This window comes from Sciurus carolinensis, chromosome 10 (genome assembly GCF_902686445.1).
Source record: "Sciurus carolinensis chromosome 10, mSciCar1.2, whole genome shotgun sequence".
NCBI lineage: Eukaryota > Metazoa > Chordata > Mammalia > Rodentia > Sciuridae > Sciurus > Sciurus carolinensis.
Window position 1 is genome coordinate 127,336,204 of NC_062222.1, and position 144,179 is coordinate 127,480,382.

Below are 144,179 nucleotides of genomic sequence, written 5' to 3' on the forward strand. Positions count from 1 at the left end.
TTTTTCTCTTCACTTTTCTTCCTCCATCATGATGGGAATGGAATGGAACAAAAAGCACACCCATTAGTTTGGGCAAAATATCACCTAATAATCTGAAAGCAAATCAGCACATTAAAAATGCAGGTGTGGTTCCAGGTTATTTAAAATCGATGCAGTTGAAGGTCCACAAAATGCTTCCCCTGCAGTTAACAATGGGATTTGGTTGAACCTAAGGTTCAGCATTCATAAATTCATATTAATACTTGTCAATGCAATTATAAATTGTGCCTCCCACAGATATTCTATAAAGAGGAGCCAAATTCCCTAGTCACAGAGCTCTATTGATTCTTGAATTCCTTTAGTCATCACTTTCAATTGTCAGATGTTCAAGATCACCAAAATTTTTGAGCTCAATTCCAACAATCTGAAGACCTTCACCCCCAAAAGTTAGTTGTCTGTTTCCTATATCCAATTCATGAGTTTTCTTCCATAGCCTCTAATTCTGCCTTGTGGGCAAATGGAAAAGCTAAGCTTTAGCTCTGGTTTGGAAAAAACTATCCCAGGAATCCAGTCCAGAACTTACCTACGTGTTGCTGTGCCCAAAACTGAAATGGATCATTGAGGAAGCATTGTCCAACTACAGTGAAAACAAACTGTAGCTAGGTAGATTGCCCAAGAGAGCCAATAATCCAAAAAAGAATCATCAAGAGAGAGTACCTAGTATGAACAGTCCACTGGAGGAGGATGATAATCACAATGACTGTTTTTTTATATACTTTCTTTCCACTGAGAAGTATGCTGAGGGGCTTCAGTAGAGTGGCCACGGTGTTAAAAAGTATTCATTGCACACGACCATGATGTGAAAGGCACCCCATCAGTCAAGAAATACCAGCCCACATACCTGGTAGATCTATATAAATACATTTATAATTGAATTTTTACATTGAATATTGTCTATATGCTTTAACTCATTTAATCCCTGTAAAAAGCCTGTGGAGTAGATTTTGTTCCACATCTTTAACTCACTTATCAGAGAGGTTGAATAAGGAACCATGTCGACATAGCTATTAAGGAGCCAGGATTCAAACCCAGATCTGCTTTGCTCCTTGTTTTCTCACTATTCCACAGAGCCTCCCCTTGATTTTCTGTTGTCAGTGGATACCTTTTAGAACAGAGGAAGTTGGAAAGCTTTTACAGTTTGCGGTATTCCGCCAGGACTCAGGCAATTTCCTGAGAATGAGAGGGGAGCTCGTAGAAGGAGAGAGGGCTCTTTGAAGCCATGAGGGGACCATGAAATAAATTGTTGGGTAAGTGTGTGAAATGGAAAAGACAAAGATCAAGTCTGAAAGGAGAGCAGCGTCAACAGGTCCCGCATCCTCCCAGATGTGGGCTTCCTTGAGAAGGGAGGTGCTGGCAGGATGAGCCCAGCAGCCCCGACTCAGCTTTTGATAAGAACTCACTTCCTGTCCTCACTGTGTCTGAAATCAGTGCTCCCACTTTTATGATCACCCCACACTCGGTCAGCCTCTTCATCTTATTATGAAACTTATTTGGGTTTGGCCCAAACCATAATAATCAACAAATAACCCAAATAGAAAAAAAAAGTTATTTATTGACTATGAAAAGCCAGTTTCTCATGGGTGATTTATAAGAAAGATTATAAAAGCAGTAGGAGGAGCCATAAAGAGAATGAACAGAGTCAAAGACCTCGTCCTCACCCACCCCTGGGCCACATCTTGGCCTCATATTTGCAAGTGACTTGACCTAGGAAGGAAAACGGACTTTGTGACCCAAAAGATCTGAGTTTAAATTTTGCTCCCTCACTCACTGCTGTGTGACTATGGACAGTTATAGCATTTAATCTCTTAAATTAGAATGATGATATCCACAAGTGTTGATGTAATACCAGGATTTATGCAAAAGTATTCTTAGAGGACCCAGAGGACATTGTGCATTACAAATGGTGGGTATTCTGTAAAAGTCAGTTCTCTTCCCTCTACCTTCAGGTACCTGGGATCTATTCTCTTTTGAAACTTGCTCTTAGAGTCTCCATTCACATAAACCTCTACACTGTAAGAAATTGAGGGCAGTTCCCTTTTGTTATACCCAACACAAAGTACAATCCTTTACACAATAGGTACTCGAGATTTTGTTTAACTAGTTACTTAGTTCATAAAATTAAAAAAATATATATAGGGAGTAGTTAGGAGAAAGAAGTTTAAATTTAACTGAGATTTTAACCTTAATAATTAAGACAAATTATAAGGTAGCATTTCAGAAGTCAACAAGAAAAGACAAGACAAAAATAACACCATGGGCCTTCCCTAATGTTCCACACTATTGAAGAAGATGTTATCTAATTCCTTTTACCCAAAACTTTACTTTTAGCCATTTAAGCTGGTATTAAGAAAAACTAATGTGACTCAGACTCTTATCAGTTACTCCTCTGCACTCAGCGAGAGGACTTCTCACAACCGCCTGGCACCGTCTCTACCACCTGTCAGTAGACACTTTTATTTGGACTATGGAAGGATACTCATACCCAAGGATCAGAGAGAGTCTGGGTAAACTAGTTGCAGGTCCAGAAACTCTTGTAAGTCTAAAGAGTCAAAAAGAAACCATAAAGTCAAGGGGTGAGACTTTCACTTTGGGGTGGCTAATTTTAGGGCCACCTAAATTATTCTAATAAATAAAGAAGAATATTTCAGAAAAAAATTAAGGAGAATGGATCAAATGTGCAAAGAAACAGAGATGGGAGGCCATTGGTTTCTAAAGATGAAGAGAATAAGGGAAAAAGTGCCTAGTCTGCGGAAGGCTTCCAGTTCTTAATTTGCATAGTTCAGGAAGTTGTTCTGCACTTTGGACAATTGAAGTCCCTTGTTTCATTATAAAAAATTTCTACTTCACTTGAGTCATACTGAATAGGTTTCTGTTTAATAAAAACAAATTATCTCTAAGACTGATCTTAATCTTGTGAGCTCTGTTTAAAAATACAAACCAAATGCTTCTTGTGACCTGCCCCTCACCCCCCAAACACACATTCTCTACATCTTCAAACTCAGGAGGACTACATACTCTGGCCCGTCATGGTTGGGTGGAACCATGCAACCAACCAGGTGAAGCTTTCTCACTTTCTTTTTCCTTCTGATATAACAGGCAGTGTTCAGGTGGCTGTTGTTCTCTTAACTTGCATCTCTGGGGCACTACAATGTACCTTGCTCATTAACCCACTAAATACATTTAGCATGAGTTAGAAATAAACCTTTGCTGTGTATGTCACAAAGATCTGGGCATTGTTTGTTATAGCTGCATAATGTACCTAAACTGAGACCAAGATGATTTTAGGTTGTTCCCCAAGGCAACATGAGGGAAATACAGCAGCAAGAATGAGTGAAATGGCCATGTCAAGGAGAGCTAGTGTCAGTGCAAGAGCCAAGCAAGGTATCAGGTACAGGATGGAGCAAATGTGGGCTGAGGACATTTAGGTCCTCAGCAAGAGGACCGGCACTGAGATGCACAGGAATGGATGGAGAAACTGAGTGGAAAAGTTCAGGGTCCTGGATGTATTGCACATGGACGAGTCCAGTCAAACCCAACCCTGCACGGGGAGCTGTCCATTAGATGAAAAGAGAAAATAATCAAAGGTCAACAGTTCCAAAGAAGTGTGATCAAAAGCATCTTGTATCTCTCTTGAAAAGTAAAACTCAAAAAGTAGAAGAGGCTCAACCTCCCATTTACTAAGCTCTACACAGTCCTTCTTATATGTTGAATATATTATCTATATTGGTTCTCCAGTCATACAAAAAAAAATGTTAGTTCCTGATTTCAGATCCAAGTTCTTTGATTTACAGCTGCCATTCTCTTAAGTTGTTTAAACTCTTTCTGATTCAGTATCCTCATCTGCAAATTGGAAATAATAATAACTGTGACTTGTACTGAAAATTAAATGAGATAATACAGATAAATTGTGCACATCAAGCAGTAGGTACACAAAAAGAACCCTCAGGTTATAACGATTGTTTTCAAATATCAAAACTATTGCCAAATGAAGAATATTGGACTTGTTTTTGTAAAAATCCCAAGGAACAAGACATAAAATCAATGAATAAGAGTTATGAAATGACTTTAATAGACGGGAAAATCTTATATGGAATTGATGCATCAAATAGCATGAGCTGTCAGTTAAAGGAAGGGTTTAAGTAGAGGCAGTCAGCGACCTAAAGACTGGGAGGACAGGTGGGGAACCCACACAATGGAAGCTTATTTTATGTCCATTTCAGTTCCAAATATCTATCTCTGCAAGATTTCATTCATTCATTCACTCAACAAGTAGAAAATGAAGCCCTACACTGCGCCAAACACAACAGCCTGGGTTCTAGAGCTACAAGTGGGATGTGACGGCAAGTGATGTGAAATTTATTACCAGGGCCAGTGATGGTAAATATGACAAGCACTGGGACACAGAGTCACAGAGCAACTCATCTTTTTGTACATTTTTTAGTTGTAGATGAACACGATACCTTTTTTAAAATTATTTTTTTATATATGGTGCTGAGGATCGAACCCAGCACCTTACACATGCTAGGCAAGTGCCCTACCACAGAGCTACAACCCCAGCCCAGATCGGCTAATTTTTTTAATTTAAAAAAATTAAATTGACACATAAGTGTTATACATATCTATGAGGCATTGGCTAATCCTGATTATGGAGTCAGGACAACTTTTCAAATAACAGAATTTAAATGAGTCTGGAGTAATGTACATAAATTTATCCAGATGAAGGGTAGGTGATCGGAGGAAGAACATTCCAGGAAGAGAGAACAGAGCAGGGAGCAGGGCAGAGAGGATCCAAAGCATGAAGTGGTTTGGTATTTAATAAAGGGAAGAGAGTCTTCTATGGTAAGAAAGGGAGAAGAAATGTGCAAGAGGCAAAGAAAGAAAGCATTGGATCATGCATGATTTTGGAGCCAGGTGAACACTGATTTAATGGCATGAACCTCTCTCAAGAACTAGATCAAAAGTTTGTGAATTCTTGCTCGGATGGGTGGAACTTTGCATAGCAAAATGAGAGTTTTAATTGGTCAGTCAGTGTCATGCATGAGCACCTATTCTATAAAATAGTCAGGAACCTTGCCCAAGTATTGGAAATCCTTTTTATTTCAGAACCCCTTTGTTACCCAACCAGAATACTCCTTGCCTGAGATTCTATTAGCAGATAAACAATATTATGTCTTGCAAAGTTCCAGTAAAAACACAATAGGAGGGAAAGGGGTACAGACATATAATAACAATTAAAATACAATAATACAAGGAATATATCCTCTCAAGTTTTCCATAAGTTATTGAAAGAAATGGAAACTTGGAGAAGGTTTGGGGTATTTTGATGAAAAAAACCTCAATTACTTCTTAAGTGTGTCCCACTTGAAGATGTAAAAGTTGAAGACCCTGCTCCTTCCCTGAGGGTTAGGGTTTCCAGAGGAGACAGTGTCAAGCAAGACCCTGGAGAAAGTGATACTCAGTGCCAATCACCCCCTCGGGAGACCTCCGATTCCCATTTCCAGCACTCAGAACACAGCTAACCCACAAGTCAGAGTGGAACAAGAGAAGCCACCAGGCAAGAGTAGGTCCCAAAATGACTGGTTGACATATCTCTGTGATCAAGTGCATCAGTGGCACCAAATTCCCACTGTACCCTACTTCTGGGTGTTTTGCTGTATACTTTTGGGGCAGTGCATTTCAGTATAAGGGAGGACTTGTCCTCAACCATGTGACCGGGCTGCCTTTAGGTCTTAATAAATCCCAGGTGCTTCCACTTGCTCTCTTGTACTTCTCACGTCACCCACAGTAAGCGCACGCCTAGGCCAGCCCACGGGATCTGGCAGATGAGAAACTCATGGAGCAGAGCCACCTGTAGCCAAACCCAGCCTAGACCAACTCCCAGCCAGCCATGGACTTTGAGGAATAATAAGTGCAATATCTAGCTGATGCACTCTCTATTCAATAACATCAGAGGTACAGTAAGACTCGATAACAACAACAAAAAATAAGCCCAGAGCTAGGAAATAAAAGGGAAATGAGAGATAAGTGATAAAACAAGGCTGGGTGGTGAATATATTTCTGGATTTTCCTTTCGGATCAAAAAATGCTAATATTTACAAATATAGAAAGAAAAGGGAAGAAAAAAGGCCAGAAGTCCCAATGACCCAATAGGCATCCATCTGCACTGTGAGTTCCATGGAAAGACCAGAGGCCTGGGAATGAACACCTGGGTTCTTACTTACTAGGGAAATGTTCCAAGACTTTTTTTCCTCACCAAACAGGAAAATAATATTCTTTGGAGAATGTGAGCATTATAAACAGTAGCATAAAAGAAGAGAGCATCACCTGAAAAACTTAGCAGTAAATGGCAGGTACCAGGATTTTCCATACAGCCACTGAGTGTGAGCTTCATCTCCTGGTCTCCATACTCAGCCTGACTTTTTCCCAAGACCTGAATCCCCGGAGATACATTCCTGTTCCCTGGCCACAGACTTGCTCCTGACCTGGTGAACCCACACCTGTCTCTGGCAATGATAGAAATGATGACAATGTAAATGTGATTGCAAAAATAATGGCAGTGAAATTCACTGAGGAGTTTACCGGGCGCTCTGCTTAGCAATCTATTTATATTGTACCTTTTATGCCCACCCCCCACCCCCCCACCCCCGTTGATCATCATCTCTATTTTACAGATGAAGGCACTGGACACTGAGAAGCAGAGACATCAACTCCCTGCTCCAAGACTACTGCCCTTATGAGGTGGAGACAGGATTGAAATCCAGGGTTCTGTGGTGTCCCCGACTATCCCTCTCACAGTTACACCTGTTCACCTTCCATCTGGCAGAACTTGTCCATACCTGGATGAGGGTTCATGACTTGGTCCCCTCTGCTTCTGGGACACCAATTTCTCAGAAGTTGGGTGTGACAGATGAGATGGGCTAGGTGCTCTTAACCCCAAAACAGAAACCAGTGACAATATCAAACCTGCTAACAAGGACTGGCAGGTACCGCATACCCCTTTCCAGGGAGGAGGATCTGCCGAACTGTTCCCACCCTCTGTCTCCACTCTCGGGGGCAGGGCCCACGAGAGCAGGGGCTGCAGAGGCTCTGGTGCTGCCCCCGGGGCCTTTGCTCTCAGCTTTTCCATCCTCTCTCCAATTAAGCAGGCAACTGTGCAGCAACTCCATCAGGGTGTTCCATGAGGTCACACTTCGGGAAGACTCAAACAGTGAATTAAAATTTCATCTTAAGCCCTTTAATAACCCAATCAATAATTTAGGGAACAAAGAAATCATTTTCTGGGAAAGCATTAGCTTAAAACTGCTCACCCCTTGGAAATGAGTTTTAGCAAGCCTGGGGTGGAAGGAGCAGAGACTGACAATTGCCTCTCAAATTCTCTTTTCTCTCTCCCACTGTCCTTCCTCCTTCTATCTCCTCTTTCCTCCCTCCTGTTCTTCTTCACTTCTCTCTACGTTACTAGTGCTGCTGCTTGGTATTTTTCTCCTCAGTTTTCTGAATACTGTGCTTGCTGATGCAATAGCTAATTAGTACTGTAACAAATCTGTTGCTCTAAATTATTTTTTCTTGGAAACAGATCAAATCCATTATCTGTTAATATTGTTTAATTTGATTTTGAAGTATTAGTTCCTCTTAAAGTAAAGATTCACCTTAAAGAAACTGCTACAATTCAAATCAAAATCATATTTTTTCTGACCTGCCTGGCAGACTAAAAATGGCTCATTTAAAAATGTAAAAAAAAAAAAAAATAGGCAAGATTCTAAGAGTTCCAAAGCTGTTTTTAAGAACTCGCATAGAAGTTAATAATATATTCAACTTGCTCAAACCTTTGAACCAATTTCCAAGAAACTACTTCAAAATTCATTATTTTTTCCCCCTCTCTCTAGGTGTTACTGACTGCAGGTGCACTAAGAAAGTCATTTGGGTTTGGAGCAAGAAAAGCTTCAAAGAAAGTAACATGACAAGACCTTTTGCCTCAGAAGTTAGTTGTTGATCTGGGTTGAATTTCAGTACAAAGCCACAGCCTAAGGATCCAAATAACCACACTTTTCCAGCAGCCTCAATGATGAATCACCCAAACAAAGCAAAACCATAACAGAAATTAAGTTGGTTAAGCAATGTTAGTACAGAGGTGGTCCCTGAGAAAACTGACACATGTCAATGACAGGGCTCTTGTCCTAAAGAAAAAAAGAAAGCATCTGATTGGATTAGTGATGTCAACCATTAAGAGTTATCCTCACATCCTGCTCCTCACTCATGCCAGATAGCTGCAAATCCCTCTAATGCCCGTGTATCAGAGGATTAGAGTTGCACAAGAGAAAATCCCTACTTGGAATCTCAAGACTAGATGATACTTCAAAATCATTTTCATATTTTTGAAAAGCTTTAAAATAGGGTTATTTACTCAAGTTCACATGCAAGGGTAATGCTTGAAACTTGGTATCCTGATTTCTAGATCAGTTCACATTTATATGTTGCTATTGTCTCTAGGTCAGACTCCTTCCTTCTCCACCTTGTAGTGTTACCAGGACAAGGAGACCCACGCACAAGCTAGTCTGCATGCTGCAGGTTTCTCCCCGGGAGACAGCACCTTCAATTCTGCATCGTCTTCTACCCAAACTCCCTACTCAGTCCTCAGTCTGTTCCCTAAACAGTTCATCTCCAACTTTATTCACAACAAAATCACCAGGACACCTGCCCAAACACAAATTGCTCAGCTCCACCCCCAGAGTTTCAAGTCTAATAGGACTAGTAAGGACCTAATAATTTGTATTTCCAGCAAGTATCAAGAGACAATTCTTTAGAAGTCTGCCTTTCTGTTGATCTCAGAAGCAGAAGAACTATCTTCCTTTTTCTTCAGGAATACCTTTCAAGAATGATTTTATAGAAAACAGCCTCAGAAGATAGTAAAAGTCAGGTTGATTTACTGTCCCACATAATAAAGATAATAATGTCTCTGGCCAGGTCAAAGGTTGGGCAGGTTTACTGTCCATTGAAAAAGATTAAGATGCCCTAAGCTCATGATTCTTCAGCAATGCAACCACAGCATGTAGTCATCCTCTGGCCCTCTTGGCATTGCCTGGGGGAAGTTAAGCCTCAGGAAATGGTGCAAGTACCTTAAATATTACATGTTTTGATTTGGTTATAAGGTTTCTGTAGACATCTCCTTACAAGTACATTCCTTAAGTTCCAGGTCTTCTGTTTTTCCCCCAGCATTTAAAGCCAAGTACAGAATAGGTGTTCAATAAACAACTATTGAAAGAATACATAAAAACTAATTAAAGAGCAGCCCAATAAAGTTTGTAACAACTCTTAACATCTTTTTATTGATGAGAAAGCTACAAGCTTAGAGAGGGTGGGTAACTTGGCCAAAATTATACAACAAGGAAGTTGTAAAAGTGGGAATTGACCCTAAACCTCTGATTCCCCCACCTAAACCTGTAAGCTCTGTTCTGCTTCCTCTTTAAAGTATACACATGTGTCTATGAACATAATCAGAACACATGACAACAGGTGTTACTGTTTTTTTTATTAAATCTTTTATTTTTACAGACTGCATGTTAATTCATTGTACACAAATGGGGTACAACTTTTCATTTCTATGGTTGTACATGATGTAGATTCACACCATTCATGTGATCATACACATACACAGGGTAATACTCTCTGTTTCATTCTACTATCTTCCTGTTCTCCACCCGCTCCCACCCCATTTTCCTCTGCACGAGGGAAGATGGTGGGGGGAAAAGAAGAATGAAGGAACTTTGGAAGGCATAGAGGTGTTACTGACCTTTATAGTTGTTTTCTTCTTTCTGCATAGCCACACTTCAAATTTTTTACACAAAATATATATACACATAAGTATGTATACACATAAATATATGCACATATATATAACATTTCTATAATGAGAAAAATAATTTTATTTTTAAAAATCTGTTCAGTGGCATCAATTTAATGATGCTTCAACCACCACAAATACTTCCGTCTCCTCTGGCATTGCCCTGAGAGCCAGAGAACAAGGCACATAAGAAAGTAATTCTCCATACTTTATCACACCATTCATTTGACCAAAATAACCTTGGCCCTGACCCCCTTAGTGTTGGCCAGGTTTTGATTGTTGTGACCAAAATGCCTAATGAACAACTTAGAGCTCGAAAAGTTTCTTTGGGGTTCAAAAATTCAGAGATCCAGTCCATGGTCAGCTGATTCCATTGTTCTGGGCACCTGGTAAAGCTGAACATCATGGAGAAGCAGAGAGAGCAAGAGGAGGCAGGACAAGACACATTTCAGGGGCACATGCCCAGTGACCTGCTTCCTTCAGTCCCACTCACCTCACCAGTAGCACATCCAAAGTATTAAGCCATTGAATGAATTAATCCACTGATTGTGTTACAGCACTCACAATCTAATCATCTCACCTCTGAACATTTCTGCATTGCCTAACTAACATATGAGCTTCTCAGAGGACATTAGAGATACAACCATAATACCCCCTCATCTGATTCACTGGACCTGATCGGATTCCAAATAATATTAATTTTTTTCCAGAATCCACATGTCCCCTATGGACAAGATATGCAAATGCCAAAGAAGTTAAAGGATTTTTCTGTAAACTCTAAGGTTGATCCCCACGTAGTTTCCAAAAATAACCTTCAGCATCTGTAGAATTAGTGGCTTCATCTCTGGAGACCAGTAATTTAAACATGAACTCTACTTATTTACATATATAAATTTTTAAAGTCAGTATTCTTGAATCAAGGTCATAACTCAGGTTTTCCTTTATTCTAATTCTTTGAAAAGTGGTTGTCCTTATATCTGGCAACTCATATGCCTACTACCCAAAACATCAAAGCCCCACGTTCTCTGTCCTGACATCTCAAACACAAAGGAGCTGCATCTCCCCAGCAGCATTTGGACTCATGTTATTTAAATTCATTCCCATAATCAGAGTGTGATCATTAAAAGAACACTGTACTGTTTACAGTTGTCAAGCATTTGGGATACCCTCCTTTGTTCATTATCCTCAATTAGAAATTTGAGTTAAGGTTTCCATTAAGCAAACACTGATCTCTTTTCCCATGTTTATTGTGGAACAGAAGCCGGCAAGCCTCTTTAGTTTCCATCCAGGTCGTGTGCATGAGCTGCCCTGTGGAGAAAGGGGTTTGCTAATGCAGTTGTTCTCCCTCTGTGCTTGGGCCACTTGGTGCCATAGGATTCAACTCAATCAAAACTCTGTCTCCAGAAAACCCCTATAATTTTTGAAGGTTGTCACCCTAGCATTTGGAGATAACACTTGCAGAATTTTGTGAAACCAAAACAGCACTCTGTAAACTGGCTTTATAAATAATCTTACAGATGATGAAAAGAACTCCACTTAGAAATCAAGAAATCTGGATCATGGCTCAGTCTCACTTGATGGCTAGAGGACCTTGGAGGAAGTAATCTAGCTTCTCCGAGTTGAGGTTTCCTCACAATTAAAATGATTGGATTCATAATACCAGTGCTACCAACCTCATAAAATTACTACCAGTATCGAATGAGATAATATATACATGAAAATGCTGATAATGTTTACTCAGAATTAACAGTCACATAATCAAATCTCATTGACAGTAATCCTCAAAGACATACCTAATTTATAATTTGACTCTCCAGAAACGCTTCGTTGCAATGCAGTCGAATGTCTCATTGGAACATTTAATCTATCAACAAAGAGCATAATAGGAGGACAGTTTCTATTTAATCATGCAAGAATAATTGTAATAGGAAGGTTACACTTGAAACATCACTCCTGGGGTTGGGGGATGGGGAAGTATGTGCTTCAGCTTTGAAATTCACAGAAATGGATCCTTGGCTCTTGTGTGGCATTTTATAATGTTTTTGTCCTGGGAAAGGGGCGGGGCAGGGGCTACAGAAAGGGACGAATTGGAAAGGTCTCATTTCTTTTCAATTACTACAGCCAGACTCCAAGGACATCATTCACAATGGGTAGTACAGGGAGATGCTCCCTCCAGAAAACACTTTAATTATGGGCTGCTGGCGAGTGTCCAGGAGGGAGCTGGCTATCGGAGGCTAGGAGGCTGAATACCCAGGGGAGAACACAAAGTAATTACCATCATCAAGAGCAATTGCAACAATACCGGAGTTGAGCTTGGTTGTTCACAAACAGGCAATTCCTTTGTGCAGACATTTGTGTTGACCCCCTCTGAAGGAAAAAAGCAGAGTATAACCTTTTCCTTCTTAATCATCAACATTTAGCAGGGTAAATGTCATCTGCTGTCTGGCTTTTCATTAACCATATAAAATCCTGGGAAACCATCCCTGTACTTAGAGATACACATTTAAAAAAGAGGAAAGCAAGAGAGACAGAAAGAAAGAAAGAATTTTGCCTAGTTCTTTCTTTTTCCTTTAAAAACCAACTATTTCATTTTCTGAACTCCCCCATGGGGATTTCTAGAGGTGCCACCTTACAACCTTCACATCAGAAGTTTCTAAAGGCAGAATTGTTGGAAGCAAATTGGGTAACTGTGCTAACGAGGAGACTCAATATAACTGTCATCGGGAAATTATAAAATAGCTTATCAGAGATTGAATGTGAAGGAAAGACCCCAAGGATTGTCATTTAAGAAGCAGTAGGTTAAACTGTGTAGGGAAGATTTCCTTTAGCTCATTAGTACTTGAAGTCAAAAGCATTTAAGGATCTAAGTCCCACCAAGGGAACAAGCCTGCCTTTGCTTCTCCTGCTGGAGAATGATTAGCTGGAATTAACAAGTGCATCACTAGGGATTTCTTCCCAGATCAATTCAAACAACAGAGTTACCCTGACACAGAAATCTTAGGAAACAGTTAACCTGGTTTTGCACCCTGCATGCAGGCCACAGGAGCCATGTCTATCTGGCATTTTCTCTCCACAGAGCAGAATGTCACTGGAAAATTATTGAGATAAAACACATCCAGCCTGCACCTGCCACAAAGTCATGTCGTGATGAGAAAAATTACCCAATGACGCTGATTCTGAGGATGTCTCCATTTTATTCCCTGTCTGCCACTCACTCATTTGTAGCTCTATGAGCAAATTCCTTTAGGCAAGGTTAATGGTTGGGGGAGGGGAGGGGAGTCAGTGAACTATTAGTTTGAGCAAGCATCTCACCAGTCTGATTCATTTTTTCTAAGTGGATAGGGTCATATAGTGTGGGTTCAGAACCACCTCCAAATGCCAATCTCAGGGGGCCCTCCTCTCAGTCCAGGTACAATCTCCACAATGCCCTTTAAATACACTCTTCTGTTAGTACTAAAGAGACAAGGTTCTCCATGAACCAATTTGCTGTGCATAGTGAACACTTCTAATAAAATTAAATTTCAGCCTTATGATTTTAATTGAGCAGAGTTCCACAGTTGTCATTAAGAATATTAATAATCAAGTTGAGGTATGGCATCAGGAAAACTGAGTTTGAATCCTACCTCCAGTATGAACTACAGGACCCTGAGCCAGTCACCCGAGCTCTATAACCTTATCCCTAAACATGAGATAATCAGATTAACTATGGTGCAGAATTAGGGTAAGCACCAGCCTAAGCATTGCATTTTCAAACATGCTGGAAAATCCCAAGAAAAATGCAAATGTTCACAATTGTTACTGTCAACAGAGATTTGCTTGATGGATACTCAAAGCAAGATTATACTTAGGGTCACTCATTAAAAAGGAATACTCACAATTAAATAAACCATGGAACGGAATCTTTATGTCACTGGTCATTTTTTTTTTCCAAAATAACTGGACTGAAGGGAGGAAGAAGGTGATTTTGATTCATTAAATAGGACTGATAATTCTGTTGTAATACGACACTACTCAGAGAAGAGTGTGTCTATCAGATTCTGCTGCAAGTAAAAGAAAGCAACCGGCTATCTTCAAAAGAAGTAGAGAGATATATTAGAAATTTATCACAAGAACAAAGAATCAAAAAAGAGGCTTTCAAAACAGGCTTCCAAGGTGGCATGAGAGAAGCAATCTGCATGGAGCCAAAACACAAATGATAGCACTCATTTTTTTTTTTTTATCAAGAATTGTCTACTCACTAATTACAGTCACCATCACCCGACCTTGGACATCTTCCAAACTCTCCTGGGTTTTGCAACTGTTGCTTACAATTCAGAATCCTGAATGAAAGCATCATATTGGTTCCATAAAGGTTACCTGTGCAAACCTTTGCTACCAGGTGATGGAAAGCAGACAAATCTCTCTCTAGTTTTCACAGAGAGAGAAGGAACAGGTGGGATGCCCCTCAAAATAGAAAGGTCAGATGCTGGGTATCCCAAATGGCAGCTCTCTATAGTGACCATCAGTAGTCAGCTATGTACAAGATCATTTTCAGTCTCATTTCACTTAATCCACAGAACCACCTAACAAGATGTATCCCTTATGCCCATGTTAAGATGAGGAAACTGGGGCTCAAATAAGTGTCTTTTCAAGGATAATTCTTCTCGTAAGTGGTAGACCCAGATCTGTATCATTCAACTGGTTTACAAATGGGTGTAAGCACTGGACACAGGGCTAAATAGAATAGTGAATCAGGAAAGAACTTAGTAAATGAACAGAATAGAAAAAGAAAGTAATGCAAAGTACATTCAGAGTCTCCCTTTCCCTCTGTGAATACCAGGCAGGCTCTCTCCTCTGCCTGCGCACACCTCACAGCAAGGAAAGCATAGGCAGCAAGACTGTTGACCATGGTCCTGAGCGCTCTGGTGACGCATTGCCTGCTGCAGAAGAAGCAGCATCCCCTGGATCGGGAGGCTGTGCATGATCATCTCTATGCTGTGTGAACCTCACTGCCCCAGAGATGCTGAAATTCCCTGTAACATGAATATTTATGAGTTCTATTTGCCAGGCACCAATGGAGACCAATTTAACGAAAGCTGATGCTGATCCGAAAAGGCTCTTTCCTAGAGATTTTTCTTCCTGGTAAACTTATGGCATCCAAAACAACAGTGGAAATTACTGGTTGTGCGTTTGTTTTATTTCCTAATATTTTAACCATTTTTATTCATATCAGACTGGACCATGGAGTGCATAATAATAGTTCTGAATTTATAAACTTTTTCTTCAATTCTCCAGATAGAGTGAAATAATAAAATATAAAGACACGAAATAAAAACTGAGCTATAATCTGTCCTTGTCTACTTATTAACTGATTAATTGGAGAAAGGTACTTAACCTTTCTGAGCCTCAGTTTCTCTATCTGTAAAATTAGAATAATAACACTGACTTCATAGGGCTATTATTAGAACTTTGGACAGTTCCTGTGAGGCAGTAAGCATTAAATAAAAGAGAGTTAAGGTTATCCTTCATTTTATAAAGGAGAACTTGGAGAAATCAAACAACTGGACAAGACCACACAGTGGAAACATTCCAAATGTAGGATGTTTTCTATCTTATCTCTGCCCCTTCTACTTCCTACACAACTTTCCACTGAGCCTTCATATGCAACAATACCTTGCCAATGTGTATTTACTCTTGAGTCCACCATGTTCAGGAAAGAGGTAGGAAATTCTATCCCTGGCTAACAGGTTTGTGCTCCTGAGCACATGCATTATCTCCACTGTGGGCATCTCCAGTAGCTCCCCTTCCCCTAGCTGTTCTGTTCAGACCATGTTTCCCCAGGTCTGCACTCAATAATTTCCTAAGTTTCCCTATTTATTTTTTAAATTTTTTTTATTTACACATGATACTTGTGCATATTTATGAGGTCCAGTGTGGTGTTTTGATTCATGCATACTTTGGGTATTGACCGCCCAGGGTGTCTGACCTTGTAAATGAGTTCTCAACCTCACTAGCTCTCTGATGGGTGAAGTAGGACTTCCTGGCCTGAGGCATGCTGTCAGTCAACATAGAATTCTGCTTCCAAGTACAAAGCATGACTAGGACCCACAGATTCATCAAAGAAATGTAGGGAAAGAAGTTCAGGAACAGACACAAAATGACATGCGAGACATGGAGGATGCTCACATCTTCACAAAGGAAAAAAATCCAATAACCAACAAAGCCCAAAAAGATGGGCAAATTCTAGGCAGCATTAGAAAGGATTTAGAAATAAATGGAGTGAAATACTATTCTCCCTTTTCCAACACACCAGAATCTATTCACACTCAGTGTAAGCCCTAAGAAAACCAGAGGTGATTTTATTAAAACTGTCAAAAAGTCTTAGATCATCGATTCTAACTTTTTAATATAAATGTGGAAAATAGATTCATCATGAGGTGAATGTGCACTTTATTGAAAATACTCCCTCAGACTGTAGCAGTAATGTCTGCCCACGGGAAGGACTGGCACTCTGATGCAGACTACAGCACCACCTCCCCTAAGAGGCTCGATGGTGTCTCGGGAAGTGCCTAGGCCTTGAGGTCAGGCAGACGTAGGCCCTGACCCGCTGTCAATAACTACTCCAAGTTGCTTTCCTTCCTGAGCCTCAGTTTTGCTATTTGTGAGAGGGAAATATTGAATCCTATGTTGGAGAGGGGTTAGCATATATCAACTCTGAATCCATCAATGCTAGTTTCTTCCCAAATATCGCAATTTGCTGTGGAAGTGTTTTGTTTCTATGAAATGCATCAGCTTTCCCCAAATCTTTTGTCATTATTTAACTTTTTTTTATCACAATCTTGTGAAGTAGCTAAGGTAGATAAAATTAAATATACTTAGCGTTTAGGAAAACTAGGGAAGAGTGGTTATTTAAAGCTGCTGAAGGTCACAGCACAGCTGGTGACCAAGGTGAGTTAGATGGGGGTCCTCTGACCCTCAGCCCTTCCCCTTGCAGCCTCTTACAGATCTCCTGTGGTTGGACTCGGATGCCTCCTCCTGTGTCCCTGGGTACTCAAGTGCCTCCTGTCCTCTCTTCCATTTTCTTTTATTCATTTGTGACTGGTTTCTTCTTTGTGCATATATTACCTCCTCTGCATTATTTATTTGGAGGGAAGTGATTAGTACAAGTGCTAATGTGAATCTCTGTTTCCCTTCAAAATATCACCCTTCTTATGCTTCCTTCCAAAGAATGTTTTGAGTATTTAAAATAAGTACAACTAGATAACCATATGCTAAAAGGTATTTATCACTATCTTGGCAAAGGTCTTAACTCAGATTTATTTCAAGCTGAAAAATGTTAGGTGTTAAAAAAAAAAAAGAAACCTTTCATGAAGCTAATTAGTAATCACGTTTATCTAGCCTCTTTAATATGCTTTTGATTTAATCAAAATAGAAATCAAATTTTAAAACTCCAACCAAACTAAGTGAAACCTTTTCTAGCTCACAGGAATTTTTAAAAGGTAATTTTCTAGCTGAGTGTGGAGGTGCACACCTGTAATCCCAGTGGCTTGGGAGGCTGAGACAGAAGTATTTCAGGTTCAAGGCCAGCCTCAACAATCTAGCAAGGCTCTAGGCAGCTTAGTGAGACTCTGTCTCAAAAAAAAAAAAAAAAAAGCCCAGTGGGGGTGGGTCTGGGAATGTGGCTCAGCAGTAAAGTGCCTCTGGAATAAATCTCCAGAAACTCCCCCCCATAAAGGTAATTCTCTAATCATGCTTCTAAGCCTCTAGGTGAACATTTGGCAAAATTATAGATTATAAGTCATCTATAGCTGTTTATAAAGCTGAACAAGCTATCTCATTAAGCCAAGGCTAAGAGTTATAAGTAAATTACTATTTACCATATAGATGATGTCTATCAAAAGCTTACTATTTGTGTCCTACCAAGCATTTTCTAGCCACTGTTCCTATAAAATTGCACCATAGCACTATTCTTGCACCCATTTGAAGTATAGAAAGCTGAGTCACAGAACAATGAAAGCTATTGACTGAAAGTAAGGGTCTCACCTCATAAACAAGGTCCCATAGATGGGACAGAAGGCAACTAAATTCATGTTTATCTCACTGTTATTCAGTTTTCATCTCTGAAACAAAATGCCTGACAAAGTCAACTTAAAGAAGAAAAGATTTATCTTGGCTCACAGTTTCAGAGGTCTCAGTCCGTGATCAACTGACTCATTGCTTTGTGCCTAAAGTCAGGCAGAACATCATGGTGCTTGGGCATGGTGGGGGAAAGCTGCTCACTTTATGGCAGACAGGAAGCAGAGAAGAGAGAATGGAAGGGTCCAAGAAAAAAGATGTAGCCTTCTATGACATTGTCCCAATACCTAATTCCTCCAACCAGGCCCCAACTCCCATAGTTTCCACCACCTCCCAATAATTATGAATATTATCAGTGGATTGATCCATTGATGAGATCAGAACCCTCATGATCCAATTAGTGCCCAAAAGTCCTACTTCTGAAAATTGCTGCATTGGGGAACAAGTCTTCAACATGGAAACCTTGGGAGGACATTTCAGATCCAAATTACAACACACTCTTTTTAAAAAGTACATGCTCTTAACTTTATGTATTCAATAATTTCATCTATAAGTTTTGATTGAGACCTGTCTAATAATCTCTCAGCAAAACTCAAGATTCTGGAGACACAGAAGCAAGCAAGAAAGGCACAAACTCTACCCTCCTCAACATCCCCTTGGGAGCAGATAGAAAATCAATACGTGGACTAATCTCTGCATATGGTGATCAGTGCTACAGAGAAAGAAAGGAAAAACAAACCAGGACGACGAGATGGAGTACGGCCATGGTGTCCAGCAGTACCTGTGCAAAGCTGGTGACCTGAACGGGGTCTCTAAGGAAGTTGCCTGCCAAGATGGACTGGAGGCAGAATCTTCTGAAAGCCTTAGCCAACGGTCATGGGGAGAGGTCAGAGGAAACTGATAAAAGCAGGGTAGCTGGAGTCTAGTGAGATTGAAGACCAGAAGGATATAGCTTCCTGACATCTGGAAAAGAAAGTCAACACCAGCATAAAAAACTTACCAGCCTAATTCAAATACTGCTGAGAGTTACATACTAACAGGTATTTATGTCAAACACTTTATAAGGGACAGACTTAACCTGAAAGTCAAGATAGCATATTTTTTTATATTTAGATAGAAAAAGAATTCCATTTTCAATATTGCAGATTAGTTCTAGTTTGTTTCATTAGATATGTGGGGGCTATTAAAATTTGAGGCAAGCTTCCTCTGACTTTCATTTCAAATTCCGGTTAGGAATGTAGCTCAATGGCAGAGTGCTTGCCTCCATGCACAAGGCCCTGGGTTCAGTCCTCAGCACTGAGAAAGGAAGAAAAAAACTGCCGTTTCATGGAATAGGTGTTTTCAGTGTTTTATATTATTACTATTTATAACACAAATGTTGATACTCCTTTATTATTGCAATTCCTTTTGACAAAAGGACACAAAAGAAGGGTGTGGTTTCACATTGTTTAATCTGATGTTTGTAAACTCCAAGCTTACAGTGAAAGCATTCACTACCCCTTAAAAATTCAGCCTTTTCACATGTACAATTCAGTGTTTTTCATCATTTTCACAAATTGTGCCACCATTACCACTATCCAATTCTAGAATATGGTCATTACACCAAAAGGAACCTGATATCCATTAGCAATCACCCTCTATTCCCTCCTGACCCCAGATTCTGACAGCCCCTCTTCTGTGTCAGCTTCTATGGATTGGCCTTTTCAGAACATTTCCTATCAGTGAACTCTTCTTTCATGTGCCATGAACTTTTCAAGATCCACCCGTGCCATAACACGTATTAGCAAGTCATTTCTTTCCATGACTGAGAAAGACTGGGGCACTGGGGTCTCTCCCTTCATCAGTTGGCAGACAAGTGACACGCTTCCATCCTTTGACTATTATAAACATCTGTGTACATCTGTGACCAAATGTTTTTATCTCTCTGAGATATATATACTCCAGAGTAGAATTACCAAATCATACAATAACTCAAAATTTAATTTTTTGGAGAACTGCCCAGTTGTCTTCCAAATTGGCTGCACCATTTTACATCCCCACAAGCCACGAGGGTTCCAGTTTCTCCACATTATCTTTGGTACTTGGTATCAACCAAATTTTATTCTATTCTTCCTAGAGGGCAAAAAGTGGTATCTCATCATGATATTTATTTGCATTTACCTAAAGATGTTAAGCATCTTTGTCTATGCTTCTAGTTAATACTTATTTTATTCACTTAGAATATTTTGTTTCTACCAACCTGTAAGTTCTTTATGAGTAGATTTGATGTCATGCACATGTCTCTGCATCTCCTAAAACTGAAATGAATAGAACAGTGACCAAGCTAAACCAAGAACATGAAATTTAAGGAATTCCAATAGACCATTCTGCTGAAAATAAAGAAAAAGAAAATTTAAAATAGGTGACACCTTGCTAAGAATTTAGACAGAGGAAGGAAAGTTCTGTTAAGTTTGGATCGTCTAAAGATGCAACATTTCGACTGAAATTTTGATGACTACTAGGAGCCAGTTAAGCCAAGAGCTCGGGAGGAAGAGCAGCACCCTCCAGGAACAACTGGTGCAAAGAGCACAACCCATCATCACAAGAAGGATGACGAAGAGAGATGAAATCCAAGAAACAGAAAGTATGGAATCTCCAAAACCCTTGTGACAATGGTAAAGTTTTATCATGGTGGTCATCAAGACTGCTCATCACTTTTGGTTGGCTCATTCAGTGGAATGTTGCACAATATCTGTTCTCTATTCAAGTGAATGCAATGAGGCCATGTAACTTGTTCAACCAATAAAAAGTGAGAAGTCAAAGAGATGGATCACTTCCCCACAGAAGCTTAAAATGTCAGCCTGGTCCACATCATGCGTCTTCATTGTCCCACTGTTCATGGCAGCCTTGACCACCATGGGGCTTCCATCTACTCAGGTCCCGGGTGCCAGTGACAACCACGGCCTCCCACAGACTCACAACGGGGTGCTGCATGCAAGAAAAATAAACACCTTTTAAAGCACTTAACCTATTCTGACATGTGATTTTTCATTCTATGGTCTTTGAAAAAAACATAGTGGGGACTAAACTGGGGCATCACTTGATATGACTCATGTTTTAAAATATGTGTCAATAAATTGCAAAAGGATAAGGAAAGAGGACAAAGAAAGAGCTCTTAGAAAAGCAGTTACGGTGTCCAGCAAAGCATTCACGGGGGCTTGGAAGATCGTGGTAAAATAAAAAATGTACAGAAATCATTCAAATGTGCAATAGATCAAAGGTGGGGAGAATGAAGATGAGAGGCACTTACTGTCCATATCCCCACCAGTCCTACTGCCCTTGCAAGTTCTAAGGAGAATAAATGCAGCTTCCTGGTGAGAGAAGCTGGCATATCAATTACTGGGGTTCAGGAGTGTTCAGCCCAGCCTCTGCCCCCTGCCTCCATCACCTCCACCCCCACTCTGTGCCAGAGCTGAAATCAACAGTTAAATTTTCTTCTTCAAATTATCCCATCATCACATCGCTGTGAGTGATCAGAGCAGGAGAGTTTGAGTCACTAAACACGAAACTTGCTCACCACTCATTTAACCCTGGAGTGGTACACAAACTCAACCTGTGTTCAACTCTCCTCCAACCGAGCTTTACCTGTGACTGACACAAACAAGGTACTATCCACAGTGAGGCAGCTCAACAGGGAAGAAAAATCAAACAAGGGTGGTCCACGGTGCTACTGAGGCAATTCCCTTACTTATAATTATTCTTGACAACCAGAAATTTGCGGAAAGAAAAGATGTTCAGATAATGTTGTTTCCAGCAGGTTTGCAATTACTTGACTTCAGTAAGGGAATTAGATATCCTTTCTCTTTATAATAACCACAAATATATTTTAGAAGATTAAGCAGTTTTTCCTGTAAATACTATTCAGTGTGGAATTCTATTTGCCTAATTGTCTACGGTAGCAAAAGGCAAAAATTGTATCATTGCTTTACCCACAAAATATCCAGTGGTTTAGAGAAGACTCAGGGCGACGAGACCAGAATTGCGGACTCGGCATTGCCTAAGACTGGATGGCAGTGAGCAAGGGAAATATTTCTTGCATAAAATATTTCTGGTTCAATATCTTGCTGGTAAGAGGCATTTTATTTTTGGAAGCATTTTTTACAAGTCAATGCTCAATAATATAAAGTTGTTTTAACACACCATATGCCTTAGAAGAAGAACACTTCTCAGTTGTAATAAGTCTATGCAGCCTCTGCAGAGTAAAAATAATAGTGTTGAGTATTTGTACAGAGAGAAAGTGAAGAGAGGGCTTCCCAACCTCCAGCACTGTCTCTCTAAAAGACCTACAGTAGCTCTCCAACCCAGGTCTGGCTGGAATTGCCTGGGATCTACATGCCCAGACAGAAACTCAAGAGGGACAAGAGAAAGAAGTCAAACTCTGAAGCGAGAACCACAGCCCTGAATTCAACTGAACATGTACCAAATGAGGCTGAGCAAACTCTAAACCAGGCAGTAGAATGTCCCCTTTTGCTAAACGTGTAAAGGAAATTCAGGAACAACACATAGACATTTATAAAGTTAAAAAAAATTAATAAAATAAATGAAAATTTCTTTTGCAATCACTGTCTTATAGAATAATGCCCCCTTTCCAAAGATGTCCACTTACATCGTTAGATCCCCAGAACATGTGACTATGTTAAATGCCAAGGAGGAATTTTACTTACAGATGAATTAAGGTTCTAAACAATTGGTTTTACAATGGAGCCATGACCCGGATTATCCAGGTGGGCCCAGTGTAATCACTAGGGTCCTTACAAGTGGAAGAGTCAGTGGAATGAATAAACTAAGGTCTATGCTGTTTAGTTTGCCTAAGAACACACAGCTGCTGAGTGGCAAAATCAGGACTTATTGGAGCAACCAGGGTTTTTCCATTACAACTTCACTTCAGCTCTCCGATGGAACCTGGGATGTTTTTGTATTCTTTCTCCTTTGCATTTTTTCCCTGTTTTAAAATCCTCTACCAAAGTTGTGTGCAATATTCCTAGCAGACACCATGTAGTGTTTTACAAAATATGCTGTAGAGATTCTTATTCCACATAAATATCAAAAGAAGACCACTCTATGTAGATGAAATGATACAGAAGGAAAAGCAAAGATCGTGCCTGCAGAGGTTGTTACCTGGACCTAGAGACAGGCGGGGCACTGGGCATCTTGTTTTCCTTCTGAGAATTTGGATCTCTTTCTGCTAAAACAAATCCAAGCGATTTCTCTGCTAAGAGATCCAGGCTGATTATTAATACAATGCATGGCAACATCTGTGGTTTGCACATTGTTGAACTAAAAAGGCTCTAATGTGTTGGAGCAGAGGCCAAGCAACCAGTATCCATGGCAACTCCGTGTTTAGTTTCAACCGACAGTCGTGGAGAGCATTCAATCAGATTCTTGTATTTGTCTAAATGGCACCCAATAAATATTTCCCATAGCCAACATTTTTGCCTTGGCTCGGAAACAAAGGAAACCGAGACCTGGGTAGGAGAGGGGGAGGGGGAAAATTCACCACAGAAGGACTAACTTCAGGAAAGCTAAAATTAATGTTGCAATTGTCAAGCAGCGAAGAATTAAGAAAATTATAATAGATGTAAATGTGGAATGAAGCTGAGGGGAGGAAGTGGAATCAAAATTCCTGGTTTCAATTTTATCATTAAAAAGTGATTATTTTTTTAAAATCATGAAATTTGCTGGTGTTTACAAACTAAGGATCCACCATTGTATATTGAGTGTCCACCCAGGAATTATGCTAGGCACTTTATAAACATTATCTCTAGTCCTCAGCAAAAATAAGTAAATAACAAAAAGGTGACAAGAAAGCTATTATCATGTCCATTTTACACATAAGGGAACTTCAGTGAAGAAAATTTAAACAACTTTGTCACTGTTTGCAGAAGCTGCCTGTGAAGAATTTGCACTCAGGTCTATCTGACTTAAAAGTCTCTGCAGTGTTTCACATTCTGAGTGGACCACATCAAATTGATTAAATATAAAGAAAAAAAGAGCTCCCATCCTTGTTTGAATGTTTCAATAATAAGATATTTTGGCAAACAATAAAATTCAAATTCAACATTGAAATTGTTTATCACTTTAATAATCTTGTCAAAAATTAGACAGCTCCATCTTTAACTGGAAAACAATTAAATGTGTGACTATTCTGTATCTGCATGTGATCTGCATGTGTTCATTCTAGGTCAACAAAAAGCAGAGACTGGGAGGTGAGATCCAGCCAGTTAGATGCTGGAAATGTGAAAATGTCACCCAAGGAAGCAGGAAGGAACCTGAGCGGAAAATTAGACAGGAAAAGCTGCCTCTCCCCTTGTGAGTATATAAAATCAAAGTTTCCCTTAGCTTTGGGAACTTGCTAGCATTCCTAAATTAAATTACTGATTTGCCTCTTGTGTCCTTTAAACCATCTCAAACACCTGCAGTTTTCAATGGGATACCAAGTCTAATCCAAAAGAATGGGCTTTGCCTTTCGAAGGCATAAACAAGCTGTCTCTGTGATGTAATGTTAATTACTTAAGTAACATAAAAGAAAAAAAAAAAAAAAACAGTATTAAGATATGTTAACACAATAAACTGCATATGTTTAATGAAAACAGCTTGTTAAGTTGTGACATATGTATACCTTTGAGAAAAGATCACCACAGCCAAGATAAGGAACACATCCGTTTTCGCCACTTGAGTCCCAAAGTTTGTTTCCTCTTGTTTCTCTGACATTCCTCCCTCCACTCCTTCCCTCCTCACCCCCTGACCTGCTTCCCATCACCACAGATTTGCTAGCATTTCCTAGAATGGAAGATATGCTTCTAAATTCTCCTGACACCAAATTAACAACCCTAGGAAACAAATAAAATGTCACCACAGTCTTCCAAACGGAAGTAACTCCAAGGCCCGTACTCAGTGTCCTTTTTGAACACAATCTCCCATCCGGTCCTTTCTGCCAGATGCTGATCTCGGGTGACTTTGTTTCAGACAAGTTCCCGTGTGTCTGGCCCTCACAGGGACACCACATCTCCTTCTGCTGTCTCAACCTCATGCCCTCCTCCACACCTGCCAGAGGTAAGGAGCCAGCCAGGTGCCTTCAGGTCACCATTTGTCCAGGTAAAGACAAGCCGAGACTGAACAGGGATCCACAGCAGCATCCCACTGCCTTTTGATGCCCAAGCCAGATGTTCCTGGACCTGATGGCTCCAATGTGTGGCACTGATAGTCACAGGCTCTAAGAAGCACAGGAGCTAATTTTCTTCACATGTGATTAAACTCACACACCAACTTTAGACCTAAGAAATCTGATCCATCTCAACCAAGGTAGCTGTAACACTTGCTCCCACTGGGATGGACTCATAACAGTTTAACTGACTCAAGTTGGTTCAAGGTTTATTTCTAGGTTTTTGTTGGAGTTGTTATTTATTTGTCTTAAGGAGTTCAATGATCTTTTTAATAGATTTTAAAAGAATTTATAAAAAATGTCTTTTCTATTTACCCACGTGTTTGCCATTTCTGGTACCCTTTGTCCTTTCTCTAAATCCACACCGTGATTTTTTTTTCCCACTTCTTCTGCCTCAGGGATTTCTTTAACATCTCTTGTAGTGCAAGGTCTGCTGCTGACAAATTTTCTCAGATGTTGATCATAAGAAAAAGTCATTATTCCGCCTTCCTTTTCTAAACACACTCTCACGGGATAGAAAACTCAAGCATACAGGTTTTTTCTTTCCGCACTGGTGACAACAATTTTCTGTGATTCCTATCTGTGTCCCTCTATCGGTAATGTGGGGTTTGGGTCCTTATGTTCATGGAGGATTCTTCCCTTTCTCAGTGATTTCCAATATTTTGATTTTGGTATAGCTTTGTGTGGCTCTCAATATGTTTTCTTCTACTTAGGATTTTTTAGTTGCTTGAATCTATAGGGTTATAGTGTTCATCAAATTTGGCAAATGTTCAGCCATTGTTTCTTCAGGTAGTTTGTGTGACTTCCCTTTCTTCTGAGACTGTAATTAAATGTATGTGAGCTTACCCACAACCTTCCACAGCTCATTGGGGCTTCTTCCTTCCCCCATTCTGGTATGTTTCTCATTACACTTCAATTTATATGGTTTCTATTGCTGTCTTCAAATTCATTGCTATTTCCTTCTGTAATATCTAATCTAGTCCTGGATTATTTTATCCTATCTAATGGATATTTTATTTTTTCATCTTCCAAAATTACATTTGTCTCTTTGCTATCTTTCATTTTTCTCCTCACTATATTCAAATTTTTTTAAATGTCATATCCTCAAGCATATTTAGAAGAATTTTAATAAGCTGTTTTAAAATCTTGTCTACTAATTCCATTGTCTCTCTCATTTGAGGGGTATATTTCTACCCAGTGATTTTTTTTTTCCTATTGTGGGTCACATATTTCTATATCTTTACATGCTTTAAGTTACCTATTGGATTTCAGACAGTGCTTTTACCTTGTTGGGTGCTGGATTTTGTTGCCTTCCCTGAAAGACTTGAATTTTGTTTTGGCCCGTGTATTTTTTTCTCTATTGCTGCAGTAATGAATCACCCACAACTTTGTAGCTTAAGCAACAAAGTTTGCTCTCCTATAACTCTGAAGGGCAGAGTATAAAATGTTAGGGACCAAGAGGAAGTTCTCATTCCGAGAACAGTCGATGAGCGGCAGCCCAGGGAACATTTTGCGATGCCTCGCCCTGCACCGACACCCTGCAGCTGACCGCTGATGGATTCGCGGAGCGCGCCCCTCCCCGCTCCCGGCTGATAGTTCTAACGATATGGCGCCATCCCTGCTTCTTTTCCGGGATTTCACCTTCCCACCGGCTCGAACTTGCACCCTATCAGGAGCCCAATAGAAGAACACAGCCAACCAGCCTGCGCCTCGTCATACCCCTCATTCCCTCAGGATATAAATACCCGTGTGAACAATAAAAATTTGCAGCTTGATCAGAACTCTTGTCTTGCTGTCACTCCTTGTGTCTCTTGTCCCTTCATTCCTTCTCTCTTAGGTTCGCCGTCCTCCGTTGATGTCCCACGGATCGGGACAATAAAATGAGTCATGTGGGGATAAAGTCTTAGCAGTAAGTCTGTTCCTCCTGGGGATCCAGGAAAGAGGCCATTCCTTGCTTCTTCAAGCCTTCGGTGGTTGCTGGAATTTCAATCCAGTGGCCACATCACTCCAGCCTCTGCTTCCACAGTAGCCTTCTCCTCCTGGCCTCTGAATTTTGCTACGGCAGCTCTGGAACAACCTCTATTCTGGAGCTAACTTAACCCCATTATTAAGGTCTGACCCTTCTGAGGACTTTGCCAAATGCTCTGGACCAATAAGCCTTGGCTTGTGGAAATGCAAACTGTTCCTCTTGAACTTCAAGTTTTCAGCTCAGTGCTTTCCAGTGCTCATTCCCCAGCCTCAGGCATTTTCCTCTCCTATAGACACATAATAAGTCCTTATGAGGACCCATCTACAGATCTAAGACTCTGTCTCTGGCTCTTTTTCGTCCCTCCCTGCAACTTCTTTCTCTCAAGCATGCTGTAGCTCAAATTTTAGCAGCCTCCAGATCTCTGAACTCCAATTCTGTCCATTCCACTCCCTAAGGCCACTGATGCTGCTTCATTACCCATTTCAAGGCAAGTACTGAGACAATCATAGGGCTCCCCAGGTCTGTTTTTCTTAATTATCACAGTCCTGCAAAGGCCTGTTGTTCATCGCCTGGAAATAATTAGTTTCTGTACTTTTCCTGCTTACAGTTGTTTATGACCCTTCATGGGGAGATACAGAAGACTCTAGAAGTTGTGTTGAAAATACTCAATAAGAAAAAAAATAGAAAAGCTTATCAAGCCATGTAAGAGTTTAAACAGCGCCTTTCAAAGAAATGCCAGGACCCACATCCACAGGTGCAAAGGTGACAGGTGATCATTTGTGTGATTAGGTAAATCCCTTTAGCCCAGGATTATTTCGACTTAATACTTTGAAATTTAACACACACCCTTTTGTCCATTATATAAAGTATGACAGAGCTGTTAATGTTATTTTCTTTTGAACTAACTAATGTTGGGAAGCAGACTTGAAAAGATGATCTCAGTGAAATTTTTTATTTTAATAAATAATGTTGCTTAGAGAAAAATGCTTGTCATATGTACAGCTTAATACACTGACCACAAATGGAATTGCATGTGTGTCACCAGGGCCTGGATGATCTTCATCCCAGATGCTCCCACTCATGGTCCCCTCCCACTTTTCCATCTCCTCCCACATTGGCCATGAATTTGTTGTGTTTATTTTTTGCATTTTATAAATTAATTCACTGTTTTAATTTCTTTAAATTTTATGCGATTCACCTGTATTTTTGTGTATAGTTGGTCACTGTGTTTCCACTGCAAAAATTCAATACAGATTTATATAGCCTTTCCATTATTGGTGGATATTTAGGAAGTCTCCAATGGAGGGTTATTACACATGGTGCTGCTATGAACATTCTTGCTAATGTCTTTTGGTGTGCACACACACACACACACACACACACACACACACAGACATTTACCTGAGAGTGGAATTGCTGGTCTTAACTTATGCACATGTCCAGCTGCAGGAAATACTGACCAATTTTTTTAAAGGTGCTTGTAATATGGGTCACTTTTCAATACCAACAGTCTATTTCAAACAATCCAGGAGTAACTGGAGGCTTGTGTCCCCCAGAGTATAAGAATTTAGCACCAAGAAGTAAAATAGAATTTTCATTTCCAAAGCTTCTATTCAGATTTCATTTCTTCTAGATCATTTACAGTCAATGATGAGGCAGTAATTATTTAATAAGTTAAAATAAAGTAAATAAATTTTAAAAATCTAAAACATGAGAATTAAGGATTGTTGTATCTTTGCTCCGTACAACAGAATACTTTTAATCCAAAACAGTTTTCTGCAAAATCTTCACATACAAAACCTGTGAAATCAGGAAACTCTAGAGATACCTTTTCAGAACCTCAGGGCTCAAAAAAGCCTAGTTTGGAAATAGTGCTCTGGTCTAGCTTCCTCTGTTTCCGATGAAAAAATTCCAGGCCACTGCAAAAAGAGCACCTTCATGGGATCACATAAGTAGTGAGAAGGCGAGGGATTGGAACACAGCTTCTTCTGAGCTCAGCACTCCCTTCTCCCTATGGCACCAGATCTTGATTTGGACTCCAGCACTGAGATACTCAAGTTCCTGCACAATTCAGAGCAAGTGGAAGCAGATTTAGGGAGGTTCATATCCTCTCAACAATACTCAATTGGTTATTTTCTCTCACAGTTGCTTAATTTATGTAAAACAACATATTCTCCTTCTAAGAAAATGAACCCACTCCACTCGTGAGAAAGGGGAATCCCCAAAGCCACAACACCCAGCTGCTAGTTCAGAGCCCAACGTGGATATGGAATATGGAATGTGGACAAAATTTGTAACCCCCTAAAGTGTTTTGGAAAACAACTACTTTGAGAATATACTTCCTCTAGGCTTGACCCAAATAACTTCCTCAAAGTGTTAAGAAAATATGATTTGAACTCTGTACAAAGAATTGACAGCAGATCTGATTTCTGAAAACATACAGATCTTACACATCAAATAGCTCTTTTAAAATTTTGCAAAGACTTGAATAAAACCAAATTAAATTTTTCCCTAAAGAACATATGGACTTTCAAAAAGGCAAGGGAAGAGGTGGCTGGCAAAATATGTTTTCAGTTTTAACACATTTTTTTAAACAAAATAAAACAAAAATCATGGCTGAATTGCCTGGGCCCATAAACATTTCTATTTTTGCTGTCACTGACCTACAACTACTAAAGTTTTTCTGATTATTTTGTATGAAATTGACAATCTTTGTGCTAATAGTACTTCTGCAGTTACAGGAAATGGGCAGGTGTTAAAAGGCAAAGCAAACACCAGCACTGCAAACCCATGAAATCAACAGTTCCCTGTAAATTATCTGAAATAAGGACTATTTCCAGGAACTGACAAAGGTAATTGTGGATTATACACCAAACTGCTGGCTCCAAACCTTTTATGGGGAATTTAAATTTAACATAAAAGATGAAGACAGAGATAAAGATGTAGATAAAGACAAAGAAGAGGAAGAAAGAAGGAATTCTAGAACTATTTTATCAAATCAATGCATTATTGACTAGAAAATTCGAGTTTTGTTATTGAATTCACAAATCTTCCCAAAGTGTGCTGACAATGTTTACTTGGGAATTTGCATGAGAAATTTGTCAGAACCCAAGTGGGCCAACCATTTAATTAACCAGAAGTTTTCAAGCATTGTGTTGGTCAGTTTTGCACCACTGTGACCAAAATCTTGAAAAGAACAACTTAGAGGAGGAAATACTTATTTGGGGCTTATTATTCAGAGGTTCAGTTCATGGTAGGCAACTCCATTGCTCTGGACCTGAGGTGAGACTGAACACCATGGTGGGACGGTGTGGTGGAAGAAAGCTTCTTAACTCATGGAAGCCAGCCAGCTAAGAGAGAGAATGAAGAGCCGGGATGGAAGGAACAAGATATAATTCCCAAGGATATGCCTCTAGTGACCCATCTCCCCTAGCCATGCCCCACCTACAGATACTTACCACCCAGTATGCTAGTCCTTTCAAATTATTAGTCCATTATATGAGTTAATCCACTGATTAGGTTACAGTTTTCATATTCTAATCATTTCACATCTGAACATCACTGCATTAACACAGGAGGTTTTGTGGGACACCTCATATCCAAACCATAGCAAGCATATATTTATCATTTTTTTAAAGTAATTTCATCCTATCTCTGTCATAATCTCAGCACACAGTCAGATAATCTCTTCAATGTTTATGAGAGATGAATTAGATCATCACATTAGGACTTTTTCCCCAAGTAATTAAGAGAGGGTCATGGACATAGCAGAAAATTGAGGTGACTTAGTCAATGTTGGATAAAGAAGGACAATGTGCTTCCAACTTGATGAGAATGAGGAGATTCAGATCAGGGATGCCTTGTAATGAAAGGGCCCCATCCATAATATTTGTGATCCAGCCCCTACTCTACTCTCCCACCACAGACTCTAGCTGTACCCCTCCAATAGTGCCCACCTGGATTGTAAGTTAGTACAACCACTGTGGGAATTGGTATGAAGGCTCCTCAAAGGAATCACCATGGACCCAGCTATACCTTGGTATTTATTCTGAAGAGTTAATGTCAGAATACAATAGCAATATGGACATACCCATGTCTACAGCAGCACAATTCACAATAACCAAACTATGCAAGAAGCCTAGATGTTTATCAATGGAAGAATGAATAAAGAAAATGTGGTCTTTATACACAATGGAGTTTTATTCAGTCACAAAGAAAAATGAAATTATGTCATTTGCAGGAAAATGGATGGAACCTGAGAACATGTTAAGTGAAATAAGCTAAACTCAGAAGGACAGTGTTGTGTGTTTTCTCTCAGATATAGGAACTAGAGAGGAAAAAGGAAAATAAAGGTGTTGAACGGGGAATCTCATGAAAATGGAAGGAAGGGCAGTAGAGGAAAGAGATCAGGGGAGGCAGGAAGGAAGGGAAATATTGGGAATGATATTGGCCAGACTATATTGCTGTATCATGTTCATAAATGAATATGTAAAAAAAAACACCTTTACATATAATTATAATGCACAAATAAAAAATAACCCCCACCAACTCAACACAAACAACATTCTGTCATATAGAATCCTTGGATATGCTGTGCTCATCTGTGCCCCTGACTGTAGCAGGTGACATTCTTTATCACTGTTCCTTTTCCCCAAACCTGCTATTTCTAGATTGAGGACTTCAAGTCTTCCAATGTCATCCTAGACACAGCTAATCACTCACTCCTAATACTAACAAAGAAAGCTAGTCAGCATTTATCATTAAACACTTACATGTTATTCTAGGCATTTTATTTAACTTAAAACAACTGGACTATGATGTGGTGATAGTTAGGATTTTCGTGTTACAGACAAGAAAAATGTGGCTTGTGTTTAAGAAGGGAAATGGAGAAAGGAGGAAAAGGCAACTAGATTCATGAGGACAAAGAACAGGTGACCCCCTACCGGGTCTCAATTAGTTCCTCTCTCTTGGGTTCAGTATCAGTTATTCCACCATAGCAACGTTATTCCCCAGATGGTTTTCCACCCTCAAGTATGTCAAAAAAAGGTAAATAGAGCAGGTTTGTTGATCAGAGAGCTCTTAGACAAAGACAACAGAATCCACTCCAGTTAGCCAAGTCATAAAGGAATTTAGGGAAAGATACTATGTGGCTCATAGGATCTCTCCCTGTGAGATTCCAATTACCAGACTTACACTATACTATCCAGGATGGATAGAGCTGGGTGAAACATAGCCGAAAACCCCATTCTAGCCCACCACAAGACCCTACTAGAAAACCACCATTGCCAGCATTGCCTGGGTAGCACTTGGATGAGCGCTGGAAACAGCACCACCACTGCCTTCCACAGCTTCTCCGCCATGCTTGTTAGAAATGTTAGTCTCTCTGTGGCATCCTTTCCCTTCCAGACATTTGTCTTCATTTCTACATCTGTGGTCTTTTCACTGGAAGATCTTAGGTCATGTGCCTAACTTCAAAATAGTTAGAACAATTTTATTTCTGGCATTCCAAGCTATGTAGTAAAGGAAAGCAATCTCCAGGTGCCTAGCAATCAGTGTTGAGGCAACATGCAGGTAATTATTGGTAGTTACCAAGTAAATGGAGATGAATACTGAGGAGACTCAGCACGGGGACTTGACTGGCTTCTAAGGCAGGCAGAGGTGGATGACAGAGAAGTACCCCAAGAAGGAGAGAGAGGTTCCAAAATGGTGCTACTCAAGTTTGAGGATAGGGGTGTTTACTGTGATTTCAACATTATACAACATATACACGTACCAAAACATCACATGGTACCCATAAATATGTATAATTTTTGCATCTTCATATATCCATTAAAACTTTTTTATGTAAAAAGGAGATAATAGAAATGTTATTCTTCTGGTGGTAACCTGGGATAGAAGAGGATGAACCCATCTGAAAGAAGGCTGGAGTCACAGCAGCTATTTCCAGGCAGTGCATCCATTCTGTTTAATTTATATTCATGTTTATATTGGAGCTGCCCAGCTTGTCTTTCCACAAATTATTTCAAGCCATTCAGAGACAAGCTGAGGCAAAACAGGAAAATGGAATAGCACAAACAGAGATATAAACTGGGAGAAGAAGAAAAAAAGCTGTAGACTGGATAGAAAATGCTTCAGAAAACAAAAATCTACTCAACTATTTATAATATTCTTGACACTGTTGGCATGAATAGGAGCTAAAATTTACAACGTTCAAGAAAATTATCATTCTAAAATTGTACCTTACTTTAGATGATTTTAGAGAAACATGAAATACTATAAAACAGTTGATTAAAACAAGTCTCTGGTAAATATATATTTCAACTCAATGGTCATTTAAAGAGTAGGACTCTTCCGGTTAACTTTAGGAAGTTGATATTGAGTGAGGTGGCCTAGGACCCTTGGAGCAAACATCTCCTGGCAAGACCAGCCAGTACGTAATGATCCCCACTCAGTCTCTACCTGTCACATAACTGTCACCTCTACTGTCAACAAAAAGTATCACTCTCTAAAAGTTTTGTGTTTATTTATTGGCTTGGGGACATACTGTTTGTCTCATCTCACAAGAAAGTAAGTTTCATAAAAATCATGGCAATGTTTGATCCTACCTCTGTATCCCCATGTCTTGGAACAATCCCGGTACATAACTGGTACTTAATAAAGGTTGTTCCCTGACTGTAGTAAGTAGTAATGTCTTCCTTCTAGAATTGTTTGAAGATTAATTGTATCACTATGCTTAAACCAACAGAAGAGCACTTAGCAAAGAAGACCGTAACAAATGCTAGTTATTATCATTCATTTTGGAAAAGTACTCATATTCTTGTGTGTAACCCTAGCAATAAATTTTTCTTCTGAAAGACTTTTGCTTAAGAAACCTGGATTCTAAATCTGGATTTTAGTTGGAGGATCGGTGGTAGACTCCCAGCATTTGTATCTGCATGTCCACAGGCTGGTCTTTGCAATATTAATGTTTAATACAATGCAATAATATACATTTACATCTGCTACAGATTAATAATTTAGATGTGATATTTAATATGAACCAGAATTCAAATCCTTAGTGAGTCTTCAAAAGTATTGCCATCTGGTCCCCAAGTCCTGGGGACTATTTTGTGGTGAGAAACCAGAAGTGGAAGTCTTCTGTTCCAAGGGGTTTCTCTGCTTCTCTGACCCCTCCCACTAACAGAAGTGGCCTTGGGAATCAAGTAATTTACAAAGGTTTAAGACTTCAGGAGCAGATGCAACTGGACCGCTAGCTAACTTTGAAAGTTACAATTCACGATTGCTTTGTATGTTTGCCCACAGAATGTTGCCATACTAGCGAATGGGCAGTGGCAGGACTTCAGAAATCACCTGGGCCTGCCCTTTGTGCCACAGAAATGGAGGCTCAGAAAAAATGTGAATGGTCAAAGACACACTGACAATTACTGGAAGAGCCAGCCCCAACCATGGATACGCCCCTCGTCCATTCCCTCTACTTTCCTCTTCTCTCTTTTGTGCTTTTTGGCTGTCCGTTTGTTCTGGGGATGTCTCTTGTTAGTTTATCTTCAGAGTTTTGATTTTTTATTTTGTTTTTAGTTGACACAAAATTGTACATATTTATGGGGTACAGTGTGTTATTTTGATACACATATTCACTACGTAATGATCAAATCAGGGCATTTAGCATACCCAGCACTTCATACAGGCATCCGTTCTTTATGGTAAGAACATTCAAAAGCCTCCTTCTACTGACTTTGAAATATTCAAGGCCATTTGGTTATCAGAGGCACCCTCCTGTGCAACAGAGCACCAGAACGCACTCCTCTGATCTAACTTTGCACCCATTCTTTGGATTTTTTTGGTTTGTTCAGTCATGTTGTTTATTCCCCAGGCAGGTCTGGGGAACAGGAAAGAAACTTCAATTCACCCAATGCTATGTCCACCCATGGAGGTTTATGAAATGTCTGTGGTCTTCAACCAATTTTTTTATTGGTAGGAACTTAAGAGTTTAATGAAAAATTAGGTTGAAATTGTTTCCTAAGAAGGGGAGGTTTATGTTCTAATTATCCATTCTGTTGAGAAACATGAAGACAGAATACAGTAGTAAAAGTGTTGCTTGCTCCAAAGCTGGCAAAGCTGAGTCTAAATTGCTGCTCTGCTATAAAAACCAGTAGAAGTCCCTCGAAATTTCCAGAAGTGACCTGTTTCCACACAGTAGCAAAGAAACAGAGATGAAAGGTAAAGAAACAGGTAAAAGGATCATGGCAACAGGTACCAGGAGGTAATAATTGATCCTATTGTTCTTCCTGCTAGCAAGAATCCCCCCCCCAAACTGGCAACCATTGCCATGTCAATCAGTTTACTTGGAAAGGGCTAGAAAAAGCATTGTACATACATAGGAGAGAAACAGAAAAGGGAAGAAGTGGTAGAGAAGAAGTAAGAGAGAGAGAGGGGGGAGGAGGAGCAAAGAGGGAGGAAGGAAAAGGGAGAGAGGGAGAGGAATCTTCATTTCTCCTATGACCTTGCCCAGTGGATTATATGAACCAGTAGTTCCCTGCCAGCAGCATACACAACACCCAGGAGCTTATTAGAAAGGTAAATTCTTGGGTTCAACCCCAAGTTTACTAAATCACAAACTCCTGGGAGGGTCCCAGCAATCTGTATCCTAACTAACTGTCTTGTCTTCATGATTCTGATGCAGATTCAAGTTTGGAAAGGACTTGCGTATGCGTATGCGTGCCCCATAAATACCAGAGGCACAGAAAGACCTGGTTTCTTTTGAATCCTAAACAAATCACATCTGTGTAACATATAAAACAATTTGCGAAATATAACAAACATGATGATTTTTCAAGATTTAATAAACTGTTAAAGATTTGTTTTAATATCTTTAGTCAACTTTTTGGGCAATACACCCTGTGCATAATAATGGTGATATTCGAATGTGTCCAAGATGATGGTAGGCATATTGAATTCAGTGGACAGTTCAGTATTTCAAATATGAGCAAATCCTCTCTCTGTCACATTTTGAAGATTGCTTGTATCATATGTGAAAGTAATTTTATTACAAAATCAAACAACGCAAGAACCGTATGGACTCTTTTATATATAATACAAATTTCTGTATATAGCAAATGCATATTTATGTACTTAAAATCAAGCAATATCTAAGAAGCTGTCAAAGAAGCTGTTCCTTGTGATGTATTGTGTGGAACAAACGGGTTGTGATGTTTGAGTGTGGGAGCCTCAGCCACAACCAGATGTATGTATCCCCTATTCCCAGGGCACTTCTTTGATTTCTCCCCACCTTTGCTCATGTGATTTCCCTGTCTGAAATGTCCTACAAGTTCCTTTCAAATTCTTCTAGAAAGCTTTGCATGACTTCTGAGTTGAATATCCAAGTCCTGTCTATGTCTTTCCGGAGCAGGGCAGCTCCTAGAGCTGGAGGGATTAGCAACATCGCAACTTACAGAGGTCCAGGAGAAGAAAGAAGAGCTGCCAGGGGAATTCTTATTCCCTCAGGCAGATACAGGCTGGCTCTGCTCTGATGTGACCCTTAGAACCTGAGGGATAAATTCTGGAGAAAGCCTGACCTTGAGATCTAGGCTGGGCATATATCTGCCTGAGTTGACCTTGGGGACCAACTTGGCCTTGTGCTCTTTGTTCTGCGGGAGACACAGAGGAGCTAGACCCCTGGTGCAATGGGTCCTGCCTGCTATTGAAGCTGGGGGAGTGAGATTTGCTTCTCTTACACAAGAAGAGAGAAGAGAGGGTTATCTTCTGATTTATAGATAGCATCCCTAGAACTATCAGCCTGATCTAAGACCACTGTGCCTTCCCAAACTGTAGGGCTGCAGCCACCCAGCATGCCTCAGTAGCTGGTCTCAGCCCCGAAGAGCAGCCAAGGGGCAACATGCACCACCCCCAAATGCTGAGAGAAGAAATGAACAGAACATGGAGCAGGGGCAGACGCTCGAAAACAGAGCAGCCAGAGGAAAAAGTATTTAAAGGAAGCACTTGAGGAAACTGGAGTCCAGTCTCCTACAGATGGGTTGTTTTAGAATTAAGTGAAATACAAAATACATATTGGTGGAAAGTATTAAAAGGACATATGCAAAAAGGAAAATATTATGCTATAATGATAGGTTTAGAGTGATTTTTTTCTTTAACCAAACTGTTATTTTCAAAAATATGTAAATAAAATGGCTTCTTTATTAGTTTGCCAGGTTAGAAAACACCACAGACAGTGGCTTAGACAAGAAACATGCATTTCTACTGTTCTGGAGGCTGCAGGTCCAAGACCAAGCTGTCTGCAGGTTTGGTTTCCCCTGAGCTCGCTCTCCTTAGCTCATAGAGGGACACCTCTTTTTGTGCCCTCACATGGACTTGGGCCTGTGCTTGTGCCTCCCTGACATCTCAACCATATTGAATTATGACTTCACATGTATGATCTCATTTACCCTATGCCCTCCTTACAACCCCTACTCCCAAATATGGTCACATTAGGGATTAAGATTCCAACATACGAATTTTGGGGAACGCAAGTCCATAACAGTTTCTATAAGTAAAAAGCATTTCTAAATGATTGAGCTATGTAATATAAAGTACCAGATTTCTATGGTAGCACCACAGAAGAAAAGCACACGGACAGAGGGGTAGGGAATGGGGTCCCAGTCTTACCTCTGCTCTTCACTCTGCAACCTTGAGCAACTAACTTTCCTCATCACTGGGAAGACCTTGGCACAGGAGGATTTCTTAAATTCCTTATGTTTTAAAATTACAGTTATTTGAAAAGAAATTAGTTGCCAAAAAATACCAAGAAACAATTACAAAGATTGAAGTTATTAGAGCAGCATGGTTTGCTCCTCACTTTGAGAAACAAAGTGCAACCTGTTCCTTTATTCTAAATTATAGCTCATCTGTTTAATATGAGGTTCTACTCACCAGGGAACAAGAAAATCAATTGCAATCATAGTTCATATTTCACTTCCTTCTTCCCTCCCAAGGTTCAACAAAAGTTCTAGGTATTTGAATGGCACTTGGAAAGTGTTGTCAGGGCCTTTGGTCCAGATGTCATGCTCCTGTACTATCAGAAGGGGGACAGGCCTATTCTGTCCACCCCGGCTTCCAAGCCATGGCACCCCGTCAGCAGCTCACACAACCTTGCATGAAAGCACTCAGTCGGGCCACCAGCTGGAGCTTCATGGAAGGGAATATGGACACCTCTCATGGAGAAACCTGCCACCTCTTCAAATCCCCAGGTTTGAGGAAACCGATGTTCTTCCTCTGAGTTCAAATAACATCCAACTCTTAGTCCTTAGACCTTCTTCTGCCTTTCCTTAAATTCTCTCTCTTAATGTCCCAAGAATATACCCTTGGGGGAAGGGGAGGGGTACAAAAGAAAAATATTATTGATTTCTTCATGAGTCTGCTTGTGATGGTGAGTTTTTTGTGTCAATTTGTCTGTGCCACAAATTCTCAAATATGTGATCTAATATTATTCTGGATATTTTTATTAAGATGATTTTAGGATAATCTTAACCCTGAAATCTGTGAACTCTGAGTAAAACATTACCCTCCATCATGTGGGTGGACCTCATACAATCAGCTGACAGACCGACTAGAACAAAAGATGGACCTCACCTGAGAAAGAAAGAAAAATCTGCCAGCAGAGGCCTTCAGACATGAAGAGGAACATATTCTCTTCTCTCCTCTCTACCCTGCAGATTTTGGACTTGTACCACATGAACCAAATCCTTCAAGTCTCTCTCTCTCTCTCTCTTTCCACATGCACATATAAATGTTTCTCTGAAGAACACTACCTAATTCACTATTATAAACAGAAGAGCAAGATACAAATAAACCACACATTAGTACATGCCAGTATCTTATGGAAATTCTATGAAATAAAGGAATTAGTACCATAACATTTAAGAGGGATCAAGAAGGTGCTTATAAAGATAAGCATTTAGGCTCCTGTGGAGATTCTTGAGTTTCTCTCTGTGCCTGTTCACTTGTTCTGGTAATTCTCATATAAACTCCTTAGAGACCCCTTGCTTTAATGAAGTTTACATTCTTTTTTATAATTTTTTTTATTTTTACAGACTGCATTTTGATTCATTGTACACAAATGGGGTACATCATTTTGTTTCTATCGTTGTGCACGATGTATATCCATACTATTCGTGTAATCATACATGTACATAGTGTAATGATGCCTGTCTCATTCCACCATTTTTCATACCCCCCTCCCTCTCATTTCCCTCTATGTAATCTAAAGTTCCTCCATTCTTCTCTCAACCCACCCCTCCACTCCCATTATATATCATCATCCACTTATCAGGGAAAACATTCTACCTTTGGTTTTTGGTATTAGTTTATTTCACTTAGCATGATATTTTCCAATTCCATCCATTTATCTGCAAATGCCATAATGTTATTCTTCTTTATGGCTGAATAATATTCCATTGTGTATATATACCACAGTTTCTTTATCCCATTCAGCATCAAAGGGCATCAAGGATGGTTCCACAATCTTGCTATTATAAATTGAGCTGCTATAAACATTGATGTGGCTGCTGTAGTATGCTAATTTTAAGTCCTTTGGGTATAAATTTCATCATGTTGGCTTAGGATCGGACTTCCTTAACAAGACTCACAAAGCACAAGAAATCAAAGCAAGAATCAATAAATGCTTTTTCTCAGCAAAGGATACAATCAATAATGTGAAAAGAGAGCCTACAAAGTGGGAGAAAAATCTTTTCCACACACACTTCAGACAGAGCACTAATCTCCAAAATTTATAAAGAACTTACAAAACATTACACCAAAAATACAAAGAACCCAATCAATTAATCTGCCAAGGAACTGGACAGACACTTTACAGAAGAAGATACACAGGCGATAAATAAATATATGAAAAGGTGTTCAACATCTCTAGTAATTAAAGAAATGCAACTTAAAACAACTCTAAGATTTCATCTTGTTCCAATTAGAATGGCTATTATCAAGAACACAAACAATAATAGATGTTGGCGTGAATGTGGGCAAAAAGGCACACTCATAGATTGCTGGTGGAGTTGCAAATTGATGCAGCCACTCTGGAATGCAGTGTGGAGATTCCTCAGAAAGCTCAGAAGTTTACATTCTTGATGGAAAAAAAAAAAGCTTCCTGAATCCACATAAAATAATAAAAGATGGTGTTTAAGAAATATCCTCTGAGTGGTACCAACAATTTGCACTTTATGGCTCTGCTGATACAGGATCCAGAAGAGCGTGTGAGTGGACAGTCTGTAAGACTGTGGAGGCAAAACTTGACTAGGTGCCGTGGCCTAATTAATAAAGTGGAATCCCACAGGCATTGGTTTATGAGTCTAATACAGTGATCACTCAGTTGAACTTTTAGGTGAAAGAGTGAAAGATGGCAGGAGCCAGGCATCTACTGTTAGAGCTGGAGGTTGCAAATAACCAAGAAGTCTGGAAAATTCAGGTACTCATGGATCAGAAGTGGAGATTTCAGCAGGACTCATGTGCATGTAGTGTAAACATGCCGGTTCACATAGAAATATTTATGGACGTGTGTAGGCACTGGTTAGTATATATGTACAACTGTATCCTTATTTGTCAGTCAACAGATCCTGGAAGCAACAATACCTCAGCAGCAATGAACAAATCCAGAACCCAGATCTTGGGGTCTAATCTCATTCTCCAGCATTTTTCCTTAGAGAAATGCCTAATTTTAGGACTGGGGAAAGAAATATACAAAATGTGCAAGGAGCATCCAGTAGTAGCAGAAAGAAAATACTCAAATATTAATTAACTATAATTTAATAATGAGGCTATGTCAAAAGAGTCAACTAAAAGAGTCCCCAATGGCCAAAGTGGAAACAATTTAAACAACAAAATTAAGTAGGGTTGAATGAAACCTGCCATGGTCCCCTCCAAAACTCATGTTGAAATTTAGTAGTTGTAACAGTAGCAAGGGTGGGACCCCTAAGAGAGGGTCAGGCTATTAGGGTCCCACTCTCATGGGTTGGTGGGGCTTTTATAATAAAAAGATCAAACATCACCATGTTCCCTCCTTCCCTTTCTCCCTCTCCCTCCCTCCCCCTTCCTTCCCCCTCCCTCTCTTTTCCTTTCCTCCCCCTCCTCCATGTGATCATAAAAATTATTTTTTAAAATTACTTAACTATTGTTTTAGTCAGCTTTGTATCACTGTGACCAAAAGGCCTAACAAGGACTAGGTAGAGGAGGCAAAGTTTACTTTGGCTCATGGTTTCAGAGGTTCAGTTCACGGTCAGTCAACTCCATACCCTGGGGCCTAAGGTAAGGCATAAAGCATGGTGGAAAGAAGCAGCTCAGGACATGGCAACAGGAAGCAGAGAGAGATCCACCTAGCAGGACAAGATATAAGCCCCAAAGACACATGTCCTGTGACCTTTTCCTCCAGCTACACCCTACCTGCAGTTACCACCCAGTTACTCTGTATCTGTAGATTAATCCACTGAGTAGGGTACACCTCTCGTAATCTAATCATTTCACCTCTTAAAATTCTTGCATTGTCTCACACATGAGCTTTAGGGGGACACTTAATCTAATCCAAAACAACTATGATAACAATATTAAGAGTATTTTAAAGAAGACTGTGATAGCTAATCACTCTAAGAAAGTAGAAATAAGGAACACCTAAATAGCTTTAAAACAAGTTTAAAAAAACACTGGCTTGAAACCAAACTAAAATCTATTTGGAATCTCTCTTTGATCCCCCTAATGAAATTTTACACTTAGTTTTGAAACTTTATTTATTTATTGGACTGCAGACAACGCAGGTATGTTCTGTTATGATGAGACCTGGGGTTTTACCTTGTTTTGTTTTGTCCTGCTTGCTTGTTTCTTATTTTAATTTATGTTCAGAGAATTGAAATAACCAAACATCATAGTTCATTGTACATTGCCATTGTTGGTGCTTGATTCATCCCTGTTATGTTTTATTCTTATTTATTCTTTTTTTTTTTTTCTCAAAACTCATCCCTATCTCCTCCTACCCACATAAGCAACCATTCTAATATGACATGAGAATTTGGCAAATCTTATCAGCCCTTACCCTAAAAAAAGCTAAAAAGTGGTAATGTAGCTAGTCTCCTAACAGTAAAATCCTTATCTGAGATTAAAATCACTTAAATAGAAGCTTTGAGGTGACAAGTATTATTGAAAGACTCAGTATTGTTTAGAAGCTGTGGGCTTAATAGGACATTATTAAACCATTTAATCTCTCCTGCAGAGACATTTCATGCTGTCCCCTCAAGGAACTTTCCCTGCAGGAGGCATTGCAGTCAGCCTGTGGCCAAGTTGGTGACAGTTCAAGAAGTTCATCCTGCTCTAATTTAAACTGAGCAGCAAGAACACTCACAGCAGGAAATTCAAATTTGAAAATCTCAAGGAAAAATACACATGGCCTTTTATTTCCCACCACCCAGGATATTAAACCCAGATGACCACAGTGAACACAAGGGGAAAACAAATTGCAGAAATAAACATGTCTGCTCTAAGCCACTGGGTCATTTCAAGTGGCAGCCTACTTTATTTCCAGGGAAGCCACTATCCTCCCCAAAGGGAATAGAAACATACTTTAGGAAGCTATTCCATCAAGGATACTGTGGCATCTAAAGAATTGATGTTTTGCAGAAATAAAAGTTTAGAGCTTTACTTGCAATGAATACAGCAGTTGGTCTCCAGTGTTAGGTCATTCCAGAAACTTACTACAATCAGAACCCAGAAAAACCTGTTTCTCCCCCAACACTGACAACACAGATTATATTATAGAACCTTTGATCTACAATCTGCGTGAGGAAACAGATTCAAGAGCAAAGAAGAGAAGTACTTTCAGATCCCAACTCAAACCAACTCAGTCCATATGTCCTGTGTGGCCTAAGGAAAGTGAACAGCCCTTTCTGGGCATCAGTGTCAGCATTTTAGGATTTGTGAAAAAATGCGAATGGAACACACTCAGGTTAGACCTCAGTCAGACTGTAGGACCAAAGTCATGGGAATTTTTTTAATCTCTAAGGAGGCTGCTACTTTGGAGTCAGTGCCATTTTATATTTCATTACATCTAGTCCAGCCATATTTTCCTTCAGTATTGAAAAATTGGGTGTTTTTTTTTTTTTTTGGGGGGGGGGGGTCATTTTTTGTTTGTTTGCTTGTTTGTTTCCATTTGAAAACCAAATGAAGTGCTTGACTTGCACTTGAGGACATGCTGAATGGGAACTGTTTAGCTGTCAGCCTTAGAATTACACTTACCACAACTGATGTTCACAAAGTGAGAAGCATGAGAAACAGAGGCCCTTTCAGGGAATAATAGTTCCACACGTGATCTTGGGCCACTCCAAGTCAAACACCAGTTGAGCGCTAACTACAGTTGACTGCACTATTAAAACAGATTCTGGGAGAAAAATTGTGAAAAAGGAGACTCCCCACTCATATCTCCACAAACAAGCAATAATTTCACAGTCACCTATGAACAAATAAATGTGCTTTTGGAGATGTTTCAAGATTCAGGTAGGAGGCTATGAAATAAGAGGTCTTTACTTGCCCAAATCAGTCGGTAAAGAAACATTTGCCCCTTTAAATGCACATCTAAACTAAATAATACATATAACAAAGAATCAGGCACACATGATACCAACAAAGGTAACTAATAACTGACCCCAAAAAAAGGGAGATTGATGAAATGCCTGGGAAAGAATTTGAAATAAGCACATTAAAGAAGTTCAATGAGATGCAATGTGATATGGATAGATAATAAAAGAAAATCAAGAAAACCATATATAAACAAAATGAGAAGTTTATAGAAGAGCTATTTAAAAAAAAAAAAAAAAAAAAAAGAACCAACCAGAAGTCCAGGAACTGAAGAATGCAAGGACAGAACTGAAAATTCAATAGAGAGGTCATTTTAAATTATCTAATTAAAGGAACAAACAGAAAAATGAAAAATAATGAAAAAAGCACAAAGAAGCCCTCGATTACATAAATACATGGATTATGGGAGTTGCAGGATGAGAGAAAGGGAAGAAACCTTATTTAAAGAAATCTAACTAAAAAATCCTCAAATCTTGAGAGGGATATGGACATTCAGATTCATAAAATCAAAAAGACTCCAAGCAAGATCAACCAAATAATCCTGAGACGTATTAAAATCAAATTGTCAGCATCAAAGTAAAAGAGAGAATCTTGAAAAAAGCAGAAATCTGAGATAGAGACTTGTCACATATATATGAACACCAATTAAGTTGTCAGGGGACTTCTCAACTGAAAGTCAAGAGATGGTGAAAGAACATATTCAAGGACTCAAAGAGAAATCATCCCAACCCAAAATTTTATACCCAGCAAAGACATTCTTCAGAAACAAAGAAAAGATAAATACATCCCCAAACAAACAAAATCTGAGGGAAGTCATCACCAACAGTTTTGCTTTACGAGGAATGCTGAAGGGGTTTCTTCAAGTTGAAATGAAATGATGACAAATAATAAAATATGAAAGTATAAAATATTTAGTCAAGGTAAATATTTAGTCAATTTCAGAATACTACAATACCACAGTTGTGGCATATAAATCATTTTAACTCCAGTATAAAAGTTAAAAGTCAACAGTATTAAAAAGTAACTATACCTAAAACGACTCCTTAATTCATGCAATGTAAAAATGTAGTGTCACAAAAATAATGTAAAATGACAGGGAAGTAAAAGTTTAGAGTTTTTGTATGTGATTGACTTGTTATCAGCTTAAAGTAAGAATTTACAACTGTAACATATTTTATGTAAGCCCCATGATAACTACAAAAAAGCTCTAATAGATAGAAAAAAGATAAAGAGAAATTAATTGAAGCATAGTGCTATAGAACAATAACAAATCACAAAGGAAAACACCAAGATGAGAAAAATAAAGTAACTACAAGACAATTAGAAGACAATTAACAAAAATGACAGTATAAGTCCTTACTTATTATGACTTCAAATGTAAATGCTATAACTCTCCAATCAAAATCACAGTGATTAAATAGATTTTTTTAAAGATCCAACAATATGCTGCCTATAAGAGACTAACCTCATAGAGACTACAAGAGGTGGAAAATATATTCCATGCAAATGGTAAACAAAAGAGCAGAGTTGGTTGTATACATATATCATAGAAAAACAGACTTTCAGAGAAAAAACAAGTTGCAAGAGAGAGAAATTACCCATTTAATGATAAAGGGGTCAATTCATCAAGGGGATATAACAATTGCAAATACATATGCATCCAACATCAGAGCACTTAAACATACAGAGTAAATGGTAACAGATCTGAAGGAAGAAATAGACAATACCTGAATAGCAGGGACTTCAATATTCTGCTTTCAACGATGGATGGATCACCCTGACACAAAGTCGAAACAGGTGACTTGAACAAGACTGCACACTAAGGGAACCTAGCAAGCATATGAAGAACACTTTGCCCCAAAGCAGTGGAATTCACATTCTTATCAAGGGCACATATAATATCCTCCATTGTCGCCACCCGCAGCAATAATTCCGTGGGTATTTGTTACCGCCTGCAGCAACAATTGCGCAGATGAACTGGAAATAAACTACTTCTATTCCTGTGCTGCTTCCTTGCTTGCTTGCTTATTCTCTAGCTTATAGAGGAAGACAGGCTTACTTGATTTTCGAGGAAGAGAGACTTTGAGAGGAAGACAGGCTTTGCTTATAGAGGAAGTTTTAGAGAAAGATAGGCTTCTACGCTTATCAGAGATCTGTTTCTTCTTAGAGTTCTGCTGCTTCTTCTTAGAGGTGCGTCCTGCATCCTGTGAACTAAAGGTACATACTAGAGGTGCGTGCTAAAGGTGCTGTCTCTCTGAGGTGCTTCTTAGTGATGCATCCCGCGTACTGCAATCTGTGATCTGCAACCTAGAGGTGTGTTCTCAGTTCTCCGCCCAGTGATCTGCCATCTGCCTTCTGCCTGCTGCCTCCTGCTTGCTGCTTACTGCTGCTGCTTTCTGCTTGCTGCTGCTTCCTCCTGCCTTCCACCTACTGCCTGCTTATATTCCCTCCAGGAGGCGGAGGGCAGGGCCATGCCAGTTAAGCGAAGATCAGGCGAAGAGCCAGCCGCCCAATCACGGCAAGGTCAAGACGAGCAGGCCCAAGCAGGAGCACTCGGGAACACCCGATGTGTGCGTGGACTCACCTGAACATGGTCAATGGTAAAGCACCTGAGTGTGTCTATGTTAACCGACTTTCTCACCACCGATGTGATCAAAACAACTTCTGGCTGGCTGTCAGGCGCCATCTTGGCGTAGTCCATATGGCATAGCCCCCAGCACTCCCTGATAGGTCATATGTTTTGATATAACACAAGTCTTGAAAAACAATTAGCTCAGGTATTTTTCTGACCACAATAACATAAAATTGCTTGATGGTTTTGATATGATTTGAGTGTGTCCCCCCAAGGATCCCTGTGTTAGAAGTTTGGTCACCAGTGTGGTGATGCTGCTGGTGATGGGACTTCTAAGAAGTGGGACTTAGTGCCAGGTAACCAGATCATTGGGGACGTTGTCTTCAGAAGCGATTAACACAGTTCTTGTGGGACACCAATTCTTGTAAGAGAGTGTTTTATAGAAGAACAAAACCATCTCCTTTTCACTCTCTGACTTCTCGTCTTCCCCTGTGATCTCTCCCTTTCCCAGGCTCTCCTGCTAGGATGCTATGTCATCAAGATGGCCTTCACCAGAGGCCATACTGAGGTGGTTGCCCAATCTTTGACCTTTAGCCTCCAAAACCGTGAACTAAATAAATTTCTTTCCTTTATAAAATATCCACCCTGTTATAGCAATGGAAAATAGACTCATACGAAATGGAACTCAAACACAGGAGGAATTTTGGAAAATCACAAATATTGTGGAAATTAAACAACAAACTCCTACACAACTAATGGATCAATGACATCAAAAGGAAACTCAAAAATAACTATAGCCCTGGGGGATAAAGGAAAGAACCTGGCCCTCGTAGGAAGAGGCTCAGCAAGCAGAGGTTAGACCTCTAAGAGGAGAGAGTGGGGAGTTCAGGCTTTGAGGAGGGGTGGCCCTCAGATGATCAACTTCTGAGGGGTGTCAGGGAGGCTGGTTCTGTGATTACTGAAAAAAAGTCATAGACAGAAGAAAAGATGGCAGCAGCAGTGACAGGAGATCACAAACAATAAGGCCCATGTCCCTTTGTCCTCCCCATCCTGCCTGTCTCCCTCTCAGACCTCCAGTGGTAGAACTTCTCAGAGATCCAGCGAGCACAAGAGAATTGTGATTCTCAGACAGTGGGCATAGCACAGCAGCGCATGGCAGGCCAGCGAGCTCAGCGCCTGGAGAGCTGCTCCTCGTAAAGCCCCAGGTGCTTGGCAAGTCCCTTCAAGGATTCTTTTACCTTATATTCCAAGCTGAGTAGCTGAAATTTTTTAAGGCTGAAGCTAAAAACATTGATGGTTATTTCCTGAAAAACAGCATTGTCATTAGTTGCATGCATTTAGAGAAAGAGCCCTGGGTTTAAATTCTGGCTTCCTCATTCCTTGTCGAATGACAATTTAATTTCTCTTCATCTTTAAACAGTGAGCCTCATCCCTATGTGCAGCAGGCGCTGCTTCCCCAGATCCATTCCAACTGTCCTATGGCAGAACTCAGCAGTCACCCATTCAATAATAAAAGGTAGCCAGTGGGTTTCATGTCTCAATGGACACTTGATATTTCTAATTTTATGTGGTAACTATGTTGTCTGAGAAGAGAAATACAGTATACAGCATCCAACCAAACACTGTGATGTGTTCTAAGATGTCCAGTGTATGCCTGAAGCCACAAATAGGACCAAACTCCTCGGCATGCTATTTTTTTCTACACACATATCTATGATAAAATTTATAAACTAGGCACAGTAAGAGATTAACAGCAACAGTAATATTATTTACAATATAATCAAAATTACATGAATGTGTCATCTCTTCCTCTCTCTCTCTCCCCCCTACTTGCCTCCCTCCCTCTGCTCTTTCTCCCCCTCTCTCATTCTGGTTCTTGCCTTCAAAGTCTTCTACACCTTCAGCTTCTCTCATACCACCAAACTGAACATCTCAAAAGATCTGACCAATATTTCTATTTAGATGCTGTGATGGTTAATTTCAATTGTCAACTTGATTGGATGAAGAGATGCCAGTGATTAAAAGGATTCTGGGTGTGTCCATGAGGGCGTGTGGAGGAATGATTGGCATGTGGGATAGGAACTGAAGTGGAGACCCTCCCTCAGTGTGGGCAGCACCACCCAATAGGATGGAATAAAAGCTGGAAGAACAAGGAAGCAGATGCAGATGCAAGCTTGGCTCTTCTTGAACGGGTTCTTGATCGCTGGTTGGAACGTCTGAGGGTATTGGACTCTCACTTCTTCACTCTTCCAAAGTGGACACTGCCAGTGACTCTCCAGGTAGTTTCCAGAAGCCTTGGTCTTGGACTAAGGTAGCACTGTTGATTTTTCTTGTTCTAGGACTTCAGCCTCTTAGACTGTGCAGTTGCTGGTTCTTCCAGCTCTCCAGTCTTCTGACGGCCATTGTGGACTATCCAGCTTCTGGTCGTGTGAGCCAATCTAATAAATCCCCTTTTATAATGCTACTTCCTGTTGATTCTGTTCCTCTAGAGAACCCTGACTAATACAGATGCTTACTCATCCGCTTATCTAAAAGTCAACCAATATTTATTGTCAGTCTCATGAAAGAAATTGAATTTAAAATTAAATTATTTATTAAATGCCCATATGTGCCAGGCACCATGCTTGACACTAGAAATACCAAAGTAAATAAAACAACCACTATCATCAGGTGCAAGTCAAGCACATAGGATGCGATTATGAAATAACACAGCAGAGATCGATAGTGTGCTGGTTCTTACCCAAGCACACGGGAGGGGGCATTCTGGGGACAGCAGGGGAGGGTTTCTGAGATGACATCTTAAAGAATGGGTATGTGGTTTCTCCAAATGAAGACAAAAGTATTTCGAACACACTCATCAGGTAACCTTTTCTAGTACATCTTCGGTGTCTTCCAAGAAATTTCTTTCCTTATTTTAAAAAATAACAGAATGTTGTTTATTCAGTGCAATCTCTGCCTGGGTTGTCACGGTTCCGACCCTCTCCCCGCACCTCCTCCCACCCATCTAGTCTCATTTAACAACCACCATATAGGTGTCATCCAGTCCTAAGCAAAGTTGGTCATGCTGGTTTCCGAACTTCTAGAGAACAAAACATTGTAGATGCAGTTAAACATCCCTTCTTACACTTGCCCAAAGACATTACCGCCCACTCTCCCAGTGATCACTATTTGATTTGGTGTTTATCTGTTCTGTGCAAGTCTTATTCTACTATTGCACATGCATGCATCCATTAAAAATAAATATTTTCAGGTCTCCTCCTTTCTACAAATGATATCTGTCATTGTATTTCTCATTCTGCCAGTTGTTTTCTCAACTACACTACTTGGTGTTCTTGAGCTGTATTTATGCAGAAATAGTCGCATTCATCTGTTTTAACTGTTAGGAAGCCTTCCCAGCCTTTTACATATTTCACTGCATTTAACTTTTACCCCATTGTTCATTCAGATTACTTCTGGTGTTTAGTTACCATCTACAATACTGCTGTGAATCTTCTAGTATGTGTTTCTTAGGGCACAATGAGCAAGAATTTTTCATATTTGTGCCTGGACTCGGATTGCCAGACTGTAGGGTACATAGGCATTGCACTGCTGATATTCTACCCAAATCTCACCACTGACCGGCTCCTCCTCCCCACAGCAAGCATGAGAACTGAAATCTAACGTGGAACCTCTGAAGCGCTCCTCTGCAGGTAGATGGAGTCTAGAATAGCCAGCATTTACTCCCCATCTCATCTGCCTTTGACCACATGGTGGACAGTGGGAAGGAAGGAAAGACCAACTCACGCAGCTTCCAGAGGAACGATTCTAGGAGTGACTTCCAGGCCAGAGCTCTGGTGGGGATCAAGATAAATGGAATTCTTCATGGCTGTCTGAGACGTCACGGTTCCTGGTCTTGCTCGCCTACCCTGTGCTACTTCCTGCTCCCTTCCTCCTTCGCCCAAGAGCACTCAGCAAGTCACAGATTCTCATCTCAGGGTCTGATTCCCTAGAAGCTAAGGCAAGGCTCGCTTGAAAATTGTCACATGTTGACAAACTGATCTCTAAATGATGATTCATCAAATACAATCACATACAAGTTGATTGAACTCCTGCTGGCAATGGCAAGAGACTTAAAAGTATTCACATCAGGCCTGGGACTGTAGCTCAGTAGTAGAGTGCTTGCTTTGAATGTGCTAAGGCCCTGGGTTCGAACCTCAGCACCAGATAAAAATAATTAAATAAAGATATCGTGTTCATCTACAACCAAAAAAAAATTTTTTTTTTAAAGTTTCCACATCAACTCCTAAGCCTTGGATTTAGAAAGCTTTGATTTTGTATTTTCAATCTGATAGCTGTGAAAGGTATCTCATTTCTGTTTTATTTTGCAATTCCTTATTACTGGAAGGGTTGACCTCCTTAAGATGGTTGGCCATTCACATCGCCTTATCTGCGGATTGTCTATTCACTTCCTTTACTTGTTATCTTATTAAAGAAGATTGAAGCTTTTATAAATTCTGGATGGTAAACCTTTCTGATGTATACTATGTATCGTAACATCTTCACCTAAATCTATGACTTGTCTATCTTATTCTATCTTATGTTGAAAGTTTTTAATTTTAATATACTCCAGTTTACTTATCTTTTCCTTTATAGTTTATGCTTTTGTTTCCTTATTAATAAAATCTTTTACTTACCCAAGGTCATAAGATTTTCCCTTAGTATTTTTTCTAAACACTTAAACATTTTGTTCATCCTATTTTTATTTTAACCATCTGGATATAGTATGTGGTAGGGTTTGAATTTAATTATATTTTCAAAGTATATTTTTTTTCCAAATAGGTTTTTCCAAAAATGTTGTTTGCCACTAATAATTTTTTTGAGTATCAGGGATTGAACTCAGGGGTGCTCGACCTCTGAGCCACATCCCCAGCCCTATTTTGTATTTTATTTAGAGACAGGGTCTCATGAGTTGCTTAGCACCTTGCTTTTGCTGAGGCTGGCTTTGAACACACGTGATCCTCCTACTTCAGCCTCCCAAGCATCTGGGATTACAGGTGTGTGCCACCATGCCCAGCTGTTTGCCATTAGTTTTTAATATCACTTGTTATAGTTTGGATCTTAAATGTCCCCCAAAATCTGATGTGTTGAAAGTTTGGTCCCTAGCTGATGGTGTATCGGGAGTTGGTAGAAACTTTAGGAAGTAAAGCTAAGACCTTGTTGGAGGGAGCTGAGTTGCTGGTAGTGTGCTCTTGAGGGGGATATTGGGATCCTTTTGCCTTGCTTCTATTTTTGCTTCCTAGTTGCCATGAGGTGAACAGGTTTTCTCTACCATGTGCTTCTGCCATACTGCTTTGCCACAGCCCAAAAGCAATGGGGCAAAGCAACAATGAACCGACAACTCAGAAACCAAAGCCAAAAAAAAACTTTCCTCCTTTTATGTTGTTTTTTTTTTTTTTTATTGTAAACAAATGGGATACATGTTGTTTCTCTGTCTGTACATGGCGTAAAGGCATACCATTTGTGTAATCATAAATTTACATAGGATAATGTTGTTTGATTCATTCTGCCATTTTTTCCCTTCCCCCCCTCCCCTCCCACCCCTTCCCCCTCCATCTATACAGTCCTTCCTTCCTCCATTCCTGCCCCCCTCCCTAAACCCAACTCCAACCCCAACACTAACCCTTCCCACCCCCCATTATGTGTCATCATCCACTTATTAGCGATATCATTCTTCCTTTGGTTTTTTGAGATTGGCTTATCTCACTTAGCATGATATTCTCCAGTTTCATCCATTTGCCTGCAAATGCCATAATTTTATCGTTCTTTATGGCTGAGTAATATTCCATTGTATATATATACCACAGTTTCTTTATCCATTCATCAATTGAAGGACATCTAGGTTGGTTCCACAATCTGGCTATTGTGAACTGAGCAGCTATGAACATTGATGTGGCTGTATCTCTGTAATATGCTGATTTTAAGTCCTTTGGGTATAGGCCAAGGAGTGGGATAGCTGGGTCAAATGGTGTTTCCATTCCAAGTTTTCTAAGGAATCTCCACACTGCTTTCCAGAGTGGCTGCACTAATTTGCAGCCCCACCAGCAATGTATGAGTGTACCTTTCTCCCCACATCCTCGCCAACACCTGTTGTTGCTTGTATTCTTGATAATTGCCATTCTAATTGGGGTGAGATGGAATCTTAGGGTGGTTTTGATTTGCATTTCTCTTATTACTAGAGATGTTGAACATTTTTCCATATGTTTGTTGATTGCTTGTATATCTTCTTCTGTGAAGTGTCTATTCATTTCCTTAGCCCATTTGTCAGTTGGATTATTTACATTCTTGGTGTAGAGTTTTTTGAGTTCTTTATAGATTCTGGAGATTAGCGCTCTATCTGAGGTATGATTGGCAAAGATTTTCTCCCACTCTGTAGGCTCTTTCTTTGCATTGCTGATAGTTTCCTTTGCTGAGAGAAAGCTTTTTAGTTTGAATCTATCCCAGTTATTAATTCTTGCTTTTATTTCTTGTGCTATGGGAGTCCTGTTGAGGAAGTCTGGTCCTAAGCTGACATGTTGAAGCTCTGGACCTACTTTTTCTTCTATAAGATGCAAGGTCTCTGGTCTGATTCCGAGATCCTTAATCCATTTTGAGTTTAGTTTCGTGCATGGTGAGAGATATGGGTTTAGTTTCATTCTGTTGCATATGGATTTCCAATTCTCCCAGCACCATTTGTTGAAGAGGCTATCTTTTCTCCATTGCATATTTTTGGCCCCTTTGTCTAGTATGAGAAAATTGTATTTATTTGGGGTTGTGTCCGTGTCCTCTATTCTGTACCATTGATCCACCTTTCTATTTTGGTACCAATACCATGCCGTTTTTGTTACTATTGCTTTGTAGTAGAGTTGAAGATCTGGTATTGCGATACCCCCTGCTTCACTCTTTCTGCCAAGGATTGCTTTAGCTATTCTGGGTTTTTTATTCTTCCAGATGAATTTCATAATTGCTTGCTCTATTTCTGTAAGGTACATCATTGGGATTTTAACTGGAATTGCATTGAATTTGTATAGCACTTTTGGTAGTATGGCCATTTTGACAATATTAATTCTTCCTATCCAAGAACATGGGAGATCTTTCCATCTTCTAAGGTTTTCTTGAATTTCTTTCTTTAGTGTTCTGTAGTTCTCATTGTAGAGGTCTTTCACCTCTTTTGTGAGATTGATTCCCAAATACTTTATTTATTTCGAAGCTATTGTGAATGGGGTAGTTTTCCTAATTTCTCTTTCTGAAGATTCATCGCTTATATATAAAAATGCCTTAGATTTATGTGCATTGATCTTAACCCTCAGGTGGCGTATATTCCCTGCTAGTGGGCAGAGGTGCCTCCACTTGTTGACCAATGGTCATCCAATGGGGAACTAGACTGCGGGCTGAGGCAAGGCCTGTTTGTGCCTATGTCTCTGGCTTTACCGTCCCTGTGGGAAAACCTCCCCCGGCCGGGAAGAGTCACTCGGTGGGGACGTCTCGCTGGTCAGTTGCCCTCCTAGAGGTTCCCCTCAATCTACAACTACCACCTGGGCTGGGCTGTCTTCCTCTGCAACGATCCCAGGGGCCCGGACCTACGTCCTGGGCCTGGGAGCCTCACCCTTCGCAGGCGAGTCTCCTTAGGCTGCCTCTCCCAGAGAATCTGCCCGCCGCCCTGGAAACTTCGCTCCGCCCCTAGGCGTGTCTCTGTGCGGCTCTTCCAGCAAGAAGCCACCTAGCTCCTGGGACGCTGCTCTGCACCAATCGCCTGGCTATGCAGCCCCTCCCCTGAGCCACCACCTGGAGCCCCGTACAATAGCTCCGAGACCCAGAGACCCGCCACACACCTCCTCCTCCGGACAGCCGCCTGGTTTCCGACGCAGTCACTAGGAGTCCAAACAACTCACTTCAGGTCTCCTCCTCCCGCCAACCACCCGTAGCCCTAGGCAGTCACTCCAAGTCCAAGTGACCCGCCCTGTTCCTCCTCCTCCTCCTTGGGGTAGCCCCCCGGGTGTTCAGGAGCGGTGGCTCCGAGACCAGGTGACTCACCACGCTCCTCCTCCAGGCAGGCCACCGGTGTTCAGGAGCGGTCGCTTTTAGTCCAATCAACTCACCACTCGCCTCCTCCTCTGGCAACCGCCTGTGGTTCTGATGCAGTCACTCCCAGACTAAGCGTCCCACCGCTCTCCTCCTCCAGGCAGGCCACCAGTGTTCTGGAGCAGCTGCTCCGAGTTCAAACAGCTCGTCACGCAGCTCCTCCTCCGGCAACCACCCGCGGCTCTGATGCAGTCACTCCCAGGTCAAGCAACACGCCGCGCTCCTCCTCCTCCTCCGGGCAACCTCCCGGCACTCAGGAGCGCTCGCTCTGAGTTCAAACAGCTCGCAACGCAGCTCCTCCTCTGGCAACCGCCTGTGGCTCTGATGCAGTCACTCCTAGACCAAGCGTCCCGCCGCGCTCCTCCTCTTCCTCCGGGCAACCCCCCGGTGTTCAGAAGCGGTTGTTCTGGGTCCAAACAGCTCGCCACGAAGCTCCTCCCCAGGCAGCCGCCCGGAGCCCCAGCGGCTGCTCGAGTCCAAGCGCTATGCTGAGCCGCCTCCTCTACGATGATCCCAGTTGTCCGTGTTTACCGCTCCAGCGGGGGGGAGGGCCGTCTCGCCGAGCAACTCCACTTCACAAATTCCCTGCATTCCGGGGCTACCGCCCCATCCAGGACGCCTCCCCAACAGGAGAGACTCACCCGGCGGCTTTGAGTTGGTCCCAAGTCTCTCACTATCTCCTCTTTTGAATCTTGCGTCCTGGAGCAACGTGAAATGCAGCCGCCCTCTAGTCCGCCATCTTGGCCCTCCCCTTTCATGTTGTTTATCGCAGGTATTTTGTCACAGTGATGAAACCTAACTAGGATAACACTGTGTCACATATGAAGTTTCCACAAGTGCTTGGAACTCTTCTGTTGTACTGGTTGATTTCTTTGTAATTTTATCCATAAAGGTATTAAGTATCTTTTATTAAATCTACCTCTTAGTATCCTATGTTGTAATTATTATATATTCCATTTGATATTTCTGGTGTTTAAGATGGCTATTAATGTTTCTGACTTGGCCTTTTATCAGATATTTGTTGAACTCCAGTATATCTTTTAGTCTAGAGATTTTATTTGATTTTTCTAAGGAGAAAATTACATTGTCTACAATTAAAAACATTTCTTTGCCAGGCACAATGGCAGCCACCTGCAATCCTGTGACTCAGGAGACTGAGGCAGGAGGATCACACGTTTGAGGCCACCCTCAGCAACTTAACAAGATTCAGTCTCAAAGTAAAAAGTAAAAAACCCTAGGGATATAGCTCAGTGGTTAAGTGCCTCTGGGTTCAATCCAGTACAAAAGAAAGAAAGGAAGAAAGAGAGGGAGAGAGGAAGGAAGGAAGGAAGGAAGGAAGAAAGGAAGGAAGAAAGGGAGGGAGGGAGGGAGGGAGGAAGGGAAAAACTTCTATTCCTTTCATATGCTAATCTCTATCTCTAATTTATTGCTTTGATTTGATTTCAAGTAAAATGATAACAAGAATGCCTTCTTTTTTCTTGAAGTTAGTCAGAATACCCATAAAGTGTTACTATTAAGTATACTTGTTTAATAGTAATAAGTAATTTTGTAAGTTTCCTTTTATTTCCAATTGGCTAGTTTTTAACATATAATATTTATTTCGTACAATTTAGGGGGGGAGTACTGTGGATTGAATTCCGGGACGTTTTGTCACTAAGGTATATCCCCAGTTCTTCTTATTGTACTTTTTTATTTTGAGACAGGCTCACTAAGTTGCTAAGGGTCTTGATAATCTTCTAATATTTTAATAGCAGTAATTACTATTTAATATTCTTATAAATAACATTTAATATGTAATGTAGAACTGTGACTGTATATTGATTTTTATCATTTTTCCTCCATCTATTGAGAAAAATTATATGGTATTTCCTTTTAACCTGTTAATATGATAAATTGCATGATTTGATTTTCTTATGTAGCACTACCTTTATATTTTTGGAATAATCACTACTTGACATTATACATGCAAGAATATATATATGTGTGTCCATATTTATAGATATAGATATCCCTCAATTTGCTTATATCTTACCTGAAGCCTCTACATCTGTACTCATGAGTCAAATAATCTACAATTTTATTTTGCTCTTGTCTGGTTTGAATATGAAGACTGTAATATCACAACATGAGTAAATTTCCCTCTATATTACTTCTCTGAAGCAGTTTTATAAGATGATGATCTTCTGTTCTTCAAAAGACTGGTAAAGTTTCCTTCTTAAAAGGTGTAGGTGAGAAGCCAATGACTCTGATACTCTCACAGTGAAAATAATGGAGGTTGGTGTTAATAAGTGGACAGAGGGAGATTTAATTACTATCTCAACTCCTTTCATTATTATTCTTTGATTTAAGTTCTCCATATCTTCCCAATTCGAATTGGCATGTAAACCTTTTTCTGGAAAATTGTTTATTTTATGTAAGTTTTAAAATTTGTTTTTTGTAGCACTTGTATGTTTAGAATATTCTTCCTGATGTTTTTAAATCCCTACTACATACATAATTATGAACTCTTCTGTTTTTTATTCTTTTGTGCCTTTTCTTCTTCATCAGTCTTGCTAAGGGCTTCTCTTAACTATTAGTATTAAGAATAATATATAGATTTTCATCATTCTTTTTGTAGTTCATTTATTTTCTGTTTCATTTTTTGAGTATGTGTGCGAGTTGGTTTTTGTACCATTTTCTTTTTTTACAATTTCTACATTTTCCAGCCTGGGGTTCTGTCTGTCTGTTTTGCCATTGCTGTTGTTCTGTTTGCTTTAGCTTCTTGAATCAAATGCTTAAGCCGTTTGTAATCACTTGCTTCTTAAGAATAGGATTGAAGTACTATTGTTGAATCATCTTTCCACTATTTTATAATTCTCATAGGGTTTTGCTCTATAATTTGTTAATTATCTTTAAATGTAATTTTATTTTTAGAACATGAGGGAACTGTTTTTAATATCTTATTACTGATTTCTAATTTAATTGCCTTTGGGTTAAAGAACCTGGAATTTATTTCACTGAGCCTGTGAAAGTTATTGCGACTTCTTTCATGTCCTAATGTGAGCTTTATGTAAATATTCCACGTGTACTTGAAAAGAATGTAATATTCTCTATTTGTTCAGTTCAGAGTTCTGGGCTATTAGAATTAGTGTTTAATTGTGCTGCCTAAATCTCTGTTGTTACTAGTATACAGCTTACTTATTCTATTAATATTTGTTTAAATCTCCCACTAAAATTGTTTATCTGCCACCTACCTTTCCTTACATTGTGGTCTGATTTTTCTTTGCATTTTCCAAGGGTATGCTACCAGGTACAAGCAGATTATTATTATTACCCCTTCTTGGATGACTGTTCTTTACATAATGGTCTTCTTTTCCTAATCCTTGAAGTCTGTTTTATATATCAGTACGGCTAACCCAGTGAGCATACTTTCCTGTCTCTTAATTTTGATCCTATGTGATTTTGTTTTGTGAGGTCCTTTGTCAGCAGCATATGGCTAGGTTTAGTTTTTGTATCCATCTAATAATCTCTCTCTTTTGAAGACTTAATCTCCTTACACACACTATAATGCCTGTTAAGTTTGGAATTGTTTCTGCATCTTACTTTGTGTATGGAGTTTACAAACCTTCTTCTTTGCTTTTCTATTTTTTCCTTTTCTTTACTCCTGGGTGGGAAAAGCCTTTTACATCCTACTTTTATTCCACCAGTGGATTTTATCTTCCTGGTTCTAATAAACTTTTTAGCATACATAATTGGCTATACATTATTCTAATACTCTGAAGATTAGAGTATTTTATCTCTTTCCTAGACATAATAAGGATTTGAACACTCTTTATCCATCAAGCTCCCTCCCTGCCCCTGAGATTTACCTTTATGAAAAACACAATACTTGGGTTTTGTCTTGTTTCTTTAATATCACTCTTAATAAAATCTATCAACACAATTGACAAAATTCATTTTCCTCCATTGTATTTCAAATCCCAAGGCTCCCCAGTGCATTGTGATTCTACATGTTACAGCATCTCTTCAATAATTCCTCTATTGGCAATCTGTGCAGTAAACTCTTGTAATTTTATATCTCTAAAATTGTATTTTTTTGCCCTCATTCTTAAATAATTGTTCAGCTGCATTACTATTCTTGGTTGATGTTTTGCAATTGTACTTAAGAGTTATCTGCCATCCGTTTGGCTGATTAAAAAGTCTACTGTGAGCCTGATTTCTCTTTGTAGGTAGTCACCTGTACCTTGCCATGGCTTTAAGGTTTTCCTTTGTCTATGGTATTTTGCTGTTTGCCCACAATGAGAAAACAGTGTTGTACACAGAGCGAATTCCCCAACCATCTTTAGTTATTTATTCTCAATGTCCAGTCTAAAGATGATCTTGTTAGGGAGTAGCTCGAGTCCCCCATTCCTGGTAGTTTTGAAGGTGTGTCACTAGACAATGGCTTCCTTTCTTTTCACTCCACCCTTTGGTCACTCCTCCAGCCTGATTGACAGATGACGACAATTTCGTTACATTCTTCTATAGAATGAAGCTAAGCCATTCAGTCAGCCCTGGAAATTCAGTCTCTTTCTCCATCTGCATTCTAAACTAGTGTAAGGGAGCAATTCTGGATGCATCTGCCACCCACAAACTTTCCATGGAGCGTGGGGATAAGCTAGAGGCAGGAAGGGAGGAAACATCAAGAAACTCATTTGGCACTTAGTTACGCAGATTGGCTTTGTCTTCTAACACAACTTTTGTTATCAGTGATAAAGCTCATTTTTTTACTTTGTGCTGTTTTTGACTGAGATATACTTTACAAATCCCAGTTTTCACAGCCTTTAAAGTATATGATTGATCCATTAATTTCTCATATATCCATGAGGTGGTGCAAACTACCATCAATATCCAGTTCTAGAAAATTTTCATCATCCCAAGAGCAAACTCCATATCTATTAGCAGTCACACCTCACTCTCAGACCCTAAAACCACTAAATTTTTTCCATCTTTTTAAATTTGTTTATTTTGGTCATTTCATATAAATGGAAGCATACAATTTGTGTGGCCTTTTGTTGTTGTTGTTGGGTTTCCTCTGCTTGATAAAAGTTCACTTTTAGTCTCTATCTGGCTGCAGAATCTTTAGTTGGTCACTCTCACATCTTCACCTTGCTTCCTAGACCTCTCCACCTTGATATGCCACCCATTTCTTACATATACTTATCCCAGCTCCTGTTACCTCTGCCAGACCTGTTCTTCCTCCTTAGAATCACCACCCAATTTCTGGAATTAAAAACTGCAGTTACCTTCTTCCTCTCACCTTCCTTAGTCCTCCACAACTAGTTGTGAAATTCCACAGGCTCAACACGGATTCCCTTCTCATGGTTTCTCCAGTTATTTTACTCGTGTTAAGGTTTGGGTCTGGAGTGTTCCCTGAAAAGCACGTGTGTTGAAAACATGATTGCCAGTGCAACGAGGTTTCAGAAGCAGGGCTTTTACGCAATGCTTGGGGCTCTGGCCTCATCATCTACTGATAGCTGAATGGACTACTGGGTAGTAACTGTAGACAGGTAGGAAGTAGGTCACCAGGAATGTGACACTGGACTGTATCTGTTCCTGGCCCTTTCCTCTCTCTCTGCTTCCCAATTGCAATGAGCTAAGCAGCTTTCCTCTGCATGCCCTTCCCATGATGCTCTGCTTCACTCAGGCCCAGAGCAATGGAGTCAGCCAACCATGGACTGAGACCTCTGAAACCATAAGCCCAAAATGAACTTGTCCTCCTCTAAGTTGTTCTTGTCAGGTATTTTGAACACAGCAATGAAAAGATGACTATCAAAGCCACTTTGGGCTCTAATTACCTCTCCCCTTCACCAGGTCCTAACCTCCAGCTTGTTTCCCTGGCACCAGCCTCTTTGCCCATCAGTCCACCAGACATTCAGCCCCCACGGTCAGCATCCTCCAGCCCAGTTTGTTCATTCCATTCCCTTGCTTAAAAATAGCCACTGGCTCTTCCATTCCTGCAGAATGGCACACAACACACTTTGGCTACCTTTCAAAGGGCTCAGGCACCTAGCAGATCCTTATCTGCCCGTAGGTGTCCCTCTACCATGACTCCCGCCAGTCCCCCCTCTAATCCTATCCAAAGATTCAGCCACACCTACCTTCATTCTCTCAAATGCTCCCTCCGCCTGGATTTTCTTCCATCTCATCTCTTACTACACTTCTTTGTGACTATACTTCCTCCAATGCTTTTTCTATTCCCTCAGCCAAAATGAATCTCTTCCACCCTGAAACTACTCTAGCATTTTAATTCTAGTTCTTCTAGGTCACCTGTCCCTGAGTGTCTGCTAGTGTGCTTATGCATGTCAGCATTATTACTCTAAGACTAGAATTCCCTGAAGATGGGCACCTGTCTTACTCATCCAGGAGTCTTTGACAAATCTTAGCACAATGCCTGGCTCGTTGCAGACATTTACTAAAAACTTCCCAAATAAATGAAAACATGAAGGACAAAGCAGAAAAGATTCCTATCTTGGGCTACAAGTCAGAATAAATGATCTAAAATGTCTTCTCCTCCCAGATTCAGCAACCTCCGATTCTCAAGGTTATAACAAATCAAAATCTATTACCATAAAACTTGTGGAGCTTTCCCTTCCAGGAAAAAAATTAATAGCATAATGATCAACCTTTCAAAACATTTAGGCCTAGTCATCCTTGGGTCAGGGAAAGAGTTCAGAGCGCACCTTAACAGCACGACTAATCCATCACAACTCTAGCAGGCCTCCATGATCTCAAGACCCTGCAGGGACACTTGGAAACTGAGTAGCACCTTGAGCTTGCCACCTGACCACACTAGCTCAGCGAAGAGAGGATCAAGCCTGGCCTCCACTTCTCAGACTGCAGGACCCCAACAGGGACGAAGTAAATTCTTGCTGCACCCACCCTGAGAGTAGAGCTCAGGCACAGCACGAGGCAGTGTCTGTGGTGGTGAAACTAGAATATTTGATACCAGACTGATATAACTGGAGCTATAACAGGCAAGAAGAAAGGACTTTTTCAAAAGTGAAGTCATACTATAGAATTTAAAATTTTAGTAAAAAAAAAAATTCTCTCTAGTATCGTGAGATGGGTCTAGTGTCAGGGACCAGCCCTTACATGCTAAAGCATAATAGAGCTAGACCAGGAATTCTGTCTCCCCCTCCCCCAAATTAGATACATAATTATTATCTTGGCACTGTTTTCAGGGCATAACAACATATTTTCAGAAAAAAGTCTGAGCAAGAACTGTAAATTTGCCTCCAGGCACGTAAACATTATTTCATAATTAACTGAGACAGGGATGAATGTGACTAAATTCACAAAAACAAACCCAGCCAGGGAGCTGCGTCTGGAGAGGTTGGTTTTTGCTGTTGTGTGTTGTGTGTTGTTGTTGAACCCAGACACACACAACATTCCGTGTTTAAGCTCTGCTGTGACTTCTGAGGTTTTCTCCCCAGAAAAGTCAGGGGTCTGAATGAAGAAGATGCTCGAGGCGACTTACAGGATGTTGAAGAACGTCGCAGCCAGCAACAGGCCTTCACCATCTCGAGGGACAGTGGGGGACCGTGCCCAAAATCTGGGGACAATGTCCTCCTCTATTAAATAATCTCTGATCACCGTGACAGTAATTTAAAGTGAAATGAACTGTGCGCGTTCAGAAATACTTCCTTAGGAGGTGTCCTCAAGACAAGAGAGGATTTGTCCTACACTGTCGTCCACTAACCTCCCAGGCCAGCAGCGCTCCCCTGCGCTGGGTGGGGCGCTTCAGCTGTGGATCCCGTGCACGTCTCACCTGTGCGCCCTCCTATCCCTCTGCACCTTCCGACCTCCCCCTAGAGGCTGCTGTTAAGCACTACTGAGTTCTATTTAGCAGAGGACAGGCATGCCCGTTGAGCCACGCGCGTCCTGCGGTGGCGTCTCACGAAGAGCGCGCTGGAGGCTCGTTTTTCATTTTCTCATCAAGTCAGTACTTAGCCCAGACAGATCATGGCAGCGCCTCCTGAATTACTCCCTCCAGAGCTGTGCTTTTGGTTTCTGCTCTAGGAAAATAAAATCTATCGAACTGCTCACATGATGGAAATTTTCCTAAGAAGGCTCTATGAGGAGATGAGGGGCTGGAGAGGGCGTATGAAGGGCAGGTCCCCATCGGGATGAAAGTCTCACTTGTGTTTGTCCTTGGGTTAGACCAAGTACATATTCCTTTAACTGTGCTTCCTTAATTAAACTCTTCCCCTCTCAAAAAAAAAAAAAAAAAAAAAAATTGTAGTCCAAGGATAGTTTTTCAAAATCCAAAAATTGGCTTTTGTTTTGTTTCTAAAGAAATTGATTGATGATCAAATTTTACCCCTAATCAGTACCATTTCTATATGTAGGTGTAGTCTTTGGTTGAATGTTATTGAAACAAACTCGAATTAGCATAAGCAAAGCGAAGGGAAATTCACGGGCTCCTGTAGCTGGGAAGAGTATTTTAATGCCTCACAGCATTAAAAGAACAGCTGCCAGGACTCAGTCCCCTTCTGTCATCTCCGCTTGCCTCTGACTCTTGGCCTCATGTTCTGCCCTTACTGCTGCAGTCTCTCCATGTTAGTATCTCCAGGCTCTTCAGATCCTCTGGGCCACCCAGGTAGAAAAGGGTGAGCTACTTTCTCCAGGCTCCAGAGATAGATGAGCCCTACCCAGGTCAGACACTTGCCCTTAGGTGGGAAAATACAATAACCAGACCTGGGTCCAAGAGAAAGGGATGTACACTACCAGAAGCAATTAAATAGTTAGGCGTAGAGGAAAGGCCAAAGAACGATAGTTTCCGATGCTGGTTAAAAATAATAATGATTGGTGTCTGTGTAATTTAAAGGTCATACAAGGAGATTCACAAATGAGCAAATGCATTCTACTGGGTCTTTGAAAAGTTAAATGAGTATCAACATTTTAAAATCTTGCAAGCTACTCTTCCCCCTCAAAATACATAGTTTCCAGGGTTTCTTCGAAGTGGCAAGATCCAGTCCTATCTAGTTCATGAATACAGGGAGTGAGGGAGCTTTCCATTGGGGCAGACCCTTTCCAGTCACCCTGTCCATTCACCTGCCTGAGCCCTGAGGCATTTGAGAGCAGGACCCTGGTCAGGCCTTCAAATGTGTGGGCTTTGTTTTGTTCATAGTCTCAGCAATGCTTTGGCCCTAGCATTTTAACATCTCTGAAGAATCTGAACTCAAGAGTCTTCATGATATGCCCAAGGTCATGTGGCTAATCATTAGAGGACCCAAGACTTGTACCTCTTAAATTTAAGATGACAAAGCAGAAGTTATTGACCTTAATTTCAAGCAGTAAAATATCTTCTGCCCAAATGTAATTGCAGGTGAATCACCTGCATGTCAACACATGGAAGTTGATCTCTGCTCTGCACTTGAGGTTAGAGAAGGGCTGGGGACTCTGGTTGGAGTCCCACTAGCCTGGAAGCCTCACTCACTCTCTGATTCCATCACCACCCCTGGTTTTTCCTCCTCCGTTGGCTCCTATGGCATTTTTACAGAGCAAAGTGGGAAACTACCCTACCATGATATTATTAAAGCTTTAGGATTAGGCACTGCCTAGCGCTGTGGGAAATCGATCTTTTAGGGAGATGAGATGGACACATCTCTAATATATTATTCCATATAATATATTATACACAGAAGATATAATTACATAAGATCAACTATAATAATGCTATATATTTTAATATTCATGTATGTGGTTTTAAAGAATGTTTGAATGTAAAATAATCTACATAAATAGATTCCACAAGATGAACCTTCAAAATATTTGTAACCCAGATAACTCAAGTAGCAGAGATGGATCAGTCAGGATTTCAGTGCTTTGTTATTTCAGTATTTTCACGTAGGCAGCAAGGAACCATGTGGTCCACGGAAGATCTTGGGTAACAGAGGCAGGGAAAGCACCTGAGAAATCAGAGAAGTGCCACCCAAGATCAGGCTGGCCAGCACCTTGATGTCTGCTCAAAGCAGCAATGTATGCAGTGCACAGGTCCTTAGAAGTAGCCTGCAGAGAATGCCGGGTCCCCAACTTTGCTTTGCAAATCTTGTGCTAGTTCCTCCCATAGTAAATGCTAAGCTGGAGCAATGTAGGGAAATGGCTTGGAGAAACCTCGTTCCTGACTTCTTGTCACCCATACAGAGGAAACCTGACACAGGGATGACGGAGGTGCCAGGCAGGCAGCAAATAGTTCAAACAGGACAAAGAAATAACGTCCTCCCCATCTAGATGGGTATCAACTGAGGCGTGTCTCTTCAGACATCCCTGGGACTCGGCATTCATCTGTCCCATAGCTCCTGGCTCTTCCCTTCTGTTGAGATGGAAGTTGGAAAGTTAAGATGGTTAGAATCTAAAAATTGCCAAATTCAGATAATTTGATGTGCATCCATCAAGGCACAGAATATAAGAAACACATAAATAGAAACTGACATTTAAATATAAAAAGAAAACTAAAGACCAAAACATTTATGTTTTATCTGGGCACTTTATCACTTAGAATAAAAATCTGCGTTTCCCACCTCCCTTACTCTCTAGCAGGCTTGTAAGTGTCAGTGATCATAAGTAGATGTGCTATCTACAACTCCCAGCAGCGTGCATTCCTTTTTTTTTTTAATTAGTTCTTTTTAGTTATGCATGATAGTAGAATCCATTTTGGCATAATCATAAAAGCATGGGATATATCTTGTTCTAAAAGAGATCCCAGTACCTCTCCCTCTTCCTTTTTCCCACCCCCTGCACCTTTCTATATATTGATCTTTCTGCCATTTACCCATAGGGTTTTTTAAAAATTAATTTCTTATGGATTCTTTTTCACTTCCCCTTTTCTAGTGCCTGGAATAAAGATATGGTGGTAGGACTCCCAACAGCCATTTCATACCAGGTACCTTGAGAATGAAAGGCACAGACCCAGGATGACAGAAGAAACAAATATAAGTCGTGCTCCCTAATAAAATTATGGAACCATAAAACCTACATCCAAGCCTACAGAGAGATAAAAACCTCTATTTGTTTTTTGAAGCTACTATTGAGGGAAGGATTTCTCTAATAAACAATCAAATATAATTCCTAATTGATAGATGATAGAGGCTATCAGAAGATGCTTTTTAGAATGTAGGCCTAAGAAAAGAGTATATAAAAGAAAAGAAGATCTACAAGTGATCAACAGATATATGAAAAACTGTTCAACATCTCTAGTAGTAAGAGAAATGTAAATCAAAACTACCCTACGATTTCATCTCACCGCAATTAGAATGTCTATTATCAAGAATACAAGCAACAATAGGTGTTGGCGAGGATGTGGGGGGAAAAGCAACACTAATACATTGCTGGTGGAATTGAAAATTGGTGCAGCCACTCCGGAAAGCAGTATGGAAATTCTTTAGAAAACTTGGAATGGAACCACCATTTGATCCAGCTATCCCACTCCTTGGCCTATACCCAAAGGACTTAAAATCAGCATAATACAATGATGCAACCACATCAATGTGTATAGCAGTTCAATTCACAACAGCTAGATCGTGGAACCAAACTAGATGCCCTTCAATAGATGAATGGATAAAGAAACTGTGTAATATATATATATATATATATATATATATATATACACAACAGAATATTACGCAGCCATAAAAAAGAATAAATTTATGGTATTTGCAGGTAAGTGAATGGAGTTGGAGAATATTATGCTAAGTGAAATAAGCCAATCCACAAAAAACAAAGGCCAAATGTTTTCTCCGATAAGTGGATGATGATACATAATAGTGGGGAGAGGGAGTAAGGGAAGAATGGAGGAACATTTGATTGGGTAGAGGGAAATGAAGGGTGGGTAGGGTTTTGGGGGAAGGAAAGATAATGGAATGAGACAAACATCATTACCCTACATACATGTATGATGACACAAATGGTGTGACTACATCGTGTACAACCAGAGAAATGAAAAGTTGTACACTATTTGTGTACAATGAAGCAAAAAATAATAATAATAAATCAAAAGAGTTGAAAATACAGTCATCTTTTGGGGATGGATAGATAATCCAAATAAATGAATGAAGTAAATGATGAAGAGGCATTGGGAAGGTCAAAATCTGATCAGAAAACAGAGAGTGTTGATTGACTTGAAAGAGTCAGTTGGAAACCCATGATTAAGGACTTGTTCACATCAGGCCCCGTGTTCAATAAACTGGTCTTCTAAGTCACAAATCTGAGCAGGTCATTTCCCTGCTTACGATGGTCTCCAGTGGCTCAAGAGGAAACTCAAACCCCTCAGCATAGCCTGCAAGGCCAGTCTGCTCCAGCACCTGCTTGCCTCTGCCTTCTTTCCCCACCCTCCCTGGACCAGCCCTCCGCAGACAAGCACACCTACTGTGATGGTTCTGGAATGTCCTCCCTGGCTCCTGCCCTCCACTTTGACTTCCCAGTGGAAATCTCTGCTCATCACTTTCCCAGAGGAATCCACCCTCTGTGTGAAGTTTTCTCTGCACACGATGGATGTTCACAGAAGGGAGATGTTGCTTTTAGGTGCAGGAATTAGAAAACATTAGTTGCCGAGGCGCCATTTTCCATGGGCTGGAGTGACGAGTGATCTTTGGAAAGCCTTAGGTGTTGGCAAGCAAAAGTGTCTATCAGAGAAAGAAGCATCATGAGCAGAGGCAGAGAAGTGAGGAAGCGCTGTTCACTGGAGGAGCAGTGAGTGACCGTGCTGGGGGATGACCCAGGGTACACACTCCAGGCAACCAGCTCTAAATGCTTGGCCAGGGGCGTGCTGTCAAAACAACGCTTAGTAAGAACACTCTGCACGCAGAGCCCGTGCTAGTGGAGGACAAAGGCGCAGCTCCTACCCTGAGAGCAGGCAAGCCCACCCGGAGGCTCGATGGCAAAGCACTTCGTTTGGTCAACACGCTGACAGTGCGCAGGCACAGCATGCTCGGGAGCTGGGAGCCTGGCGCGGCTCTCGTTTGCTAAACGTCGGCTGCACTGGATGCTCTACAAACATAATTTCATTTAAGGTTCAGAGCAGCCCTCGAAGGTAGATATTTTTATATCCAAGTTAAATGACGAGAAAACTGAGATTCAGAGAATTTAAGCAGTGCTTTCCGAAGTCACACAGATACATTAGCAGCAATTCTTTCCACGACATCACGCTAAAGGGAGTTTACTTAATTGGGTGGGCAATGAGGTAGCATTGAAGGACTTTGAGCAGAAAAATGACATTGTCTGAGTTGTGCCTTCAGAGAATTGGTACATTAATGTGGTTGTGATGTAAAGGAAGAAGGGATGGCATAGGGACCAATTAGAAAGCTATTACAAGTCCAAACCTGAACTGACGATGCTTGGAGAACTAGCCTTTTTTTTTTAAGTAGCTCTCATTATGCTCATGTTTGTGACAGTCATTAGTACTGCTACCAAATAAATCCACCAAATACTCTGTTTCTCCCTCTCCTGGGCATAGGATGGGATTATACTTCTGTGCCCCTTGGATTTCAGTGTGGTCTTGAGATTTGGTTTGAACAATGAAATGTGAGTAGAAATGACTGGCTTCACCACACTATTTTCCCTTCTGCCAAGGCAACAAAGAATGACCCAGAGAGTATGGGTCCCTTAGCCTCAGGTCTAGACAGAGAATGATTCACGACAGACAAGAAGCATTAGTGAAAATTAAAACTTGCCTAAGTCACTGGATTGGAGCATGTTTGTTACACAGCATAACCTAGATGTTGCCAACTGATATCATGTGTTTTCTTGACAGTTAGTCATTTCAAGCACTGCTTCCTCACACACTAACATCTGGAGATCTTGGTAAAATGGTGATTTGTGTTCTATAGGTCTTGGGATTCATAATTTCATACTGCAAGAATCTAAAACCACACCATCCAAAATGATAGCAAATAGCCATATATGGGTCCTTAATTTTAAATGAGCTTAAACTGAATGAAATTAAAAATACAGCACCTTGTTTCTTCTGGCCATATTTAAAAAATGCTCAAAAGGCACTTGAGGTCAATGGCTACTATATTCAATAGCTGAACCATAACACATTTTCATCATCACAGAAAGTTTTATTAGACAGGTTAATCTCTACACAACACCAGAAGGAGAAGGGAATGACTGACTGAGATCCAGGCCAGCAGAGCTGCTGCTATCCAAGAGGACTCCAAGGGAGAGCAGAGGGATCTGAGTTCCAGGACACAACTCTGAAGCAGAACAAAATGTGACATTCTATCAGGGCACAGGACAAACCCCAGCCCTGCCTAAACACCATATCTCCCCTCTGGATCATCTCGAGACACCCCATTTCAAGGAAAGCCGTTCCAGGGAGCTGCCTCTCTCTTTGCCCTGATCTTGTCTGTCCAATTTGGCTAATCTACTTATTTCTCCCAGAAAACACATGACACCAAGTGCAACACTTGTTTTTGATCTTCTTTCCTCAAGAAATCAATAGAGCTTAGAGAGAGTAGACCTGCACACATAGTCCACGAGCTTTAGAACATGACTGGGTTTGACTGATGGTTACTGCCTGCCACTGGCAACATCTGTACCCTGGCGCCCATCACTACTCCCCTCCTCTCCCTTTGCTGGAAGTTCAGATACCAGGAGTGGTTTATTTCATCTTCTCTTCCTCACTTCCATTCACCTTGAAAATAGTAGATCCCCTTTATTGGATTTCAACTTGGGCAGTAGTTATTAACTTGAGTTCCATGGACATGGAGAAATTTTACATACAAGTTTGGTGCATACTGCATGATCCCCAGGAACCCCAGGAACCCCAGGAATAACAGACAAGTCGGGGAAGACAATAATTTGCTCTAACCAGAATCCAAGGTCCCAGTACATGAGAGGAGGGTCAGAGAGAACCAGAAAGGAAGAAGGACATTAGCTGAAAAAGAGAAGGACAGAAAGAGTAAGGGACAGTTTCTGGGTAGACTGCTTGGAAAGACCAGAAGGAAGCAAAGACAATGTCAATAAAGGTGGCAATTCACACCATTTTCCCCACTAAATATGATCTCACTTTTGCTTTCCCCATACATAATAGTTAGCTTCCTATCAACGTAATGAAATACCTGAGGTAACTAACTTATGAAGAGAAAAGGTTTTCTGTGGCTCATAGTTCTAGAGTTTCAAGATCCAGTGGCCCCATTGCTTTAGGCTTTTGATGAGGACACAGCACAAGACAGAGCAAACCATTAATTGTGAGCCAGGAAGCAGATGAGAGACACAGGAAGGGATCAGGGTCCCAAAATCTCCTGCGGGGGCATGCCTTCAATGACCTAAGGATCTCCCACAAGGCCCGACCTCTTAAAGGTCCTACCATCTCCTTAAAGTCCCGCTATGGGGTCCAAGTCTTTAACCCATAGATATTTGGGTTATACCACTCTTGTGGTTTGGATATGAGGTGTTCCCAAAAGCTTCTAAGTTAGTTCAAAAATATTCAGAGGAGAAATTATTAGATTATGAAACTGTAACCTAATCAGTCCATCCTAATTTGAATGGATTGTAGGTAGGTGGAGTATGGCTGGAGGAGGTGGGTTGCTGGGATGGGGAGGAAGGGCTCATTTTCTGCAGTTCCTTACCCCTTCTTCTGGGAGGCCATGTTTGGAGCATCCTTCCTCTATCTTGTCTTCCTGCTATGATGGTCTTCTCATCCTGGTCCCACAGCAGTGGACTCTGCCAACCATGGGCTAAACCTCTGAAATCTTGAGCCCCAAATAAACTTTTCCTTCTCTAAGTTTCTTTCCCTAATTGATTGAGATTAATTCCTCCACCTATCAACAAATATTATAATAAAGATTTAGTTGATGTTACATTCTTCTGCACCCAAGTTGGTAGACAGCACAATTTCTTGAAAAGTTAACAACTTCTAATGGATTCTCAAAAAAACCCTTTGGACTAAAGATCCACAGTGGTGCCTGAAGTCCCTGAGGAAGCATATGGTTTTTCAGCATGAACAGCCCTTCAAGGGTACTCTCTTTCCCCTTCCTGTCTCCTATACAGACCAAGAGACTTAGTCTGATTGCCTCAACCCCACTATCATTAACAATGCATGTTTAGGACTTGCAGAAATATAGTACTTTAGTCTTTCTCCAACCAGTCCACCCAAAGACCTCTAATGCAGGAATGAACTGTTGCCTTCTCCTCCTCTTCTGTACTCCAGGGATCTGAGGCAGAGCTCAAAAAGCCACCGCAGCAGGTCCAACTGTCCAAAGGCTACGTTCCAACTTTAAACATTCTAAGTTCTACTCTATAATGTAGCCATGCTTGTTTGAATATAAAAGGCATGATTTTTACCATAGATTTGCAAATCCTTCAACACCCAGAAAGCCCTATGATGCTTAACCTGTATCTTAATGTGGCTCCTTCTTATCAAGCCAGCATGGACCCATCACATTGTAATTGTGTGAGAAGCAAAATAGACTTGACGGACTCATTGGACTTTCTGGAGTGTCTACCATGTGCCCAGTCCTTGCCAGATGCTCAGATACAGAGACAGAAAACATAATTGCATGTGTGAGTGTCCTACAGCAGAAGAAAGAACAGGCACCAGAGACCAGCGTAGGGCAACAAGACCTCCTGAAGGTGCACTGAGATCATATATACAAAGGACTTTGCCTAATAATTCTCCCCAGAGGTGTGAGGCTTGAAGCGAGGAAAGGGGGCTCCCTGGGTTTCCTTGAGTATCTGAGGGCCCATAAGGAAAAAAATCTCTCTGGACTTAGAGGCAGCAGGTCTACACAGTCCTAAACCCTGATAGATCATGATGTGGTTGGCCCCTGCCCAGTTATTTTCTTTGTGTTGTGATTTTCATACACACCCCATAGTGTGAAGGAGGTTAGCAGAGGTTAGTGGAAAACTGAGACATCTATGGCCACGTGTGACTCTAGACAGTAAGTCTACTGGAAACACAAGCTGGATTCTTGAGCAGTTTTCTAGTAAATTTAGGCCACACCATGTGTCCCTCTAGAGCAGGGTCAGCAAAGTTTTTCTGTTAAGGGAAATAGTAAATATTTGGAACTTTTCTATCTAAAAGGTTTCTGTCTCAACGATTCCACTCTGCTGTTGCAGCAGGAAAGCAGTCACAAATACCACCTCAAAGAATGGGCACAGCTGTGTGCCCATAAAACTTCACTAATGGACATTGAGGTGCAGTTTTGGTCTAGTTTTTACTCACCAAAAAATACTGTTCCTCTTTTGATTTTTTTTTTCTCAACCATTTCAAGATGTAAAAGCTATTCTTTCCTGGAGATCAAAGCAGAAATTGGCATTAGTTTGCACACCCCTGTTGCACACTACTGTTCAGTAGCATTATGGAAGTCAACATCTTCCCTCTGGTGCCTCATTCACATAGAAGGCCACGTGACCGTGTTGAGTGGATGCTCCTCAAAGATGTGAAGTCTCATCAGGCCTACAAAATATTCCTTCTCATTCAGAGCACTCTGTTCAAATTGTTGTAAACATTCTCTCTCATTTGTGGAAACTAGTAAATCAATCTCACAGAAGATCAGAATGGAATTATGGTTACTAGAGACTGGAAAGAGTTGGGGGAAGAGGGAACAGAAAGAAACTGAATAAGGAGAATCAAAACACCATTGGAATAGAAGAATTCATTCAAGTTCCTAGGTAGCACAGTAGGTGCAATCCCTGACATAAGTGTTAGTCAGCTTTCAATGCTATGATAAAATACCTGAGAAAATCAGTTTAGATGAGGAAAGATTTATTTTGGCTGATGGTTTCAGAGATTTTAGTCCATGATTAACAATTTTAGGTCTGTGGTGAGGCAGAACATCATGGCAGAAAGGCATGATGGAAGCAGAGGGGGACAGGTATAAGAAGGATCTTATACCTCCAGTGACCTGCTTCCTCCAACTGGGCCCCCCCACCTGTAGTTCCCACCACTTCCCAATAATGTCATCAGCTATGAACTTACCAATGGACTAATCCACTGGTGAGGTCAGAGCCCTCATGATCTAGTGGCTTCTCAAAAGTCCCACCTCTGAACATGGATGCATCCGGGACCAAGCCTTTCACACATGAGCTCTGGGGGGACATTCCGGATCCAAACCATGACAATATCTTTCAAAGTGACTAGTAGAGTATGAAATTCCTAATATGAAAAGATGACCAATGTCAGAAGAGATGGAAATGCTTGTGGCCCTGATTTCATTATTGCACGTTGTACACATGTGTCAATGCACCTGTGAAGATGTACCATGATGAGTTTGCCTTAATCAAATTTTAAAAATAAAAAAAAATTAAATTTAAACAAATGTACAGGTACTGCAAGAAGTTCAGTCACCAGGAGTTAAAGGTTTTTTATTCTTCTTGCTTGTTTCCAACAAACAGAAAAACCTGAATGATCTGACCACAATGGAAGGGAGTTCAGGCAGCAGCCTGTTTGTAACAACAAAGGGGCAAAGCGTCAGAGCAGGCAGGGCCGTGCGCCCCCTCTACCACCCAAGAGCTGTCCTCTACTAGTAGCCACGGGCTTTGTATTCCTGTCCCTGAGCCACGCACGCGGCAGATAACACATCAATTCCAGGAAACATCATCACCGAACACTGCCTGCATCATAAGCCATAAGCAAGCCAGCTGCCCATGAGTGGAATGTTCTAGCTGTTGGAGAGTTTTCAGCAGTGCAGCATGCTGCTGAACTCCTCAGAGACCCAAACTGGGTTGGATTTTTTTATTCCAGCATCAGGGAAGGACTCAGATAGTCATTTGAGTATTTTGTCCAAGGGCCTAGGAAGTAAACCCATTCTTTATGTACCTTCTGCAGATCCTCTTCCCAGCCCCTGCCCTTGCTTATTAGCTTGCCCACATAACAGACCTTGAGCTGCTCCAACTCTCTTCAGTTCTCTTAATATTTACTGAGAGTTCCGTCTATGTGTCCTATACTAAGTTAACTGCTGAACACAAGGCAGTAAGCCAGGTCAATATGATCTGAACTAGTTGCCTAGTAGGAAAATCAGACATTTAACTAGTATTTCATACCAGGTAAACATTACACTAAGGGCCATATCAAGAGTTATGGATGACACTAGAAGGGGAACCTAACCTATCCCAGGGCATAGAGAAGCCCTCCCTACCCTTAGGAAAGGCTCAAAGTTGGTGGCTAGGTGAAGAGAAAGATGAAAGTTTTCCAGAGGAGAGAATCACAGGTGTGAGGACCCACAAGTTAGGAAAGGGTGATGGATCCACCGAAGTGAAGCTCCGCACTGCAAAGAGCCGGCAGGAAGGGAGCCAGGGCGGAGATGATGTCCTTGTTCAACGTGGCTCCTGCACAGGCCTGGCATGAGGCTTCTGAGGTTCATTGGTGGCCTCAGCAGAGACACCAGAGCTGACCTCTCTCTTTCCTACCTTTATATTCAACTACTTTCTGTACACATTATTATAGGACTCCTTAGGTGTGAATGAATTATTTGTTTTCAGTTCATTTTCCCTCTTAAACCAGAAGATGGATCTTATTTGTTTTGTATACCTAGTGTCCAACAAAATCGAAGGATTTGATAGAGAATAAGGGAAGTCAAAAAAGAAAGAAGGAGGAAGAGAATCAGACAGAGCAGAAGGGAGGCCAAGAAAACCAAACTAGAATGAAGTGACTTAAATGCAATAAGATCATCATGTTGTGGAAGCCTAGGTCTTTCTTCTGCAGCCAGAACGACCTCTTAGGCATGGCAGGAAGGGGACCCAATCTCCTCCACACCCTCTTATTCTTATATTTCTTTGGGGTTTTTTGTTTGTTTGTTTGTTTGTTTGTTAGGGAGGTTTTGGTGGTTTTTTGTTTGTTTGTTTGTCTGTTTTTTGTTTTGTTTTGTTCTGTTTTTTGTGTGTCAGACTGTCAGTCAGCCACTAACGCTACATGCAAGGTGGCTGGGCTACACTGCACTCCAGCATCCAGGTTCCAGTCTGGAAGCTGGACTCGGGTCTCTGCATTTCCACATGCTCTTGAGTCAGATCAGTGCCCACGGCCTCCTCTTCTCAGGGCAGCACACAGGTGTGCAGGAGTGCAGAACCAGGCCAAACCCAGCAGGCACAGTGAGGGCCTCTGCCCCTGCACCCTCCCATGGCCAAGCAAGCCAGTGAGTCAGGGAAGTGTCTCTTACTCCAGTGGTTCTCAAAGTGCGGCCTCTAGAACAAACTGCTCTCATAAACAAAGACATTTCTTTTCCACTTTTAACCTGTCATGAATATACGGTGGGGTTCTGGTGTAGTATCAAAGAAGAATTTAAAATACTCCTTTTTTTCTTCCAACTATTTATATATGCGAGGTCAGATTTTCTTCATACATTTCATCCAAAAATAACATATCACAACAGATTGAATCTGGAGATTTTAGAATTTCGCTGATTTCTATGAAGTCAGACAATAAAGACATTTGCAAAATAAAAAACAATGCTATCTGCTTCCTTTATTTTGAAAAATAACATTTTTCCTATAAAATGCTTATTTTAATGTCATTATTATTCTTCAATGAATTAAAAGTTCTGCATTGTTCATTTTACTTTTGTCAAATTCGAATATATCATATAACCTTCACAAACAGAAGCTCAGAGAGATATTCAATAATTCTTACAAGAGTCAATGACATACTGAGGTTAACATATTGGAGAACTGCTGGTCCAACTGAGGGACAGGTATTGAAGAGAAGATATTTACTAAATAACAACACAAATAATAATGATATAGCACCTGAAGCTTGTGTATCTAACAATATGGAAAAAACTTGATTCAATAAATAATGATGAAAGCTGGAAAAGCAAGTCAGATTCGTGTAGAAACTCAGAAGGCAAAGGCAAGTTTTGGAAGGGACAGCACATGAGCGCCTGCACCAAATGACAGAGGGGATGCGGTAGGTTGAGCAGAGGACCACAAATCCTCTCCACGTCTGTGATGGCACCGCAGCCGGGCAACACGGAGTGGCTGCAACCCATCCCGCCATGTGAGCCGCCAATGCAAAGCTGGCGAACAGGATGGTAGCAAAGGCCGGAGAAGCCTATTCCTCTCCAACTGCTCCTGGAGCCCCGAGGCGGCCAGCAGAGATGAAGGACACGTGACCAGTCACACCCATCCTGCAACTGCTGGCCAGATTACGAACACACCCAGCCAAGTGCCAGTTCACCACAAACTCGTGAGCTAGCCCAGCAGAGATCAGCCAAGGAGGCCTGGTCACAAGAGCCTCTCCCTCCACCCAGACTTGGGAGTTAAATAAATGAACGATGTTGAAATCACTGTTTCTCGGGCATTATTAAATATCAAAAAGAACTAACTAGAAAGATTCAGACGGCCTCTGCGCTGAGATCGGGTCCACCTCCTTGAACCCACAAGTCTTTAGTCAAACTGAGAGAACAAAATAGTCCAATCTGGTTCCATTGACCTCCTCCTCCACCTGCTAAGTTCTATCCATAGGTCAGGAAGTTCCTAACTGGTTGATACTTGAGTGATCTGGCATCAAAGGCTCAGAGCTTGAGAGAGGTTTAAAGCAGAATCTTTCCTTGGGTGACTGCGGTTTCTCAGCTCACTCGCTATACCACATGTGGCTTCTCACCTCAGTCAACACCTTGTATCCTCCCACAGAAAGAGAAAGAAACACAGAGGGATTAGTAGTTACCGAACACCTCTGATTGATTTGGGGGAATTAATGATATCTGTATCTTATTTTATGCTGACGGGGAATAGGAGGGGTTAACAGTCAGGCCAGAAATTGTTGAGAGAGCACAAGCCTGTGACAAACAAGAAGGGGGAGGATCTAGGGCATAGGTGGAGTGATTGACCTTCAACAGGAGGTGAGGAATGAATTCTTGTCAAACAGGAGGGAAAGACTGGAAATGAGAGATCCCAGAGACAAAGAAGGTAGGAAGGTAAGCAGTGCACACACAAAACCCCATTCTCACTGTGCCTCTTATCATTAGAGAGGGAGAAGATGTGGAAGAAGAGGACCTCAGAAAAGGAGTGCAGAGTTGCAAGAGCTGTCCCAGGGACCAGGAAGAAGCACTGATGACAGATATATAGAAGAAGTGTGTGCCAAGCAGAGTTGAGGACCCGGCTAAAGATGGAGAGGAGGAGTTTGTTGGGGTCGCCAACTACAGCATGACGTGGTTTTTCTCCGAAGGGCTCAGCTGCCGGAGTGTCAGAGCAGAAAGGCTGATGGTTTATTGGATGAGTGCAGAGCACATCAGAGTCGAGAGCAGGGGGTGCTGAAAGAGAATCATCAGATGGATAACTCCTGGAATGCAGATAATGAAGTGAGATGTACAGAGCAATAAAAGGCAAGTCAAATCTTTTAGGAATAGGAGCCAAGTCTCATAGCCAATCCATCTCTTATTTATATAAATCAATAAATCAACACTTTCTATGTTGAGTGTTCTGGAGTGTGTTACAGAGAACACAAATAGCATTTTCCCCCTCAAGGAGCTTATAGCTTAGCTGGAAAAACAATATCAATGCGTAAACCAACGCATGTTACATAAAATACACAGTCATATTTTATGGCACACATTTCAAGTGTTTTAGAAACAGAATGTGAGCTCAGTCGAGGGAGCTTGGACGGTATACCCTTCTACCTGAACTCAAAACTACTCGAAGTAACTCTTCCCAGACGACACCAGGTGATGAATCCTTGTCCACAGAGGACATGGAATTAGTCCTTCTGTCCTCAGCATCCAGCACAAACCCATGGGGACTCAATAAATGTTAGAATGATTGAATGAATGAATGAATTCCTAAGAGTCCCAAAATCTAAAAAAAGAAATCAGAATAACAGAGCTCAGTCAAGTAGAGACAGGATCCCATGGGCAAGCCAGGTTCAGCCTTGGAAATATATCTGAAACCACAATGGTTTCCACCACCTGCTTCACAACTGAAGGGAGTGAGTTGGCTCCATTCAAAGACCGTGGAAATGGAGAAGACAACAGAGAAGGTACACAGGAGGTAGTTAAATAGCCAGTAAACGCTGACGTGAGCTCACTATGTGCTCTGCATGTGCTGCATTCTGGGGATACTGAGGAAAGAGTTCTCAAGTGTTTAGAATCTAGTTCAGAGAATAAGAGGTATGTAAACCCATAAAGTCCAAAGAAAACCATGTAAAACAGCATGTTATCACACTAGAGCTGACTATGTCTACTGCAGCTAGACGCACACTAAAATCAAAGTAAGTGGTGTGTGTGTGTGTGTGTGTGTGTGTGTGTGTGTGTATGATAATAGTTGTTTTGGAGAGATTTTAGCTGTATTCACACAGTATATTTTATTTGTCAATCGATGTTGACTTCCTTCTTCATCAAATTCTTCTTAAGAGCGTTTTCAAAATCAGAAGCAGGGATTCCCATAGATTCTCACTCAATAAGTTTGACCTCAGACAAAATACTTTTTTTTATTTTTAAATTCTGCAAAAGAGATTTACATGTTCATCAAATGGGGAGAACCATTTATTTAGACTCTTTGGAAATGGGGAGATCTTCAGTGAATAAAGGGAAGATGGCCTTCTTACATCCAGATGAACGATTTCAGTAGAGCTGGGCAATAATAGGGGAAGGTTTAAGCAAATTATGATATGGAACACTAGGGAAGAAAGCATGCAGGCCTGGAAACATACACACGAATGGAAAGAGAACACCAGAATTACTGTGTGGACAAAATAGCAATGTAAAAACAGAATTCCTTGATAGAACATTCTAATTATTTTGTATGTATAGGACTTTTGTTTACAAATTTATTAAATCTACAGAAAATATTTTAACTACTTGTAAAACATTTTTAAAAACTAAAATGTAATACTTTGGTTATGTGTTTTAGTTCACTTTTTTGCTGCTGTTACCAAAAGACTAACAAGAATGATTTTAGAGGAGGAAAAGTTGACTTAGTGGTCATGGTGTCATGGTCTCCGTCCACAGATAGCCAGTTCCATAACTCTGGACAGACGGTGAGGCAGGACATCAAAATGGCAGAACGTAGTGGAGGAAAGTATCTGGGAACATGGCCCCAAGGAAGCAGAGAGAGAAAAAATCCCCTCACCAGGGACAAAATATAAACCCCAAAGGCATGCCCCTGGTCACCCACCTCTTCCAGCCACACATTGCCTGACTACAGTTACCACCCAGTTAATCCTCAACAGTGGATTAATCCAATGATTCGGTTACACTTCTCATAACCCAATCATTTCAACTCTAAACTTTCTTTCATTGTCTCACACATGAGCTTTTGGGGGACACCTCATATCTAAACCTTAAAAGTTATGTAGATACATTGTATTTTTAACAAAATGTTTATATGCCATTAAACAGTATAACATGGTAAGTTGGAAAGGTGTCCCCCGAGGCCTTGATCGTTAATTATTCAACATTCATAGAGGGCATGACTATTTCCTCCAGGGAGTAGCTGCACGAGCAGGATGAGGGCAAATTCATGGAAACCTCTGCCACTTCAAGTATAAGTGAAGCAGTAAGGCGGCTCCAAAGAGATGTTGGATACAATTTCCCCACGATTTGAGAAGACAGTTGCATGAGGAGCCCTCATGGTGCATTTCATTAAAATAAATGGAGAATAGAGATGATGGCTAAGCAAAGCATCATGCAGGCGATGGCTTTTGTCCACAAATGTAATAGCAGAAGGGGAAATGCCCACAAAGATGTGTTATTCCTACTCAGGTGAGGCTCCACCACCAGAGAAAGGATTTTTCCCCTATAACTACATTTACATGGGCAAAACAGAGGGTCTCTATTATTATCCTTATGCAGCAGACAAATGATTATTAAATTCCAGTATCAGATAGATAGAGACAGTGGACGGTAAAGGGGTAAGAAAGAGGAAGGTAAGCAAAAACAACCTTACGGCTGAAAAGAACAAATTAGTTAAACCCATAAGTGCAGTAAAAGTAGCGAGATTGATCAAATCATGTTATATACATGTATGAATATGGCATAATGAATCCCACTATTACATATAATTATAAAGCATCAATAGAAAATAAATTCTAAAAGGAGAAAGCTTTTCAAGGTTCAAAGCCTTTCAAATACATTTCTTGCTTCCTTTTGCTGCTATCCTTAATGTTAGATATTATTCTGATCCTCAGTTTAACAATAAGAAACAGTTACTAAAAACTCATGCTGTGTTGTGTTTTACTGTTTTCAAAGTGATTTCACAAATGCCATTTAATTTGTAAACTTTGTTATAAATATCATTTTTAATTGGCAAATCATAATCATATATATTTATGGGGTACAATGTGATACTCTGATACATGTAAACAATGTGGAATGATTAAATCAAGCTGATAATTTTTCTACCACCTCACTTACTTTGTGGTAAGCATATTTGAAACTTGCTTTGTTGGTTATTTTGGGATATACATTATATTTTTAAAACTATAGTCACCCTGCTGTGCAGTAGATCTCAAATCATATTCCCCCGTCTATCTAAAACACTGTACTCTTCTACCAACAATGTCCCCTTACCTCCCTCCGCACCCGCTCCCCAGCATCTGGTATCCATCATTTCTACTCTACTTCTATGACTTTCAACTTTTTAGATTCCCCATATAAGTTAATTTTAAAAATTGTTATCCACATTTAACAGAAAGGAAATTAATTCTGTAAAGTGATGTGACTTGCCAAAGATTTTTAAAGTGTCAGATCCAGGGTTCCAAACCTCTCTTCTGACTCTATTATGGTTTGGATATGAGGTGTCTCCCAAAAGTTCCTGTGTTAATGCAGAAAAGTTCAGAGGTGAAATGATTGGATTATGCAAACTGTCACCTAATCAGACCATCATAGTTTGAATGGACTGGGTAGTAATATAGGCAAGTGGGCATCTCTAGAGGAGGTGGGTCACTGGGGTCGGGTCCTGGAAGGACTCATCATTCCTATGACCCCTTCCTCCAGCCTCTCCTATTTCCTGGCCACCGTATCCCCAGCAGCTTCCCACTCCTATACCCTTCCACCATGATGTGCTGCTGTCTTGCCTTGGGCCCTGAGCAATGGAGTCAGCCCATCATGGTTTCTCTGAAACCATGAGCCAAAATAAACTTTCCCTCCTCCAAGTTCTTCTCATCGAGTATTTTAGTCACAGTGACACAAAGCACTCTACTGTCATGTACAACTAATTAGAAAAAATAAAATTTTAAAATTTAAATAAATAAAGTTGGCGAACACACTCTTGAATGGTTGTTGGAGCTGTTTCAATCAACTAGCATAAACTCAGGATGCATGGTTGACTATGCATCCTGAGTCTATGCATGCACACTAGGTTGACTATGCATGCCTACAGCATAGTCGACCTTGCCATTAGAGGCCCAGGTTGGATCTTTTTATGTCTCTCAGGCCCTTCTAATAACATTCACCTTCATGAGAACTTAAGTACCTGTGTGGTATGTTCCACCACTCTCTTGGCTCAGGGGGAGGTTTCAAGTGGGTTATGTATACCCCTCTTTGGTCATGAGCCATGGTACACCTCCATATGACTAATTCCTATAGGGGTTCTGAGCCTGCTTATCTAGGAAGTGCAAACTAGAAGCTAAATCTAAGAGAATGCATTCCCACGTGATTGTTAGACAAGTCTAGAGCAAAATCTCAGGGTCAAGATGGCTCTTTAGCAAAGGTGAGCCCTCTGGTAATAGCTGGTCCTAACCAGGTAGCAGCTGAAGAATAACACTTCCGTGACTTGACCCATGCAGTTCCTTTGGGCTGGCAATAGATGGCCCTGGCTGTGGCAGGCTTCACAGCTTCTCCCATAGCTCTCAGATCTTAGTGTACCTTCCAGGCATCTCTTTTCCAGCCTGTGACATAATTAATCGAGCTCTCAAAGAAGAAAAATTAGCTCGTCAAACATACATTGGATTTTTTCCATAACAGCAGGTCACCTAATTGTGCCATTGAATTGTAGAACTATTTCAACATTTGTTCCTCATGACTTCTGGAAGGACGAAGCATTTTGGGTATGAAAAAAATCTGGTGAGTATAGGATATGGGAGAAAAAGACAGAGTTTAATATCTTAATAGATCATGCAACTATATTACTTTTACATCATGTAGGTTTCTCCAAGTCTATACCTCTTGTCTTTCCAGCAACTGTAGAAAATGAATCCTTACATCCTCTTGATACCTGTTACCATAGTCAACATATAACACATTCGATGCAAATATTAACTTCATTTGATTCAACTGCAGCTGATTCTGTGACATCTCCAGAGGTAAGCACACCAGATTGTCAGACAGGATCCCTTTTCCCTTGAGACTCACTATTGCCTGCATATATTCTTGGGTATGAAAGAGTGACTTCAAGCTGGTTAATTACTTTCATGATATCAGACATCAAGATAAAATGTTTAAGATCATAATATCCAAGAAGATGGGGAAAGACAATACTCTGTCCTCCTCTGTTCCTCTCCCTTCCTTCTCACCAGGTATTTCAAAATTAATGGATAATACATTCCAAGAGTTTTCTCAGTCTTATTCTTTCTCCTCTCTTTCACCCAAAAGCTTCATTCAAGGAGGTAAATTATAGGAACATATTCTTTGGGGATGATATTATCTTTTTTGAAAGGCACTTTTGATTATAAAGAGATGAAATGAAAAAGTTCAGAGGAGAAGACAGAAAACTGCATAATGCCTAAGTTGTTTCTTCTAAGCACCCACCTCAGGACCAGCGCCCAGCCCTCTTGGCTCCCTCTGGCCTCCAGGACATGCTCTTATGTCACTTCATCAGCTGCTTTAAGCTGTCTTGCCTAAGGGGTTGTTCCCTCAGCCCCTGTCACCAGAGCAATAATGTGGTGTCAGCTTTGACTTTACTAGACAGAAACCAGAGCTCAGCTGTACAGCATGCAGGGCCTCAGTTAAGGACCAGGAGCAGACCATGATGCAGCTGCTGCAGCAGCCGAGCTACTCCCCAGACAGACCTTTCCAGAGATGCCATATCTTCAGTTCTGAGCACACAGGGAGGTTTGGTCCATGGCCTGGTCCTGGTCAGCAGGGTACCAGCCACAGTCTGGCTTGAGAAATGCCCACTAATTGACTCCATGGGCATCATTTTCTCCTTCTAAATAGAAGAGTCCCTCATTTATTACCTCCATCCTGTACTCCACACCACCATTTTCCTAACATGCCCCAAACTGCGGCATGTTTAATAAACAAGAAGCAACAAGGTGCAACAAAGATAGTGATTTTCTGGACCAGGAAGTACTTGCAAAACTGACTTAAGATGTATTTTGGAGGGTTGGGGAGATAGCTCAGTTGGTAGAGTGTTTGCCTTGCAAGCATAAGGCCCTGGGATCAATCCCCAGTCTCGCAAAAAAAAAAAAAAAAAAAAAAATGTATTTTGGAAAAAGAATCAACAGTCCTTACTGACTGATGGGTTGCTAGGGTACTAAAAGGAAAGGGGGAAAAAAATCAAAGATAAGTCCTAGGTTTCAGTAACTGGCCATATTCCCACATTCCCACATATTCGTTCATCAAATATTAATTATCAGCTATCATGTATTAGATACTGTTCTGGGCTCTGCAGAAAAGATCCCAGATCTCAGAGAGCTCATAGTCTAATTGCAAGATATTGATTAAAAATATAAAATAAAGTTAGGAGGAACAGCATAAGATACCTGCCAAGCACTATCGTCATTACATCTTTTGACTATTTTAATATGACATGATTATTTTCCTCACTTTATGGACTAGAACTCTAAAGCCCAAAACTTTCCCAAGAATTGTTAATGAAGTATAATATAAATGAAATAGGAAGGAAAAAAGAAGTCTATTGTGGCAAAATTAAGTTTGAGAAGTTTGTGAGATATCCAGGAGAAGTTGTCTAGTAGATATTTGGGTGTTATATGAATCTGTTTTTCATTATTATAAAAAAATACTTGAAGCTGGGTAACTTTATGAAGAAAAGAGGTTTGTTTAGCTCACACAAATCCATGCTAGAGCAGCCCTCTGAGTCAGCCTCCAGTGAGGGCCTTACAGTGGATAGCATCACAGTGAGAGAGCACAGAAGTGAGAGTCACACTGCCAGACAAGAAGCCAGAACCTGGACTCCTACGATCCTTTGAGGGCAGTGTCCCAAATGTCCTAAGCGATGCCCACTAGTCTCCACCTCTTAAAAGTTCCACCACCTCCAACACTGCCACCCAAGAACTAAACCATGTCCATGGCCTCATCCTCGGGCTAGAGCAAGATGGCTACAGAAGTTCTAGACTTCTACCTACAGCAATTCTCAGGAGAAGAGAAAGGAGTCATTTTCAAAAGGGATCCCAAAATAAGAACAAAGACTTCCCTAGAAGCCCCTAGCTGACTTCCTCTTATACTGCCCAAACTGGGGCCATATGCTAATTCCATCACTGTCATGAGAGGTGGAATTACCCTTCGCCTGTTAAAATCAGGTATCGGACAAGAATGATGGGATGGACAGATGATTTTACCATTCAGGTGCAGAGGGAACTTTGGAGGAGGTGAGGCTCCATGAAAGAACGAGATCCTTAATGGGAGCACGAGATCATGTTGGGGATAATTAGACAAAGAAGATTTCAGGCAAGGAATGCAAGGAGTAGACAGTGAATGACAGAGTAACATAGAAAATTTTACAATAAATCCTCCCAAAAGAGCAGAAGGAGAACAATCCTGGGATTTGGATCTGCTGCCTTTCTGAATCCTGAAGAGTTGAATATAAGAAGGGTTAACTGCATTTGCTTTGAGAAATGGCTGTGGACAGAGCAAGGGCAAAGGATCGTAGGAGTCCAGGTTCTGGCTTCTTGTAGACCAGTGATTGGGAAAGAGGTGTGAGAAACGCCTTGTCAGTTATGCTATAGAAATCAAACGCTTTATGCAAACCACATCAAACATCCAAGTTATTCCATATCTCCAGGACAATGGGGGTAACTAAGAAGTAGAATCCAGTATCTTTGAAACATAAAACCAGAAAAGCATCAAATACATTAGGATGGCAGATACAATTTAGAACACGATATCTCTTAATACTTACAATATCTCCAAAAAGACAAATGTGCATCTACAAGTCTCTCTTGGAAAATCAGTGGAAAGATGACAGCTAAAATTTTCTGACAGTTGGGGATGATAGAAAATGTTCTGGAGGTGGTTGGTGGGGATGGATGCTTAACAACATGAATGTACTTAATGCCCGGAGCAATACACTTACATCAGTCCATTAAATCTTTACACACCCCAGGCCATGGTGTTACCTTTATTTACACTCTGCTGATGAGAGCACTGAGTGCTTGGAAAGAGAGGATAAGTAGAGCTTGTAACTAGTAAACCAAAATCTAAGCTGAGGCCCAGGCAGTTCTAGTCCAGATAATAATCACTACCTCAAATCTACTTCTCAGACCTGCACATTCCTCAACTGTTATATTCCTCCACTACTTACTCTTTCCAAGTATAAGCAATGAAACTGATAATAGAGAAATGCACCTTGTAATAGAACAAAAGTTGCTTTGATGTTAAACCACAGAATATGTATTAACAGATTAATCAGTCTAGCCAACATACTCTAGACCTAATCATTGAGCCTATTCTCTCCAACAAAGCAAAGGCTGGAATGTATTGACCAATTATCTAAGTTTGAATCCTGGGAGTCATACTGCAGTGGAACAACTCCCTCAACGTTCACACCCAATTAGTTGTTAAGTACGGCCATGTTTTTTTCTCTTGTAAGTAGATCTCAAATACACCTCCTCCTGTCTAATTCCTAGAGATCTCTCCTCTTCTGCCTCTTCTATGCAGTCTCAGTACTGGACTTATTCCTGTCTCTCCTGCACCCTCAATATCCCCTCTACAATGTCATCCATATAATCTGCTTAATGAATTAATGGATGGATAAATGGGTAATGAGGACCTGTACTAGGACAGCAATTGTGACGGGTATAAGGGGCATACTGGAAAAGTATGTTGGAGGATTAGACATGTTGAAGAGTTCGACTTCATCCAAGAGTAGCAGACATTGAATAAAGAACTTGAAGTAAGAAAGCAACATGCTCATATTTTTATTTAGAACTATATTTTTACATCAAGTAATCTCAATGAAGAACAAGGTAGGTCTTTCCTGTGTTGAGCACTGATTTCAAATAGAGTAGTGACAAAAACAAAATAAGTACCTAACTACTTTTTTAAGGTAATTGTTCTTTTAGTAATACATGACAGTAGAGTGTATTTTGACATATCATACATACACAGAGTCTAACTTCCCATTTTGGTGGTTGTACATGATGTGGAGTTTGACTGGTCATGTATTCATATATGAACTACCTAGCTATTTTTAAGCCCACCAGTAAGATTTTTGGTTTTCTTCATGTGAGTCCTGGCCTTTTTTTGTCACATTTATTCATAAATTTGCATAAATTCAATAATCTGCATTATTCATAAATTTAGTACATTATTCATAAAAATGCACTAAAAATAGTGCATTTTTCTATATCCATGTCTGGTTGCTTATTACTGAAACAATGACAACCAATTAATGTGACATTTTTATCTTGTATTCAGGCAAATTACCAAATTACTTACCTTATAAAATATTGTTAGGTTCCCTAGAGGATTTTTGTAGATAAACAACCTAAATATTGGTTAAGAGAAACAGCTTTATCTCCTTTTACCTATATTTCATTATAGATAACTATTTGACTTTTCCTTACAGAAATCAATATGTACTTTCCTTTTATAATATAAATTATATGACACATCCCCCATCTGTTCTTGTTCTCTTAAATCTATTTTTTAGAAAGAAAGAGGAATTGAGATTGATTCTGTGTCCTTGTCTCTCTTCATCTCATCAATTTACCTAAAACCCTGTGATCTTTGTAGATCACATATATATTATATATGTATATATTAACTTCATTTCTCCTTTCATGAAATATCTGCCCAAGTCTCACTACTCTTATCTTTAAATTACCATTTCCTTCTCATTTTGCTTTTTTCTTTAAAATAAATTTTCTGCATTGAAATAATGCATGCATTTACAAATTTTATTTCAACGGTGACCATCTCCTTCAGCTCTTCTACAGAACTGTTTACTTAAGCAACCAGGGAGTTTGATTGTGGTTGTGTTGGTGGTGGGCATTCGGTTGGTGGTTAAAGGGTGGTTCATGAGAAAGCACAGGCATGCAGACTCGGAAAGTCAAGGTTGAATGTTTTCTCTGATATGCAGAAACTAGAGAAGAGTAAGGAATAGAAATGAAATGATGCACCCCATTTGTGTACAGTGAATCAAAATGCAATCTGTAAAAAATAAATAAATAAATAATTAAAAAAAAAGAATAAGGAATAAAAGGGAATGGGCAGATCCCATGAAGACAGAGGGAGATCAGTGAAGTAGATGAAGGGGATTAAAGGGAGGGAGAAGGGATGGAAAAAGGAAGGAATTGCAGAATGAAGTTGACAAAATTAAACTATGTACATATATTAATATACCTTGGTGAATTCCATCTTTAGGTATATCTATAAAGCACCAAATATAAAGAAAAACAACAAATAAATAAAAGGAAAACCAGGAGAGTAGAAGAAGGAGGCGGGGGAAAAGGAGGGGAGGGAAAGAGGAAGTCCTGGGGGCTGAAGTGGAGCAAATTATATTCCATATGTGTGTGTGTGTGTGTGTGTGTGTGTGTGTGTATGATTAAGTTAAAATGAACCCCACTATTATGTATAACTACAACGTACTACTAAAAACAGTTTTAAGTGGACATATTCTGCATTTACAGAATCTCACCCAGTGTCCTGCTATTTTTTACTCGAATTGTCACCCATGATTTGTGTGGTATATATTCTATCAGTTAATCAGCTTTTCATCACTGTGACAATATTGAGATAACTAATAAAGAAAAAAAAGTTTATTTTTGGCTCACAGTTTTGGAGGTTTCAGTCCATGACTGACTGGCCGCACATCATGGGTGGAATGAGTGGCAGAACCAAGCCACTCCCCTCATGTCTGTGACACTGAACAAAGTAAGAGGAAGGGGCTGAAGTCTCGCCATCCCCTTCATGTACACACCCCTAATTACCTGAAGAGCTCCCCCTTGTGCCACCTCTTAAAGTTCCCCCACTACCTATTAGTGCCGTGCTGGGGACCAAGCCAGAAATGGCAAAGCACAAGAACAATGGAGCTGAGAATCTATTCACACAGAAGAACAGAGGATTTTAAGGATAGTGTTAGAGATAACAATTGTGGGTGGAGATTACTCTGAGAATAGAGAACAGGATATATGAAGGTTAAAGGAATGTGATAAGGTCCCTGTGGAACATCCTAAACCATAAGACCTGTTCTTGATCCCACTCACTCACCTTCCACACCTCTATGCCTAAAGTACAGAAAACAGATTAGCCAGGTAAAGTCATAGTCCTGGTCCTTGCAATGGATTGTAGGTGACTCGTACTTATCCTTCAATAGTAGAAGAGTTCATGCCTTTGCAAAAGCTCAACTATGCTCAGCCCACGGAAGAACAGTCAGGAATGCTTCCTGCACCATCGCCTGGTTGAGAACTTGCCCAACCCTTATGGAAAGAGGAGATCCAGGGAAGAATATAGACCACCAGACAGTTGCCCCCACTACAAATGAATTATTCTAAAAATAATAAGATTATTTTGATCTTCATTTCACCAAAGACAGCAAAAAATAGTGACTCAGAGATGTAAAGGAAGAGCCCAATAATGATAGCAAAATTTGTTATCCACTGAACTCCATCCATGTGTCATGAATTATATATGCATTGCCTAATTTAAACCTCCAACCACCTTTCAAGGTATATCAGAAAACAGGATCAGGGACCATGTTCAGATCTCCACAGTAAATAGGTACCAATGCTGGCATTCAAAGGCAGAACTGCAAGACTCCAGTAGCCCCATTCTTTCCAGACAGCCCCTCTGGCTGCCACAAAATGAGCAGCATACATGAAACACGCCACATAACTCAGATGTCATGGAAATGCATACGCTACGTGGACATCAATAGCAACTTCCTCCTACGCTCGCCACACAGGTTTCCTCCTATGGGGAAATTTCTCATTCCAAAGAAGATCCAAATACTGAAAGACGTATGAATCAGGCCTCCCAAGAAACAAGAGCCCCTTCAAGTCTTCCTTGTTTAAAGACCCAGAAACGATTTTAAAAGAACTTTTCCTAAATCAAGGAGATGATCACAGAAAGCCCAAGAATGGAAAGAGAAAGAGAAACGGGTGGGAAAGATCACAGGTCACATTGCTTTGAGCTGGCTCTGCACAGGTCTCAGTGTGCTCAGAGCTACCTGGCAGTACAGAACATTGCATCTTTAACCCATCTCTAAGCTGAAACCATATCACCCTAAGACACACTGTGAAGTGCAGTGATTAGCTGGGACTCAACAGTTAGTTAGAGGTTTGAATACAGCCTGGGCTCCTACAAACTGTTTCTTAACCTACTTGAGCTTCAAATTCTTTATCCTATAAATATGAATTAAAATACCAGTCCTGTAGGGATGGAAAAAATTGTATCATTGGTAAAATTACTTGGCATATAGTAGGTATCTAATAAATGTTAGTTATCCTGCCTTTTGGCATACAACACTATTTAAAAATCAGTTCATTAGAAAACTAGCACTGTAGCATTTTGGTGTTGAGATAGGGTGGGGGAAGAGTCTACATTAACTAAAGACCATTTGCTTTCTTCTTCTTTAAATTCACAATAAGCATTTTTGTTTTAAAGATTCTGAGATTTTTCACTATATTAAGAAATACCACCTAAATTCATTTGACCACTAAAATATTTTTATAGTTTTGAAACACTGAGTTACATCCAGAGAACATGTTTGGAGAAAGGCTGTTTTAAAAACAATATTTTCAAAGGAGATTTTCATTCTTTAAATAAATGGCACCAAGTGTCAGAAAGAAATTCATTCTTTCATTATATTTATATTACCTTTATCTGAGGCACCTAAAATACCCAGAGATAAATTTCCAGCTATTGAGACAGGCAGGCAGATCTGATCCTCATATTACAGTATCACAACTGCCAAGAGACATGATCTGATCCAAGAAAGATTGAAGGCAGAAATCAAAAGCCACAAAAAAGCAGTCCAATGCATTTCTTACACCAAGAAAGACACTGAAATATGCATCAACCTCTCAAGAGACGAAGGCAGGCAAAGCCTCTCATTCTCCCAGTCCCTGGTGTGTTCTCACATGCACCACCTTATTACCACGTGCTATGACAGCCACAGGAGGCACAGGTAAGAAAGAAGACCATGCTGGAAAGCTCAGTACTAGAATTCAGATTCAGGCCCTGCCCTTAACAAGGTGTTTATTCCCCCAGTTCTTAGTTTTCCTTTTATGGAAAGGGACTAACCTTGCACTGGCTAAATCAGAGCCCATGTGGAAAATACAATAGTATATAGTCAATTAATATCACATTTAACCAAAGCACTTGGAGATAGATACTAAGGCCACGTTAGAACTACAAAGGCCTTAAAGCTTATCTACTGTAGCCCTCCAGCTTTAGAGATGGTGAAACTGAAGTCCAGAAAGTAAAGTGGTTTGTCCAATGTCACACAGTTCATCAGTGGCAGAGCTATGCCTTAAACCAGGGTCTCCTGAGTTTTAATCCAAAGGCCTTCCCACTGTTTCTCAAATATCAGATTCATCTTCCCTCATATTTAACATCAAATGAGCATAAAATTAAACTGAATATAGCAATGGATCTTGTAGGTAAATATGAAACCATCTTATCTAATATATTCAGGGGGAAAAGGAAGTTCTGGTTAATCAAAGAATCTGTCTCACGGAAATTAAAAAATTCTCTTCACAAAAAGGTCAGGGAGCCCTGATATACACCACACATAGATTAATGACTTTCAAATCATGTGAAAGCAATACAGTTCACCTTTGAAACTGGGCTGGACATAATTTCCTCTCCTTTAATGACTTTGGATTCCCACATTGCCTCAAGACAACTATGCTGAATATCAATCATCAACATACTGAGGGCAAAAACTTAGAGCCCCACTCTGAGATTGCACGGTGTGTGCCGGGCTGGTTAATAGAGCTGGGTTAATGGAAATCCAAGTAGCAGGCGAGTACTGTGTACAGATTTATGACCTGTTTCCAGGAACTTGGTAATTTAGAAGATTTTGCACCTTTATGTTTTTTGAACTAAGATAGACTATTGCTTAATATACTAGTTTCATAGTTAAAAGTTAGCATCATGAAACAGAAACCAAGTCTAGATAGTTCACAGACCCTCAAGACTTGAAATAAGCTTAGAAGCAAATGATTCCAAATTCACCCTTTAAGAGAGGAGAAAGGAAAGACCTAGGCAGTGAACTGATATACCTAATTAGAGGCAAAGTAGGAACTTGAACCCCAGACCCCCAACTCATTGCCCAGGGCTTTTGCTGCTAGGGGAGACAGAATCTCACATTCGATTTTCCCCTTTTCATTCAGGAGAGCTCAACAGATACTACTTGGAATGAAGGGCGGAGAGTTTTGAAAGAAGACCATGTGCAGATTGCCACTGCCACACACAGCAAAGGGTAGTGACTACTCCAAAGAATGGAAATTCCCCACTTGCCACCACTGACCTGTCCCTGCCTAGGTCCACCCAGGAAGTTCGGGCAGTGAGTGGAGATGGAGCCACAAGCTCCCTCTGACTGGAAACTCTCTGGCTCTCCAGTACTGGCTGCCACCTCACCTGGGTAACACGCAGTCCAGTCTCACACTCAGTAAAGGCCGTGTAGAATCTACCATCTCCCCCTAAATCTGAACTGTTTCCAGCATTCTCCCTTTCAGTTGGTGACAAGACCATCAATCCCATGATTAACCAAACTTGAAGCCTAGAATTCAATTGTAACTTTCCCCTCTTGTAAGGCCACTAATTTTCCACCAGGATACCTGCCAACCCTGCCTTTAAAAATTCAACCATAGAAATGAAATGATGTACCCCATTTGTATACAATGAATCAAAATGCGGTCTGTAAAAAATTAAAAGCTAAATAAAAATAATAATTTAAAAAAAAATTCAATCCCAATACTATAGCCCGTTTATGGTATCATCCTGCACTGTGCTACTTCTTCATCTTTAACTATCATCTTGGTAGCCCCTTCTTTACCCACCTTCCCCAGATCATTTTACCTGACCAACCTTCAAGACTCCAGAAATCCCCCTCCAGGGCAGGACGCTATCCCCAGCTCACACATCCAACCTCAGGGTGTATCAAATTTGTTGAAAGAGTACTCTGAACTTAATACTATCATCACTTCTGCTATTTTACTTTTGTGTCTACCTTTCCCACATATTGTGAGTAACTTAAGAGCAAGGTCAAGACCACATCTTATTCCATTTTTGTATCCCCAGCAACCACAATATGTAGCAGGTTCACAAAAATGTTGAATTAGCAAATAGGCAAACTAATTAGTCAATGGTTCTTCCCCTCCGTTCTTGCCCTTTCCAGTTAAGCTTTTAGGGGAACACCAGCATTAACCATTGGCCCATCCTGGATGCAGAACTAAAAAGAGCACCCCCCCAGAAACAACTGAAATGCAATCATCAACACATCATTTCTTCTTGCAGTCGAAAATGGAGTTTGGGTTTTTTGTTTTGTTTTGTTTTTGTCTCTTTCAGACGCTGAAAATTGTCTTGCCGCTACAGATGCAACTGGGTCACAAAGATGTCACAGCAACAACAAAGAAGTACATGGGTTCAATTGTTTAGCACCTACTGACCATGTTCATGGGTGTAACCGCACTCTCTCTTCAGAACAATCCTAGGCAAGTAGATGGAGTCAGTGCTCTCCCGTTCTACAGTAAGAAAACAGGTTTAGAGATATTGTGAAGTACACTGAAGCCCAAAGAGTAGTTATATTAAAGTTAAAGGCTCAAGCCCTACTATTCTGACTCAGCTGTCCATACCACCTTGTCCAAATTGTTTTTACTCAATATAATAATCTGAGCCATCTTATCTCTGAAGTATGATCTTGACAGTATTGTCCTGAAGCACAGCAGAGTCCAGCAGCATTCTGCATTTTCCCCAACCCACCCTGCCTCCCTTGGCCTGGCTGTCCCTCATGAGGAATGAACACAGGTCCTTTAGGGACAGCCACAGATGCGGCCACGGAACTGCTGGATTTGCTGCCTGATCCTCTCCTCATTCATGGGTGCTTAGAAGCAAGAGAGCAAATTAGTAGCCAAACTGTCTCTTGGATAGAAGGCATAACTCATAGAATAGGTCAAATCCTATCCAACAAATGTCACTGAGCAGAAACTCTTAAGTGATGAAGAGATTCTCAGGCCTCTACTATGGGCGATTTATTAAAAACAACCTTGACCACACATACACACAAAAAAAACAGCCTTTATATGATAATGCTCCAGATACACGTTCATGCCCAGGCATATACAACCCCATTATTTTGAATTATTTTGTGCTGTGTTTTCTGGGATTTTTTTTTATGTTTTAAATATTGATCCCCATTACTTGCCTATGAGAGTCTTAATATTTCCATTCACAGCAGTGGAAATTGAGACTTAGAGAGTTGTAGCAAGTTGAGCTGAGTTTGCATGACTATCTATACACTTCATAGTTACAAAGATGCACCAAGTTCACTGCTTACCCAAATTCCATTTTTGTCCCTTGCCTATTCTGTGAAAGGTGCTTAACCTTCCTAATCTCCGTTTTCCTCTTCCGTGAAATGGAATTAGCATTGGTAACTTTCATTGCATGGCTCTGCCATTTTCCAGAGCCCCATGACTGCTTTCAGAGGCAGTGGCTGGAGAAGAAAATGTGTGGAGAAGGCACACGAGCTGTTACTCACCTTGGACCAGAAATGACCTGCATTCCTGTTTTCTCATCCAAGGGAAGAACTAGTTGTATACTTGCTTGCTTAAGCAGGGGAGCAAGAAATGGGGTCTAGCAGGTAGGTTCCAAGGAGGGAAAAGACAAAATGCTGAGTCATGGTGCAGAAGTAGGTGCTCCTGCCGTACCCTCCACGTGGCTTCATGGCGAGAATTAAACAAGACGGTCTGTGTGCAGTGTCCACATGCAAGCATGTAATAAATGTCCATTGTAATGACCATTCCTGGTCCACATTTATTTAACAGATACTTATTAAACATCTATGATGGTTCAGATGCCTTTCAATAGTGACCAAAGAGATAAATCAGTGTTTTGTGGTAGGACTTTCCTTTATTTCATAGAGCTGACACAGCATAGCTTACAGTGTTCTGGAAGAAGAGAAACATCTGATTGAAAGGGATGGTTAGGGTGGGGATCTGGGAATTGGTGCTGTCTCTACACCTTTGGCTCTACAGACTTCCTGGAAGCAAATCTGAATATCGAGCCTCTTGTTCCAGCAGAACCAATGTAAAATATCATGCAAGTCATAGATATCTCATCCTAGGTTCCTTAAGAAACCAAGAGCCATCAAACAGCAAGTACTTCATGATAGGATGAGGTACTAAATTATTTAGCAGACCTAAATAATGAGAATACCCAACTATGCTGGACCCTTTGCTTTCTTATTCTTATGCTTTCTGTATCCTGTATGCTGCACTCTCTTGCTGTTTCCTACAGCATTCAATTTGGGCATCTCTTAAGATAATTAAATGATTCTCTTTCATGCAGCCATCACTGAAGAACTTAAGAAACAAAAGCATGAGGGGAATTATATGACCAAGATGAAGGTTCCTGAAGTGTTTCTTTCCACTTGCTGATGAGTAATGACATCAAACATTCAATCATTTCTTCTCTACAGAGTCATTGCATGCCCACTGTTAGTGCATAGCAAATTCAAGAAAGAATGACTTCCACTCACTAGTCAGGATTGTGTTTTTATAGCTCAAATTTCCTATTTACCTTCTCAATCTTTAAAATATAAACCCAAAATAAGTCTTTAAAATTTTCCATCAATGTAAATGTCCCTGTTAGAAGTGGCCCTGACCCTGAAATAGATGCTCCCAGCAGCCCCTGACAAGGTCAAGGTGCCCTAACAGAAAGCAGTCACAGGACTCTCTTCACCTTCTCTCCCATCCCATCTACCCCAGACCCACTAGCTCCATCCTGAAGCCTCCAGGCTCTGTCCTGCTTCTTAGGAAGAATTTTCCACTTCTTCTCACAGCCAGCATGAATTTCAGTCTCAGCCTCCCTCTCGATATTGTTTGGGTCTCACTTTCCCTCTTCACATTTGACTCACCTGGTATATGTACATAGAACTGACAGTTGGGATGCACTTTAGACCTCTGAAATTATTCCATGGTGGCCTCGCTTCTCTAAAGAGCATGTCACCCAGGTCAAGCTGTAGCCAGCTTTCCTGATTTGGAAGGCTTTCTTAAACAAAAAGAAAAAGAAGATCTTAGAAAGAGTCAGAAGGTCTTGATTCACTTGCCCCTGACACTGGCCAGCTGTGTCAGCCTGGGAGATAAATATTGTCACATGACAATTTTTTCCCACATGCGTCAGATATTTGCATCTCTTTAATATTTTTCTTTAAATGTAAATAAAATTTAAATGTTAAAATTAAAATTAAATGATAATGAGGGAGATTATGCCTGTGAAGGAGAGCATATGGGAACCTCTCTGCCTTCCACTAATTTGTCCATGAACCTAAAACTGCTCTAAAAAATAAAATCTATTTTTTAAATTTAAATTAAATAAAAAACTTTAAATCCTCATGCAATTGGAAGCATACCACTATCTAGAGTCCTAAAAGTAAAGGTGTAAGTATCAAAAATTTATTTTATGAACCCTCAGTATCACATCACCATATTAGCACTGTTAGGCACACAACACATTGAACCACCTTTGAGATGACTGTTAAGTCACCATGCCTTGATCATTGCAAAGTTCTTCCCTTTTATATTTAAAATATGGGCAAATCAGCAATGGTATGGATGGCTAATGCAAAACTGCAGGAGAGTCTTGCTGAACTGCAGCTGATGTTGGGTACAACTTGGTTTCCGTTTAGGGCTCATAGTCTGTGTGTTCATCCACATCAAGGTCTTTTTGCATCTGCTTCATGAGTTGACTCTTCCTGAGTTGACCCTGCTCACGTGCTTCTTCACTCTATTGCAGAAAACTTCAGTGGCAGCACTGGATCCTGTTGGATCCAGTCACTCCACCATGGCACTAGTCCCCATGCACAGGAGCCCACTGTGCACACCTACTTGGTTACTACTACTCCTACTGCTTACTCTCAGCTTCTGTGTTGACCACAAAAATGCACTTCATCAGACACCCATTTTGAGGGTATAATGAGCAAGGGCTCTAGCAGTTGAACTTTGAAACTCTCAGGAGGATTTGTGCTGAGGTCATGCCAGGTACGGGCTGTCCCTAGCCAATGATTGAGTTGGCAGGGATATGGAGACAGAAACAGGATTCCTCTGAAGGTCAGCTTTGGCTGCAAATATCCCCGATGGTTGTCCAACACTGCCTTCCACTGCATGACATTCTGGGACCTGGCCTCCAATGTTCTGCCCTTCTCTCTTCACAGAGGGTCATATTCACATAGCATTCTGATGGCTGTCCCAGACTCCGCTGACTTCTATATTATTTTCTTTCACACAGCTGGTTTTGCCAATCACTCTTGCATATTTCATCTCATGCTGATGTCTGCTTCCTGAAGTAAAACGTTTTCCCCTCATCTGTCTTGGTTTGTGTAGAACTCACTCAGCTGTGAGCTTCTTATTTTGTAACAGGTTTATAAAATGGGCTAAACTCTAAATAAATAGTTTATTCTTTCTTACCAATGCATATATGCAAACATGCCCTCATGGAACAATTTTTCTCCCTCCTGCTTATAATCTTGGGCAGGTTTTATGGAAATTAAAATTAAGTATTATTAAGAAAAACAGAAAACTTAAAATTAGTGGATTACATATAATAGAAGCTTATTCATATCTCATATAAAGCTACCTTTTGGATGAAATGTCTAAGACTAGGATTGCAATTTCGTGTTCTTCAGGGACTAGTTTTATTCTACCTCTCTGCTTCCCCAACCTGAAGTGTGACCCCTGTCTTCATGATCCAGAATGGCTGCAGGAGATTCAGCCACCAAAGAGTAGGGGAGGGGAAAAAGAAAGGAAAGGAGCTGGGTGTGGCGGCACATGCCTCTAATCCCAGTTCAGGGGTAAAGTCCCCCTGGGTTCAATTCCCAGTACTTCCTCCCCACAAAAGAAAAGGAATACCTAAAGATATGTACCAGAAATATAACTCAACACTTCTTCTTATAGTTTTATTTCCAGAAATTTAGCTATGTGGCCATATTGAGCTTCAAAGAAGGCAATATAAGGTATTTTTTAAGTGTGATCCAATACACCTAGGTGAAAATGCAAATATGTTACCAAAAAAAGGAGTGTAGAATAGATAAGCACCTGGCAGTTTCTGCCACAGCTTTCATAACTTTTCCAGTAATGCAGTTGTCCCTGGCTACAATCCAGGAATAAAAGCTTTGTCTATTATAATAGGAAAGCTCCTGGTCTCACCCAATTAATGCCTCCCCACATGCACTAGCAGGTAGGGCAAGGTTAGCTTCTGGGTAGCCTCGCCTCAAGTCCTCTTACCTAATCATCAGACTGCTGGGGCTCTCCAGGGTTACAGCTGGAGAAGGAAGAGTGACAAAGGACAGAAGTTCCAACCTCACTGGCACAGTTAAAAACTAGCACTGGGTCTGGCTGTGCTTAACAAATTCCAAATGTTGATTTGTTCTCTAATGAACAGTTTTCTAAGCCCTTCACAGACACCTAAGCTCTGCAGTGTTCTCAGCTCTGGTTTTGTTAATGTGGGATATGTAGAGATTGCCATTTCCCCCAGTATCCACTCTCCCCTTATTATTATGTAGCAAAAGAAATCCAGTTGTTAGCTGGACACATGACTCCCAGTAATAAAGACAACTCTTACCAGTTTACATTATTTTAATGATGAACACATTATTTACAATGGCTTTGCACTCTGACATGTAAATAATGCGGAAGTTCTCACAAAAATAAAAATTCTAAACAAATTAAAACCCAACATCTCTTCTTAGATCCATGAGAGGATTGAGGATACAGGGCAAATCAATACTTCAAAAATTAAGAGGCAGGCAAATGTAGAGAATCAAGACTTTCCAGGAGCAGAAGTTGCTGAATCCACTAATGAGCAGGAAAACGTAAATTATAATTGATGAACTGTTAGAAGTTGATCATGTACTAGTGTAAGAGCTAAAAATCCTGGGGTTCTGGTCTTAGGAAGAACTCCCATACTGTCATGAGTTGTACCTCCAAGAGTCTCACCAGGTTCTCCTGGTGAAGATCTAAGAAAACGTCCTTTTTATTTCTAGTAGGAAGAGGGAAGAAGTGACCATTTTGAAATATGCCCAAAACTTTCTCTTCTTCACCAACCCTTAGGGTAAACTATTCAAAGCCAATTCATGTGAGAAATGGAGAATATCCAACTCCAACCCTTCTTGAGCCTTCCTGTCTCACCAACATGAGAAAAACAAATCACTGACAAATACTTGTGAAGGTCACAGTTCAGGGGCACATGCTTACTGAAAAAATGAGGGTGAATCATGGGGATTTAGAATCTTGCCTTCCTCCAACGTCTTACCACCATATCTATGGGGCTCCTGTATAATAACAAAAGACCAACTGAAAGCACTGTAAAGTTAAGATGCTAGTTAAGAAGTTCCTAGGGAAGCAACTTGGGAGACAAAAAGGAAACTGAAAGCTCCAGATCCTACAGCTAGTGCAAATGGTAAACAGATGAACATAAAACCACACATTAAAACACATTGACCTCAGTTCTTATAGCCCAATATATTATGTCCAGCTTTTAACAGAAAATTACAAGGCATACTACAAAGCAAGAAAATAGTCACTCTGAAGATATAAAGCAAGCAACAAAATCAGTCTCAGATATGGCAGAGATTTAGGGATTATCAAACCAGGTAAAATAACTCTGTTTAAAATGTTTAACCCTATAAGTGGAAAAAGTACACACCATGCAAGGAGAGGTGAGTAATGTAAGCAAAAAGGGAATCTCTAAGAAAGACTCAAAAGGAAGTGCTATAAATCATAATCACTGTAGCAAGAATGAAAACTACATATACCAGCATTCTTTTTGACTAGATGTAAGCCATGTGCCTAGATTCTGACTCACAGTGTGTGAGAAGAGCTGAGATGGTCATATTTTGGAGGGATGTGTCCTCTGTGATAGTCATTACAGCCATTCATTTACATTACCATGACAGGTACTTCCTGGCTCCTTGAAGTTAGATGTGGCCATGTGACCAGTTCTGGCCAATAGGTGGAGGACAGTCATTGAAGAGCTGAGGCAAGAGTCTCTGACTTGCTCTTCTCCCACCAGAGGCCCTAGAAATACTCCAGATAGTGATGATTCATCAACAGTGTCCCTAAGTGTGAAGAACATGAAGCAGAACCCACCACTCATGATAAACATGTAACATAAGAAAAATATAAGCCACCAATATTTTGAAGATGAACAGTACTGCAGAACAACCTAGCTTACTCCAGCTGATCCTCTCTCCCTTTCTCCTCTCCATCTTCGCCCTAGCTGAAATGCAGACCTGTAGCAACCCATCCCAGAGTATGTGAAAAAAGCAGCATCCCAGCAAGGCAAGCACCAAAATGGAAGGAGCCTGGATCCCCGAAGAATTCATGGAGTAGAGTCATGTCACCAACCTAAATATCTCTGTGAAAGAAAAAATTAACTTCTAATTTCTTCACGACCTATTTTGTTAAAGTTGAGTCTATATTCTAAATAATAAAATAGGTCATGCTTCCTCTGACTAGTTGCTCATTGTTTAGTCCCAATAAAAGATTGAAAGACCACTTTGTGACCATGACATCATATATTTTGAAGTCCTGTGATTTACTGGGATATCACTAAACAGATTGGTAAGTCCTGTTGCACTAATTATTATCAGAAATGTCGAATGACAATGTTGAATGCTATCACTCGCATGCATGCAATCACAGGGAGAATCAGACTCTCCACTGGGATTTTTTTTTTAAATCAGTTTATTTAAAGATAGGAGTTAAGCCATGAAATTACAATATCTCCAACAAGGGGAAAGTCAAGGAAGTGGCCAGTGGGGAGCTGAGTGTTTATAGTAGAAATTTCCCTATGTAGCGTTTTAAAAATGCAAAAAGTAAACCATATTTAGGCTTTGTTGACAAGCAAGTGTTTAATAACTACAATGCCTTAAATTAAGAAACAATCCTTTTATCCAATTAAGTCATGTACCAAATAAAGTCACTTAAATAATACATACTCTCAAAGTCTTGGGGAAATTGTGTATTTAAGATGCCATCTGCAAGATTACAAGTTTTAAGAACAGATACTAATTCAAACATTCAAACTGAATTTAAAAAAAAAAAAAACTAGCTTGTTCCTTTGACTGGAAAACTAGACATAGCTTCTAGAAAAGGTTGATGCACCAGCTGAAACAAGGATGAGAACCTGGTTTCTCTGCTTGCATTTCTGGGCTCATATTTAGGTGATGGCTTCAAGCCCTGAGGCACCTCCCTTACCCCACTGTCCATATCATGAAGTCTAAAGTAGAATTACATATCACCTTGTATATCTCCAAAAGGTAAGAGGAGGCCACCCAACCACCCTACTAAAGTCTGGAGTTTCTGCTGATCTGAATAAACTCAGGTCAAAGCCCATCTCTAGACAGATTAGATGAGGGAGGGCTGGTCATTTGCTTCATCTTTAATCACAAGTGGCTAACATCCCCTGAAACACAAGGAAGAGGTAGATAACTTTGGCACAGACTACTCATTCCTTCTCCCTCACACAGGCAACTACAATGAATTTTCCAACTTCTCTTGCAGCAAGGTGTGGTCACATGATTGACTTCTGGCCTACGGTCTGAGTCTTGCCCAAGAAAACTTCCCACATAGGGTCTTCTCTTTTTCTATCTGCCAGTTTAAATGAGAAAATTCTGAAAATTCTGAAAAGGGAAAAACCAAGAAGAAAAAGACCAGAAGTCTCTAAATGAATAAGTAGAATCCATCACACTGAGATCACGCACATTAGACAATCATGAGCCAGAGATACATTTTAATTAAGCTTATGCATTGTAATTATACCACTTATTTCTTGCATCAGTCAGCATTACCAATACAATAAAACAAATAATATTTGAGTAAAGTTTCCAAGAATAGCCCAAGTGGATGCAGAACAGCCCAAAATAAGCAATGTCCACTGCAACAATGCTTTCTAACATTCAGATTAACTTTAAATAAAGTGGAAGCAATTATTCTGCCAAAGACATCTCAGTTATACATACTCTTTCTGGAAAAGGATCTTTGCAATGACTTAACCAAAAACCAAGTAAACAAAGCAGCAATTGCCTTTGTCCTATAATAAGCCTTTGCAAACATGTCTTGCATTTTCATGTGACTTCTTTAATAAATGGATGCTATTTTCTTATGTTCACAAGCAGTTGTATCAAATAAGAGATGCACTTTAAATTTGCTCTGCATCTTAGAGAACCACTCTTCAATACAACTAGCATTTTCTAAAATGAAAAATGTATTTTTATGACATCTCTTCACCTTCAGGTTTCATGTGCAAGCACAAGCAAGGAATGAAAGGCAAAACCCAAAAGGTATATGAGAAGCGACATAGAAACTATGAACCAGTCCAAAGTCGGTGAAAGAGACCAAGGGTCATCACTGGTTGAAGCCCAAGGCAATTATCTCCTATCCGAAATGGAACATTCCTAGAGTAGCGATTGGCATCAACATCAAAGCATGAATAGGTATTTAAAAAAAAAAAAAAAAAAGATCAGAAATTGGCATGTCCGATGACAGGCAAGTGTGTGCTCTGCCTGGAGAGTGCCTTCCTTTTCATCCGAATAAATTCTACTCTTCTTTCAGGGCTCCACTGAAATGTCACAGCCTGAGGCAACATTTTATTACAATCTAGTGCCACCACCAACACAGGTTATTCTTCCTGTCATAATTACCTTTAAAAACTTCATTCTCTTTCCATAGCTCTTCTTCTTTCAATTACAGAGTTATCTGTGTAATTATTTAAGGTCGGTCTTCCCATCTAAAGTAAAAGTTCTAGGGGGATAAAGACCATGCTGCCTCGCTCACCTGATTGGTTCCAGGGCCTGCCACAGTGCTCGGCACCCAGTAGGGAATCACGGTTCCAAGGCATTCTGGTGGGTGCTGCAGTTAGCATCAAGCAATATTTTTAAAGGATCAGGTGTGTCTCACCTGCATCTTAACCTTACATTTTCCTCTTGGTCAATTTTGAAAAGAAAAAAAATAAATTAAAAAAAAACTAAAACTAATGAAACTGTCACTTAAATCCTCTGTTTCTTAAAGCATTTAGAAAGATGATGGGAATTTTTCTACAGAATTTTTTTCTTTTTCTTTTTTTAAATTTGTTCTTTTTATATATGCATGACAGTAGAATGTATTTGGACACATGATACATACATGGAGTATAACTTATTCTAATTAGGATCCCATTCTTGTGGTTGTACATGATGTGGAGTTTCAATGATGGTATATTCATATACAAGCATAGGAAAGTTACATCCAATCCATTTTATTATCCTTCCTATTCCCATCCCTCTTCCCTTCCCTTCATTCCCCTTTGTCTAACCCAGTGAACTTTTATTCTCCCCCTATCCCTTACTGTGTGTTAGCATCTATACATCAGAGAGAACAATAGCCTTTGGTTTTTTGGAATTGGCTTATTTCACTTGGCATGATAGTCTCCAGTTTCATCCATCTACTGGCAAAAGTCATAAAGTCATTCTTTTTTAAGGCTAAGTAACATTCCATTGTGTATATATACCACATTTTCTTTATCTATTCATCTGTTGAAGGGCACCTAGATTGGTTCTATAGTTTAGCTATTGTGAGTTGAGCTGCTATAAACATTGATGTGGCTGCATCACTGTTCTATGCTGATTTTAAGTCCTTTGGGTATAAACTGAAGAGTGGGATAACTGGGTCAAATGGTGGTTCCATTCCAAGTTTTCTGAGGAATCTCCATACTGCTTTCAAGAGTGGTTGCACCAACTTGCAGTCCCACCAGCAATGTATGAGTGTACCTTTTCCCCTTGTCAACATTTATTGTTGCTTGTATTCTTGATGATCGCTATTCTGACTGGAGTGAGGTGAAATCTCAGTGTAGTTTTGATTTGCATTTCTCTAATTGCTAGATAAGTTGAACATTATATATATATTGATGACCATTTGTGTTTGTTCTTCTGTGAAGTGGCTGTTCAGTTCCTTTGTCCACTTACTGATTGGGTTATTTGTTTTATGGTGCTAAGTTTTTCGAGTTTTTTATATATCCTGGAGATTAATGCTCTATCTGAGGTGCAAGTAGCAAAGATTTTCTCCCATTCTATAGGTTCTCTCTTGGCATTCTTGATTATTTCCTTTACTTTGAAGAAATGTTTTAGTTTGATACTGTCCCATTTATTGATTCTTGATTTTACTTTGGCACTTTAGGAGTCTTGTTGAGGAAGTTGGTTAGGCCAACATGATGGAAAGTTGGGCCTATATTTCTTCTAGTCGGCACAGGGTCTCTGGTCTAATGCCTAGATCCTCAACCCGTTTAGAGTTGAGTTTTGTGCAGGGTGAGAGATATGAGTCTAATTTCATTTTGCTACATATGAATTTCCAGTTTTCCCAGCACCATTTGTTGAAAAGTCTATCTTTCCTCCAATGTATGTTTATGGCACCTTTTTCTAGTGTGTCATAACTGTATTTATGTGGGTTTGTCTGTGTTCATGTCTGATGCCAATACCATGCTGTTTTTGTTACTATGGCTCTGTAGTATAATTTAAGCTTTGGTATTCTGATGCCTCCTGCTTTATTTTTCTCTCTAAGGATTGCTTTGGCTATTCTGAGTCTTCTATTTTTCCATATAAATTTCATGACTGCTTTTTCTATTTCTATGAAGAGCATCATTGGAATTTTAATAGGCATTGCATTAAATCTGTATAGCCCTTTTGGTAGTATGGCCATTTTGACATATTAATTCTGCTCATCCACAAACATGGAAGATCTTTCCATCTTCTAATGTCTTCCTCCGTTTCTAAAATCATTTTCTTAGGATAAATAATGTCACCTCACTACCTGTGACAACTGTCTGAACAGTGAGAATCCAGCCAACACTGGCCAACACCAACCATATCCCTACCACAATGCTGCCCTCATTCCCTCCCTGGGAACAGGTTGGCTCTGCTCACAGATTCACTTCAGAGTCAATCTCCCTCCATTGGGTCATAACCTTAGGCTTTGTCATTTTCCTACTACACAATGCCCAAGTCCCTTCTGCTCTCTGAGGCCTGAACACATAGCTCTGAAAGTTGTGGAAATGTAGAAAGATAATACAGATAAATAATCTGGCTCCAGGTTAGTGACAGAGAAGCAACATTCCATTATTTTTTTTCTTTCATGGTACCCCCTATCCTAAAGTCATTTAATCTTATGGTCACTAGAACTTTCTCTCACTTGCCTCCTTATATAAATTCATTTCAAGTTTGATCTCAGAGTAGGAGATATATTATTATCTAATTCAGAAAAATATTTGATTTTTAGGCTAATATTTATGTGTATAGAATTTGTATAGTCTCATTTAATAGTCACAACTATTCTATGGAATAGGCAGTACTTATTAATCCCACATTTCTCATGAGTTTGAAATCTATTGCTTATAGAGATTAGGTAACTTGCCCAATGCCACATAGTTGGTAGATGGTGGGCTTGGAATTCCAGGTCAGATGAGCCTGACTCCAACCCTGTGGTACTGTGCTGCCTTCCACTTTCTTCCCTTACCCTTGTCTCCCTCAAATAGTGAAAGCTTTTCTTGAACATCGTTTGGTTAGATTTCAAGTACGGACCATAGTTGTGTTATTATATGTGGTTGGCAAGAGATGGTTAATTCCCACAGGTCCAGGTATGCCAACATGTTGTAATAGAATCTCAGCAGACAGCATTGACCTCACTGCAGCCAGGAGGAGACACTGGGGTGACAGAAGACAATGGAAAGCACATCTGATTAGCAAACAACTTTGAAGTTGTCAGACATCATAGAAGATAATCTCGAGTCCCAACCAAAATCACCACCACTTCAGAAGTTACAGGGAAGTTCAAAGGAATCTGAGGGCAATCAGGTCATTTAAAAGCATTAGAAAGAGCCCCTATGGGGCTGGGGCTGGGGCTCAGTGGTGGAATGCTTGCCTAGCATGTGCGAGACACAGGGTTGGATTCCCAGCACCATGTATAAATAAATAAAATAAAGGTCCATGGACAACTAAAAAAGAAATTTTAAAAAAGAAAGAGCCCCTGTGTTTTAACTTTTGAAACTAAATTACAAAATAACAACTAAAATAAAAACAGCAATGACTACAAAAATGTAGTTGCTGCATATAGTATAATCAAAACAAATTACCTAGAAGAATTTACATCTGAGCCTTATTGACCATTTGGGTGAGCCCTGTCCACATTGAAAATATTAGTTCAAATGTAAGGAAGATCCTAGTCTGAAGGACCAGCATGAGATTCAGAAAGGAACCAGTGGGTTAGAGGCTAAAAGCAAGGCTCCAAAGACAAGAAGATACTTATTAAGACCAGAAGAAATATTGACTTCCTGGCTAAGGAGTCCAGCCTACCTTACAAAGAGAGTCTGACGATTTAACACCACACCTTATAGTTTATTAGATGAGATATCTGTGTGTGTGTGTGTGTGTGTGTGTGTGTGTGTGTGTGTGTGACTTTATGCTTGAGGTGGGTAACAGTATCCAAATATCATTAGAGTTATCTGTAACAAGTCTAGGTGACAGTCACCTTCCAGAGAATTACTTTTTTAGAGTCCACATAGATGGCTGGAGTCACCCTTCTTCCTTTAAAAAAAAAAAATGATATCCATGGTTGACAACTAATTATATGTTGCAAAAATAGGTCATATTTTGACCATTTCAAATGCTCCTAACACATAGAAATGATAAATGTTTGAGGTCATGGGTATACCAATTACCCTGATCTGACCATTACACATAGTATATGTATCGAAATGCCACACTATACAACCTAAATATGTACAACTACATATCAAATTAAAATTTTTTAAATGACGTCTGAATAGAATCTGATCCTCCATGGAGGATCCTCACCAACAGGGCCATGTTCCTGGCAACCTACTGGCTCCTCATCCTTAGTCAAAAAGCTTTTCCCAAGGACTCATTCTATGCCAGTGCTGCTTGTAGCACTGAAGATATCTGCCTTGAGTAGGGAGATCAGACCTGCACAAGAAAATTTGCACTAAAACCTTGCAAGCCCTGGGGTAAAGATTGGTATGGGGCCCAGCAGCAGCACCAAGGAGAATATGGTCAACTCTAGGTGGGGATGATGCTCTGGAATCATTTTATAAAGACAGTAAAACGTGAGCTGAATCTAGAAGAAGTGAGTACTGTTCCCTTATAGGGGGAAAGGGAGAAGTGAGAGAGAGAGAGAGAGAGAGAGAGAGAGAGAGAGAAGGATTTTGCCATAGAATTTGCTAAGATCCATAGCAACATATTATCAGAATCTTGAGGCCCACATGCAGAGCTCTGTGATACCTCCTTCCTCCAAACACACACTTCTGTCTACCAAGTGTGACAGATTCCTGTCACCTGTGAGAAATTTCCACCCATTCATGATTGTGAAGGAGGGGACAAGACAGAACCTCTCCTAAGCTCAGACAAGAGTGTTTAAATAAGTTTGGCATAAGAAATGGGTTGCTGCAAGATTTCAATTCTTTAAAAACACTTGGTAATGGTCAAGGGCCAGCCTAAAGGATGAGCCTATAAGACTGAAGCACAGGAAAAAAGTATAACAGGTGCAGCAAGCAAGGGGAGAAGTCTTACGAGGTTGGCAAAGGCATTAGGGAAAAGCAATAATAACAGTAATGGCTACAGTTGATTAAAGATGTGTTTTACACAGTGCTTCATGAGCACTTTATATACTTTATATGCACCAACTAATTTAATCTTCCATCCCATGTGGTAGGATTATTCCCATTTGTCAAATGGTAGAGAGATGTTAAGCTGCTTGCCCAAGGTCACAGAACTAACAAACAGACGATCTAGACGGAAGTCAAACCCAGATGATCTCAGTGCAAAATTCATGCTGAGAATCTGTTTGTGAGACAGAAGCCTAAAAACGAACAGGGATATTGAATCCATTTGGCAGGAACCTGAATCCAGGAGGGTGACTAGCAAACTGATCCCAAAACATGATATACTAGTTCTATTCTGTGTACTGTCCTCCCTAGAGGACCAAAATCAGGGGCCTCAGCTGAAGTAAAGGTAGAGATAGCAACATACCATCCTGGGTTAGATGTGCTTTTTCTGGAATTGGCAATGAAAACAATAGTTTCCACAAAATTAGTATAATAGCAATCCCTTCCAACTAACCAATTGAGAAAATAAAAAATTCTCATAGAAATTTCTAGAAATAGCTTTCTCCCAATTATGGCTTTCAGAACTTGCAGGACCCAGAATTTTCCATTCCATGTCTCTTCTGTATATTTAAACTCGTGATATTCATTTTAATTCCTCCAAACTGACATTTTATCATAGAGAGCATCTCCATTTAACTTCCTTGTGTCAATATTAACGATGGCATTTGCGTGTTTATTAGGTAAAAATTGGGTTCTGACAATCACACAGTCAATTCCAGGGCCCACGAGCTCATTCATCAGGACTTCTCAATTGCTTTTTTAATTTCTTCTGTTGACATTGACCCTGTGTGAGGTTATTTATAAAAATCTTTATGAATATAATTTATGACTTAATTTTAACAAGTATTAGATAGATGTTCTCACTGAGTCCATGACCTGAGGTGGTGAAGATTCCTATCAGATAGCATCAAGATTCATTTAAATTTCTCATTTTGTGGTTCCTGTTCTATTTTCCCAGCAGCACAAGGGGTCAAATATAAATGAAATGAGAAGTGTCTTTCACATTAACTGTTTTTTATTGATTCCTTGGAGCAGAAATGTAGATCTTTCTAAAGCAATCAGAGTGTTGCAAAAACAAACCACCTAAGGGAAGACAAAGAAATGTTTTATGTTTACCTGCAACAATCATTCCATAAAAGAGATGTTTATCCAATGTATGCAATAAATATGCTGTACACCACAGGACTTGTTTCTCAGTTTATATTCTTAAATAAAAAATGGAAACATAATTTTTTCCACTGGAGAGGTCTTAAAAGATGTGCTCATTTTAGGATTCCAACTGAGTACCCACAGGCAAAGTGCTATTTGGCCTGTATAATGTTTGGGGGGTAATTATTTTGTTTTACAGTGCTGGGGATTGAACCCAGGGCCACATGCTTGCTGAGCACAGTGCTTTATCACTGAACTAAAACCTCAGCTCCTATTCAAGTATTTTAAAAATAAGATAATGTTACAAAAAGCCTGGGTGTTCAACTTCTTTTTAAAAGCAAAAGATTTGCCATGCTGTGCCCATATCTCCCATGACAGTAAAGGACGTGTACACCTCCTTGAGATAATTTGTACAAACTTCAATTATTATACCATCACTCATTTTTGTTTATCTCTAGTCTCTTCACTCTCTTGTCCAATCTCTGAAGACTTTTGAATTGGCAAACCCCACTCTTCTTGTTGAACTACCTTGTTTTAAGATAACCTACTGAATACTACAGAGATTCAATAATATATCCAAATGTCTAAGGCAATGACTAGACCCCAAGTCTTCTAACCTATGCCACACCATCTATTTTCTTAGTGTGATTTTGCTCTTAATATCTCTTGAATATATGGATACATGTTTATTTAACACCTCATTGAGTGTAATGAATAGATAAATATTATTGTGCCTCTGCTCTTGCCAAAGACAATTGTACTAACAACCTCATTTACTAATCCCGATGGATTGCTTTACCACCTACAGATCTGTCATCAGAAAGAAATACTAGCTGTGAGGATTGCCCAGAATGATAAGACATGCTGCCATATTGCATTGATTTCTGTCTGACGCCTGCAGTAGAGATTCTGCAATACTCTGAACACAAGTACTTCTGAGCCCAGGAAACTGAATATGTTCAGAGAAGAGGCTGAAAATAAAAAGAATAAGAAACATCCCAATATGGTACCAATGATTCCCACCTTCTGGTGTTTGTGCCATTAATGATTCTCCCCTTTTGAGTGAGGACTGGACTAAAGGACTCACTATTTTGCATAGACTGGGGTAGAAGTTATGGCATGTCACTTCCAAAGATCAGATGATGAGAGATTATAGCTCCCATCTTGGGGAGTCATTGCTTATTCTTAAATTGCTCATCCTATAAGAATCCAGATGTCATCTTATAAAGCAATTCCTGAAAAGGGCCTTGTGGTGGAAAACAGAGACTTGCCAGTTCCCACAGGAATGGCCTGGAAGTAGCACCCACTCCCAGCCGTGCTCTGATGAGACCACAACCCCATCAACGGCTAGACTGCGACCTCCTGAGAAATTGCAAACCAGGGGACCCAGATAAGCCACTCCCCAATTCCTGACCCACAGAAGCTGTGAAGTAATAAATGATCACTATTCTAAGGCAAAACATTTTAATTTGCTACATAGCTGTAGTCAAATAAAACTGACTCCTTAACAAAGATCAAAGATTCCTGTGTTCCTCATATGCGGTGATCCATGTTAAGTTTCTACCATACACTTCAAATAATGTGTAAATATATGAGATATACACATATATCATAAAAAGTATGAACTTACCGGCTAACAACACAGACTTAGAAGTACAACTATGTTCAAATTCTGGCTCTGCATTTATTGGGTAAGATACTTAGCTTTGATTTCCTCATCTGAAAATCAGGGTTAACTTTCTCATTATGTTTTTCTACTACCATACTTAATCACACTTTATTGTAGTTACTAGTTACAATCTACTCTTGGAGTTCGATGGATTCCAGTTGTCTAAAAGTCAACAGCAGCTGGCAGGTCATCCACTTACTCTAAACCATCTAGGCTCCACGGTGGAGACTACCATCCCACTGTAGAATAGGTTCACTTTCTCCAGGAAGTTGACCCAAATCCACTGCATAACCGGTGCAGCATCATGACTGGAACTCCTGAAAGTCCAACAGCCATGAGTGCAAATACTCAGTCTTTGTTTTCTCATGTCCTAGACATCCATAGCCTCCACCTTTTGTTCCCCAGACCTTCTACAAAATCCCATGAGATTATTTGTACAGTCAGAGATGCTAATACAAGCAGTAAGTTCTGGGTCTCCTCCATTCCTACAGACTTCCTGTAATTCCTAGGCCTTTTCTTTAATGTTTACCAGCATCAGATTGACCCATCAGTGAAATAGTGTTTATAGGCAACTTCTTGTCAGGATGATGTTGGTAGACGTTCAGATGCTGTGCATTCTTTGGTGATAATGATTAGCTGAATCTTTGATCATGAGGATTTTATACTCTTCAAGATGAGTAAAGGAGAGTTATCTGAATGAACCACAGAATTTTAACCAAAGATTTTCAAATCATTATCTTACAGATTATGACTTTTCTCTGTATTTTCACAATTAACATCTTTGCCTTACTTGTTCCCTAAAGAAAAAAGGAATTTTCACAGAGCCGCTTGCTCAGGATTATGGACTTAAAAAATTTCCATCCAGGTTCCCAAGAATCTATAGTGTTTGTGTGGGAGACTGGGGCTATTTTTCTGTGGCATCAATTCCACAACAATATAATTATTCACAATTATTATAATAATTATTCACAAATTGATAACAATTATTTAGAATCTATTTAAACATGCTTGTTAGACCTATTTAATGAGCATTTATCAGACAGTCTTCTGAATCAGGTATCACACTAAGAACAAAGACAAATGAGACCACACACCCTCAAGTGACATATAACCTAATGGCAGAGTCAGGTGTTTAAATAAATAATACAGATAGGAGTTATTAAGAATAGATTCAGCTGTCAAATGTACTGGGAGGACACCATAAAAGCAGGAAGGAACTTCTACCTGGAGAGGTAATGAAATAATTCTAGGAAGAGAGTGAATTTGAGTTCTTCTATGAATGATAAGCAGGAAGATGCTGTGGGTGGAGAAATGATCTTGGTGAACCTCCCGATCTTGTCATAGAAATAAAGGCAAAGGAGTGTGGAAGGCAAGGAAGTGGTTGAAGAGCATTGAACAGCCCCCAAGGGACAGATCTTAAGATGTCTGCAGCTGACAGCAGGACATCAGGATGGGGTGGAAGACACATCTGGATCAAAGAAAACATCAACACAGAGAAGCAGAGGCGCAAACTAGGGCAGGGCAGTTAAAATGCAAAGAAGGATTCAGGAATGATAGACAAGAATTGTCACAACTGGAAAAGTGATTGGATACATGTGTGTTATTTCATTTCAAACGTTTTCTTTTTGTTTGAAGCATAGTGATGCGATAAAGGAGAAGATGTAAAACATACATAAATCACAAAGTAGCAAAAAATAACAACAACAACAACAAAAAGGTATGTAGCAGAGGAATTAACAAGGGAAGAGACAAAAAAGGACAGCTGGGAAGTTTTGTTTGAGGAGCCAGAGAGTCACATGGGGTTTAGGATAAAGGAAAACTGCAGGTTAATAAGCATGTGGAGGAGGAGTAATTAAGGAAACTACTCAAAAAACAAATGTCACACAATGGGATGGAAGTTGTAATACAGATGCATTTAAGTCTTCAGATGATAATGTATTGAGGTCAGTCTTGAGAATTCATTGTTCCTGTTTGTTCCTGCATACTATAAGAAGGACCAGCATAGTTTTTGTTCAAAGGGCAAATGGTAAGTATTTTAATCTTGCTTCAATCTCTTGCACTACTATTCAACTCTGTCATTGTGGTACAATATCAAGAATAGACAATCAGTGAGCATGGTTGTGTTCCACTCGATCTTGATTTACAAACACAGGTGCCCTGCCTGCATGTTTCATAATTCCACATTATTCTAATATATTTATTAAATCTATCTTTACTAATGACGTAAGCCATAGAAAAAAATGAAGCAGAGCCAGGCACAGTGGTGCTCATCCCTAATCCCAGCAGTGAGAGGCTGAGGCAGGAGGATTGCAAGTTCAAAGGCAGCCTAAGCAACAGCAAAGCGCTAAGCAGCTCAGTAACAACTGTCTCTAAATAAAATACAAAAAAGGTCTGGGGATGTGGCTCAGTGGTTGAGTGCCCCTGAGTGTAATCCCCAGTATTAAAAAAAAAAAAAAAATGAATAGTAGAAAAAAATGAGCGAAGCACTTGTGGGGTATCTGACACTGTGATAAACTTCTTTAATATGTAATATAGTAGTACAATACACAAAACTAGTTATTACTCTTGCCTTTTATAGGTGAAAAGTTGGGGTTCATAGAGTTTAATTTGCCCAAGTTCATTACATGGTGCCACTAGAATTTTGCAAGTAAGCTAGGACTTTCCCTTTGGGTAGTATCCTGGACTAGCTATTCTGAAAAATGCTCCTTGAAAAGCTTGTGGCTGTTAGATGAAAATATTGAATGGAAGATACTTCTACACATAAGCAAAAGCAAGGAAAATTTCTAGGGAACAACAAAAAAATAATTGATCCTCTTCCACTGTAAAAAAGTAATGATTACATGCAGAGACCAAGACCTACCTGATGTCAGGTGAAAACAACAGAGTCACACAGAAAATCCTGAGCTTAGGGATAAACCCTAGACCACCGCATGAAGTATGGCATGTGATGGCTTCGCTTGGTGAAAAGTGAGAGTAGGAAACAAAATATCCAACTTCTGCCAGAGAGTGGAAAAGAAATGTGTCTCTCCCATCATAGTGTCAAGTAGATCCTCTTATCCTGGTGAACAGTCTCCCTCATCCCTGGCTTTGCTTGAAGTTGACTCCACTTTGTTCAATGTTGCTATGGCCACACTCACTTTCTTATGCTTATGATGTCATGAATCTACCTTTTTCAATCCTTTTACTTTCAACTCTGTTTTTTTATTTATAAGTTGACAAAACTGATGACCACGGATAAAGGAATAAAATTTTTAAAAGAAGACGAACTTTAAAAAACTGATTAGTGTTCCCAGAGAAATAAAAGGAACCCAAAATAAAAATGCCAACTACTATGGAAAAGGGCAATTAGAAAAGTAGAAAGATATACTGAAGAATTTTAATGTCCATTAATCTAATAGTGTACATTGCACAAAAGACAAAGAAATAGATTGTCTTAGTTTTGCTACATGACAAACAATCCCTACATCTCAGGGCCCACAACAAACACATATTTCTTGCTTATGATACATGAGGGATGCAAGTGGTCATGAAAGGCTTAGGCTTAGGGAGCTAAGTTCAAAGTCATATTTCTAGAAAAATAGAAGAGAAAAAAAAAAAACTTAGGAAATAAATTTTCAGGAGACCCAATAGTAGACAAAAATGGGTTCCAGAAAGTAAGAACAGGAAATTAAAATGGAAGAAATGACAAAACTCATTTTTAAAGAGGAAATGTATACAGTTGAAGAAAAAGAGAAGTGCCTAGATTGAAATGACCCACTGAGTTTCCAGAAGAGCAAATGAAAAAATGAAATACTCCAAATAAAAACTGTAAAATCCCAGGATAATTTAAATAAAGACAAGTACCCTAAAAGCTTTCTAGGGAAAAAGATAAATTCACCTATGAAGAAGTGAGATTCCAACTATTATCAAGTTAATCAACAAAAATGAAGATATAATAATGCCTTCAAAGTTATGAAGAAAAGTAACTTTAATCCAGAATTCTATAGTAGTTTCAACCATCAATTGAGAATAAGGCACAATGAAAATAGTTTGATTTTAAAAACTCCCAGAACTAATTTTTCAAAAATGTTATGGGAGGAGATATTAAATACTTACATATAAATAATCTTTCTCAAGCTGTAAGTATCAATAAATGATAATGAAACAAAAATATTCCATACATTCTAAAATTCATGGGAATATATTTAATAAGAAAGACATAGGATCAGTATAAAGTAATGAAATATTAAAGTACTTAAAATGAGATGTAAATATGATAAGATACCAGCACTCTTGGATAAACCAATATAAAAATATTAACTGTTTTAAAATTAATGTACAAATGTGTACATTAATTCAATTGACATTGAGAGAAGACTGACCCAACCAGATATCAGAACATATTAAAAAACCAGTTTAATCAATTGAGGAAGACATTGACAAAGAAATGTAAAGAATCTCTATAAAAAATAATGTATAACAAACACAATAGTTGAATGCAAGACGTACTAACTTATTCACAAATGAGACTAGCGAAACTTGTCAAAAAGATAGACAAAAGTACTAAAAGAATATCCAGTAGAATAAATGGTCACATTAAGAGCAAGTGAAACTTTTTAATGAAGATTGGAAAGCCAGATCTTTAGGAAGTAAAAACAAAAAAGACAGAGATATTTGTCTATGTATATTTTTAAATTTGTATATGACAAAAATATTATAAATAGCCAACTGAGAAATTATTGAGAAATTTTATGATGCAGAGAAATAGCTGTCATATACAAAGAGCTCTTATAAACTGACAAGAAAAAGAAAACTCAGTATAATAAGAGGCAAAGGACCCAAATAGACATTTCATTAAAAAGCAAATCCAAATGTCCTTCCATTTTTTTTAATACTCAAATTTTCTAATACCCAGGAAAACAGAATTTGCTTTACATCCTCACTGACTTGACAAAAGTTAAAAAGGCTATAATACCTTTTATTATAATATGAAGAAAATCAAACTTTATTAAAATTTTGGTTTAAGTGTAAAATGTCGTCATTTTTTTGAAAAGCAATACAATAGATATTCAAATTAAAAATCCACACATCCTGCATCCAGAAACCCCTAGAATTGTCCTGGATCCGCACATGCAAGACCAGGTGGGTAAAATGTTGCTTCCCATAATTTGATTAGAAGTAACAAAATCTGAAAGCAATGTAAACACCCTCTCACTGGTTGAATGAATTGTAGTATGTTCCCATCGTAGGAGACCAAGCAGCAACCAAGAAGAATGAAACGGGGCTATCCCAGTGGGTTTGGAGAATTTTTGTTCAATAGTATGGGGTAATACTGACGTGACTGGAGTGAACTGTGTGCTACAGAAAGAAAGGAGGCTGGAGAAAATGTGTTCCAATCAGACCACAAGGGTCCCCAATGCCATGCTCATGAGTTTGAAGACTCCATGAATCACATGATAAAAAGAATGATAGCAATTAAAGATAAATCATAAAAAAATCTATGCTCTCCAAATTAATCAAGGGCAACCTCAACTTTCTTATTTAACTGCCTCCCCATTTTCCTTATGCCTTTGTCATTTCCTTTTATATCTTCTAATAGCAGGGCCCTACAAATACAGAAAAACAAATACAGAAGAGATAATGGAAGACTGGTATTTGCAGTTAAGCGATCATTGTACTGAGATCTGGAAAATAAAATGTGAACAAATCAGGCACACACGTTCTAGAGAAGACTGTTTTCCAAATATGCTACATTGTTCTTTTGGTAATTTGATTGTGGTGACAGGTCAGTCGGGCTATAATTGGTTTTAATTAGCCTTCCTACAGCTGTAATGTTCTTTACCTACATGCACACTGTCAAAAAAACAGGGAGGGAGGGAGAGAGAGAGGGGAGGGAGGGAAAGAGGGAGGTTGATTCATTTTCCACCTTTTTCAAAATGCCAGATAAATTGTTTTCGACCTGTCTTACAAGAAAATGCCCCACTTTCAGTATAAATGAGGAGAAATATGTCACTATGACAGTTCTTAGAATAGCTGATGCCTTCAACAGTGGACAGCGAACCCCATTCCATCTTTTATGAAACAATGTGTGGTTTCCCAGATAAGGAGAGGAGAAAAATCTATATCCCCTCCCCAGATCCTTTGGGGGTCTACAATAAACTAAATAAAGTTCATACAACCAAATACATATAAAGAGCAAATGCTTTGTATTAGTAGGCAGATGGGAAGTATGTCTATATAAGCATCGTATATTCCACAAAGCAGGATTAGCAAGCAAATTTCTGACTGAATTTAAAATAATCATATGCATATTTAAATTTTATCCAAAGCATAATATTATTGTTAAAAGTCAAGACTCTTCCGTCATATCCAGTCTTTTCAGGAACTCTAGCTTCTGAGAAACCACAGTCTGAACTCAGAAACTGCCTGGGAAGTGGATTTCTAAGGTTCTTTGGTCATTGAAATTCCAGGATTGCATTTTTTAAAATGATGACATATATCAATCAAGATCATCCCCGGAACCAGGCCATTGCAGTTGGCACAGTTCTATCCTCCTGCCTCCCAAAATTATTCAGCACATGATCACAGCTCACTTAGCCCAACTACAAACAGAAAACATATACTTCTGGACTTGCAGTCCCCAAATCCCCTGGCTTCCAGTGAGGCCAAGACAAGATAGTGGTTTTAAATGCATGGAGTCAGGAGCCGTTGCGATTTCCTCACCCTCAGTGCTGGTTCTGAGAACTGCTGTCTGAACAGACTGATATACTCAGACTCTCATCCTCAACATAACTAGTGGTCTTCAGGGACACAAGTCACTTAGCCCTTTGATCCTTTAAACACTGAGCATAAAGTTCCATATATGAACCTCCAGGAATTTTCATTTGGAGCAGCTACTTCTGCCTTTGGAAGACCCAATTATTTCAATAGGTTTCCTTTATAAGGAGTGGAACTCTGTCACTCTATTCACAACTTATTACAAAACTGTTCCACATTTATTCAACACAAAACTTCTCAATTTCTTGACCTCCTCACCTTCTACCAGTGATTCCAGCTCTTTCTCTTGGGATAATCCTTCTTCATGTGACAGACTTTGTATAATATGCATCTTTCTCAGTACCAAAGACACCAAGTTTCTCTTCTCACCAAACTTCCCAAATCCTTGAAAAACTCCTTATCAATGGTTTGGTTTCAAATTGTTTCACCATCCTTGATGCTACCCTGTAAATATTCTCAAGACTTTCCATGTTGTTAATCTGTGTGATCCAGAATGGAACATAGTACTCCAGAAATGGACTCAGAAGCTTAGGGTAAAAGAGAAAGAGCTTAATGTTTATCTTAAATGTTGTGCCTCCAATATGGCTACCGAAGATCACATTAGCTTTATTGAAACATGACATTATAGAGCTTGTGTGAATGGTAACACTTTGTACTCTTGAAAATGACTGAGAGTAGATTTTAAGTATTTTTATCCCACATACACAAAAAGATAAGTATGTGAAATACTGAATATTTTAATTAGCTCAATTTAGCACTCCACAATATGTAGATATTATAAAACAACATGTTATACAATAAAAAAATACAGAGGTTTCAAGATGGCGGCCTAGAGGGCATCTGCATTTCACGTTGCTCCAGGACGCAGGATTCAAAAGAGGAGATAGTGAAAGACTTGGGACCAACTCAAAGCCTCCGGGTGAGTCTCTCCCGTTGGGGAGGCGTCCCGGATGGGGCAGTAGCCCCGGAACTCAGGGAATTTGTGAAGTGGAGTTACTCAGCGAGACGCCCCTCCCCCCACTGGAGCGGTAAACACGGACAACTGGGATCATCGTAGAGGAGGCGGCTCAGCACAGCACTTGGACTCGGAGCAACCACTAGGGCTCCGGGTGGCTGCCTGAGGAGGAGCTGCGTGGCGAGCTGTTTGGACTCAGAGCCATTGCTTCTGAACACCGGGGGGCTGCCCCAAGGAAGAGTAGGAGCACGGCGGGTCACTTGGTCTAGGAGTGACTGCATCAGAGCCACAGGCGGTTGCCAGAGGAGGAGGTGAGTGGTGAGTTGTTTGGACTCAAAGCGACTGCTCCTGAACACTGGTGGCCTGCCTGGAGGAGAAGCGGGGTGGGTCACTTGGTCTCCAAGCAACTGCTCCTGAACACCCGGGGGTACTTCCCAAGGAGGAGGAGGAACAGGGTGGGTCACTTGGACTCGGAGTGACTGCCTAGGGCTACGGGCGGTTGGCGGGAGGAGGAGACGCGAATTGAGTTGCTTGGACTCCTAGTGACTGCGTCGGAACACCGGGCGGCTGTCCGGAGGAGGAGGTGTGTGGCGGGTCTCTGGGTCTCGGAGCTATTGTATGGGGCTCCAGGTGGCGGCTCAGAGGAGGGGCCGCATAGCCAGGCGATTAGGTGCTGAGCAGGGTCCCAGGACCGGCTTCTTGCTGGAAGAGCCGCACAGAGACACGCCTAGGGGCGGAGCAGAGCGAAGTTTCCAGGACTGCGGGCAGATTCTCTGAGGAGACGCAGCCTAAGGAGACTCGTCTGCGAAGGGTGAGGCTCCCAGGCCCAGGAGGTAGGTCCAAGCCCCTGGGAACGTTGCAGAGGAAGACAGCCCAGCCCAGGAGGTAGTTGTAGATTGAGGGGAACCTCTAGGAGGGGAACTGACCAGCGAGACTTCCCCACCGGGTGAGTCTTCCCTGCCGGGTAAGGTTTTCCCACAAGGACAGTAAAACCAGAGACACAGGCACAAACAGGTCTTGCCTCAGCCTGCAGCCTAGTTCCCCTTTGGATGACCATTGGTTAACAAGTGGAGGCACCTCTGCCCACTAGCAGGGAATATACCCCACCTGAGGGTCACCACCCCTAGAGAGGCAACTTCTTTGTGGAGCACCGCATTATCAACTTCCTCCAAGACTTCAGGCTACTGAAGAATAAGAGGGGATATACTAGCAATCTTCAGGGATATAATAAGTCAATAGAGGAAATCTGCAATATCTTAATGATCCACTGATTCCTGAACAATATGAGAAAACAAGGGAAGAAAATGCCCCAAACAAATCTAGATGTTACATCAATAAAATCCAATGACAGCATGGCAGAAGAAAGGACAGAAAGGGAGTTCAGAATGTACATAATTAAATTGATCAGGGAAGCAAACGATGAGATGAAAGAGCAAATGCAGGCATTGAATGATTGCACCAATCAACAGTTAAAAGAGCAAATACAGGAAGCAAAAGATCATTTCAATAAAGAGTTAGAGATATTGAAAAAAAAACAAACAGAAATCCTTGAAATGAAGGAAACAATAAACCAAATTAAGAACTCCATAGAAAGCATAACCAATAAGATAGAACACCTGGAAGACAGAACCTCAGATATTGAAAACAAAATATTTAACCTCGAAAACAAAGTTGAACAAATAGAGAAGATGGTAAGAAATCATGAACAGAATCTCCAAGAACTATGGGATATCATGAAAAGGCCAAATTTGAGAATTATTGGGATTGAGGAAGGCTTAGAGAAACAAACCAAAGGAATGAACAATCTATTCAATGAAATAATATCAGAAAATTTCCCAAATCTGAAGAATGAAATGGAAAATCAAGTTCAAGAGGCTTATAGGACTCCAAATATACAAAATTACAACAGACCCACACCAAGGCACACTATAATGAAAATACCTAACATACAAAATAAAGACAGAATTTTAAAGGCTGAGAGAGAAAAGAACCAAATTACATTCAGGGGGAAACCAATACAGATATCAGCAGATTTTTCAATCCAGACCCTAAAAGCTAGAAGGGCCTGGAACAACATTTTTCAAGCTCTGAAAGAAAATGGATGCCAACCAAGAATCTTATACCCAGAAAAACTTACCTTCAAATTTGACGATGAAATAAAATCATTCCATGATAAACAAAAGCTAAAAGAATTTACAAAAAGAAAGCCAGCATTACAGAACATTCTCAGCAAAATATTCCATGAGGAAGAGATAAAAAACAAAGAAGCAAATCAGCAAAGGGAGGAATTATCCTAAAGGAACTGTCAAATAAAGGAGGAACCAAGTTGTGTCAAAAAATTAAATAAATAAATAAAATTTAAAAAATGAACCAAATGACCAGGAATATAAATCATATCTCAACAATAACCCTGAAAGTTAATGGCCTGAAATCATCAATCAAAAGACATAGACTTGCATCTTGGATTAAAAAGAAAGATCCAACAATATGTTGCCTGCAAGAGACTCACCTCATAGAAAGAGATACCCATAGACTAAAGGTGAAAGGATGGGAAAAAACTTACCATGCACATGGACTCAGCAAAAAAGCTGGAGTATCCATCCTCATTTCAGAAAATGTGGACTTCAAGCCAAAGTTAGTCAGAAGGGATAAAGAAGGACATTTCATAATGCTTAAGGGAAGCATAAATCAGCAAGACATAACAATCATAAACATCTATGCCCCAAACAGTGGCTCATCCATGTATGTCAAACAAATCCTTCTCAATTTTAGAAACCAAAAATAGACCATAACACAATAATACTAGGTGATTTTAACAAGCCTCTCTCACCACTGGACAGATCTTCCAAACAAAAATTGAACAAAGAAACCATAGATCTCAATAACACAATCAATAATTTAGACTTAACAGACATTTATAGAATATACCATCCAACCAAGAGCGAATACCCTTTCTTCTCAGCAGCACATGGATCCTTCTCTAAAATAGACCATATATTATGCCACAAAGCTAATGTTAGCAAATACAAGAAGATAGAGACACTACCTTGTATTCTATCAGAACATAATGGATTGAAGTTAGAAATAAATGAAAGAGTGAAAAACAGAAACTACTCCAATACCTGGAGATTAAACAATATGCTATTATATGACGAATGGATAACAGAAGATATTAGGAAGGAAATTTAAAAATTCTTAGAGGTAAATGAAAACAAAGAAACATCATATCAAAATCTCTGGGACACTATGAAAGCAGTACTTAGAGGAAAATTTATTTCATGGAGCGCATTTAATAAAAGAAGTAAAACTCAACAAATAAACGACCTAACACTACAGCTCAAAGCCCTAGAAAAAGAAGAGCAGACCAGCACCAAAAGTAGTAGAAGACAGGAAATAGTTAAACTCTAGAGCTGAAATCAACGAAATTGAAACAAAAGAAACAATACAAAAAATTGACAAAATAAATAGTTGGTTCTTCAAAAAAATAAACAAAATTGATAAACCTTTAGCCACACTAACAAAGAGAAGACGAGAGAAAACCCAAATCACTAAAATTCGGAATGAACAAGGAAATATCACAACAGACACGACTGAAATACAAAACATAATTAGAAGCTATTTTGAAAATCTATACTCCAACAAAACAGAAAACCTCGAAGACATCAACAGGTTTCTAGAGACATATGAATTGCCTAAACTGAACGAGGAGGACATACACAATTTAAATAGACCAATTTCAAGTAATAAAATAGAAGAAGTCATCAAAAGCCTACCAACAAAGAAAAGTCCAGGACCAGATGGGTTCTCAGCCGAGTTCTACAAAACTTTTAAAGAAGAGCTCATTCCAATACTTCTCAAACTATTCCATAAAATAAAAGAGGAGGGAACCCTCCCAAACTCATTCTATGAAGGCAATATCACCCTGATACCTAAACCAGACAGAGACACATCGAGGAAAGAAAATTTTAGACCAATATCCTTAATGAACATCGACGCAAAAATTCTCAACAAAATTTTAGCAAATCGCATACAAAAACATATTAAAAAGATAGTGCACGATGATCAAGTGGGTTTCATCCCAGGGATGCAAGGTTGGTTCAACATCAGGAAATCAATAAATATCATTCACCATATCAATAGACTTAAAATCAAGAATCACATGATTATTTCAATAGATGCAGAAAAAGCATTTGATAAAATACAGCACCCCTTCATGCTCAAAACACTAGAAAAAACAGGGATAGTGGGAACATTCCTTAACATTTTAAAGGCCATCTATGCTAAGCCCATGGCTAATATCATTCTAAATGATGAAAAACTGAAAGCATTCCCCCTAAAAACTGGAACAAGGCAGGGATGCCCTCTTTCACCACTTCTTTTCAATATTGTCCTTGAAACTCTAGCCAGAGCAATTAGACAGACCAAAGAAATTAAAGAATAGGAAAAGAAGAACTCAAACTATCCCTATTTGCTGATGATATGATTATATACTTAGAGGAACCAGGAAATTCCACCAGAAAACTTTTAGAACTCATAAGTGAATTCAGTAAAGTAGTAGGATATAAGATCAATGCACATAAATCTAAGGCATTTTTATACATAAGTGATGAATCTTCAGAAAGAGAAATTAGGAAAACTACCCCATTCACAATAGCATCGAAAAAAATAAAATACTTGGGAATCAATCTCACAAAAGAGGTGAAAGACCTCTACAATGAGAAATACAGAACACTAAAGAAAGAAATTAAAGAAAACCTTAGAAGATGGAAAGATCTCCCATGTTCTTGGATAGGAAGAATTAATATTGTCAAAATGGCCATACTACCAAAAGTGCTATACAGATTCAATGCAATTCCAATTAAAATCCCAATGATGTACCTTACAGAAATAGAGCAAGCAATTATGAAATTCATCTGGAAGAATAAAAAACCCAGAATAGCTAAAGCAATCCTTGGCAGAAAGAGTGAAGCAGGGGGTATCGCAATACCAGATCTTCAACTCTACTACAAAGCAATAGTAACAAAAACGGCATGGTATTGGTACCAAAATAGAAAGGTAGATCAATGGTACAGAATAGAGGACACGGATACAAACCCAAATAAATACAATTTTCTCATACTAGACAAAGGGGCCAAAAATATGCAATGGAGAAAAGATAGCCTCTTCAACAAATGGTGCTGGGAGAATTGGAAATCCATATGCAACAGAATGAAACTAAACCCATATCTCTCACCATGCACGAAACTAAACTCAAAATGGATTAAGGACCTTGGAATCAGACCAGAGAACTTGCATCTTATAGAAGAAAAAGTAGGTCCAGAGCTTCAAAATGTCGGCTTAGGACCAGACTTCCTCAACAGGACTCCCATAGCACAAGAAATAAAAGCAAGAATCAACAACTGGGATAGATTCAAACTAAAAAGCTTTCTCTCAGCAAAGGAAACTATCAGTAATGTGAAGAGAGAGCCTACAGAGTGGGAGAATATCTTTGCCAACCATACTTCAGATAGAGTACTAATCTTCAGAATCTATAAAGAACTCAAAAAACTCTACACCAAGAATGCAAATAGTCCAATCGACAAATGGGCTAAGGAAATGAATAGACACTTCACAGAAGAAGATCTACAAGCAATCAACAAACATATGGAAAAATGTTCAACATCTCTAGTAATAAGAGAAATGCAAATCAAAACCACCCTAAGATTCCATCTCACCCCAATTAGAATGGCTATTATCAAGAATACAAGCAACAACAGGTGTTGGCGAGGATGTGGGGAGAAAGGTACACTCATACATTGCTGGTGGGGCTGCAAATTAGTGCAGCCACTCTGGAAAGCAGTGTGGAGATTCCTTAGAAAACTTGGAATGGAACCACCATTTGACCCAGCTATCCCACTCCTTGGCCTATACCCAAAGGACTTAAAATCAGCATATTACAGAGATACAGCCACATCAATGTTCATAGCTGCTCAGTTCACAATAGATTGTGGAACCAACCTAGATGTCCTTCAATTGATGAATGGATAAAGAAAATGTGGTATATATATACAATGGAATATTACTCAGCCATAAAGAATGATACAATTATGGCATTTGCAGGCAAACGGATGAAATTGGAGAATATCATGCTAAGTGAGATAAGCCAATCTCAAAAAAACAAAAGAGGAATGATATCGCTAATAAGTGGATGATGACACATAATGGGGGGTGGGAGGGGTTAGTGTTAGGGTTCGAGTAAGGGTTAGGGAGGGGGGCAAGAATGGAGGAAGGAAGGACTGTATAGAGGGAAAAGAGGGGTGGGAGGGGTGGGGGGGAGGGAAAAAATAACAGAATGAATCAAACAACATTACCCTATGTAAACGTATGATTACACAAATGGTATGCCTTTACGCCATGTACAGGCAGAGAAACAACATGTATCCCATTTGTGTACAATAAAAAAAAATACATATAATTTTTTATTTTTCAATTACAAAATAGAGCTCCCACACACACACCGAGGTCAGATGCCAGTGCTGAGTCCCCTAGCCTGCCCCCACACTGAGGATGGAGGCCGGTAGCTGAGCCTGCCCACCTGATCCCCTACTGCTGAGGGACACTGCACCTGCCTCCGTGCTGACTCAGCACACCCTCGCTGGGGCTCCCCAGCTTTTTTGGATGCTGGTGCAGGCATTTTGAATTATTCCTGAGGGCATTGCCATCATCATTGGAAGGGTGGCTCCCTTCCTGAGACACCACAGGAGACTGGAGGCCCTTTGACAGGTACCCGTATTTACTCACTTACATCCTATACTCTTCCCCATCCTCTTGTTCACAATTAGAAATACTGTAAATAGTAATCGAACTGATCCTGTTCATTACAATAATGTTAAAGTCTTTATGGGGACTATCTGGTTCAGGGCTGCATTTTCTCTGTATTGGGTGCTACTGGCATTGATCTCTCCTTCAAAGGAGAGGTAGTGGAAAACTGCAGGGTCATAATAAGCCTGCAGGGGGGAACTTAAGTATCTCTGATCTTCACTGCTAGAGGGAAATATATATAATAACAATACGAAAAAAACTGGGGAAGAAGTTATTCCTAACAAATCAAGATCCTATTGTAATAGAATCCAATGACAGCATGGCAGTAGAAATGACAGAAAAAGAGTTTAGAATCTGCATACTTAAAATGATCCATGAAGCAAAAGACGAGATAAGAGAGCAAATGCAGGCAATGCATGACCATTCCAGTAAACAGTTAAAAGAGCAAATGCAGGAAGCAAAAGAACACTTCAATAAAGAGATAGAGATTCTGAAAAAAAAAAAAAGCAAACAGAAATACTTGAAATGAAAGAAATGATAAACCAAATTAAAAACTCAATAGAAAGCATCACCAACAGAATAGATCTCGTGGAAGACAGAATCTCAGACAATGAAGACAAAATATTTAATCTTGAAAATAAAATTGAACAAACTGAGAAGATGTTAAGAAGTCATGAACAGAACCTCCAATAATTATGAGATATCATGAAAAGACCAAATTTAAGAATTATTGGGATTGAGGAAGGCACAGAGATACAAACCAAAGGCATGAACAACCTATTCAATGAAATAATATCAGAAAATTTCCCAAACCTGAAAAATGAAATGGAAAATCAAATACAAGAGGCTTATAGAACACCAAGTGCACAAAATTACAACAAATCCACACCAAGACATACTATAATGAAAATACCTCACATACAAAATAAAGATAGGATTTTAAAGGCTGTGAGATAAAAGCATCAGATTACATATAAGGGTAACCCAATACAGATATCAGCAGATTTTTCAGCCCAGACTCTAAAAGCAAGAAGGGCCTGGAATAATATATTTCAAGCTCTGAAAGAACACAGATGCCAACCAGAATCCTATACCCAGCAAAACTAACCTTCAGATTTGATTATAACATAAAATCTTTCCATGATAAACAAAAGTGAAAAGAATTTACAAATAGAAAGCCTGCCCTAAAGAACATTCTCAGCAAAATATTTCATGAGGAGGAAGTGAAAAGCAACAATACAAGTCAGCAAAGGGAGGAAGTACCCTAAAGGAAAAGCCAATCAAAGGAGAAACCAAGTCAAGTTAAAAACCAAAATAAGCCAAAATGACCAGGAATACAAATCATATCACAAAAATAATGCTGAATGTCAATGGCCTAAACTCAATAATCAAAAGACATACAGACTGGCAGATTGGATTAAAAAGAAGGACCCAAAAATATGCTGCGTTCAAGAGATTCATCTCATAGAAAAAGACATCCACAGACTAAAGGTGAAAGGATGGGGAAAAAACATACCATACACATGGACCCAGTAAAAAAGCAGGGGTCTCCATCCTCATATAAGATAAAGTGAACTTCAAACCTAAGTTAGTCAGAAGGGATAAAGAAGGAAATTTCATACTGCTTAAGGGAAGCATAAAACAGCAAGATACAACAATTTTAAAACAGCATTGCATTAGCCAGGATGATGATAACAAAATGGTTCCATTTCAATTCCAATCACCCTAAACGCAAAAGAAAGGTGACTGTATCCTTGCAAAGTCCAGTCGCTTCGGTTACTTCCAACCCAGATATTCAAATATCCAGTGGTGCTTCAACTCTCCATCAAGAATTCTGCTCCCTTCTCTGTTAGTTTCTGTTGTTCTTAGTTCTGGTGCTGTTGTCTCCAGCCACTCTTGGCTTATGCTGTACTAACCTGGCAGCACTAGTGGAAAGGGAGAAATCTTTTTTTCCAATAATTTCAGCCAAAGTACCAGGATCAACTCACCAGGTCTGTAATATGTGTCCTTCACTGAACCAGTCATTGACTGGTCAAGGTTATAGCAATGTCAGGGAACCAGTTATCTGCCCACTCCAGGCAAAGAGGGTGGTTTAAACTCAGCGTAAACCATATGAACTGACAACGTGGACCCAAATAAAGAAATAAAGGTGCTCCTATCAAAGGGGAAGTGGGTCTGGCAATAAACACTTCAGGTGCCCTCCACAGCTACCTACACACCTGGTTTCGTAAGGGATTACAAATTAGAAATGAATGTACACAATACAGAGAGAACACTGAGGAGGACAGGAGATAATTCTCTCTATGGGAGAGAAATCAGGAAAGGTTTGTCATGTTTGAACTGAGTCTAGAAGTTAAGTACAGTTTTGTTCCACAAATAAGGAGACAGCTTCTGGACCAAAAGCAATGAGCCATGAAACATGTTGAGGGAATGCAGGAAATTCTGCACATCTCTCATCTCTGCCACTGCTGGATCCCACAGATGAGCCCACCAACAGCCCTCTGTTCTGATGTCTCTGCCTGCCCCAGGTCCTCAGCTGGCATGCAGAGAAACATGATGCATAGCAAAGGTCTTTTCTCTCTCAGCCAGGGAAGCTAGCTGAGTGCTGTCCCCTCCCAGAAGTGAAATTCTGAGCCACAGGAAGGAGGATGGGGCTCAGAGACCCACCCCGCTCCCCCGCTAAGACACCTTCAGTACCAAGTTCACAAGATGAATTTTCTGTGCAATCATAAATATTTGCTGGGCTTTTCATGATGGCCAGAGCACATTCTAGGCCTGAGCATATAAGATTCCACAGAGGTTGACTTCTAGTTGAGCAGGAGACATCAAAATCATGCAAATGAATGCATAAGGTCACATCATAGAGTGCTAAATGAAAGAAGGAAAAAAATGGGATACAAACTGGGAAAGGGCAGATAAGTAAAGGAAGTGACTGATTTAGTTATTGTGGCCAGAGGAAGGCTGAGGGGCTGACTTTTAAGATGAGACTTAAATGACTTGAAATCAGCACAATTCTTGGGGAAAGCACCATTTCAGGCAGAAGGTACACAAAGTGCAAGGGCCCTGGGGTCAAAGCAGGCTTAAGCATGTCTGAGGGCTAGAAAGAGAATCTTTCTGACATCTCCTTGCAACATCAGAGGTGTAGACGGAAACCAAGTCCAGAATAAGGCCTGAGGCATTTTCCATCTCTTCCTCCAATGTAGAATTCCTTCCTTAAGAGCAATCTCTACTATTTATAAAGCATCTGAGGTATTTCAAGCACCATGGTTTTAAAAAGAAATTTACTTTTACTATCTCATGGAATCTGAGAAGGCTGGAAGTTAGTGTCATATTCATTTTATAGTTAAGGAAATGGAATGTTAGAGTAGTTGGAAACACTCTCAAGGTCACATGGCTGGACCTTAAGTCCAAAATTTAAGTGCGGACATCAAAATCCTTATCTTTCTTCCTGTTTCATCTGCACTCAAATAAACTATCTACATGCTGAATTAAAGGATGGAAAATTTAACTGTAAATTCTTCCCAAAGGCTACACGTGGAGGTCATTTACTCCTAAATCTTGGCTCAGTCTGGTTATTATCAGAATAATGTTATAGTAAAGGCTCAAACTATAAAAGAGTCTCCATATTGAAAAGTTAATCATAGTAAATGTGCATGCAGATGGTTTCCCGAGGTGATGACGGAGAACACAACCAACCCCATCACAAAAGGCCATGGGTCCTCAGCAGTTCTCACTGTTCTGCTTTGTTTTCTTCCTGAGAAAACTGATGATCATATTTACTTGCTCTCATTTTAATATTGGAAAAATAGGCCAAAAGAGAAAATCCAAAAACAAAAAAACCAACCGCAGTGAGTATACTATAGCAATAGTGTTACAGTCTTTGTCAAAAGCCAGGATTGAAAAGCACAAGGTTAATCAAGGAGCTCATTGTTTTTGAAAGCAGTATTTTTAATGTTTTAAAGATCATATCACTAAAGATTATCCATGGCAGGTGATGAGGGTGGGAATAGCCATGTAGTTTGGGGGAATTCTGCATCTGCACTGGAAGATTCGCCATGACTCTTAGCATGTTAATGGCTGTGAGAAGACCTGCAAGGAATAAGTCTCTTTCCCTTTGCTTAACTGCATTGCCCAAACTTATTGAACCCTAGAGCTCCTCTTCCAATACCATAGAGATAGTTGAACTCGAATTCCTTGAATCCACTTGGTAGAAGGTTGGTCTACATCATGTCAGGTAATCTTTCTCCTCTCTAACTTTGGTGGATTGTTTGCAGCAGGAGCTCTGGTCTGTTCACACCGCCCTGTACCCTCCCCTTGGTAGCCAACTCACTCCCTGTCACACTCACCTCCCCATCCTCTACCAAACACACACACACACACACACACACTCCACCAGTAGCCAATAGGATAACACAGTACACAGTGCAAGCCTTGCTCCCTGGGATTTGGCCTATCTTGATGTCTTTGGGTGCCTTGTCACCACCTCCATGTGAAAAGTTAAAGTTAGACTTCTAGAAGACATGAGGTACCTGGGGGAAGACCCACCATCCCATCCGAGGTCTCTCCTGGACCAACCGGCTCCCAGCCAACCTGCCAGCTGACCAAAGACACATGAGTAACTCCAGGAGAAACCAGCAAAAGAATACCCAGCTGAACCCTGCCCAGGTTGCCAACCCACAGAATTGTGAACTAAAGAAAGGATTGTTGTTTTAGACTGCTAAATATCAGAGCAATTTATTATAAAGCAAAAGCTATAGTTTGATCCAATGCTCTGGAAAAATCTTAAGGAAAATAAAAACCTCTTGGCTTTTATATTTAATGATTTTTAGGCCACAATCTTATCTCTAAAATGTTCTCAAAATGAAACTCAAAGGTGGTTATTACATATCCCTTTCTAATAGAGGTAATGCACCTGAATCTTAGATTTTTAATCAGTGACTTCTTCTGGAATTATCTTGAAAGCTCATAAAAGTGTTTACCTCAATCACACACCATCATCCCTTCATGCACTAATATGCCTCCCTTTGTCACAACCAACACAGGCTTCAATTATCATAAACCACATAAGTGCATGGCAATTTTTTAAGTGGCTTTTAACCCTCATGGATGATTTTGATCCAGGGAACCTTAAAATTAATGAACTGTGAAAGGTGTATCTTCAGTCCTCGTTGGATGAAAATGAACATTAATATCCTGCTGATGAATTAACACATCTCAACAGTAAGAAATAAAACACTGTCACTTTCACGAGAAGAAGCCCAGTTAATTAAATTGATAGTGAAGGTCAGAAGGCTGAAACTTGGACTTTTGAGGAACCACAAGACAGAGAAGTTTATTAAAAAATAAAATTTCCATGAGCCTATGGGAAAACTTCTTTTAACATTATATCAAAAATAGCAAAATGGAAATATTCAGGGTGGAGAGGGAAACTATCAGCTCAGAAAGTCATCCCAGGCTTGTCTGCCTTCCTGGTACACGCTGTGAGAGTGTAATTCCCAATTCATTAGGGAGGCCAGGGGAGAAGCTCAGAGAAATGCTAATCATGCATTAGCTCAGTTAGCTAAATTCAGATGGGGCAATATCACATGGACATAGAGTAAGCACACAATAATAAATTCCAGGCAGACTACTACAAATGGCTTTTAAAGAAACAAGTCAGTTCCTATTCTCCAAAAACCACAAACTGGAAGATAGGAATTACATATCCAAATAGTGCTATGGTTTATATATGAGGTGTCCCCCAGAATGGCATGTGTGAGACAATGCAAGAAGGTTTGGAGGTGAAATGATCAGGTTATGAGAGGCTTAACCTAACCGGTGCGAAGTGAATTAACTGGGTGGTAGCTGTAGGCATGCAGGGTGAGGCTGGAGGAGGTAGGTCAATGCGGGTGTGCCATTGGGATACACATTTTGTTCCCAGTGAGCAGAGCTTAGTCTCTTTCTGCTTGCTGGTGCCATGTCCTGAGCTCCTTCCTCTGCCATGCCCCTCCGCCATGCTGCTCAGTCTCATCTCAGGCCCAGAGCAATGGAGCTGGCCATCTATGGACTGAGATCTCTGAAAGTGTGAGCCAAACAAATGTTTCCCCCTCTAAAATCGTTCTTGTCGGTAGAGTGCTTGTCTTGCAAGCACAAGGCCCTGGGTTCGATCCCCAGCACGGCAAAAAAAAAAAAAAAAAATCATTCTTATCAGGTCTTCTGATCACAGTGGTTAAAAAAATTTTAAAAAGGTAACTAAACCAAACAGCAAGGCAAGATTCACTCTGAAGAAGTTGATAATCAACTAGTAAAATCTGCAGATTGAAGATAAAGGTCAATTCCAAAAGCAACATCTAGGAATGTCCTTGTTATAATAGACAATTAAAAGCTGGATTAGAAGGGAGTAGATGAAATTGAAACTGGGAATTCAACTTAAGGAGGTGGGAAAAAATTAACTATCAGGTATTTATAGGCATTAAAGCAATTCTTTTCCTGTGTTGTAGATGTAGCACACTTCATCTGTTCTACTATTGATGGACGTGCAGGTGGTTTCCATTTGTGATATTCCAAGCAGTACTTCTATGAGCTCTATTTCATGTATCTCTTGGTGCACAAGAGCAAGAGTTATCTTAGAGCTGTTCTGTCATGGGACCAGAGGTAGTGGCATACTTTATAATTCCAGTGACTGAGGAGGCTGAGGCAGGAACATTGCAGGTTAAAGGCTAGCCTCTGCAACTTAGTGAAACCCTGCCTTAAAATTAAAAAGGGAGGATACTGGGGCTAGGGATGTAGCTCAATGGTATAGTGACCCTGGGTTCAATCTCCAGTACCAGAAAAAAAATCACCTAGGGAATTTTTATTAGATACCAATGTCCTGGTCTCCGCATAAGAGGTTAATATTCAGAATATGTAAGGGATTTTGAAACCTTAATAACAAAAAGTGAATAATTCAAATTTAAAACAGACAACAGACTCTAAATAAACACTTCTCAAAAAAAGATATATAAATGGGCAACAGATATATGAAAAAGCACTAAATATCCCTAATTACCAAGGAAATGCAAATCAAAATCACAATGACCCATCACCTCACTCCAATAAGAATGCCTGTTATCAAAAAGATAATGAGTATTGATAAGGGTGTGGAGAAAAGGGAACATTTGCACACTGTTGGTAGGAATATAAATTAATACAGCCATTAGGAAAACAGTATGACGTTTCCTCAAAAAATTAAAAATAAAACTACTGTATGATTCAGTAATCCCACTCACTACTTGGGTATATAACCAAAGGAATGACAGACATGGAAGAGGCATCTGAACTTATATATCTACTGCAGCATTATTCTCAACAAAAAAGAAATGGAAACAACCTAAGTGTCCATCAACTGATAAATGGATAAAAAAAATTGTGGGACATTCACACAGTGGAATACTATGCAATCATAAAAAGAATGAAATCCTATTATTTTCCACAACATAGATGGAACTGGACATCATTATGTTAAATTAAATAAACCAGGCACAGAAAGGTAAGTGCTATATGATCTCCCTCATAGATGGAATCTAAAAAAAACTGATCTCATAGAAGTTGAGAGTAGAATGGTTACCAAAAGCTATGGAAAGTAGTGGGCAGGTGGGGATAGAAGAGGGCTGATCAGTGGGTGCCAAGCTGGTTGAACAGGAGGAAGAAGCTCTCTGTGCTATTGTATAGTAGGGAGACTGAAGAGAACAATCATGCACAATACATTTCAAAAAGCTAGAAGAGACAATTCTGAATATTTTCACCATAAAGAAATGATACATGAGGAGACAGACAGGCTTAACCTGTTTCCAACATTACACAATATGTACATCTATCAAAATATGACATGGTACCCCATTAATATGTTCCCCTTTAATGTTTTTATGTATCAGTAATTTTTTAAAGAATATAAGGGTCGAGGTAGGGGACACAAGGGAAATGAGAATTGGTGAGAAGTAGAAAGACAAGCATTTTTTCCAATATTTAATTTGTAAAGGTTCTTCACATTCATCAGCTGTCCCAAAATGTACCTTATACCTGTTTTGCTTTATTTTTTTAATAGGGTACCCTGCTTAGGTCTATGTATTGCATTTAATTGCAATTTCTCTTCACGTAGAACAGTTTCTCTGCCTGTTCTTTTTTCATAACGTTGACTTTTTAAAAGTCCAGATCAGTCATTATAGGACATTCCACATTCTGGATTCTTTTCTTACAAAGCCATTCATCTTGCTCCTCTGTCCACTGTATGTCTTGTCCTCCAGCAGTTAGGTAAATAGCTTTGATGAGAGTCCAGGTGAACCTTTTAGAAAGAACACTCCCTGGGTAATGTCTTGAACTCCTACTTCACTGGTAGGTGAGGTAAGTGCTCCGCTGTTAGTATCAGACCTGAGACTGGTCACTTGGCTAAGGATGCAATTGTTCTTTTTAAAATCTAAATTAAGATGACAGAAACTCCAGATGGTTTTGAATGGAAATGGCTCTTAATGACCTCTTGTTTTAGCCAGCTTTTTCACTGCTGTGACCAAAGTACCTGAAAAGAACAATCAGAGGAGGAAAAAATTATTTAAGGGCTCACAGTTTTAGAGATCTCAGTCTATAGAAATCTGGCTCCATTCCTTGGGGCTTGAGGTGAGGCAGAACATCATGGAGGAAGAGTGTGGCAGAGGAAAGTGGCTCAGGACATCACATCAGGAAGCACCAAGAGAGAGAACTATGCCCTCGCCAGACAAAATATAAACCCCAAAGGCACACCCCCAAGGACCCACCTCCTCCAGTCACACCCCCCCACTTCAGTTACTACCCAGTCGATCTCTATCAGGGGATTAATTCACTGATTGGGTTAAGGTTATTATAATCCAATCATTTCACCTCTAAACCTGCTTGAATTGTCTCACACTAGAGCTTTTGGAGGACACCACACATTTAAACCTTACTATTTCTTGTTTCTCATTTAAATTGGCAAACTTGTGGCATTTACAGTGATTCAGAAAACACAAGGAAGCACAATAATCACAGGGTACTTTCCCTCCTTGTTTGGTAGCCTAAACATGGAAATTGATCATAGTCCTACCAAGAATCAGACTGAACCTCTGCTAGTCACACTTTCCCCTCCAACTTAAGAAGTCAATATCACAGTAGTGAAAACAGAAGCTCTGGATCCAGGAACCTGGGTTCAAATCCTGACTTTTCCAGTGGAATGAACTTGGGCAAGACTTTTAACTTTTACAAAGTAAAAATAACAGGAGTGCCTGTTTCGTGCGATTGTTAAGGTAAGGTGCGCAAGATGCTTGGGAGAACGTCTTTCAGTAAGTGTTCTGAAGGTATCAGTCACTAGTATCCTGTTCCCGACCATTTCCTCCACCAGTTCAGTTCACTCACTATTCCTTTATCACTTCAGAGACTGAATTATTTCAATTCATCTTCCCATTCCTAAATCCACCCACCTTTAACAACTTGACTTACTGTACATGATCTTTTGCCACTTTCATTGGATGTTTACAATGAACTTTGAGGAGCTCAGAGAATATAATCTGCTTTTGTTCATAAAGAGCAGAACTAATTCAGAAAGGCTAAATGATTGTAGCTAAGGTTACTCAACAAATGAATTAAATAACAAGTATCTTATCACCCAAGACCAGTCTTCTTGTTTTTTTCCCAAAATAATCAGTGAGCCTGGTGACTTGGTCTGTGATTAAAAACTTTCTTCTTTCTGACTGACCTATGGCTTCCTACTTTTACTGGTTGTCCAGGGATATTTTAGACATCCCACAATGGCAGGGGGGGGACCCTGGGTCTGCCCCCTGGTGGATACTAGCAATCCTTTTCACTTACAAATGTTCCTAATGTATTTGACAGTACTAGAGGTGATCATAAGTCATGCTACATGATGCTAATGAAATTGTTCCTGCTTAAATCACTGGAATAGCACCACCATTGGAAGGTTCTTCTGGTAGCTTTGAGTAGGATAGAAGGAAGTGGTGACAGACAGCAGGTAGACAAACCAACTAAGAGAATATTGTTAGCCAGGCACATAGAGTAACAGGCAAATGCAAGAGATGCTGGAGACATAACTAATGTGATGGTTGAACCTGTTCAAATACTCCAAGAATATAGAAGCCGGACACTGCTGCTTTCTTCTTTCTTTGTTTTGGTCTCTAAATTTGATAATGTATAAATTTAATTTAACTCAACAAGTATTTGTTGAGCACATGCTATGTGCCAGGAAGGCTGTTAGAGGTTGTGAGATCTTCCCTCTAACATCCTACAATGTCATAACTGCTATAGGGAAAACAGTAACAGATGTCCCATCTGAATGGGGAGTGTTGAGAGAAAGCTTTATGAAGTTTTTGGCAATAGAGATGGGTCTGAAGGATGAATGCGGCTTTTGACAGGTGATGATAGAGGAGGAGAGAGACAATATTCCAGATGGAAAAAGACTATATGGGGCTAAAAGAGGTGTCAAATTTGAAGTTCAAATATCCATGGGAGATAAAACTGGAATTTAGGCTTTAGTCATATTTGTTCGATGAGGAATTTTACTTAACAATAGAGCCACTGAAGGGGTCATGCTAAGTGACATCATATGTGCTCTATTTTAGGAAGATTAGAATCTGGCAACCAAGAGGCAACATGTTATTAAGAAAAGAATACCATCCCTCATTCAAAGTGGTCACAGATCATTGGGCAGCAACAGTCAGTAGGACCTCTTGAACATCTGGCACCAACCCTCATAACTGACTCTTCTCATCTAATGGGCCGAAGGGACAAAAAGGACAGATATGGCTTCCTTTCTGGATCAGTCTTAAATTGGGAGAACTCTGAATCTTGAGGAAAAAAAATCAGGTCAGTTCTGGGGCCGTTTGATGTGTAAGGTACCGCACTGATCCTGCAGGCATGTGCTCATTCAACAATCACCTGCAGACACTCACTCCACACTAGGAATCAACAAGACACAGGAATGACAGAAAATGACATCTAGGACCTCCCCAGAGTTACTCACAAGTTAAGTGGGAAAGACAGACATGAAATCAACTAATTATTGCAATCATCCATTTCATGCATAGATGTTTTGTAGTTTAGAGAAAATCCTTGGGAAAAACATCCATACATGATATGTCACAGGGCAGAGGAGAAAGATCATCAGGGAAGGTGAGGGAAAAAAATAATATAGAGTTCTACAGAAGAAGGAGCTCAGAGCCAGAAGGCAACGTAGAGGGGAAGAGCCTCCGGAGAGACCACTGAATCTCCCAGGGGAAGGCTCTCTCTGTTAGGGCTCTGTTACAGATCAGGTTCCCCGAACGTATGCATCTATTGCAAAATGTGTTTTTATCTCTCATTGTGTTGTTGCTCCAAAGCCATACCAACATACTACCACGTGTTTATCTATAAAATCTTACAGGGTTGTTTTATTTACTGGAAGATTTTTAACTTGAAATTAAATTTCCTAAGAGTTACAAAACTGTCTGTGTTTTCTGTTTTCAGATGTTCCTTGACTTTCAATGGTTGCATCTGATACACTCATCAAAATTGAAAATATGGTAAGTGGAAAATGAATTTAATGCATGTCACCTACTGAGCATCATAGTACAGTACACGGTATAGCGGAGGGTATCACTGCTGTTGCCCATCATCACAAGAGCATACCATACTGCAAATTGCTAGACCCAGAAAAGATCAAAATTTAAAATTTGAGGTATGAATTTCTACTGCATGTGTTTGGTTTCCACATCATTTTAAGGTCAAAATATCTTAAGTCAAAACATTGTAATTCAGGGACCATCTGTACTCCTCAGTCTTTGGGATAATTATATTTTTCTAGGAATTCACCTGCCTTGTCCATCACCAACCTTTCTTTTGATCATTAAGTTTCAGCACTGAAACCTTGACTCAGATCTGGAAAATGAGCAAGGAATAATGACTTTTTATTGTGACAGTTGCCCTCAGTCCCTTGATCATCCATTTCTGATTTCTTCTGATAGTACGTTGAGTTTAGAACCCTTATTAGCTACTCACCTAGGGACATCAGTTCTATTTACCATCTCTATAACATTTTGCTACTTGATTCCCCGTGGTTGCCACTCTGTCTTAGTGATTCATCACAATAATTTTGTCCACCTGGTTCTGATGTTTAAGACTGTCACCTCATCTCCATTGTTAAAATAGGATCAGTCACCCTCATTACTACCAGAGAATCTTTCTGTAATGACCTCACTTTTCACCATGGTGGCCTGTGAAACAGAGTACTATTGAACTCTGTAACATTACTGGTGTGCTTCTCACCAGTGCATACCTGATGGTCTTGGTAAGTGGAGTGTCTGCCAGACTTTCCAAGGGACATAATCATTTGGTGAGTTCTCCAATCCAACCCTCTTTTTGCTGAGTCTTTTAATACCTTTCTCTGCTGTCTGCCATGGAAATTCTGTTAGTTTGAGCTAATATAAAGTGAACCACCACTTTTCTCATTCTTTTAGAAGCTGTCCAGTAGCAAGTTTACAACATCTCCTGAGGTCCTTACAAGGGTTGAATTAGGAATGTGTTTGTTAACTTTGCATCATTGTGACCAAAGTACTCAACAAGAGTAACTTAGAAAAGGTTTCTTGGGGCTCACAGTTTCAGATGTCTCGTCTATGGATGGGCGACTTCTTTGCTCTGGGCCAAAGGTGAGACAGCACGTTGTGGAGGAAGGGCATGGTAGAGGGAAGCTGCTTCCCTCAAGGCAGCCAGGAAGCAGAGAGAAGGAAGGAGCTATAGGCAAAATGAACCCTTCTAGGGCACAATTCCAGTGACCTAACTCCTCCAGCCATTCTCCACCTGCTTGCAGTTATCACCCACTCAGTCCAAACTGGATGGAATGATCAGGTTACAGCTCTCATAATCCAATTATTTCATCTCTGAACATTCCTGCATTAGCACAGGAACTTTTGGTAGACACCTCATATCCAAACCATAACAAGAGAAAAACCCTACTTTTCATACATGGATGGCTCAGGGAGTTAAGATTTGGAAATGGGGTTGACCTAGGGGTTGCCATTCCAAGTTTCAGAGTCTCATTCATTCCCAGCTGAGGCCTAGTCTTGGTGTAGCAGATCTGCCTTGGTTGAAAGTTTAACTACTCTTTAGAACTCAACTACTCTTTAAGGAAGTCATCAGCCTGGTCCTCAGTTTTCCCTCCTCTCCCATTGCAAGGGATGCAATCCTCTTTACAGGATACTCTGGCTCTTGAATTTGATTTTCAATCATCTGTCATTCATTCTCAATCTCACAGTTTCTTTTACTAGACCTTTAATAGAGTATATCAATAGCTACTCAATGCCATTGCCTTTCACTGTTTCCACCATGTTTCACAGATGCCCAGTACATTTCTCCCTAGCAAAGTATATCAAATCACCACCAATAAACTTTTTCATAGTGGATCACCACCTTTGGCCAGGGTATCTGTGCACTTCCTACCTGTGATGGAATCCTCACTGCAAGCTGGCAGTGAAAGACACGACTCCAAAATCCAATCTTAATACCAGCTTTCTTGTCCTATATTTTATTGCTAAAATTTGTATTCTTCAATAAGTTGATTCTGAGACAGAGTTTAACGTTCAGGATATTTAAGAAGTGCAGTTGGGACTACCACCTACAGAAAGATGGGAGGAATGCAGAATTATGCAGAGAGAAAAGTAGATTTGTAATCCTAGCCAAAGAGCCTCAGCTGACCCTATGGGGAGTTTCTAAAAGGCACTAAAATGGGGCATTAAAATTGTCGCATATTGGACCATAATAGCTGGCCTTTATACCCCTGCTTTTAATGAGTCCTTGGACATGAGATGCCCAGGTTGAAGGATGTGACCTTGGATGAGGTAGTTCTCTGTAGTTGAGGCAGTCCCTGAAAGGGTTGACAGTGGAAAACTGTCCACTGGTAGCATGCCCAGCATCTGGGACAACAGATCGTCCTGAAAGTTGGATCTGGATTACTCACATTTCTGTCTACCAGAATTGATCCTTTGAAGCATCTAATAAAACTGACTTTCACCTGACAAGTCTGATTCAAAAGCAAATAAGATAAATGAAACCAAAACTCAAGAATATTAGGAATTAAAATGAGGCAAAACTAGGAATAAAAAAGATTTCCAAAATAAAATATTGTTCATGCCAATATCAAAGATGACTCAAGAAAAAACAAATACTAAATAAATCTCTACTTTTTTCTGATACTGGGGGTTGAACTCAGGGGTGCTCAACCATATCCCCAGCCCTTTTACAAATATTTTATTTAGAGACAGGGTCGCATTGAGTTGCTTAGAGCCTGCTTAGTTGCTGAGGCTGTCCTTAAACTTGTGATTCTCCTGCCTTAGCCTCCCAAGCTGTAGGATTTACAGGCATGCACCACCACACCTAGCTTAAATCACTACTTTTAAGAGTAAGTTATTTAATAGTAAAGCATCTACCCCTCAAAACTTATTTTGTTCAGGCAAAGTGGATTCTACCAAACTGAAATAACTCTAAAGTTAAACAAACTCAAAGGATAAGAAAAGAACATTCCCCAACACATTTTTAAATTTTATAATAATATATCATATGATCTCAATTAAACAAATGTCAGTTGTATATAATTATAGGATGTCATATATTACATCTAATAATACAGGTTGAGTATCCCTTAATCCAAATGTTTGAGACCAGAGGTATTTCAGATTTCATATTTTTCCAGATTTTGAAATATTTACATACCTATACTGAGATTTCATGGGTATGGGATCCAAATCTAAACACAAAGTTCATGTATGTTATGTTTTATATATACCTTGTACACACAACCTGAAGGTAATTTTATATAATGTTTTTAGTACACCTGCAATTTTGCTCCAAACCATCACATGAGCTCAGGCATGGAATTTTCCACTTGTAACATCATGTGGGCATTCAAAAGTTTTGGATATTGGAATATTTCAGATTTCAGATTTTCAGATTAGGGATGCTCGACTTGTATAATACTGATAGATGTTAATATATAATATGTATTTACATATAATCTATAATTACATGTACATTATATATGTATATAATCTATGCTCCTTATAATTACATGTCTTACAGACACATACACATATTTATACACATATATCACAGAAAAAATATCCACAAGTTAAGGTTGCCTAAAGGTGACACATAAGTCCATTTTTCATTGATGTAATGAAATAAGGGAAGGAGGCTAACTACGCAAGAAAAAAGATTGATTTAGCTCCCTTGCCATTTTGGTGGTTCAAGGGCATGGTGCTGGCGTCAGCTCAGCCCTGATGAGGGTGCTCTTGACTGCACCACATCATGGCAGAAGCACCTACGTCGGAAGAGATCACATGGCAAAAAACAGTAAGTCAGAGTGATTCCAGGGTCACACTCATTCCTAACAACTCACTTTTGCTATAATCCAGGGGCTAGAGAACTACTGTAATCCTTTCTGAGGACAGCTTCCCCTGTAGCCTAAGGGAGGCTGTTAAAGGCTCCATGTCTCCCACAGCACCACTGAGGATCAACCCTCCAGTGCACGATTCTATGGGCAACAAACCCAAACTGTATCCAACCTGTAACAAGTGGTAAAAAGATGGGTTACTTTTATTTTGCCTTCACAATTTTTTTTCTATGTTTCTAATTCCTGTAATGAATGTAAGCTATTTTAATTGGGGAAATTTATTATTTTTAGTAAAGAGAAAATATACATCTCTACACACAGAGACACTTTTTAGCAGATTGAGCTAAAAGACTCATGAAAATGTTGCTTAACACATTTGTTCTTCAAGACAGATGGTCTAATGGGCACATTAACTATCCATTCATGTAAATTCTCTAAGTTCTACTGTCTATGACAGGAAAGTAAAATTCCTGGAGCACATTATCTCTGTCCTTCGACAAAGCAGTGAAACTGGAATCAGGAGACCTATTTCTGGTACTAACTAGCTGTGTGATTTTGAACAAGTCACTTACACTCCCTGATTTCCTATGTCCTCATTATAAAAGAAAGAAATTGAAGTGCAAGATCCCAGTGTTCTTTCTAGCTCTAAAATCCTGTTATTTTCTAAATGCCTTCCCTGAATATATCTGTTGCCTTACAGAAGATCTAGACACAAATCCTCCATTCGATTTGTGCTGCCTCCCATCAACCATAGTTGACATGTATATACACTTAATCACTCAATGTCATGACTTAATTCCAGGAAAAATGATCTCCCTGAACATGAATATAAAACCCAAATAGGCACAAGTTAACTATGAGTGGGAAAAGAAAAAAGTCCCTATTAAATACAAGCTTCTGGAATAAGGATAAGGAGAAAAATAATGACAAAAATATATTACCTGCTCTTTAAAAAATTGTAGTTTAATAAATATTAATAAGTATAGAAATATCCCATAATACAAATTTCAAAGTACAAACAACCAAAAAAAATTTAAAAACCCACAGAATTCCCTTGACATTTGAGGATTTGCAGTTCAGTTTTAACTATTCACAAGCAAGTCTGAACGCCTGTATGTCATAATTTGCCAAGCTATTTTTGTTGGGGAATAATCCAGAACACAGATATTAAACCTCTTTCACAGAATTACCTAAGCCAAACTGGCATTCTGGAAGCTTGTTTTTAACAGATGTCAGTTGCCAGTATAATGTAGCACATGTTATATCTTCAATAAGATTTAATGATCAATAAAATATATTTATCTTATATAAAATATATTAGTTGTTTTTAGTAACTCCCTATTTAACAAAAGAATTGTGATTTTTAATTTTTTTTCATCTGTGTGAATTCTCTCTTGCTTTTTTTGGAATCTAATATTAAGCTGCCTTCACAGTTGACATCTTTGAGAAAATAATAGGATTTACAGTATATTCATTTGTAATGTTACATAGCTAATAATAATAATGGCTGACATTTATTGAGCCACATACTGAGTGGTTTCTACATCCCAGGCACATGTAAAAGTGGCAGCTCTAGAGCCAGACTGCCTGAGCTTCAATCCCTTTTCCACCTCTTATTAACTATATGTTATTTGCCTTTCCAAACCTTAGTTGAGTAATAAAAAATGGGAACTAAAATAATGCCCACTTCATAGGGTTGTGATGAGGCTTCAGTAATGAAATACAGGTAAAGCAGTGCCTGGCACACAGGGGCTACTCATTGACATTAGCTATCATTATTATTATTATTGTCATCACTAATCTCCATAAAAATCACAGACTTATTTATTATCCTGGTAGTCGAGGATCCTCTGGGGTGGGGAGCTGGACCTGATGTGTTTGTGGCACCTCAGGACCCTTTGGGTCTGAGAGCACTACGAACCCAACAGTCCCGAGTCCATCACCCTAGTCAAGAGCAACATCCTCTGGCAGGGTCTCCTGGCTCAGTGTCCACTGCTACCTATGTTTTGGTCTCCGGTCCTGTTTCCCCAGGTTCTCATTCACAGATCCTCTCCTGCTTCCAACCACAGCACCTTCCAGTGACCTCCAAGACGTGAAATCGGGCAGCTCCTCAAACCCTCACCTTTCCCATGATGAACTATGTCACTCCGTCACTGCTTTCTAGGACTAAGCCTGCACACATTCTGGCTTCCCCTCTGCCCAACTGGCCTCCAGCCAGACACAACAAAAGAAAAAAGTCTCCCAACTTCCAAAGAGCCCATCTAAAATTCGATTTTAAACAAAACTGAAACGTGAACTCAGAACTGACTAAACAATAAGAAAATTTCTGGAGATGATAATCCTAGCTTCTTCCTCCCTCCTTCCCTCTGCCCTCCCCCACATCACCTGGAAGCATAGCCAGGTTCCACCATGGCAGCCTGCCCATCTGCTCGACAGCACTGCCTGAAACAGAAAATAAATCCCCCGTTCATATGGTTGACAAGCTGGATGACTAATTGCAAAGAAGACCAGTAATTTATTGGACTAGAAATTGAGGTCATTTAGACAGGATTTGAATACTTTTTCCTGAGCCAATTTTTCAAATTGACTTTAAGAAATGTTGCTCTCTAACAAGTTGGAAGTGCATCAATGTCCTAATCTGACTCCGCTCCATTCTTTCAATCAGGCTTTCTGTTCTTCTGCTGTTTCTCCATACATTAATTGAATATTGAATATTTATGTTACACATTACACAGCATTTTTCACACTTATATTAATATTCTATTTGAGAGGAAAAACAACTCAATCAAAAGAGTAAAGGTTCACAGTCAAAGGGATGCACTAATACCCCCACTTGTCACTTACCAGCCATGTCCTTGGGCCTCACCTCTCTGCCCTCAATTGCACTATCTGTAAAGTGGCATTAACACTTGCTTTATACATTTCCCAGAAGCACAATGAAGAGGAAGGATTATCACACTCGTGTGAACATGTAAATCATAGACCTCTATTCAATGGTTAGTTCTTCTAGAAGATGAAGTATTCATATTTTCTAATTCAAGAATTGCATCATAGCATAAAATCAACTAGTAGAAAAGCTTCTCATATATTCTGGGGCAAATGCTTCTCTGAGCCTCGGCTTCCTCAGTTCACTCTGTAAAGCAAAGTAAAATACTAATTCCACTATTAGGACAAGAAGATACGAGAAGAGGGAAAAGATGCTCGATGGCCAGGGACAGTTCCTCTGAGGGTGTGACATTTAGTGAAGCTGTGCAAGCAGTAGGTATGAGCTGACTGTGGAGGGATCGGGGGACGGGGAGCAGGAAGCAGCTTGGTACCTGAATAGGCTGAGAGAATCCAAAGGTGCCTGAAGGATAAATGGGTCTAAGGGGAGAGAGGAGACTGGAGAGGTCTCGCAGCCTCGCAGGCCATGTGAAGGACTTGGACTTCAGTCAGTGGGAAGCCTGCACAATTACCAGAGGAAGCTTCCCAAAGTCCAGCCAGTCCCGGCACCGCTCAGTGTAAGCCCCTCCAGTGATTATGCGACTCCAGATTCCTTACCCATGGAGTCACAGTTCCTCACGAGCAGGGACCAAATCTAAACGTTCAGACGTTTGTCCGTTCCTCCCCTACGTGTCTCTCACTCCAACCAAGTGACATCTGCCCTTTGCCACAACGCTGTCCCACAAATGTCCTTTCTCATAGCTCAGTCCTCACTGTTTCCTCTGCCTGAAATGTCCTCCCATCTCTTTCTGCCTTTTTCGCCCTGATCCAGTTCTCCCACATTTTGTGGTCCCCATCTTAGGCCACCATCTCCGAGAAGCCTTCCCCTGCGCTCCCAAACATAGAGGGCCTCTCGGAGCTCTGAACTTGCCTACGACTCAGTACCTCTCCTACTATGGCCAGTCATGAACTGCCTGTATCGTAGTTATTTGGAAATTTTTCTTCTCTCCTCTACCTGACTGAGAAGCCCTTGGAGGATACGGGCCATGCTTCAATCATCTTTATGTTCCATGTTTCTAGTCCACACAGAAGTGAATGAATGATTTTTGTTTTTATTTTTTATTTTTTTGCTTGTTTTTGAGATAGGGTCTCATAGTGTCTCCCAGGTTGGTCTCAGATTCACAATCCTCCTGCCTCAGCCTCCTGAATACCTTGGATTACAGATGTGTGTCACCCCACTCTCAGCTTGAGATGGATGACTGTTAAAGAACATAATCAATAAAGGCAAAAAAATTAACCTTGGCACTAAGACCAGAGAATTGTATTCCTAGCCCTTAATAAAATGGTCATTGATATTATCTCCATAAAAGTAAAACAGCATCTGAGAAATCATCATGCTTTATTTACAGTTAATTTTCAAAATATAATGTACCTAATAAATGAGTTTCACATATTTTTGCTGTCACACAAAATATCACCTACAATATGTTAGAGATTAGCAAGTTCTTTCACAAACTTGGAAATATATTTTCTCTGCAGGAGAGAGTGTTTTCAACCATCCATGGTGAGTTATTTAAGGAAATTAAAATACAAATAATCAAAGTTACATAAATTGCACAAAATCTACCCTCAAGCACTTGCTTTTCTCCCTGCTGTTGAGATATCTAATCGTTTATTAAGATTTTTTTAACTTTCTTATAGGTCAATCTTTCAAATCTAATATGCACAGTCACTAGAGGCTTGTCTATGATTTTTAAAAAATTCCTTTCTTGGTTGATTTCATATGTTATCAGGAACACAGGAGCCTCAAATAATCACGTGGGTTGGACCATATTCTAGAAGCAAAGACTCTAAGCTTTTCCAGAAACATAAGCATCCAGAGTATGCTGAAATACATACTTGGGAAAAGACCCTGCAGGTCCTTTGTGAAAGCAAAAAGGTCTGTGTTTAACAACATGTAAGCAGCATTTAAATTTTTTTTAAGCTAAGAAATTAATTTGAAAATGTAGGCCAAAAAAAAACATACTTACAACCTTAAGTTTAGAGGTATGTGCAGAATGTGGTAAAACGTAATACAAAAAGTTCAATTTTATAAAGGGACATTATCCTAAGGCAAGGTGTTCCAATATTTTTGATGTGAGAAATTACTGTACCCTATGTGGACCCTTCCCACTCAGACACGGTTAGAATGGCTCTTA